The 144,179-nt window shown below is 33.8% G+C and overlaps 3 protein-coding genes across 39 annotated transcripts; 2 read left to right on the top strand and 1 right to left on the bottom strand.

Moving 5' to 3' along the window:
- Nucleotides 1-29,705: 29,705 nt before the first annotated feature.
- LOC117932417 (putative disease resistance protein RGA4) lies at nucleotides 29,706-35,666 on the bottom strand. 2 transcript variants are annotated; one of them, XM_034853657.1, is made up of 3 exons: nucleotides 31,892-35,666; nucleotides 31,747-31,800; nucleotides 29,706-30,271 (listed from the first exon to the last, which is right to left on the bottom strand). In XM_034853657.1, exons 1-3 carry the CDS (start codon nucleotides 35,385-35,387, stop codon nucleotides 30,261-30,263), a joined length of 3,561 nt encoding a protein of 1,186 aa, XP_034709548.1. In that variant the 5' UTR covers nucleotides 35,388-35,666; the 3' UTR covers nucleotides 29,706-30,260. The 2 variants fall into 2 exon arrangements, with proteins under 2 accessions (XP_034709548.1, XP_034709547.1); XM_034853656.1 differs by having other exon boundaries at nucleotides 29,706-30,281; nucleotides 31,892-35,665.
- A 16,909-nt stretch (nucleotides 35,667-52,575) lies between these two features.
- On the top strand, nucleotides 52,576-76,927 carry LOC117932752 (putative disease resistance protein RGA4). 35 transcript variants are annotated; one of them, XM_034854070.1, is made up of 23 exons: nucleotides 52,578-54,421; nucleotides 54,551-56,403; nucleotides 57,557-57,613; nucleotides 58,710-58,763; nucleotides 59,025-59,078; nucleotides 59,329-59,382; nucleotides 59,644-59,697; nucleotides 59,843-59,893; nucleotides 60,670-60,723; nucleotides 62,277-62,366; nucleotides 62,859-62,909; nucleotides 63,118-63,171; nucleotides 63,648-63,701; nucleotides 72,465-72,518; nucleotides 73,587-73,640; nucleotides 73,847-73,900; nucleotides 74,113-74,166; nucleotides 74,373-74,426; nucleotides 74,641-74,694; nucleotides 74,901-74,954; nucleotides 75,169-75,222; nucleotides 75,440-75,487; nucleotides 76,654-76,927. In XM_034854070.1, the coding sequence occupies exons 1-22, from the start codon at nucleotides 52,995-52,997 to the stop codon at nucleotides 75,481-75,483; spliced, it is 4,383 nt and encodes a 1,460-aa protein (XP_034709961.1). In that variant the 5' UTR covers nucleotides 52,578-52,994; the 3' UTR covers nucleotides 75,484-75,487; nucleotides 76,654-76,927. The 35 variants fall into 35 exon arrangements, with proteins under 35 accessions (XP_034709972.1, XP_034709973.1, XP_034709950.1 ...); XM_034854047.1 differs by having other exon boundaries at nucleotides 52,578-56,403; nucleotides 74,116-74,166; XM_034854046.1 differs by having other exon boundaries at nucleotides 52,578-56,403.
- Nucleotides 76,928-118,751: 41,824 nt separating this feature from the next.
- On the top strand, nucleotides 118,752-124,702 carry LOC117932516 (lectin-like). 2 transcript variants are annotated; one of them, XM_034853790.1, is made up of 3 exons: nucleotides 118,752-118,882; nucleotides 123,915-124,033; nucleotides 124,127-124,702. In XM_034853790.1, exons 1-3 carry the CDS (start codon nucleotides 118,826-118,828, stop codon nucleotides 124,491-124,493), a joined length of 543 nt encoding a protein of 180 aa, XP_034709681.1. In that variant the 5' UTR covers nucleotides 118,752-118,825; the 3' UTR covers nucleotides 124,494-124,702. The 2 variants fall into 2 exon arrangements, with proteins under 2 accessions (XP_034709681.1, XP_034709680.1); XM_034853789.1 differs by having other exon boundaries at nucleotides 124,124-124,702.
- The last annotated feature ends 19,477 nt before the right edge of the window (nucleotides 124,703-144,179 follow it).

Below are 144,179 nucleotides of genomic sequence, written 5' to 3'. Positions count from 1 at the left end.
TAATAAAAGTTTCTATAAATATAGATATAGAAAAATTATCAAACAAAATTTTACATGTTTATAAACATGATGTTTCCCTAGGGATGCCCCTTGTTCGATTGATTCAATTTTGACCATTTTATAAACCAAAGCGATTTAACCACTTTCCTGCATGAAATATTGAATTAAACTTAAAGAGGAAATTGGTCAATTGATTGGTTTTAGTTTAGTTTAATAAGAATAACTGATCTAAAATTAGTTTAGTTTAATAAGAATAACTCAACCAGGCCACCCATTAGCTAAGATGCCATCTTGAGCCTTCTATGTTGAAAAACAACTTTGATAATTAGATATTTCAAAGTCTTTTCTAATGATGTTCTAAGATCATTTCAAGGGAAACATTTTGGGGTTGACATAAATATCCCATTTTGCAATTATAAAAGGGGACATTTTCTCCATTTTTGACGGTTTTACCTTTTATTTATTTATTTTTAGGATTTAATTCTTCTTTCTTGTTGTTTAGCTTGGATTCTTTTTTTTTTTTTTTTTTTTTTTTTTGTGTGTGTGGTCTTTCTTTATGGCTAAATCTTGTTTGAAACTACATTAGTAAGTTTGCTCTTCAACTTATTTAAAGCATTTTTAGTGTATTTATGTTGTATTTATGGGTCTCTCTCTCTCATTTGAGCAAGAGTAGCTAAATTTTTAAGTTAGGAAAGAGTAGTTTGATTTTTATGCTATAGGGTCCCTTATAGGTATTTATGTTGTATTTTTGGTTTTTTTGTCTCTCTCTCTCTCTCTCTCTCTCTCTCATTTGAACAAGAGTAGCCAGATTTTTAAGTTAGGGATGAGTAGTTCGATTTTTAAAGTAGCTACAATTTGAAGTTAGCTAATGGGGCGGTGAAGGGAATTAAGCCAAACTCCCAACCTATGAGAAACAAAAAAAATAGAGAAAACACACGCCAAAGAAAAACAATCACACGCACAAGACAGTATTTACGTGGTTCGGCAATTTGCCTACGTCCATGGAGTTGCAGGGATATCACTATTATTAGGGAAGAATACAGAGTACAACTTGCGGCTACAATATTTTCTCTCTATATATAACACAGCAACCACACCACACTAAAAAATCCTAATTACAAAAGGCGATTCCACAATGGGCTAAACGGGCCTATCAGCCCAAGCTTTCGCTCCATGGACTAAGCCTCAGTAAATCTCCCATTAAAAAACCACGCAATATTATTCGGGTTGGGTCGTCAAACCGGATCAAACAAAACTAGGTTCCACAAAGCCCAACAAATCTCCCACTTGGAGACTATTTCAATCACCAACATCAAATCGTTATCCTCCAAGAAACAATCCCTCATCCCTGCAACTCATCCTCTTGTCCTCAAGTTAGAAGACCAATTGAAGCTATGCACAACTTCAATTTCTCAATAGTGACACCATTAGTCAACATGTCTGCTGGGTTCTTAGATCCACAAATCTTCTCAAGTATTACCAGTTTATTGTCAACAAGGTAATTGATAAAGTGGTATTTTGTTTGTATATGCTTTGACTTTGAATGAAAAACCTAATTTTTGGCAAGAAAAATTGCACTCTAATTGTCACTGTGTAGAATGCCCATCTCCTGCTTCTTACCCAATTCATCTAAGAAACCATGTAGCAAAATCATCTCCTTTCCAGCTTTAATTGTTGAAACATACTCAACTTTTGTATTAGACAAAGTAACAATCGTCTATAGATTTGAAGGCCATGATATAGTTGTACCACCTAGAGTAAAAACAAACCTAATAGTACTCTTTCTACTATCAATATCACCAGCAAAATCAACATCTACATAACCCTACAGTTTCAAACTTTAGGTATATGGACCTCCAAATGACCGTCTATACAGTTGGTTATTGATTAGAGTGAAGCGTGCTGCTTGTATGTGGAGTTTGTGCGCTTGCTTCTTGTCTCCTGGTACCTCCCCTGTCTGAAGATATTTCACGATGTTAAGCATCCAACCTAAGTCCGTTTGACTGGTGTTGCACACTGGATTGAGTGTGATTGAGGAGGGTAACTTTGAGGTAAACAAGTAGCATCATTGCCTCTTTTATGGGAAGAGTGGCACTTATTCTGGCTAGTGTATCTACCTTCCCGTTCTCTTTACGCGGTACTTGTCTAATAACCTACTCCTCCAGCTTTTCTAGGCAACTTTCCACCATGGCGAGGTAGCGAGCCATGTGTTCATCCTTTGCTTCATACTCTCATTGAATATGTCCAACAATTAGTTGAGAGTCATTCATGATTTTGAATTTGTTTTCTACTAATACTAAGGCAAGATCTAGCCTGGCTAGGACAACTTCATATTCAACTTTGTTATTGGAGGCAGAAAAGTTGAGATGAATAACTTGCTCCATCAGTTTCCCAATTGTTGATTGTAGGATCAGACCTACACTAGATTTGGATACTCTAGATGCTCTATCTACATGCAGTGTCCACCACTACTTTCCAGGGCAATCAGATTGATGGGTTTGTTATTTAAGTAGTTCAGCTATAAAGTCGACCATAACTTCTCCCTTTAATGATAACCTTGGCTGATACTTGATTCCATACTCACTTAACTCGATGGCCCATTTCAACATTCGTCCAGATAGATTTGGCTTGTGTAGGGTAGCTCAAAGTGGTTGGTTTGTGAGTATGGTTACTTGATGAGCCTGGAAGTATAGGCGGAGCTTCTGAGCGACATTCTTTAGGGTTAGGGTTGTCTGCTCCATTCTGGAGTACTGAGTCTCAACATCTACCATTACTTTGCTCACATAGTAGACAAGTTTCTACTCTTTGTCTTGTATGTGCCGAAACAGGACGACACTAATAGCATAGTCGGATAGAGCCAAATACATGTAAAGTTGTTGATCAGACTTGAGCCTGCTTAGAATGGGCCATTCAATGAGGGAACACTTGACTGCTTTAAATGCCTGCACGCATTCATTTGTCCAGCTGAACGTGTTTGCTCCCTTGAGCGTGAGGAAGAAAAGTCTCAGCTTGTCCGTGAAACTGGCTATGAAACACCCCAAAGCTACTAGACGACCTGTGAGGCGTTGCAACTTTTTTTTGTTGCTTGGGGCGGTGTTTTGAGGACAACTTCTGTTTGAGTCGGGTTAACTTCAAATCCTCTTTGGGTCACCATAAACCCTAGAAACTTTCCCACACTGATGCCAAAGACACACTTAGTTGGATTGAGCTTCATGTTGTATGCCCGCATCAAATAGAATGTTTCTTCCAAGTGCTGAACATGCTCAACTTGAGTTTTACTTCTTACAACAATGTCGTCAATGTAGACTTCCACGGTTCAACCGATTAGGGGTTTGAAGATTTTCATCATTAGTCTCTGATAAGTAACACCAGCATTCTTAAGCTTTAATGACATGAGTTTGTAGCAAAATGACATGAGTTTGTAGCAGTACAACCCATGTGGTGTAATAAAGGCTGTCTTCTCCTTATATGGTTGGAACATAGGGATCTGATGATATCTAGAGAAGACATTTAAGAAGGGGAGCATCCCATGCCCAGCGGTGGAATCAACTATGTGATCTATTCGGGGCAAGGAAAAGTTATCCTTTGGTCAAACGTCATTTAGGTTGGTGTAATCAACACAAACTCGCCATTTTCCATCCGTATTTGGAATGACCACCATGTTTTCCAACCGGTTCAAATATTTGACTTCTCTGATAAATCTGGTTGCTAATAGTTTGTCAATTTTCGTCTGGATGATTTTTCTCCTGTCCGAATGGAAATACCGAACCTTTTATCGGACAGGTTGCGAGATGAGTGAGACGTTAAGTTTATGGGAGGCCACAGATGGATGAATCCCTAACATGTTTGAGTGAGTCTAGGTGAAGATGTCCTTATTGCGCTTGAGCATGCTCTCTAGTAGTTCTAGTTTCTCTCGCATAAGAAGGGAGTTGGTATAGGTGATTTGATCTATGCCATGTGAGAGACTTAGTGACTGGAGTGTATCAAATGCAGATGGATTTCTCTCCACCGAGCTCAGTAATTGCTATTACTCTCTTATATTTGATGATTCCGGACGTGCCTCATCACTGGTTGGATGTCTGGAGTCTAACACCACCTGATAGCATTGGCTCACGACTAGTTGGTTACCAAGGAGATCGAATTGTCCCTCCTTCATGAGGTATCTCACCATCTGATGGTATGTAGAGAGAATAATTTTCATTCTGTGAAGCCATGTATGTCTTATAATGGCAATGTATGCGGAAAAATCATCGACCATTGAGAATTATACATTCAAGGTGACTGGACCAGCTTGGACGGGTAGCACAACGTCACCCAGAGATGTTGTCCTACCTCCATTGAATTTGGGCAGAAAACGCCCTGAGTTCTCAACGGCGGATGGTGAGTAACCCGTTTGCTTGAAGGTTGATATTTGCAAGAGGTTAGTTGAGCTACCCGGATCAACCAGGACCCTCCTCACGTCGAATCCGCCTACCCCTAGTGTCAGGACTAGGGCATTTTCATGCGATTGCAATACTTGGTTAGCACCTACTGAAGGGGAGGTAACTATGCCAATAATGGAGCCTACACTCCCTTCCTAAAAGTTGCCCTGAACGAATTTAACTCACTCTCTTACAGAGGCTGCGCAGAGCAATCTTTGCCTTTGCCATTTAGAACCTTGTATGTTGTATATGGGCCTCCATGTATGTAGTTGATGACAACTCTAGGAGTTGTTGGAGATACAGAGGCTTGGACGATTGTCTCTTGCGCCATCTCTCTTTGCTCGCCAGTTATGCAGACATACTGTTTTAGGAGCCCAACTTTAATTAGTTTCTCCACCAAGTAATGGAGACTCTTGCATTGCTTGGTGGTATGGTTGTGATCCTTATGAAATGAGCACCTTCTGTTCCGATCCCGTTTATTTGGATCTATCTTGATCGACTCTGGCCATCCGAAGTTGGACATATTGTGGATCATTAGGAGAAGTATCTCATATGAGATATTGAAGGCTTAATTGGTTTGAAGGCTTAATACTTCCTGCCTCGTCATCCTTAGTCAGACGATTGGTGACCAAGACCTGTTGAGTAGTTGTCCAGACATGTCTTTGAGCATGAAATATTTGTTTGCTCGCCTAAATAGGTCATCCATTGTTGTAGATGGCTTCTTTGTGAGATACTCAAAAAATGGCGTGCTCGGGTTGATGCTTTGCTTGAAGATCTACAGGATGACATCCATATAGCAGGATTCCACTTGGAGCACGACTTGCTTGAACCGCTTCATGAAGTCTTTGAACAACTCGTTTTTCTACAGCTTGATGTTCTACAGTATGCTTATGTTCTGCTTATGGCGAGCGGAACATAAGTACTGGCCCACAAAGGTTTTCAATATATCCCAGAAAGTGTTCACGGAATTCTACGGAAGGTAGTGGAACCAAGAAAGAACTTGGCCATGTAGGATGGTTGGAAAGACCTTGCACAACAATGCATAATTCTCTATATCGAGGGTCATTAGCTACCTGAAGTGCATGATGTGATCAAATGGATCACTTGTTCCATTGTACGTCGTGAATTTTGGCACTATGTACCCCCTAGACGACTTATAGTTAATAACATGAGGGTCGAACGGTGTGGAGAGCATGTCATCCAGCCGTCGGCTGACAGAACCAAGCGGAGTTCGGATCATTGGGGCCCTAGCTTGCTACTGCCTTGGCGGTTGAGAGGGTCATTCCAACATAAGTATTGCGACTGGGAGACCTAGACGGGCCTTCAAGGTTTTTGACATGCATGGTTGTACCTCCATGCCTAGTGCCTAAGGTCCTAATCGGGCTCACATTGCATCTGACAAACGCGACCTTCTACCGTGCCTTTTCTTTATTGATGCTTGGGTAGAGTCGGTACTTTCGTCCAGTTGCGTTTGGAGAGCTAGCGAAAGCTCCTCCTTAGACCGCGTTGTGTAGTTGCCAGAGGAGAACTCTGTGTTCCTGGGGAAAAATGTCTCATCAGTCCATCTTGAGGCTGTTTGTTAGCTTTAAGGGTGCCAAATTTGAGAGGGGCCCGATGTTGACATTTGTGCCCGCAACTCGTCATTTTCTTATTTGAGTCGCTTTGTTTGGCAGAGTAGAGAGTGCATCTGCCGATCACTTTCTCGTTGGTGTCACTCAATCTTTTCACGCTAGGCAATGTAGTCTTCGCCACCCATGGCTGATGATCGATTTTTGGAAGGTGTTGACATCCTTAGTCGTTCCCACAGACGATGCCAATGCTGGTATTGTGCCAACTGGAGTCAGGTCTGTCCAGCTTCACTGGAGTCAGACATACTTCTTCCTTGCATAGAATGATGTTCGGACAGGTGGTCCAGACACGTTCCTCCAAAGCTTAAGTCAGAAATCAACGAGGATAACTCTAACTATTTTTTGGGAGATAATAAGCGTGTGTACCTTGTTTGTGCTTTTTGAGGGGTTTATATAGAGCTGATGGCATCGCCCTTATCTTGTAATGATGATTGTCTGGACTGTCAACTTCGTTATTGCAGCGTCGATTGGGCAATCATATCAAGTAAGGGTGGTTGACTAGTGCCATCTGCTAATTGTCATGCCAAAATCTCGGACCGTGTAGCTGACTGTCCATTTAGCTTGCTAATGTTTGGGATTATGTGTAACAATTAATTGACATTGACTTTTGGGTGTAAATGGCGTCTAGTCCGTCTCTTAGACATCAGATGGCTAGTCGGACGCTTAGACATCAGGCAGCTACTCCGGCGCTCAAACATCAATCGTCTAGGCCGACACTCAGACATCAGGTGGTTGGTCCAACGCTCAAACATTAGTCATCTAGGTCTGCACTCAAACATTAGTCATCTAGGCCGGTGCTTAGACATCAAGCGTGGTTAACCATGCATGCTAGAAATCCTAAGGACTTGATTGGATGGATTTGCCCGTCTGATAGGTCCAACCGACTTAGTCTGTCTATTCCGTCTGACATTGTGGAAGAAGGAAAGCTTCTCACTTCTAGTGCCAGACGGAGCTTATCTTGGTCCAGACGGAGTGATCCTAGACGAGTTATATGTTTGCCCTGGACGACCAAAGGGTCTTGAGTCTAGGAAAGACACGTGGAGGGAAGCCCCCCACACAACCTCCATGCGTTTCACATTGGTTTTGCAGAGGATGTGTGTGGGATTGAAGAAATGAAGTACATGAAACATCTTACAGGGACATTGCACATTTTAAACTCGAAAATGCAGCAAATTTAGAGAAGGCAAAGTTGAGGAAGAAGGCTTGCCTTGACAAGTTGGTCTTGGAATGGAGCAATAGAGATGCTGACCTGCAAGACCGAGAAGCTGAAGAGAAGGTGTTGAAAGACCTGCAGCCTCACTCAAACCTCAAAAAGCTCTAAATTTGTCACTATAGAGGTACCAGATTACCCATCTGGGTGACAAATGGGCAGCTCCAAAAGCTTGTAGCTGTTTCATTGAAGCATTGTACAAACTGCACAGTCCTCTTACTAGGTCGGTTACCCCACCTTCGACAGCTTTGCATAAAGGGATGCAAGAGTTGGAGGACTGACCTGAGGAAGAATTCCCTTCTCTGGTTAGGCTAAAGATTAGTGACTGCCCCAAGCTCAGAGAACTACCTGAGGCGAAATTCGGTTCTCTGGAGATACTCAAGATTAGTAACTGCCCCAAGCTCAGAAAACTGCCCTCGTGCTTTCTTGACCTAGAAGTTTTGAAGATCAAAAAGTGTGACTCTCTAAAAGCTTTTGCAGTACCAACCCTGTATATGAGTTCTCTAATACTAGTCAACAATCCAGTTTTGGAAGATTGGCATCAGGACTTCTATTGCTTTTTCCGCGAATTGAAAATTATTTGCTGCCTGAAGCTGCCAGCATTGCCACAAGATTGTCTTACAGCTGGGAAGCTGGAGATCAGTGCGTGTGAGCTATTAACAGCCTTTCCAGACTCAGGGCTCTTTGAAGGTCTTGAACATTTAGTCCTAGATGATAAAACATTGGGAAAGGCAATACCTGTAGCCAACGATCTGATCTCCTTGGTAACTTCCAACATCTCAAATGCAACATCTCTTCCAAAATGGCCGCATCTTCCACAACTGAAGGCTCTGTACATCCATAATTGCAAAGATCTTGTGTCTTTGTCTCAAGAAGCAGCACCTCTGTAACGGCTAACCTCTCTCCAACTACTGTCCATCGAAAGCTGCCCCAAGCTTGTGAGTTTGCCTGCTGAAGGGCTCCCCATAGCACTTGAAAGTTTGATGATTGGTTCCTGCCCGAATGTTGAGTCTCTTGGTCCCAAGGATGTGTTGAAGAGCCTCACCTCCCTCAAGGATCTTTACTTCGAGGACTGCCCCAAACTCAAGTTGTTGCCTGATCAGGAAGAGGTCTCCACCTCCCTTCAACAAGTGGTTATTCAGGGATGCCCCTACTGATGGAGCAATGCCGAAAGGAAGGCAGATGAGGCCCATATTGGCCAAAGAACAGGCACATCCCTGACCTAGAGATCAGTTCCATCAATGCATCATCGACATTTGGCCATTTAGTACCATGGTATCATCGTCTTGCATGTTGTCAAGGTCAGTGCTTAATATAACCCCAAGAAATATAATCGAGAGGGTAGCATGCATTATTCTATAGCTCATTCTTTTTTTTGCATAAAGTCAATGATTTTTGTGTATTAATCGAAACAATACAGACTAAAAACTTTAATTAGCTAGAACGGTAAGATGAACTTTGGATGGCAAGAGTTGAAAGTTTACTGAAATTTATAAATCAGAGAATGCTTCAATTACTACAAGGAGTTAATTCTCAAGTCAAGTGGTGTTAGAATTTTATTTTATTTTTTTTAAAAAAAAACCCCGTCTTCCAGAAAATGGCTGAATTTCATCAAGCTTAACCACAGGAATTGAAGTACGCCAAACTGGGCAACCATCTAAGCAATTGAACAACTTGCCTGACTCAAATACACAAATATGCTTTTCTATTTTTGGTTTTTAGTTTTTCAGTAATGAGTATATCAATATTTAAGTGAATAAGAGGTTCATAATGTTTGCAGGACAAAATTCAAAAGGGAAGAAGGTGCTAGAGGAAGCACCAACTTCAGCATAACATGGTATTTCTTAAAGGCCATACTGATCTTTTGTCCATTTTAAATCATCCGATATTTGGGATTCAAATATGTCCATTAGGGGCTTCGTTATCTAGAGGGATAGTAAGATCAATTTTTAGGATAAATGGAGGTCGATAGATGTTATTAGGAACCTGGTTTATTCTTCTCCTCTTTAAGCCTCCCTTACCACCACCGATGCCTTTTAGGCTCTCCTTAGAACCTTCTTTGGCTGGATGGGAACCATGTTTGCTACTCCAAGAGATCAGATTGGTTAAACAAAATAAGCTTTGATGCATGGTTGTTCAATAGGTAATCCAATAGAACACTTATATATTTATTTTATTTTTATTTTCATTATTATTTTTATTTTTATTTATTTGTCTTGATTTGATTTTAATAGTAATTGTTGTTTGTGATATTTGAATTGTTGAATTAATATGAAATTTGGACTAATTTACTGTTGGTGAATTAATTTGAGTTAGATTAGTTGATAATTTATATGGTTGTGCTCATTTGAATTATTTAATTTGGACATAATATAATATTGTAATACATTTTTGTTACATTTGGGCTTTACATATTATATTTGAGATTGATTTTGGTTGTAGATGTAGGCTTAGATATTAAATTAGATTGGAATTATGGGATATTAAATTTAGGCCTATGGAATTTGTTTTGATTTGTCATATTTTAGACTTATTTGATTATGTTTATATACTAACTATTAATTTGGAATTTTGGACTAAGACTTATAGTAAGTGGGATATTTTTGTTGGGTTATATTTGTTAGTTTGAGTCTATTTTAATTGAATAAATTTATTGGACTAATTTGAAGTTTGTATACTTGTGGATATTTAAATTTAGGTAATTTTTGTTTTTGCATGAACTCACTTTGCAATTCTGTTGGCTGAGTATGAATTTATGACATGTGGAGTATGGAATATCATGGAAGAAAGTGAGACTCGAAAAGTTGTAAGAAAACATTGAGTTTGTTATAAGTTTGTTTGTGTACACGTTTTATTTCTCAATTTTATTAGTTGATTTAAATATTCGTTTGTATATATTTATTGAGTGTGTATATAATTGAATATTGAACAAACCAGAACTTTCATTTAAATAAGAAGAATTATTCAGTAAATATGTTTTAATAAAATAATAGTTCTAAAATATTCTTCTTAATAAAAGAAAGTTTTTTTATTAATAAAAATTCAGAAAAATACTTTTAGAAAAATTCAAAAAATTATTTTTAATAAAATTCAAAAAATTATTTTTAATAATAATTGCCAGAAAATTTATATGTTTAATAAAAATTGTTTAGAAAATTGGCTTTTAGATAAAATTGCTCAAAAGTTTATTTTTTAAAAAAAATAAAATTGTCCTAATTTTTTTTAAATATATTTTATTTCCTTAATTATAATTATAATAGGATTAAGAGTATTTTTTTTAACAGATAAAGGTCTTAAATATTATATATATATATATATATATAAGAATGCAATTTGCAAATTGAAGTTGTAGATTTTTTTTTTTTTTGATAAAATTGAATTGAAAATATTTTTGTAAATAAAGTTTATAAAAGAAAAACTAATTCCTTTGTAAATAAAAATCAAATTGAGATACTTTTGTAAATAAAATTGTAAAAATTCATTCTTCTTTAGTAAAAGCAAGTAAAAATCATTTTTATCACCAAATTAAAATTTTGTAAAAAAATTGTTATGATCGAATAAGTGTAAATGACTTTCTTGAAAATTAAATACAAACAAAATTGAATCAATATTAAAAGTAAATTCAAAGTTCTTTTGGGTAAATAAACTAAAGTCATCAACTAAATTTTTTTTTTTTTTAATGCAAATAAATTCTTTTAAAATTTCTCAAAATTGCTTCGTGACATTTGAATTAATAATTTTTTTTAATTAACTTAATAAATCGATTCATGTCTTTTTCTTTTTATTTATTTTGCATATTCTTGTAATTTAACTTTACCATGACTTGTATAGATTCATTTGTATGAATTTTTTTCCCTCAATATCTATGATCAATTAATTAATTGTCATAGTTTCTTCCATTCCTTTAGTAGATACCATAAGTATATGGGTTTAAAGGGGTGTTATGGCTTACCACTATACATTCCCAATAGGTAACCTGACCTCCAGACTTAGACGCAATTTTTCGCAAACTTGTTTTTCCTTTAAGAGTCACACTTAGAGTTTTTTTTTTTCCCTTTAAACTCTAAAAACAATTTTCAAAAAAATCGATTTCACAAATAAAAGGCGAGTCTCACTATTCAAGTGAGGATGCATGTGAAAACTATAGATCCACAAATATATTAATTTCTTTAACAAAACAATTTCAAAATTTCTAGTATTATTCTTAAATTATTTTTTAGAGTTTTTTTCGACAATCTCATGAGTTTTGATTAATTTTTGTTTATCGTTATTTTGTATTAAAATATCCACCAATATTTATCGATATATCCATAAAATCAAGTTACTTATATATCTATAAAATTAAGTTATCGATGTTTCTGTCAATATCAATATTTTTATCCTTGTTATAACTAAAAATATTTAAATTTTTTTAAACATTTTAAAAGTTTTTTACTTACATACACTAAATGAATAATACAACAACAAACAATCTCACACTTAATAGATGATGTATGTGGAAAACCATTTATAGAGTCTCCCTAAAACAAATTATTGTAAATGCAGCAAATCAATCGGAAATAGAGAAAATTCGCTAATTCTAAAAGAACATGTAAATGCAGCAAACCATTTATCGATGTTATTTTTTCCCAAGGGTCTTACATTGATTGACACATAAACTCCTCTTCACATCTATGATGCAACACCCATGGGCCCCTTAGTGACCGCCTCAATGAATTCAAGGGATGCAATCAATCAACTACCATAATTGATCAAATTAATAATAGGCTTTAAAAATATTGGAGAGGGATAGAAATAACAATAATAAATTCTAGGAGGGAGTGTAATAACTTAACCAATAGGTGTATTTGTAGATGAAAAACCATCACTGTCTTGGCAAATTATAGTAATAAATTAACTTAACAAAAACATACTAGTTCGAAAATCTAACCAAAAATAGAAAATTGGACAAAAATAGACATGCCTTGAGTGTTCTGCAAGGTCAGTTAGGCGCTAAGAGTGCTTGAGAACTCTATGAGGGTGCTTGTGTAATGCCCCAAACCCAATTTAAGGGTAAAATTGTAATTTAGAAATTAATAATTAATTAAAGTAATTTTATAAGGGTAAAAAGGTTTTTTTTTTTTTTTTTTTTTTTTTTTTTTTTTTTTTGTATTTAAAACCCCTAGGTATAAATTAGATTTTTCCTATCCTCTTTATTCAGAAAACCCTTTTACATAGAGATCAAAAAGATCAGAAAGCATAGAGTTGAAGATTTGGAGGTTTATGGTTTGGATATCAATTTTTTAGGTAAGATTTTTAATCCTTAAATTAACATCTTATATTCGTTAATTAGTTTTGAACACTTTAGATATTATTTGGAATATCTTAATTTTGATTAGAGTTCGTTTAATTAATTTTTAGGTCAAAAAGATTAAAAATTTATGAACATAGTTTGATCTATTAATGGAGATCGATAAATTTGATTACTCAAATGAATAAATCTAGATAAAAAAGAAAAAAAAATTATATAGTTTTAGATGTGAAAATTATATAAAATTTGTGAGTATGGAGGTTAAAAGTTTTGACTTTAGAGAAGAGAAAAAAAAATGATGAAAGATGCGTGTTGGCAGGAAGGATTAGGCATGTTGAAAAAAAAAAAAAAAAAACTAAGAAATGGCCTGCACATTGACTTAGGAAAGGAAAAAAAAAATAGTATTTTGGTAAACAATGAGGAAGAAAAGGACGTTGATGGCTTGGAAGAGAAATAGGTTAAGGTGTTGTTGGGTATAATGAATGGAGTTGGTATAGAGTTGTTGGAAAAAAAAAAAAAAAAAATGCATAGTGTATTTGTTAAGTTTCAGTAGGAGATTTAAATAATAGTAGTAATAGTGTAATGTAAATAAATATTCTTAAAAGATTTAATTTAGATAAGATAGAAAAAAGAAATAAATTATTGTTTAGGAAGTTAAAAATAATATTGGATGGTAATAATATTAATATGATAAATTAATTAGGATCCTTAATACTAAATGAAATATTTTTAGGATTGTCAAATTTATATATTTAGATAAATAATCAATAATCAATATTGTGTATGATATTATGTTAGGTGAGGAGGATATTCTTCAGAGTTAAATACTTCAAGATTTTGAGTGCTTCTTCAAGGTAAATGAAATTAATGCAGATTTTTATAAAAGAAAATAATTTTTCTTTTTAAATTGTATTTTGAAATGTGTAAAATTATTATTTTTATCTTTATGCATGGATCAAACATGTGTTTTGTATAGAAAGTATATTTGAGAATTTTCTTTGTTTATGAAAAATGAAAAATTGGGGAGATATGATGTTTTGTTTAGTAAGTTTGAATTAATAAAATAAAGTGTTTGATTTTGGATTATATGACCCTACTCAACGGGTTATAATTGTTGACATTTTCGGCCCTAATAAATTGGTTATAATAGTTGATATTATATGACCCTATTCAACAGGTTATAATAGTTGACCTTATGGCCATAATCAACTGGTTATAATAGTTGATCTTATGGTCATAGTCAGCGGGTTATAATTGTTGACATTTGGTTTTGTTCACCTTAAATGGAATAAATTTGAAACTAATTACTCAATTGTGAATTCCTACTTAATTGGGCATCATTTGTCATACGATAACCAGAGTAAAGATATTTTGAATGTATTCGATTTGGTTTTGATGAAAAATTGTTTGATGAGAAATTTTTTTGAAATGAATATGAGAAAGTTTTGTTGAAAAGTTTTGTTGAAAAGTTTGAATGTATTAGCATTTTGAACTCAAAAGTTTTTATGAAAATAAGTATATGTTATATATCCTATTTGCAAGCATGATTGGAAATGTTTGATCCATGAAACTGTATTAATATTCCTTATTGGGTGTTGGACTCATCCCCCATTGTTGATAATCTTTTAGGCAAGCTCAGTTCAGGCGAGGAGTGATAGTTAGGAGGGAAATTTGGCTTTAATAGGACATTTGTTTAAACTCTCTTCATTTTGAACATTGTCTAGATGTTAAAACTTAATTCTCATTTGAATTATTTTGAGTTTGGAGTTATTTGGACAATAACACTTTAGTTGATATATTAGGTTTTTTAAAGTTGATACTTGAAGATTTTAGAATTTTGTCCTACTACTCTGAATAGGAATTTGGTAATTGGTAAATTTCTAGTTACAATACAAATCTTTGTGTCGTTTCCACTTTGAGCCTTTAGGCTTGAGGTATGAAATGACTGTCATGTCCTTGGAGTGGGTTTTGGGGAGTGACAACTTGAGTATCACTTTTATTTTATTTTTTTTTCTTTTCATTTTAAAATCACACCCATTAAAAACTATGTCCACAATGTACCTTATGCTTGTCATTATAGTTTGAACATCTCAACTGTACTTACCAAAATTGTCTTACAATTGAATTTACAACAATCTCGTATCTCCAAAGCTAGTGTACATGCTAGGTAGAGTCAAATTTATGAATGTTTGGATCAAATTTTCAACTTAAACTAACTAGTCTAGTACAATAATAATCTCTTCAACAGATTTGCAATAAAATAATGTTAATATAAACCATCTAACACTATCAAATGGATTTTGCATATTACTCAAACTCTTATGTCCAAATCAAACATGCAATGAATCCTGATAGATGTGATAGAAAGGGAAGACATCTACTGGAAAAGAAAAACTCCCGGTTCATGTTGTCAATGTTAGGTTCAAGGAAACATGCAATCCTTTGAGAGCTCATAAGTTATATATTAATTTTTTTCCCCTTATAATTATATATAGTGAATTTATTCTCTTTCATTTGTGGATATAAGCACAATTAGTTAAGAAAACCTTGAAACATTCATCAACATGATGAGTGGTAAAAAGATTTTTAAAAAAGTAAAATAAAATGAAACACACAAGAAGATTATAAAAGGAATTTAATTTGGTTAAAGGTGGAGTGAATAGTTTTGCTCTATAATTTAGAAGTTCTCTAAAGGCAGAATCATGTTAAAACCTCACGCGGCTTTGTGTCGAGGGTTTATATTAATCCTTATAGCACAATATTGAAGCTTCCGCTAATTAATATATATGGCATTGCTCCATCTTCAAACTTCATTTATTTCACAATATTAATTATATTTAAAAATGCAAAAGACTTATTCACTTAAATTTTCATTTTCGAAACTCTTTCAGGCCTTTTGGAGCTCTTGCATTTTTTTTTCCATTTCGATTTTTGTTTTAGTTTAAACCTAATGGGCTTTTACTTTGGGGCAGTTTTGCATAATTTTATGGATTTTTATGTCTGAAAGTAAATTTTCAACATGATTTTTTTTTCCCACAAGAATGACTTCTTGTGGTAGAAAGTTCACATTTTTAGCACCATCTTATTTTATTTTCTTCTTCTTTTTATTTTATTTTTTTATTTAAAAGTTTATTTTGATCCAAAACTTATTTTAGTTGTAACAATTGATTTTTTTTTTTATCGCTTTCTTTTCATTTTAAGAATTTATTTTAATTGTAGCCTTTTGAAAACCAAATCCATATTAATATTTTTTTTGCCCTTTTTATCATTATTTTTGGGTACCTAGTCACATTATTCATATCCCGATCACTTTTTTACACCTTGATCACATTCTTCGTATTTCTGGTCGATTTTCTTTAATTTTGTCATACTTTTTAATTATACAATTTTCCTAGTAATATTGGATAAGTTATTCAGCATGGTATCAAAAATATGTTTTAAAAAATTTAATCAAGGATTCATTGAATTCCTTCACACACCCAAAAATTTGCATGGCATACCTAGCTAGGATTTCTTCACATACCCACCTAGTAAAATTTGTTTAACCATGACTATGAGACCCCTGGTTACATGGACTTACAAACATGGAATTAAAAGAAAAAGAAAAAAAGACTAAGAAAAGCTCTGTAACAGTGTAACAATGTGAAGAAACCTACCACACATAAATGGATTTCTCATTGAAATAAACAAATAAATAATATACAACCTCCTGAATCTCATATGTATGTTTTATACAAATCTAAAAATTTCTAAGAAGATAAACTAAATATCCCCAAATCCAAGAAGATTTATTTTTCAATCTTTATATGTTGTGGTTTCTTCTACTAGAGGAGAATAAAATGAAAAAGGTTGGGAATTATGATTAGCTTAAAATTGATTATAATAAACATAGTATCAGTTCAAATTCACTTCAAGTGTCCTATATTTGAAAATAAAAAAATATTAAATTTTTTTATATAAAATGTGCAAACTTTTTATATAAAGTGTATGGAGCACTCACCTTATATGTTCAAAAATCACTTTCAAAATTTTTAAAATTTGAGGTATTCAAAAATTTTTGATACCCCAATTTTTTTAAAATACTCTTTAAAAATTATTATCTTTTTACAGTAAATCTTAAATATCAAGTTACTATAATTTTCTCTTCTAGAAAAAAAGATGTTATTAGTTTATGACTAAGGGGGGTGTTTGGTAAAACTTCATACTTATTACTTAATGACTTAAGTTGACTTTAAGTTAAATTATACTTCAATTGTTGACTTAAAACTTATTACTTAATTTTTATTTTAAGTATTAAAGTTGTTTCATAAAATTAACTTAAAACTTATTCTAAATCATCAAATTAACTTATTTATCTTCATATATCATAATTAGGGCAAAAGAGGTTGAATAAAATTAAAGGTTTAGGAGTAGCGAAGGAGATCATAACGGTAATGAGAGTAAATAAGAATAAAAAGGTAAAATAAAGATGTGGAGTTAAGAATAAATTAATTATTTTTAGTTATTACTTAAAATTATTTTTTATTTAAGTTATATCATTAAGTTATTTTATCAAATATACTTAATTTATTTAATGACTTAAATTAAATTATTAAGTCGTTTTTAAGTTATAAAGTTGGTTTACTAAACACCCACTAATATGTCCACGAGTGAAGCTTTCTAAATGAAATAAAATACCATAGAAAGGTTCCTCGAAGTAACCACTATGACTTTTTTTTTTTTAAGTGATACTTTCCTTTTTCTTGACTAAATTTAGTAACATTAGTTTACAATATGCACAAGATGGTCATTATGTTTAGGATTTACGTTACAACTTCATCTTTCATTTATTTCCTTGTTTCAATATTTTAAAGTTTTAAAAAGTATAATGAATTGATCTTCACTTTCTATTTTTCTCTTTTTTTCTAAAAGAAAAAAGAAAAAAAATGTAGGCAATGATAATGTGATGGGAATGGAAGGTGGAAGTATGGGAGAAAATGGTAAATAAGACAGAGGGAAGGAGATAGAGATTTAGGTTTAAAGGTTTTTTAGGTTAATTTGGGTGTCGAAGAAGATGACAACACATGAATTAATTAAAAAAAAAAAAAGAAGGTTGTTAATTAATTAATTATTAATACATTTTAATTAAATGAATAGACTAATTTTTAAATAAAACCATTTATTTTTTTATTAATTTAAGAATGTTCAAATGAGTGCATCAACTTGGAAACACAATGAATTATTAACTACCAAAAAGCCTAATTAGGTGTGAGGCATTATAAATATGACAAGTCCTGAACATCGTATTGCCTCACCAACATGTCCAATTCAGCTCTAAGATGTTTATTGCATGATGACTTTTATACCCTCTTCAGAGTATATTAATTTTGACACAGCACTTTCATGTTATATATAATAACTATTTCATGACGAAGGGGCAAAATTAGGGATCATTATTTAATGCCTAAGTTAGGAACTAGACTTGAAGATCGTAGTTACAAATAAGGATGAAAATATCGGTTTTAACGGATATATTGATAACTTAATTTTACGAATATATCGGGATATATTAGAAAATATTGGTGGTTATTATGACACAAAATATTAATAGAACAAAAATTGATTAGAACTTATTAAAATATTGAAAAAAAAATGATAAAATAATGATATAAGAAGAAATAATAAATATTTTGAAGTTGTTAATTAAAAAATTAATATATTTATGATATACATTGTTGTATTTGATAATAATACCGTGAGCGTTAATAAAAAAAAAAAAAATTTTGTAAGTATAGATTCATTATTAAGTTATATTAAACATTATTAGACAATAGTATTATGACATTTTATTATAGCACGTCTAACTTTAAAATATAATTAATATTAAAACTAAGATTTATTTAAGTCAAATGCATTTAATGATATAAAATAAATGATAACCTATGTATAATTTTTTTAATTTATAATATTTATGTTTTTTTATATTTAATTAATATATAAATGATATAAAAAAATCCATTAAGAAAATTCTGACGATAATTTTTATATTTTTGGTCATCAATTAAATGAAATTTAAAAATAAATTAAATTGGAATTAATTTGTTTATTAAAATATTCTATTAATATTTTGTTTTTATGATGAGTTTTTATACATGTTTTTTAGGTGCACTCAGTATTAGGTATGCCTAGTGGTGAGCCAAGGCTGCGTTTGGACGTTTAGTCTAGGTTCGAGCCTTAGGCCTGCGACAGGCCAAATATTCGCCCAAATCCATTAATTATCAAAGAAATGAGATAGAGAGAGAGTCAGTCTAGCTCCCATCTCAAGATTCTATGGACAAGAGTTTTATGTAGGTTTCTCAGACAATCAACACTTTATTATTCCTCAGGAGTGCTTACTGTCATTTTATTTTATCACTATTAGGTCTTGTTTGGGATGTCAGAACAATGAAAATGAGAAATTCATTACATTTCTCATTTATTATTCATTTGATTTACTTATTAGAAATGACAATAGGAATCAAATATTCATTTCTCATGGAAACCAAAAGGCACTCTTATTATTATTTTGATTCCTCTCTTCCCTTGGTATATATTCTAATCTACCTTAATTCTCATTCCTATTTCCACTTCTATTTTTGTACCAAACTCCAGTTACGAGTCAAGTGATGATTTGCCATTTTAATTATTTTTGTTTCCAAAACTTTTTTTTTTTTTTTTCCATATACGCCCTCGACTCTCAAGTTGAACTAAGCACATTTGGAAAGAGAACAAGAAATTAAAGGCTGCCTCTTTGCTACTTCTAATGGTCAAAAGGAGGTTGTGGTTGAGCTTTTAATTTTATTATTAGTTAGTTAGTGATATATGTGGAGAGTGGTATCTGTGGAAGGACGTTTGGCTACAGCTTCCCGTTCAATCATGGAGAAGGCACCAAACCTTAGCAACAACGCTGTAGTCTTCCTTAACAGAAAGAGAAAGGTCAGTCCCTGGTTTCCTCTCGTACTTTTATGATTAGTAGTTTTGAATATAATTCAACATGAAGATCATGGTAATAATCTTATGTATGGCTAGCTTTTGATTCTTTTGCTACAAACAAGCTAGGAATTAACAATATCATATTTTATGACATAAATTTTGAAAGACCTAGATCCAATCCTCATCCGAGCAACTTATATATGGTGCACGACTCTCTTTGATTTTTGAAGGACCTAAACCCAATACTCATCTGGGTTTTTCATAATTTACAGTGAGCTATGTTTCTATTTACTTAATTCTTTCTCCAAGGGAATGGAGATCCCCACATCTTGTCAGAGGACCTGTTTTTCTTTATCAACAATGGGCAGTTTGCAAGAATCATAAATGTAGTATTTTTCACAATTTTGAAGAAGAAACATTTTTTGAGAGATGAAACAATCCAAAATTTAGCAATTTTCATGATTTTCATATCGAGAAATGAATAGTTCTCTAACTTATATATGTTTCCACATTAGCCCAAACTAGGGAATTAACTCATCCACTCCATTAGAATCAATGTTATTAGTAGGGATTGAGAATTAGGAATCATGTTGTATAGCTGATTAATTTCTATCTTGTAAGGGTAGAATAGTAGTGAATTGTTAGCCCGTCAAACTAAGCTTGTTGGCACCCTTAAGTGACCTATGAGCAATGCAAGTTGCAATGTGTGGGACGGATGCCTCAGACTAAGAGGCCATGCTGCAACAAGTATGAGCACAGCCTCAGCAGCAAGGGCCTTGATGCATGAGCCAAGCACGTACGGATGTAGTAGCATGAGTCATGTGCAAGCAAACTTGAGTTAGACATGTCTTGGCATTAGGATGAGCCTGAGCAAGGTGTGGTCTCCAACAGCAAGAAACACAGTGAATTGATGCATCGCATGAACACGACTCCTATCGTATGGGACTTTTAGTCAGAGTAGGGGATTGAGATGTGATGCAGGAAGAGAGAAACTCCTGACCCACAAAGACTCCTAATCGAGATGAGAAACTGAGTCTTCATGCATAAGGAGGAAAAGAGTTGTGGCATGGGAATTTGAGATTGAGTAAGACTCGGAGTCCTACTCAAGGTGGCATATGGTGAGCTTGAGTTAGAGTTGGACTAGGACTCAAAAGTTAGTTCCCTAATAGAATTAGGATTTCTTGGTGCAACCTTTATAAAAGAGGGTCTACATGTCTTCAGAAAGCAAGTGAACTACCCGGTGATTAATGTGGGAGTCCTTGTAGAGAACCTCTTGTATTCTGTTGGAAAACAATAAAATACGAGTTGGGGAAAGGCCAATAAATTGTGTGTGTACCTTGTGGCTTGGAGGAAGGCTGGCCTAGAGCGTGCCTAGGTACTACACCAAAGCAAAAACTTAGAACCAAAATTGTGCGTGTGACAATTGGTATCAGAGCCTATGACTTCGAAGAACAACTCCTTGAAGGCACTGCGTGAGCAAGTTTCTCGATTGGAAGCAACTGTTGGTAATTACGATGCAGGCTCCACTCTATTTGTAAGAATGGCAGAATTCATTGAGGAACTCAGAGTACAGCGTGGACTCGCAAAAAGTCAGGATAAATATGTGGAGGAACGGATAGAATCCCTCACAACCATGATCAAATTGATAGTAGAGGAATTTTCTGGACAAGTTATATTTCTTAAGGATGAGATCACGTTGCTAAAGCAGGCAGTGTTCTAGGGCACACCATCCACTTCAAAACCAGCCCCTGCAAAGGTGCAAGTGCCTAAGCCCAAACCCTTTGGTGGTGCCCGGAATGCCAATGATTTGGAGAATTTCCTCTAGGACATTGAACAGTATTTTAGTGCTGCCCATATCCCTACGAATGAACAAGTAACAATCACATCCATGTATCTCTTTGGAGATGCAAAGCTTTAGTGGCATACGAGAACCAATGATGATGCTGCGGTTAGGAGACCACGAATCAACACTTGAGAAATGTTGAAAAATGAACTACAGGGTTAGTTTCTTCCTACGAATACGACGTGGGTGGCTCGGGATTCTCTGAAGAAACTCAAGTAAATGGGTTATGTCAGAGACTATGTAAAGGAATTTAGCTCGTTGATCCTTGACATTAAAGACATGTCTGAAGTTGATAAGTTGTTCAACTTTATGTTTGGACTATAGGGATGGGCTCAAAAGAAATTGAGGAGGCAAGGTGTGCAAGACTTGCCTACGTCTATGGTAGCTGTTGATTGCTTAGTGGACTACAAGCTAAGTTCTTTCTTCACTACAACCCATAAAGAGAAGAACCAGTAGTAACAATCGAGTAAAATGGGGGAGTCTAAGCCCTCCAAGAAGAATGGCTGCAAACCAAACAAAAAGTCTAAGCCTTCTCAGGCTAAGGTGGAGGAGAAGGCAAATTCCTCACAAACAATGAGTCGAAGACCCCTACGAGAGTTAGCCCTCTTCAGCTTCTGAATGTAATTCAAGCAAAGACTAATAAGGGTTTGTTGTATGTCGTGATGGCTATAGGTGGACAGAAAGTGGTGGCTTTAGTGGACAATAGGACAACCACAACTTTATTTCGATGCGGGAAGTAGCCAAGATGGGTTTGAAGCTTAGCAAGGATGATAGTAAGTTGAAATCCGTAAACAACCAAGCATAGGAGACCCATGGTTTAACAAAGAATGTGATGGTGCAATTAGGGAACTGGAAAGGCACCATCAACTTCCTAAGTTTGCCATTGGATGATTTTGGACTTCATATTGGGCAATGACTTCTTCCAGAGGGCAAGGCAGCACTATTGCCATATCTGAATGGAATGTTCATAATAGATGAGACACAACCTTGCTACGTGCATAGACTAAGCAAGCCACCTAAGAAGCCATCCAAGGAATGGACCATCTCTTCCCTATAGGTAGAGAAGGATCTAAGGAAGGGACAACTTACTCATGTCGCTGGTTTGATAAAGATCAAACCAGAAAAGATGGTGGAAGTTCCTGATGAGATTGTGCCAATTTTGTAGGAGTATGCAGACATGATAGCTCCAGATGCCTAAGAAGCTTCCACTAAGGAGGCCCACTGACCATTAGATTGAGCTGGTGCCAGGGGCTAAGTCACTTGCACAAGTTCCTTATCGTATGACTCCTCTAGAGCTGGTGGAATTGAAGAAACAATTAACTAAGTTGTTGGATACAAGGTTGATCCAACCATCAAGGGCACCGTACGCGATGGGTCACTATGCATGTGTGTTGACTATTGTGCTTTGAATAAAGTCACTATCAAGAACAAGTATCCGATTTTGTTGGCTGTAGACTTGTTTGATAGGCTGACTAAGGCTGAATACTTCACAAAGCTGGATCTACGATCGAGATATTGGCAAGTTTGCATTTATGAGGAAGATGAGTCTAAGACTACTTATTGGGATTGGGTCTTGGAAAGCATGACATGATGTAACATATTAAGATTCATTTATAAATTTATTTATTTATGTTTCTTGGTTTCCCCTTAAATATCTCATTTGTATTAAATTATTTGAGCATACATGCCCTGCATCACTTACATTGTACATGACTTGGGTGCATAAGGAGTTGCATAGAAGATCTAAGTCATGGGTTCCTTGTAGAGTGACGAGTTGTTCTCAATTGATTCATGAATTTGGGTTATCCATCTAAGACTATAGTACACTACCTCCTAATTGGAGGGATAACTTGTCTTAGTTGTCAGGATGGTTTTCCCATGGTGAGTGTACTAGTGCATGTGATGCGCATTGGACAAGACTTATGGTGAATCACAACATAAAGCTATCAATTGTCATGATTCACCAAGCTATTATACTGCATGGCCCTCAACCTTGAGAGTATATTGAGCTTGTACCAAAGTTAATAAGGGGCTTTGAACTATGGGTGAGACCCTAAAGTGGTCATATATCTCTATAGATTGGGTCACTATTGATGAAGGCTGGTGGAAATAGGTATTCTCAATAGAGGAACCATGATATCTCATGGATTGAGACATTGTGTCCCCTTAGCTGATCCAAAAGATATGTGATTTAGAAGACTATGGTCATAACATTTCCTTTAATTATATCTTTTGTGCAACTCCTAATACACCCAACTTATTTACAATGTAAGAAACATGAGCGGAATGCTCAAATCAATGTCAATACACTAAAGGGATAGCAAGGGTACAATTAAGTCCAACTTTGTTATATCATGTCATGCTTTTAGAGGCTAAATCCCAACAACTCTATCTTCTAGGTGGCATTTAAGACAAACAAATGTCAACAATTCTTTTATTCATAGTTCTATTAACAAAGAGGTTTTCATGTCCTAATCACTAGACTTTGCCGATACTACCCATCCTACTCATGTTTGTAGGTTACGCAAGGCAAATTTTTTATTCAGTTCGATTTTCACACCTGTAAGTCAGACTCCTTCCTCTTCATGTAATCATGGCACAAAATCATGGTCCACTTCGTTGTATACATTGATGATCATATTATCATTGGCAATGACGACAACTTCATCTCATAGTTCATTGCTCAACTCTCCAATAAATTCTCAACTAAAGATCTCGATCGTTTGCACTGTTTCTTAGGTGTTGAAGTTGTTCCCACTACAAAAGGAGTATTTTTATCCCAACACAAATACATTCGAGATTTATTGGAGTTCCACAATATTTCAGAGGCTAAGGAATGACTACTCTCCTATCCACCACAACACCCTTAACCTTACATGATGATACTCAACCATTGGATGCTACTTAATATTGCCAAGTTGTTGGAGCACTTTAATACTTATCTATCACTTGACCCAATATTTCATTTGCGGTGACCAAGCATTTGCAGTATATGAATCAACCTACTTAGGCCAATGGGTTGTTGTACTCAAAACATACTATCTTTCATGATCTTTGCTTGAAAAAAGGATTACCTCTTCCCCTGTATGCTTTTTTAGATCTTGATTGAGCAGGTAATCAAGATGATCGAACCTCAACCACTGCTTATGTTGTATATCTTAACAACAACCCATCCTCTTGGAGTTCTTAGAAACAATGGTTTGTTGCTCACTCCTCAACCAAAGCTGAATAAAAAACAATTGCTTCAACTACAACTCAACTCACATGGGTACAATTTTTACTCCATGAACTAGGCACCTCCCTTAACCAATCTCCCACAATATTTTCTGATAATGTTGGTGCAAACTACTTATGCATCAACCTCGTGTTTCACCCAATATAAAACATATTTATTAATGTTCTCAGAATCGGACCAGTGATCGAATCGAAAAAGTTATCGATTTATGGTTCATTGGTCAGATCGACGGTCGAACTACGATCGAATCGATGACGTCATAAATATATATATATATATATATATATATATATATATATATATATATATATATATATATTATTATTATTATTAAATTTAAAAATAATAGATTCTACTAAGTCATCATATATCATATTTCTAATACAATATAAGATGATAATGTAAATCAATATAATACTTTTATCAAATCATTACTATCCTATATCCACAAATGAGCAATAAACTAACAATGATAAAAATATTTAAAAATTAGAAAATTAGTTTCAAATAATAAATTTAGATAAAAATTGGAATTTTAATTTAAAATTAGAAAGTTTAATTTCAAAATAGAAAATTTAAATTTTAGTTTTAAATCATAAAATTATTTTAAAATAAAAAATTTATTTATTTAAAATATGAGGACACAATATTTTCAAAAATTTATTTAATATCATAATGTTTCATTAATTTAGACTAAAATCATAAATTTTAAAGTCATAAAGTCAATATACACTTATCAAATTTATATTTTTATTAACATATACAATATTATATATATATATATATATATAGATTAATTTATTCGAAAAAAATAACTTTAAAATGTCTATTATGTTTTTAATTTCATTTTTAAAAGTTTTATTTTATATTTTTATAAGTTTTGATCAATTTTAGGTTTACGGATATTTTGTGTCAAAATATCCATCGAAATATATTATAATCAAATATCACAATATAATGATCAAATAATATTTAATATAATTTAATAATCAATATACACTTATCAAATTTATATTTTTTATTGACACGTACAATATTATATATATATATATATATTAATTTATTTAACAAAATAACTTTAAAATGTCTATTACACTTTAATTTCATTTCTAAAAGTTTTATTTTATATTTTTATAAGTTTTGGTCAATTTTAGGTCTACCGATATTTTATATCAAATATCCACCGATATATTTTCGATATATCCGTAAAATCAAAATACCGATATATCCGTAATTACCGATATTTTCATCCTTGCTCATAGGTCAATAATGTCGCGTTGGATGGGCTGGAGGTGGGAGTTTGATGGGAGCAGCAGCACACAAGCTGGAAAGAGGGGGTGGGGTGGGGAGTGGTTTGTGGAGTCCGGTGGACTGTTTTGGTGTGGGCAGGGCTACGACTGCGGAGGGGAGAACGGGCTACGGGGCAACAACTAAGGGGTGGTTTATGGAGTCCTGTGGACTGTTTTGCTGTGGGCGGGGCAGCGATTGTTTTGGAGGGGAGAGAGAGAGAGAGAGAACAGGCTGGAAGAAGTGGCGGGGCAACAATTGTAGGTGGAGGGAGAACGGATTGGAAGACCGAAGAAGAAAGGGAAGGCAAAAAACAAAAAGGAAAAAATTCATTTGAACCATTCAGTTCGTTAAAAACCTGCCGGTCAACCGATTCACCAATCTAACCGTCGGTTCCGGTGATTCGAGGCCGGCTCAGAGGCTGGCCGGTTCAAAGGGGTGAACCGGATCGAACTGGTGATCAGTCGGTGGTCAGACCAGCCAGTTCGGTCCGATTTTTAAAACGCTGATATATGTTGACATCAATTTTCATTTTGCATGTGATAAAGTAGCAGCTGAACAACTTCGACTGTCACATTACTCTTCTCAAGATCAACTTGCAAATGTTTAATCGTTATCTTGTCAGCATTTTCTCTTTCTATGGTCCAAGATTGGTGTTTCCAACATAATCACCATCTTATGGGGAATGTTAGAGAAGAATTTCAATCTCCTAAAGAAGAGCCTCAATCATCTCCATCTCTAGAAATTACAGCAAACAACAAATCAAGCAAATAGAGACAATTGAATTTCTTAACAAAATCAAGCCTACAATCTTCTCCTTTTATAGCACAATCTGATCCGTAATCCTTTCCATACAAGATATAGTCAACCTTATTGTAACTGTACAATCCCGTAAATTCCTCATTTCGTTTAGGATCATATGTTTATTTTCTCCGTCATTTTACTTGTATAAATTAGAATGTAAAGAAAGACCAAAGATACAAAAAAACAGAAATTTTAGAACTTTGTTACAAAGACTAGTGACACTGGCTGCAGCTTTGGACAAGAAACAATTTTCAATACCAAGATATCAGAGAAGGAAGAATTCACTTCATTCAAATATTCCAAAACAAGACTATCAACAAGTTCCAGGAATATCAGAGATTGGGTTCCTTGGAGAGACTTGAGGGAGTTGCACTAACTCCTGCATCCTTTTCAGACAAAGTCACTAAAGATGTGTAACTAAATAATTCTAATGAAAGGAGAAGATGCAAAATTGAGAGAATAAATTTTTCTTATTGAGAATATTTTTCCATGTCTTTCCCATTACACTTTTCTTATTTGATATAGGTTACTAAATAGAAATAGAAATTGAATAAAATAGAATCTAAATAAAATAGAAACTAATTAGGAATAAAAACCAAAGATTGAGGGATCTTAGGGATCTTTATTCGGGTTGTAGCATTCCATCCCCTATCAAAGAAGCCTTGTCCTTCGGGCTAAAATTGTGGAAACTTTTATTGAATCTTGTTATCATCTTCCCATGTCAGTGTCTTTTGGAAACGAGTTGGACAACTACCTTGTTGTTCATTTTCAACTTTATTTTCCTTATCCCCTTGTATAGAGAAAAGATGCTTGAGACTTATGCCTTGAATCCTTTTAAATCCGATTTGTTGAAACTAACTTCTTGGGACCTGTAGTTGCACTTCTTAACATGAATTTCCTTCCATTGATAACAAATTCCATTCTCAAATTCTTGAACTCCCATAATATGGGTCCCAATTTAGCTAGCCATTGAATTCCCAATACCATATCACATCCACCCAAATATGGGTCCCAATTTAGCTAGCCATTGAATTCCCAATACCATATCACATCCACCCAAAGGTATGAGCATCAAATCCGCCTAAAATTCCTTCCCTTACATGTTCCATGTCAATTGTCTACAAATTGCATCACTAGTAATTCTAGTTCCATCCGCTATTGCCACCTTCATGGGTTTGGTAGTTTATATTGAGCATCTTGTTCTTTTGGCCACTTTGGGATTGAGGCAATCATGGGTGCTTCCTGAGCCAATTAGTATGGTGACGGCCTTCTTCTTAATGTTGCCATGGATTCTCATGGTTTGATGAGATATTGAACCCAATATTGCTTGATTGAAACCTCAAGATCATCCTCCTAGATATTATTTTCAGCTTCACATGTTACTTCCACTTCACTTTCATGACTATTTAATAGAAAAATTTGCTTCCTTTTGCATGTATGACTAAGTTCATACTTCTCATCACAAGAATAACAAAGACTTTTTTTTCTCATCTTTCTTGCATTTTGCAGCTAAAATCCTCTTAATAGGTGGTAATTGGTTATTCTGATTCTCATAGAGTTCATTGTATCCTCTCCACTTTTGTTAGAGTTCTCGACTTCCTTGAGAATTGCCTCCGTTGTCCTTTCCTACAACAAGGCTAACCCAATGGTTTGGGCTAGTGTGTACGGTCAAAACATGGTGACTTGATTTTTTAATTGCCTCTTTCAAGCCACTAATGAAACATTGAACAAAAAATGCCTTTGACAACCTACTAGTTCTAGCTATCAATGCTTCAAACGGCTCTTGGTATGCCTTAATTGTAAAAACCTATTTCAATTTGGTTATTTGCCCAATAAGGCTGTCATAAACACTAGGACCAAACTTAGAAACAATATCTATAGAAAATTGTGTCCAATTGATTTCCATGTTACTAGCCTTGTACCCTTGAAACCATTCCAAGGCCCTTCCTTCTAAATGTAAAGAAGCCAATCCTACCTTCTTTTGGTTCCAATTCCATTAATTTTAAAAAATCTATCACATTTGTAAATCCACCCACAAGGATTCTCACCTTCAAAATTTGGAAAATTGAGTTTGGAAAACTTAGTTTGAAAGGAGTTTGTATCGTATGAGTGATAGTCTGTACTGCTTCTATTGATTGAAGCATTGTCCCCATCACTTGATTCCTCTATTCTTGAAGTTAGGTGTTCAAATTTCGGGTTTATGGCTGCAACCATCTTTGACAGTACTGATAAGGTGGCTATTTGTTTATCCGATGAGTCCTTCAATTGTTTATCAATATCTTCAAGTCTACATTGTTCTTGCACTCTAGTCCCTTCCCCCATGATTGGTGCCAATACGGATATTGATTCTAATGACCCAAGGAGAAGATGCAAAATTGAGAGAACAAAATTTTCTTTTTGGGAATATTTTTCCATGGCTTTCCCATTATACTCTCCCTATTTTATATAGGCTACTAAATAGAAAGAGAAATTGAATAAAGTAGAATCTAAATAAAATAAAAACTAATCTTAAGGATACTTTATTCCCTAAATTAAATAGAAACTAATTAAGAATAGAAACCAAAGATTGAGGGATCCCAGGATCCTTTATTTGGGTTTATTCGGGTTGTAACAACAATTGAGAGCGTTCTGCCTTTTGTACTGCAATGCTTCAAGAAAAGGGACACCAGATTTTGAAACCGCTCATCTGTCAGTCATGGAGGAAATCTGGTACCCCTAAGTGAAAAATTCAGAGCTCTTTTAAGGCTTGAATAAGGCTGTAGATTTTCGAGTTCCTTAGTAATTGTTCTCCTATAATCGAGGGTTGTATGTTTCTTTATTTATCCTTTTCAATATATATATATATATATTTCCTTTTTAGTATAGATATCATTTCTGTGTATACATGTAATTGATTGATACATTATTTTATTCTTTTTCAGTACCATGTTGGCTACCCATTCGCCATTTTACACCACTAAGCAATTAAACTGCAATGCTGCTACAAATTTTGAGCTGCTTATGAATATATGATCAGAATTTCAAGTTCAGTTATCATCCAGGAAATCTGATGGCTATTGCATTATGCTGAAGTTAATACCAGTTTGGTACATTCTCATAAAATTATGAGTATGGTATTCTTAATCATCTGATTGGGTTACTTATATATCCTAGATTTCTATATATGTTGTGATACGTAATTTTCCTTCTTATTCTGATAAATTGCATATGACAAATTATAAGAGTACATATATAGTTCTGAATTTACTTTCTTGTGGTATCAAGGCATGCAGCGATTCTGCAGTTTTCCTTACATCAAGCATGGCAGATATTTTAAGGCAGAGGTATGGTAGTTACTAACCTCTAGAGCATGAAAGATGACTATATCAATATACTGAAGATGGTGTCGGTGAAGAGCTTCTCTGGGCTGGTCAGACCAAGGCAGTGATAGTGCTGGAAGGAAAAACGGTGGGTGGTGAGGAACGATAACCGTGTGCGTGTTGGTGGTCGATGGTGGCAGTAAGTGTGGGGACGGCTGAATCTGGCCATGACAATAGCGAGGGCATTGCTGGCTGCACTGGTGGAGGTTGTGGCGGTGACATCTTGAGCTCCTCATTCAGCTTCTGCAACGCCCTGCAAAGTATTAAATATATTCATCATCAAAATCACCATTATTAGAGGGCGCCGTTTATCAAAATCAATGCTCTAAGAATATCATCCTAGATCATGTTTAAATATTGCATTTTCATCAAACAGTATTGAGCTACCACTTAATTAAAAAGTGCAAATAGTCAAATAAAAACCCAAAAACACTGTGCCCTAGAATTTTAAGCTCACCCAAAATTTCCATGGTTTCCTTCTTTTTCTCCAACGTAACCCAACAGCGGAACAGGTTTATGGCCACGGCCAAAGACCGTGACTATAGGATATGAGGCTGTATTGATTAGAGTTTGGGTGTTTCAGATAACTGGATTACATGCTTCTACATTTGTATATTACCTTTATTGTTTTATTGATGTCTAAAAGTTGTTGTTTTAAGTGTTTGCTTTTATAACTATCTTAATGTTATTCAGTGTGAAATAAAATTATTTTTATATACCAAAAAATATTTATAAAATTATTTATTATGTTTTTTCTTCTTTTACATTATTAAGATTAAGACAAAAATATTTGAAAACTAATAATATGGGAAAAAAAAAATAGTTTAACATATTTCCATTATCCCAAAATACTATAATTTATTACAATAATAAAATTTTTGCAATCATTAACTATGTAGTTTGTAAAGAATTTGATCATTAGATAGCAATTAGAGTTTCTAATTAGATTTAGAGTGTGTTGGATAGTGATTCTAAGAGGTGTTTCCAATATTTATAATATTTAGAAATTTTCATTCTTTAAGTATTAAAAATACTAAAAACACTTTCTATAATAACTATCAAACACACTTTTAGATTTGTTAGGTTTCATTGATTATTTATTAGTTTTTATCTATTATATTTTTGGATTTATAAATTTTTATTAAAATGTGAACTCCATTGTTGAAATTAATTTATTATTTTTTAATTTTCAATTTTTTTTTTTAAAAAAAATGGTTTATAATTTTTGATATTTAAAAAAAAATTATTTAGAAATAATTGATTGTAGTGAATATTTAAAAGAGTATGAGTTATATTTTAGAATTATAATTTAAAATTTTTCACTAAAGTTATGTACGGTAAAAGCATAAATTTTAAAATTTTTTATTAAATTCATGTAAAGAAAAGAAAAAAATATATATACCATAGGAAATTGAAATTTTGAAAATTTTTACTCAACAATTTAAATTGTATTTCAAAGGGTAAAATAATTATAAAAAAATTATGTAAAGAATACAATAGAAAATAATACTGATATATTTATAATTTCATATTTTTAATCATGAATAATATTAATAAAAAATAAGTATTACTTATAAATGATAAATTCTAGAACAATTTTGCAAATAGCACTAAATATGATATATATATTTTATACTTTTTTAATAGTAATTATTCTTTGCTTGTTTGAACGCCATGTTAGGGTAAGGCAGTGTGTGTGTGTGAAACTCTGGATTTACCTTCGCGTAGCATCAAACGACGTGGTGATTGAGTAGATTCCCTTACATCAACTCCTGCATTTAAATTGTGGTTTGATGTCAAGAACTAATTAAAGTCAACTACATTCTATAGAAACTTCAACTGGAAATAGGATTAGTAGCTAACCTCTACTGCAGCATGAAAGATGAGAGTACCAATGCGCTGAGGATGGCCTTGGCTTATTAGGCGACTTCGGACCAGGACCGGGGGAGTCAGATGCTTGCATGGAGGACTTTGTGAAATCTGGGCTCGACCGAACGTTGGTGGGCGCCACCTCTAGATCAGGAATGTGCATGATCTTTGGCCAATCTGGGCCTCCTCCCTCCTTGCTGCATCTCTCCATCAGCAGTGGGCATCCTTGAATGACCAAATGTTGAAGGAAGGGGGAGACGCCTTCCTTGGGCAAGCGCTTGATTTTGGGGCAGTACTCAATATAAAGATCCGTGAGGGACGTGAGACTTGTTAGCACATCCTCGGGACCAAGGGCCTCAAGGCTGGTGCAGGAACTGATGGTCAAGCATTCAAGCGTTTTGGGGAGTCCTCCATGGGGCAACGTCGCAAGGCTGGGGCAGCTTTGAATAGACAATAGTTTGAGGAAAGTCAAACCTTGGAATGGTGCTGCTTCTTCACACAAAGACACTAGATCCTTGCAATGCCGAATGTGCAAAGACCTGAGAGAGGGAAGGTAAGGCCACTTTGGGAAGGAGGTGGCATTTGAGAAGTTGGAAATTACCAAGGAGCAAAGAGAACTGCTGTCAGGTATTTCGCCTATTAGTTTTCCACCGTGACATGATTGGTCCACTGCCAAATGCTGAAGACGTCGAAAGCAACCCGGGTTTGGGAGGGCGGTCACTAACTCACACCCAATAATCTCCACCTTCTGCGGTGCAAACACTTGTGGCAGTGCTTGCAGCTTAGGGCAAGAAACAATTTTCAATTCCAAGAGTTTAGAAAAGGAAGAATTCGCTTCATTCAAGTCTTCCAAAACAAGATTGTCAATGAGTATCAGGAACTCCAGAGATTGGGTTCCTGGGAGAACCTTGAGGGATTTGCACCTTTTGATCTTCAAATCTCTTAGCTCGGAAAAGTAGGGTAACTCTGTTAGCTTGGGGCAATCCACGATCTTGAGCGTATCAATGGAAACTTCATTAGCTTGGGAAAGTTCCTCTTGCGATTCCCCAAATACTGATAATCCCTCCAACTCCTGCATCTCTTTCAGGAACAGCCGTCGAAGGTGGGGTAAGTGGCCAATTGAGAAAAATTTGCATTTTGTGCAATGGTTCAAGGAAAGGGACACCAGATTTTGAAGCGCCTTCTCTTTCATCAAAAGAGGAAATCTGGTACCCAAGAAGCGAAAAACCAGGAGCTCTTTCAGATTTGAATGAGGCTGTAGATCTTCAAGCACCCTCTCATGAGCCTCCTCATCTTGTGGGGCAGCAACATCTCCACTCCATTCTAAAACCAGTTTTTCAAGGCTTTCTTTCTCCCTCAGCTTTGCTTCTGCTGCATTTTTCTTTGCATTCTCAAGTTTTGAGACGTGCAATGTTCCGGTCAGGTACTTCATGCCCTTCAATTCTTCAATCCCATAACCATTCTCGCAGCCAATTGGAAAAACATGCAAGTTGTGCAGACTGGTTAAGCACCCCATTCTTGGTGGCAGTTTCGTGCACTTGTACCAAAACCTTTCATCTAGCTCCAGATGTCGCAGGTTAATCAGGTTTGCAAGGTCCTTGGGCAATTCGACAAGTGAAAGACAGCCTGAGAGTCTTAGGGTTTGCAAATTGTAAAGGCTGCATAGGGTGTGGGGAAGCCCACTGATTTCTGTTTTGGAGAGGTCGAGGTAGCGCAAAAGTTCCAACTTGTCAATTGATTGGGGCAGTTCTGAGATTGGGCTTGAACTTAGATCCAACGCCCGGATGCAGGTCAAAGTCTGGAACATCTTGTCAAGGGTATTCCCCGTATTTTTCAAGTATCCACAGGGGAACAGAAGTGTGCGTAACTGCCTACATTTATCAACAATCTGTAAAACAGGCTGTTCCACGTCTTTGCCTAGCAGTGACACATGACGAGTTTTTTGAGATAGATAACATTGCTCGCCATCTTTCACTTGCCGGCAACGAGGGCCGGAAACTAGCTGTGCCAACTCGCTGATAAGATCATGCATCGTATATTGGTCACTGCCCACATCAGAAGGTTGAAAGAAGGACCTCATTAGCAACTCATCAAAATATTGACTTCCGGTTTCCTCTTGGCTTTCTTGTCCTGTGGATTGAATGAAGTCTTCTGCCATCCATAACTCGACCAAGTCCTTTTTACGAAACACATATCCCTTGGGAAATAACGAGCAGTACGCAAAGCACTGCTTTATATGAGAAGGTAGATGGTCATAACTCAGTTTTAGGGCAGGGAAAATATTGTGCTTCTCTACTTCGCAAATGTCATTCGCTGAGATATTCTGCCATTTGTTTACGTCGGTGTTGCCACGCAACAGACCTGCCATTGCCTTGACTGCCAAAGGCAAGCCTCTGCACTTGGCTACGATTTTCCAACCAATTTTTTCCAGGTTCCCCCATGTTCTGTTTGACTCCTGACTTGGTTTAAAGGCGATCCTTCTGAACAACTGCCAACAGTCATCGTCGGACAGAAGACCCAAGCGATAAGGACCTTGGTTTCCCATGATATCCGAGACTTTAGATGTTCTACTGGTAACCACAACTCTACTTCCTCTTTCCCCGTGCCTCAATACTTTCTCAAGCGGCTCCCACTCAAAGTAATTGTGAGTCCAGACATCGTCTAGGACAATCAGGAATCTTTGCCCGGACAACAATTGGACAACACGAGACTCTAGCATACTTGTCGATAAACCTCCAAAATCACAATTCAAGTGGGAGAGAGAGGTAATGATGTTTTCAAGTATTCTAGGGAAGTTAAAATTAACGGTGACACAAACCCAGATCCTCAAATCAAAATGTGGGACTGCCATAGGATGATTGAAGATCAGTTGAGCAAGAGTTGTTTTGCCCAGACCACCCATGCCAATGATGGGAATGACAGAAAAGTGGCACTCTTCTCCCTGGTCAGAATCATGGGATAGAAGCATATCTAATATCTTAGATTTATCATCTTCCCTACCAACTACATCACCTGCAAAAGAACTTGTGTAGTGTAGAGGCCGTGGGTAGGGGATCTTCGGCCTCCCAACACATTCAGATCTTAACCTTTGTGTTATTTGTGAAATCAAATCTATCCTAGCTACGATGTCCTTGATCTTATGGAAGGAAACGTTAAATTGAAGGGAAGCGTTACCTGGACATACCTGCTGCTGTTGTTTTCTTCTAGCACTCCAGTAAACTTTAGTTGAAAAAGCCCCTAATACATCTTGTGCATCAGAAGCTGCATCTTGAAGCTCTCCCAGCCAATATTCCAAGACTGGATCAGCCACTTGCAGGTCCTCCTCATCCATCAGCTCTGCTTTTATTGGGACTAGGGCTCTCCAAAGCTTTTCCAACTCATCCTTGATGCCCTCTAACGCTGGGATGTCTCCTAGTCCCATCAACAACCATATCAGAGTCATGAGACTGCTTGCGATGGGGCTGATTATAATTGAAACTGAGTCATACATGGCTTCCAGTTCTCTGTTGATTTGTGGATGACTACCTCAGGGATGTAATGAAGTTTGTGAGATCAATTCAGTTTATGTTTCCACTCTGCTATGCATATGCAAGCTAGATGGATCTACGGTGAAACTTTTACTAATCAACTTAAACATCCATGCCAAACATGTATATATCAAGTAAATGTTTAGCACCTGTACCTAAAATCTCTCCTCCAATCTTCTTCCTTTTTAAAATAAATCTTACATGTGAAAGGACAGAAATGTCCTCTTCTTCACCCTCCCATCCTCCACTCATATAAAAGCCTCACCTGTGTTTTTCTTTTCTTTCCTTTATTTTCTTCCTTCATTTCCTTCCCATCCCTTAAAAAGAAAAAAGAAAAAAATTGTTTTCAGATTTAAATAATAACAATAATAAAAATTGTTGAGAAGGATGGAAGGAAGGGGAATGAAAAAGGAAGCCAAAAAGAAAAAGAGAAAGATGTAGGATAAATTAGGGTTTTGGTAGAGGAAGAAGAAAATAAGGGTATTGTTGTCCTTTCACATTTACATTATATTTTGAAAATTTTATATATAAGAAGGGTTGAGGAGAATTTTATAAGGATGGGCAACGATTCTCCATGAATTAATCAATTTACAAGTATAATAAAATATTTGAATATATCATAAGCCATTTGTATTTAGTCCGGCTTGTAACACAAGGCATTTGTATTAGGTGGACTCTAGTGAATAGAATTGCTTTTAAAAAATGGAGATAATCGAAAATATCAGTGCATATTCGTCCTTCACTGTTGTTTGATTTGTTCAACTTCTTGTTGGGAAATAAAATATATCTTTTGTATGGAGTCCCCTAGACATATTTCTCTTATAGTAATTAATTAAGAAGTTTAGGTGGGTGGATCCACCCGCGTGCTGTGCAAGTCTCGGAGCTTAAGCGTGGAAAAGAATCCTGTCTCACTGCTTATGTCTACACTCATGAGAGCGGGAGGTCCCTATCAGTATTGTATAATGATAATGAAATATACCGAACCCACTATCAGCGCCTTTTTAAAGGCTTCACATGATGTCGAATTCCACGAAACCCACTATCATTACCTTTTCCATGGCAAAGCCAGCCATCAAGATTGTTTATTCGAACCTTTTGTATAAAGAAAATGATTATTATTTTTGACAATCTAGTGCCTCAGTTCATCAAGCACAAATTTATTATATTTTACTTTAAAATATTCTACATCACTTGATCACCAAGCAATGTATATATGGTCTGCATCATGGTACTTGTTCGAATACCGCATGCATACACACTAAGCCCCATGTGGTTAACATTAAATATTATATTTGTTTGCAGCTACGCATCCAAATGGTAGTCTTTATTTTTCAACATCTAGAATTAGAAATTCCTTATTTATAAATAGCTAATTAACTCTTCAGAAAGGTTGCACAATGCAAAGTCCCCCAACCTTCCTTTTTGGCAGGTATCACTTATTTGGCAATCACCATCTAGCATGGTATGGAAGCTATTGGGCTCACTATTTAATTCGACTACAAGGCTTTGGCTTGCTGTACTAAAACTTAGTGTCGTCTGTGAGAGCAAACAAGAAAGTATAAACTTTCCTATTGACGACACAAGTTGCTTGTAGGATGGTAAAGAGACGAGCCTCCTTCGCTCAGTTCATTGATGAAGCACTTCAGGCGCAGATGAAGATATAGCAAACAGAATACTTCTACTAGATAGACAAGTTGCTTCAGAAAATTGATTAATTTCATAGGGAAAAATGAGATGTGTGTGCAAGCAGATGCAAACCCCTCAGTTGTACAAGTTTAATTTCTAAGCTAACATCAGGCAACTACCTTCGGATACCCAAAAAATGTCCATAATCGGGTATGTTTGGTGCCAAATTGTCCTTCTCGTTTGTTGGCACATCATTCCACTATCAATTAATAGCCATCAATGGCCTAGCCAATGTTACCTCTGGTTGAACTTATCTCCACTATTGATGATCTCCATGAGATCTCTCGTATTGCGCGAAAGAGAAAGAACGTGTTGAGTGCCGTGACTTTTGTTGCTAGCCTTTGAACCCTTGATATTCTTTGTGGTTGGCGTTTAAATTATAACCTTATCTTATTTGTGCTAGCCTTTATCCCCATATAAGTGACCAAGTACCCAGGGAATTTTCCAGCCAGACCCAACACCAGAAGGCACACTTTGTTGTGTTGAGCTTCATCTAATACTTTTGGAGGATACAAATTGTTGTAGCTAGGTCGTGTAGATGGTCAAAGCCTTGTCTTACTTTTGACCAACATATCATCAGTACTTCCATCATACTAGCAATATCATGTTCGAAAATTTAGGTGACCAATCGTAGATAGGTTACACGCATTCTTACGCCTGAAGGACATGCCGTTATTGCATCGGGCCCCTACTCCTGTGATGAAAGTGGTCTTATTTTCAAAGTTCGCATCAGGCCCATGAAGGTTAGACATTTGTGCTCGGCTTTAGCTTTGAGGATGTTTGCTAACCACCGAAGATAGATCACTTCTTGTATAAAGTCAATATCTAAGAACCTGCATACCTCCTCATTTATGATTTGGTGCCTTTCTAGGGCTAGTTTTCAAGGCTTCTACTGAATGGGCCAAGCATCTGCCCATATTTAGATGAGGAATTGGCATGCAATATAGGGATCGATCCCAAATCTCAGGGTGCCCACAAAAAGATGTTCATTGTTCAAACATGATTCATGTCATATTCTGCATAAGAATAGGGATCACGTTCACATATTAAGCTTGATTTCAAAATGAAAAGCAACCTTAAACAAACCTATCATATGTTATCTCCTATATGCCAGATTTTCTCATATTTCCTTTTAGGTTTGTGATGTTACAACTATGTTTCATGACAAATGATGACCTTGAGATGCTCTCAGGACACCCTCGATGCACGGTGAAGGGTGAATTGAACTAGAAAACTAAGATTGCAAGGAGCTCCGGGAGTGTTGTCAATGTTCGACCAATAAAATATTTTGAAATGATTGAAGGGGATAGAAATATTCAAATGAGTTGAACCTAATTTTGTTGGATGTTCACTTCCTGAGGTTAAATCTGACCAAATTTCAGAATTTTGGTAGGTCATTTGTCTAGGAAGCCAATTGAAGAAAGACGAATAATGCTTCCAGCTCAAGAAGGTCCTACCAAGGGGTCCACAAGGGCGCCACATCCTACCTGCCACCCTTTATTTTAAAGAGCTCATGGTTGCAGCACATAAGTGTTCCTTTTGGTATTAAAACTTATAAAAATGGGTTGGGCCCAATGGTTTGATCAATTCCAACCCACCGTTGGATCTTGTTTCTAATTTAGTCTTTTCATTTAATTTTTCTTTAAAAAATTATGAGTAGTCATTTAGGTTGAGGAAAGGGATCCCTAGGGTATCCCTTTCCACTAGAATGACTCTTCACCCATGAAATATTCATAGTTCAAAGTAACTTGTTATTAGATTCCCTTTTATTTAATTGAAGGCTCCATTTTTATATATTTACCAATTGGAGATTAGGGGTTTCATTTAGACTATGTTTGGTTCACGAAAAATTTGAGGGAAAATGCGAGGAAAAGAAAATAAAGGAAAAATGGAAAGAAAGAAAAAGTGAAAAAAAAATAAAAAATACGTTTAAACTCAATGAATTATTTTTATATATTTCTTCAAACTCATTTTACTTATTTCCTACTATTATATAAAGATTAAATAATTTTAAAATATATAAATTTTAATTATATTTTATTTTCTTTTGTATTTTCCATGGTGAAACCAAACATGAGAAAATTATTTTCCTTAACATTTTTTTTCTTCTTTACTACTTTCCACGAACCAAACATAACCTTAGGGTATTCCAAGCACTTAATAGGGAAACCATTTTGACTTGGAACAACGATAATTGAGCCCTTAAGGCTGCAATTTGGTAAATAGATGAGATATTGGAAGTTATTAAATATCCTTAAATTTTGTACTTTTGAAAAGTGGAATCAAAGGTCCTTCTAGGGTATGCCAAGCACTTAATAGGGACACCATTTTGACTTGGAATAACCTTATTTAACCCTTAAAATTACAATTTGCAAAATCATCAATATTTTAGGAAGAATTGAACATTATGTTTGGAAATCCAATTAATTAGATAATACCTTTGACATAAATTTAAGTGCTTTTATTGAAAATATTCCAACTAAAGGAACCTTTAGGTATCTTAGTTAAGATAGTAAAAGTTGAGGTCATTCCATGGTGAGAAGGGAAAACCCAAAGGATCTTTCCTTTCCTCAACAATTTGTTACATTAGTTAAGAAGTGTTAACTAATTCTTATTTTCACAAAACAACTTTTCAACAATCTTATTGCTTAAAGCAAGATCTAAGAAAGTGTTTTCCATAAAAATTCATCCTTCATTCTTTGAATCTCTCTACTACATTTGAATACCCAGATCTCTTCCCTGGGTTTGGCATCTAATTCAATGGGTTCTTTTTCAAGCTACAATTGCATCCTTACACTTGAGAAAATGCTAGATTACTTGCACAATACTTGGATGTGATCAAATCATCAACTAAGGATTAATATGTTCTTTAGGGTCAAAAGAGATCCTATCATCCCTAGTCTATTTGGGTTTATCCTCCAAAAAGATATAGACTGTAGGAGATCTACAACTAGTAACTTTACGGGTTCCCTAAGGCTTTCCCTTGAGATATCAGTTAATTGTTATTTGATTTATACGCCTTAGACACTTAATGAGTTTTACCCTATTTGTTGTCTAACCAATTTTAGAGCTATGTTACAATATACCCAAGCCTCTATCTAGTCTCTGTAGATTTCCCACATTCCTTGAGAGGTTGGGAATTTCAAAGTGTGATGGTGACTTGAAGGATTAACCCTTATGTATCTAAGGTTGCCCCATGATGGTGTTGTACAATGCAAATATATCCATGATAGAGAATTGAGTCATGATTTTGATAAGCCTAGCTTAGACAAGCAAAATGATCTATCTAATGGAACTTTATCCAACCCTATGAGTAAGTCTCACCTAGAAACAACTCACTCTCACCTAATTGTATTTGCCATAGGCGGATCAATAGAACATTTCGATTAAGCTTCATAAGTGATTAACATGTAATTTATGTCATAGCCTAACACCCTAAGGGTAATGACTAAGAGATCCTAATGAGCAACCACATACTTCTCAAGCCCTCTTTTGAGAAGCATATGGTATGCTAATAAGTATTCACTACTTCTCTCAGGGTGGTAAGAACTTCCATTACCATCGTTGTTTACCATTTTAGTATCTAAACACTTTATCAGGATGCTCCTAGGTTCAATATGGTGACACCATAGGTTGGTCAGGAGTTGGATCAAGGGGTGGTGTCCTCGTGCTCTTGCCTACCTTCTTTACATATTCGTGTATTTACTCTTACTTCAAGAGTGGCTCAACCAATTTCTTAAGGTTTCATCAATCATTTATCAAATGTCTCCTTTATTCACAATATTCATAATTATGGGACTTGTCTTGCCACTATCTTTTCCTATGATTGTCACTTCTTCAATCTCTTCTTCTTAATAGGTTTTGTCTAATTGCTTGTCTCCTTTGGGTTTTGCCTTATTTCTCCTTTGATCTTCAAGGCTAAGGGGATTCACGATTGTGATTAACTTGGAGGATGAAACCCAAAAGTCCTCCATTAATACAAAATAGTTCCAAACTTTAGTGAACAAGGAATCTTTCATTTTGGGTATTCTATTAGTGAGGGAACAAAACAACCTAGAAATAGATGTTAACCCATTATTAAAGGCTACTATTGATACAACTTCATTGTAACCTTCCAACTAGGCTATTTTAAAGATAAATCATCAAATGTAGCTTCTCAACGTCTCATTTGAGGCCCTCCTCATCTTAAAGAGGCTAATGTCATTCCTAAGGTTTCAAAGTCGATGACCAACTCTGAGGAAGCTAATGGAACCAAGAAGATGATCCTTATAGGCTAGAAAGAAATATTTTGAACAAAAATTGTTTGCTCTCTTTTTCTAATAGTATCATCTATTTAAAGTGCATGAAATGGTCAAATAGGCCTCTAGTCTTGTTTTTCAGTTTCCTATGTAAATAGAGTTGTTGCTAATTTGCTATGCTTCATACCGTTATGAGGGTGATGAAATCTATTGTAGGGAATTTTAGATTACTCAGTTCCTTTTCTCATGATTAGATTAGGTGCATGATTTTCTTCTTAGGCCTATAAATCCTAGTTATGGAAGCAAAAGATATAGTTTTAAGCATAAAAATCTAATTTTTTGGTTTTGAAAACATTACCTCTAATTTAGACATTTCCAAATCAATTCTTTTTGGTGAAGATGAAGCTTGAAGTCTTTGGACGTCTCAAACACCTAAGATCTTCTGTTGGATGACTCTTCCTTGTTTCTTAGCACTCAAACAGTAGGAAGGTTTAAGACAGTAGAGGTTAGAGCATTCTCTTCTCTTTGGATGGTGGAAGATGACTAACTTGAAACCCTAACCCCTAAGGGGTTTTTTCATAAGGCTTTAAACTAGGCTTCAGTGAGTTAAGCCCATATGGGCTTGGGTTACTTAATTTAGCCCGAAATAGGTCCTAATTAATTAATTAACAAATCCAAAGATGTTATTCACTAACCTTGCATAATTACCAAAACACCCTTATGCACATAAGTGAACCAAGAGCTGATCCAACTCATATAGACCATGCCAACAAGGTATATGAGTTTGAATAGGGACAACTCAAACCTGTAGGACATTATTGGCTCCTTCATAATCCAATTCTAAAGTTGATTCAACACCCTTCTATAGAATCAACTACACTCCAATACCCTATGAAAATAACAATGAGATACTAAGTGCTTAGGTTTACGACTTACTATCCATTGCATTTAGTTTCTCCATGAACTGGTGTCCAGAGTATAGTTAATGTGAAAACTATTTATCTTTCAAGACTACCTCTACTATCCTTGAGTTATAGATCCTCCTATTGTGAGATCAATTAACATATCTTAGCTCTCTAAGATCTTATGTCAAGTTTCACTTAAGGAAATACTATGTCCCTAATTTACATGAGCACACCTTCTTAAGATCACCTAATGAGACACCATATCTCAATCTCATGAGATATCATTGTACATCTATTGAGAATGCATATTACTACTGGTTTGCATCAATAGTGATCCAATTTATAAAGAATATAAGACCACTATAGGATCTCATTCGTAGGTCAAAGTCATTGCTAACTTAGACATAAGTTCAGTATTCTCTCAAGGTTGAGAGATAACACAATGAAGTAGCTTAGTAAATTCATGACTACTTGATAACCTTATGGTATTATTGGGTTGAGCTCCTAAAAGTAAGACATGATGTAACAACGTTAGATTTTGATATCCCTAGTTTATCCCCTTGTATGCATTGACATTAATTTGAGCATTCAACCCATATCTCTTACATTATATATGAGTTAGGTGCATTAGGAGTTGCATAGAAGATATAAGTCATGGATCTCTTATAAGTAGATAATTTGTTTACAGTCAATTCATGGATTTGGGCAATCCAATAAAGGATGTAGTGCACTACCTCCTAATTAGAGGGATGGCTTGTCTTGGCCATCAGGATGGGTTTCCCATATTGAGTGCACTCATATATGTGATGCATATTGGACAGGATCTACAATGAATCATGACCTAAGACTATCAATTTTCATGATTCACCAACTTACCATTCTGCATGGACTCTCAATCTTGAAAGGATATTAAGCTTATGCCAAGGTTAACAAGAGGCTTTAACCTATGGGTGAGACTTTAAAGTGGTCACATATCCTTATGGATTGGGTCACTTTTAGTGAAGGCTAGTGACGATAAGTATTCTTAGAAAAGACACTATGATATCTCATGAGATTGAAACAATGTGTCTCTTTGAGTGATCCAAAGGACATGTGATCTAGAAGACTAAATCTGTAACTCAAGGATTGGAGAGGAATCTTAATAGGTGATAGCACTACCTTTTTATATTACAAACACCAATTCATGGGGAGTTTGAATGTAATAGGTGATAAGTCATAGACCTGAGCTTCATCTCATTACTATTACATGGTGTACTAGAGTGCAGTTGATTATCTTTAATGGAATGTTAAATCAACTTCAAAATTAGATTATGAGGGATTCAATACTCCTATGGGTCCTAGTGGTCCCTATTTTGAGCTCATATACCATGATAGCAAAATTTATGAGGGTTGGATTGACTCTAAGTTTACTTTTCTGCATAAGGGTGTTTTGGGAATTACACAAGGTTGCATAGGGGATAATGAGCAAAGTCTCAAGATTGAATTAATTAACTAATTAGATGGCTCTATGTGGTTAATAAATCAATTAGAACTCGTTTTAGGCTAAATTAAGCGACTCAAGCTTTGGTGGAGTTAAGTCACTCAAGTCTAGTAGCGAAACCCTATAAATACCCCCTTAGGGCTTTGAGTTTTCCATCACTTTTCAGAGATTTGTATTTCACTTTTATAGATAGATAGAGAGTCAAAGCTTCCTCTTTTCCATTATCCTCTCTTTAGAGTACCAAGATCATGGTTAGAGTCATCGAGCAAAAGATATTAGGTGTACGAGACCTCTAGTGTTTTGAGGCATTTTCTTCACCTCACGGATTTGATTTAAGGATATCCAAATTCTTGGGTGTATGAAACCTCCAAATCATTCATCCATGTTCTTCATCATGAAGAATTAATTTAGGAATCAAGGAATGATTACCATCTTCTCCAGTTAATTATTCTAAATGTTTTTTTTATTGACATTGTTTCTGCTAGAATAGTTTCTAGAGAAGCTTAGGATAGATTTGCATATACCTATTTGATCCAGGGTTTCATAACGGAGAAATCCAAGGTTCCCAACAATTGGTATCAAAGCCCTAAGATGAGTTTTGCATGTTAGATCTGTTATAGAGTGTGTTAATTTTGTTTTGCGAGATATTTTGGTTCATCCCATGGCCCTAGGGATTAATGCATGGATAATTAATTTTTTATATGAATTTAATTTGATGGTTGTAATATGATGGTTATAATAATGTTGAATTGTTTGTTTTCTAGAATGTGTTGTAAGCTTTGTGTTTAATAGCATAGGATTTTTCTTGATTGTAAAAATATCTTTTTTATTAGATTTGTTGTAAAATCCTTTATTGGAGTATCATATTTTTATTGTAAAAATCTAGTTTTTATCAACTTTGTAACCCATGGAAGGCATGAAAGAAATCTAAGAGGTCAATCATGGCTATCATGACTCCTTCTTCGGCCAAGGTAAGTTTTTGGTGGAGAAAACAGTAGAAATTTGCAAAAGAAGTAGCCTTGGGTGTGCATGAAATGGATGCAACACTCAAGCATTGAGATTAGCACTCGAATGGCTAGAGTGCTTGGGCGGTCACTTATAGCACTTGAGTCGCTTGAGTGGTCGAGCAGTGCTTCAAACAAAGGTAACCTACTTCCAATGGTCCTTAAAATCTTTGAGTGGTCAAGTGCTAGTGATAGCAGATTGGCGGTAAGAAAAAGGTGACAACATAGAAAGGGACTGTCTTAATTGGGATTTTGTAATAGACTTGGGTTTTATTTTATTTTATTTTATAACTAACCCTATTTTTTGGTTGTAGGACTATTTTTGTCATTTTGATCTTTATCCAAATTTAATTACCAACTGTGCAACAAGATTCCTAAGGCCATGGAAATTATTATTTCAATTTCCTTTTATGCTTGGTATGCCATTTTGTATAAAATATAGCATGTGAATATTTTGGTATTCTACATAATATATATATATAATGAGATTAAAGAAAAATTATGAAAGATAAGAAATAGATTTAAACTTTGCAAATTTTTTTGTCATTCATTTATATTTGGTATACAAACAATGTATGGATTTCAAAAATATGTGCATAAGTTTTCATTTGGATACATTTTTTATTTTTGGTGTAATAGTAACTTTTATATAAGATATAAGAATTCTTAAACCCAATTATTTAAAAGGTAAAAGTTTTTAAACTTATTTTAAAAAATTGAGGTATAAAACAAGTTTGGGTTTATAACTACACTTTACCCCCTAACCTATAATGTGTTTTGCATATTGGCTCATCAAGTTTAAAATCGAGTAATGTACCCTTCATGTTTTATAATTACATGCAATGTACATTGTTTGAGTGATGATGTTACATTTTTTGGACGAAACACGCATGCGCTCTCTATTGTTGCATGGAGGGTGAGAGTTCTTCCGGATAGAATCCTAGCGGTTAAACCCACTTCGTCCTACTAGATCCGCTTCCTCCTACACCAAGGGATGTCCGGATCGGAATTCGAGCACGCCTTTTCGAAGATTAGGTTAGAGAGTTGGTTAAGCAAGAGAAGAACTTCTTTGGAAAGAAATCGGCATACCTTTCCTAGATTGTGCATGACTATTTATCCTTGTTCACGTGTAACGCTTTTTCAAGCTTCTTAATTACACCTTAATTGTACTTGATTGTGCGTTATTATGATATTGATTGTTGGTGCATAATGGTTGTCTTGCTTTGATGAGCCTCAAATACTAGAATTTGTCCTTGTAACGGCTGCGACTACAATCATGGCTTATGCATGATGCGCAATTAACATTTGAAGCCGATTTAATGCTTGGAGGTTAGTCAGGTTCCACTCTCACTGTCACTATTTAGGATCGTTCGTCTTCATCTTGGATCTAGACGGACTATCCACTCAGCCTTAGGTCCTCCTTCTTAATGGCAACAAATGTGGACGATTGAGGGGATGGTCAAATAGTGAGGGGCCAATACTCTCCACGTGATTAAGGGAAAAATGGTCATTTTCATTTAAAGTGAGGACAAAAGGGTACTATCATTTTAAAACCCTAACCTCCAGCCCTCCTCTCCCTCGTTGATCATTCCTCCTAGTTGCTACTGTTGAATCCCCAACCCAAAGCCCTAGAATCTCAAGGAAGTTAATGAAGGGCTTTTCTATCTCCACTATATTCACCTCTCTCATCCTTCTAAAAACCTAATTCAGAGTCACTGTTGGATTTTTCAATTCAATTTATGGAATTTTCTTGAATAAAGGTTGTGGTGGTGTGGATTGATGCTATTTTTTTTTTTATTGAATTGCTTGTTTTGGATGTGAGTGTGTTGATTGATTGGGAATTCGTCGAATTTTAAAAGAGTTGGGGTTTGATTCTTTGCATGTTGTTGGTTTGAATTGTTTTTTGTTTTGGATTGGGTTTTGGTAATGTTATGTTCGGTTGCAGAGAAAAAAGTAAGGTTATGAGAAGGAAAAACGATTTTGTGAATTAAGGTTAGCTTTTGAATTTATTATGCTCAACTCAGCTAAATGATTGTATGAGTTTTTGTTTGAGTTTGTTGCTATGTTTTTCTTTGGAAAATCGTAGGAGGAAATCTTATTAGATTTCAAACTTAATTTTTTTTTTCATTTCTTTTGGTAAATTCCAATTTTGATTTGGAAACTGGATGAATTAATGTTGGATTTAGATGTGTAGGATTAAAACTTGGGGGTAGGTTTTCAAATTATTTTTATTGAATTTAGATTTTGTTGAATTGAAGAAACAGAGTTCTGATAAGGATGCCACTTTACATCCATCTCCAATTGCTATGACTTCAAATGAATTTGATGCTCGACTGAACAAGTTACTGATCTCTCATTTGAAAAACCCTAGTTTAACACTTGAGAAGATTGTGGAAGCATTGAGATTAGCTGCTAAAGCTACAGCTAAGGCGATTAGGGCTACTACTAAAGAGAAGGCTACAATTGTAAAGAGAAAATGACCCTTTTGTCCTTAATCACATGGAGAGCACATGCGCTTTCCATTAAAAAAAATGTAACACCATCACTCAAAAAATACTCATTGCATATAATCATAAAGCATGGAGGGTACATTGCTCGATTTTAAACTTGAGGGGGCAATGTGCAAAACACGGTATAGGTTGAGGGGGTAAAGTGTAATAAACCAAAAAAGTTTTATCACCCCAAATTTTAAAATTGCTAAAAGTGAATATTTTTAAAAAAGTAAAATAAAGATATATATATATATATATATATATATATATATATATATATAAGATGTTATATTTTTATATAAAAAATTTTATTTAAAAAAAAAACATGAAGTTCATTTAAACATATTTTATTTATTAAATTATTTTTTTTTCTTTTTTTCTTTTTTACTATAAATAAATAATTGGGGAATTATGGCTTCCTTTTAGTCTTTATGCTGTGGAGATGTTGTTGGTTTTTCCATCAATTAAGAGTTTGATATATTTTAGGAATCCTTGTCCCACAAGGATTATGATTTGATAATTTGATATATATTACGAGTCCTTATTCCACAAGGATTATGAATTTTTTTTGTCTTGGGGTCCATAAGTCTAAGTCCTTTGGTCATGATGTGCAAGAATGATTTTAATAAGAGTGGTTGGTGTAGCTTTAGTCAATCTTTATATTTTTAGCCAATCTTAATGGCTTTAACCAATTTGTGTGGAGAACGTTCTCCCAATTTGATTTTATAATTTTGATTTGAAGATTAATGGATTGATCATCATTGTGGTGGATGTAGATTAGGCATCCTTACCAAACCTTGTAAATATTGTATTTCTCTTTTATTTCTATTTCTCTTACATATTATGGGCTACCTAGTTTGTAATTTGTTTGGTGCTTTTGGAAGTCCTATGGGATTAGGCCAAAGCACAACAAATTGGTATAAGAGCTTCCATTGACACAACAAGTGGTGTCAAAGTACTGGTTTTAGGGTTAGTTCGAGATTATTGATCATTTTTTTTATTGTGCTGACTAAAATAAAATGATAAAGATTTCATCAGTTAAAATTACATTTACTAATGGAAAATTTTTTATGGGGATATTTGATGAGACTAATAATAATTTTGGAATATTGCAATGCAAGGTGTTAGATATATTGTGTCAACAAAAACAAGATTTGGATATTTTGCTTTGGAAGAAAAACCTGAAGATATGGATGATAAGGAATGGGCAGGGTCAATTGTTAGGCTTATAGATTTGATCGCAGATAGCAGGGCCAAGAAGAGAGATCTGCACACTTGCTCGAATTTTTTATATGATAAAGGGTGATATACCTTCTTTCTTCATATAGTAGAGGGTGATGTACCTTCTTCCTATTGTTTGGACTTGGTAATATCTTGCAAATTTGAACACCCTTGGGTGTACAAAATCTAAAAGCCCATTTGGGGGAGATGATAACTAGTTCGCTTGTTAGAGAATATTTTAAATTTTGGAAGCATTTGTATAAAAAGCACATTTGAAGGAGATGATAGTTAGTTTATGTGTTAGACAATGTTTTGAACTTTGGAAGCATTTGGAGGTGATTATAGATAGAGTGCGTTTGGTAGTGATTTTAAAAAGTGTTTCCAACTTTTCTAATACTTGAAAAATTAAAATTTCTTAGAGTCTGTTTGGTAATGACTCTAGGAAACACTTTTAATATTTTTAATACTTGAAATTTTTTATCATTTAATTGTTAGAATGATTAAAAACGTTTTTTTAGAATCACTACCAAACACACTCTTAGTGTTATAAAGGTTAAAAATACTTTTTAAAATCACTACCAAACACACTTTTAGTTCACTTGTTTTAAAATGTTTTGAATTTTGGAAGTTGGAAGATGATCAGTAATTTCTCCGAGGTGGAGATTTGTTGGTTTTTTTTTTTTTTAAGAAAGCAATACTTATAAAAGGTGCATAGAACTAATTTCCAAAAGGCTTCCAAGAAATAAATTCTGGAATTCTATCTCACAATAAGAACTTAGCTAATGATCAACTTCTTTGAATATATCCTCTTGCTTTACTACAAGATACAAATGCCTTGTCAAGTGAAAAAGGGTTATACTTCACTGGAAGCTGTATTATTATCTGTTTCCCGATGTTTATTACTGTGTTGATCTTTCCTTATATAAAGTAATGATCTGGAACACATGCTCTATACATTTCAGCTTTAATACTTGATGTGTTCTCTAATGTAGCCTTGTTGAAAACAGGAAAGTCAAATAGTTCTGTTATTAAATGAAACCAACAGCACTTTTGAAAGCTCTGGAAGAGCTCATATGCTGGTTGTGCAAGTCACTGACCTTCCATTTGTTTCTATTCCAAGATCAACCAGTTTAAACTATTGGAAGTTGCATGAACTAAAGGTATATCCTTGTTGTATTTGTTGAACTTACCCAAATTTCTTAGGGTGAGTAACTTATAAGAAGACCAAACTATTTTGTAGGATTTTACACCTAAATACAATTGCAAACTCTTGTCAATATCGTAGTTCTGATATACTTTCGTAATCATTTTGTTCTGTCTTATCTTTAAAGTCCTTAGCTTTAGAAATAGGCCATCTTTATTCAGTTCATAACCATAAATAAGTTTTAGTAATTTTATAAAATTTAAGACTATATTTGGTTCCTAGAAAATTTGAGGAAAAATATAAGAAAAAGAACATACAAAGGAAAAACAGAAGGAAAGAAAAAATGAAGGAAAACAAAAAATAGATTAAAAATCGATAAATTATTTTTATTTATTACTTCAAACTCATTTTGCTTATTTTAACTCATTAATATAAAGATTAAATAATTTAAAAATACATAAGTTTTTAACTAGTTTTAATTATATTTAATTTTTTATTTATATTTTTCATAGGACAACCAAACATCAAAAAATCATTTTCCTTTATATTTTTTTTTCCTTAATATTCTCCAGGAACCAAACATAACCTAAGTATCTATTAAAATTTAGTAATCCTTTTTTCTGAGTTTTTTCTCCTCGTACTAATCGGTAAAGAAAATATTGTTATGATTGCTTGAATCCGATAATAAAGGAACTTCTCTTGCTATCAACGATTCTCCCTTGGTGTCACATAGATAAACATAGTGAATCAATCTCTCAACAAAAACCGTTTGGCTTAGTTTACACAATTAAGTTTTCTATTTTTCTAGAAACCCAACCAATGATGTATGGAAAGACAGTGAGCCAAGTCAAAAAGCAAAAATGAAACCATTTAACAAAAGATTTCCTAAATCAGGATCTCCAACACATTCATAATCATCACAACAAAAAAACCTCAATGTAATCATCAGAGAAAATTTGAATCCGATCAACTTGCCTTTTGAATAGATTGATGAAAATTAGTTTTTCCACCATCCAATGAAAAAGAGCCTTATTGCTACCTAACCAGGATATCTCGTTTGCTTCTCAAGGGCATGTTATGGGTCCTTTAACTTTGGAAAACATTCAATGACTTCAACCGTATTCCAAGACGTTTTTAAGCATTAACAATAAGTAGGTGGACGTGAAAGTAATGTGAAACTGGATTGAGCGTCTTAAAATGCAGCTTATGATTTACATGATGCAACCAGGTATCACGGGATAAAGGAACAGCTTTCGGCCAAATACAAAGGTTTGATCAGATTAGAATAAGGGCAGTGTTTTGACGATTTCTCCTATGAGGCATAATTAATTGCAGAGCATGTGTCATCATCATGTAACCACTCTCGCATTAGCCAGCCAATCGGTCGAGTACTTCAAACCAAAATGAACCTGCTGCCATGTATGAACGGAAATTGATTTCAAAGTCATTGAGATTCTTTGTGTTATATAATAATAATAGTGGAGGGATGCTTTACCAAGTATTCTTTAAACAACACCATTGTGGGTCTTCCTCTTCCTCTTCTCCATGTGCAAACAACCACCATAAGACTTAAAAAAATATGAAAATTAATGTTAGTAAAAGAATAATGACATAAGATAGTGTCGTTGTGACACAAGTAAATTTGAGGGTATACCCCACACGTCATCTATTTGTTAATTGAATTTCATAAACAAATTTCTTTGGACCACATTTCATTGACAAATGAGGGCTATTGCGTGTTGGAAACCATCATCCACCGGCCTTCCACTTGCCTCGCTTTCTTTTTCCTTCTTTTTTCCCCACTTGTTTACTTTTTAAATTTAAATAGTTAGCATCGGAAACTCATCCCTCCAAAGACAGTCTCAATTTCCATCCAACATTCGAATTTTCTTTGGTTTTGGCCCAAGAATGTTTGCACCTTCTCTTCTAAGTCTTGTTGCTTCCATAGCGAGGTTATCTCCATTGCTTGTTAAAGGGATCTTACGTACGGTTCCTTGCCTTCAAGGATGACTTAGAAAAACTTTCAATACCTTAATCATAATATAGAAATGTTAGGAAGTGTCCCAAATTTCAAAGTAGTAAAGATTCTTTTTTCTATAAATAATATTTCCTAAGTTAATTTATTATTATAATATTAAATTTTCTTAAGAATAAGGAAGATTGTTGGAAATATCTCTATAAATATTCTAGGTTGAGGGGAAAAAGTCATGAGATGGAGATAGACTTATAAAGACTAAATGAGATGGATAAAGATGTGAGGGAGAACGAGAGATACCTGATGGAGTGAGGGAGCTCATGATAGATTATGGTTACAAGGAGTAGGGAAACATGAGATGTTTTCGGAACCCAATAGTAGTATTAGTTTTATCCTCTATAATGTTATTTATTGTATAGTGAAAAAATTCTTTCTCATCCGTGGATATAGGCATGTTTGGTTTAACCATGTTAAAACCTTATGCACTGTATGTGTGATTATTTTATCTTAGTATTCTTTATCTAATGTTGTTTGCATTAAAGCTTCTACTAACACAACTAGAAATATACTTTTTTTGGCTTCTATAAAAAAATAAAAATAAAAATACAATCAATCAAGTGATATCATGTTTCATACTTTCATAAATTTCATTGTTCATACTTTAATTTCATTTATTTGTATATTTGTACTTTAATATCATTTGTTTATACCCTTGTTTAATAATCTAAATCTTATATTACATGCTCAAATATTTGAATTTTTTATTCTGTAGATACTACTATGGTACCTTACCTTACCTTACCTTACCTTAACATTTTTCAAAAATTAAGAATAGTAAAAGAATAATATCATAAGAAAAGCTTCATTGTGACATAATTAAATTAGTGGATATACCCCACACGTCATCGAGTGTGGACCACATTTCATTAACAAATGAGGGCTATCGTGTGTTGCACAAACCAAATGGTATTGTTGTAGTATGTGGCTCATATTGGAGAAAAAAAAAAAGGGGCAAATGTCAGAGTGAAGCGGAGTGGAACAGAGCGTAGCGAAGTGTAACCCTAATTTGATACATAGTGAAAATCCTTTTTTCCCTGTTCGCGTGGACGTAGGCAATTAGCTGAACCACGCTAAATTTGCGTGTTCTTCTTTCTCGTTTTTCAATTTTTCGCCATTAATCGTTGCACGGATTCCAACAGGTATCTAGACGGCAAATCATCAGCCATCAGGCATCATCCACTGGTCTTCCACTCTCCTTGCTTTCTTTCCTTTTTCCCCACCGTTTTTATTTTTCAAGCATACTCTACGCATATAACAAAGCATCATCTGTGGATAGTTAGCATCCGAAACTCATCCCTCCATAAACAGTCTCGATTTCCGTCCAACATTTGAATTTCTCTTTAATACGTTGGTTTTGGCCAAATAATGGAAGCGGTTTCTCTTGTAAGGCTTACTTCTTCCATAGCGAGGTTAATACCGCTGCTTGTCAAAGGGATCTTATGGTTACGTGCCTTCAAGGATGACTTGGAAAAACTTTTAAGAACCTCAAGGATAATCCAAGATATCCTTACAAACATGGATGAAGAGCAATTGGACCTGGATGTGATGCAAAACTGGATTAAAGATCTTAAAGATGCAGCTTACGATGCAGAGGACTTGGTGGACAGACTGGCAACCGAAGCTTATCCGAGGCAGCACCAGGTATCACTTCCCCGAGGTATGGATTTCCGCAAAATAAGCAGCCAATTTAACACAAAGAAACTCAACGAAAGGTTTGACCATATTAGAAAAAATGCAAAGTTCATACGATGTGTTGTTCCAACTGAGGGTGGCCGGACTTCCATACCCGTCCCACAGGAAATGTCTACTGATATGACTACTATTGTTGGTAGGGAAGCCGATACGAAGAAAATAGTAGACATGTTGCTAGATAGAAAATACGACACAGAATTTGGCATTCCAGTCATTCGCATAGTTGGGATGACGGGTAAGGGAAAAACAGCTGTTGCTCAACTGGTCTACCTTCACGCTAGGGTAGTGAAACGTTTTAAGGAAAATAGAATATGGGTTTGTGTCACCGTGAATTTTGACCTCTCTAGGATTCTTAGAGATATCATGATGAGGTCTAATCCTAACATAAACCATACAAATTCATCCCTCAACCAGTTATGTGAGGATTTTCAAAAATTTGTACGTGGAAAATGTTTTTTACTCGTTCTAGATGATGTCTGGACTGATAATGATGAGGAATGGAAGAGGCTTCTATATCTCCTACGGGAAGGGGCAAAGCAGAGTAGAGTTCTGGCCACCAGTCAAAAGACTGAAGTTTGCCATGTTCAGTACATGCAAATTACTCACAACTTGAACTTTTTGTCGTACGACGACTGCTGGTCTTTGTTTCAACGAACTGCATTTGGACAAGACGATTGTCCATCCCAACTAGTCGAATCTGGAACCAGAATCGTCCGCAAGTGTCAGAATTTGCCTTTGGCAGTAAAGGCAATGGCAAGCTTTCTGGGCCGCAATCTTGATCCAAAAAAATGGCGAAGAATCTCAGAACTTGACATATGGGAAGCTGAGAAGGGGGAGTCCAAATCTACCAGCCCCAGCATTTTCCCTGCGATGAAAGTGAGTTATAATCATCTCCCTTCTCATTTAAAGCCACTGTTTTGCTACTGTTCCATATTTCCCAAGGGGTATTCATTCGATAAGAAGGAATTGGTTCAATTATGGATAGCGGAAGATTTAATCCAGTTCCAAGGACAAAAAAGGATAGAGGAGATTGCAGGTGAATATTTCAATGAGTTGCTAACCAGGTCCTTCTTTCAAAGTCCAGACGTAGACAGGAAAAGGTATTGGATGCACGATCTCTTCCATAATCTGGCACAATCAATTTCTGGTCCCTATTATTGCCTAGTGAAGGAGGATAACACGCAATATGATTTCTCTGAACAAACTCATCATGTGTCATTGATGTGTAGAAATGTGGAGAAACCTGTCCTGGATGTGATTGATAAATCAAAGAAAGTGCGCACACTTCTACTCCCCAGCAATTATTTGACAGATTTTGGCCAAGCTCTAGATAAAAGGTTTGGCAGAATGAAATACATCCGTGTGTTGGATCTGAGTTCAAGTACAATCCTTGCTGTGCCAAATTCAATCCAAGAGTTGAAGCTGTTGCGCTATCTCAACCTCTCCAAAACTGAAATCAGAAGTCTCCCCGCCTTCCTCTGCAAACTCCATAATCTGCAAACCCTACTACTGTTAGGGTGTGTTTTTCTTTCAAAATTGCCCAAGAACATTGCCAAGCTAATAAACTTGAGACATCTTGAACTAGATGAAGTGTTCTGGCACAAAACCACAAAGTTGCCACCAAGAATTGGGAGCTTAACCAGTCTGCAGAACTTGCATGCATTTCCAGTTAGGTGCGGCGATGGATATGGGATTAAAGAACTGAAGGGCATGGCAAAGCTTACGGGATCATTGCGTATTTCAAACCTTGAGAATGCAGTGAAAGCAGGTGAGGCAAAATTGAATGAAAAAGAAAGCCTTGATAAACTTGTGTTGGAATGGAGCAGCCGAATTGCTCCCCCACTAGATGAAGCAGCAGAAGTGAAGGTGCTTGAAGATTTACGGCCTCACTCAGACCTCAAAGAGCTCCACATTTCTAATTTTTGGGGTACCACATTTCCACTTTGGATGACAGACGGGCAGCTCCAAAATCTGGTAACTGTTTCCTTGAAATATTGTGAAAGATGTAAAGCCCTTTCACTCGGTGCGCTACCCCACCTTCAAAAACTCAACATTAAAGGGATGCAGGAGTTGCAGGAACTAAAGCAATCAGGGGAGTACCCGTCCCTGGCTTCCTTAAAGATCAGTAATTGCCCCAAGTTGACAAAGTTGCCATCCCACTTTCGTAAGCTAGAAGATGTGAAGATCAAAGGTTGCAACTCTCTCAAGGTCCTTGCCGTAACCCCATTTCTGAAAGTCCTAGTACTTGTCGACAATATTGTTCTGGAAGATTTGAATGAAGCGAATTGTTCCTTCTCTAGTCTCTTGGAATTGAAGATTTATGGTTGCCCAAAGCTGGAGACCTTACCACAAACATTCACACCAAAGAAGGTAGAGATTGGTGGCTGCAAGTTACTGAGAGCTCTCCCAGCCCCAGAGTCCTGCCAACAACTTCAGCACTTACTTCTGGACGAATGTGAGGATGGAACACTAGTGGGCACAATCCCAAAGACCAGTTCTCTAAACTCTTTGGTCATTTCAAACATCTCAAAAGCAGTCTCTTTCCCAAAGTGGCCTCATCTTCCTGGTCTCAAGGCTTTGCACATCCTTCATTGCAAAGATCTAGTTTATTTTTCCCAAGAAGCATCACCATTCCCAAGTTTGACCTCCCTTAAATTTCTGTCCATCCGATGGTGCTCCCAACTTGTAACATTGCCTGATAAAGGGCTCCCCAAATCCCTAGAATGTTTGAGTCTTGCTTCCTGCCACAATCTCCAGTCCCTTGGTCCTGATGATGCGTTGAAGAGCCTCACCTCCCTCAAGGATCTTTACATCAAGGACTGCCCCAAACTCTCCTCATTACCGGAGGAGGGTGTTTCTATTTCCCTTCAACATTTGGTAATTCAAGGATGTCCCATACTAGTGGAGCGCTGCACAGAGGATGATGGAGGAGGACCAGATTGGGGAAAGATCAAGGACATAACTGACCGAGAGATTGGTTCCACTGAAGTATCGTCATCCCTCGATTTGTCAAACCAAATTCAAGATCACCCAAAAGCATCTTCAACTCGTTGGCATCATCCTTTTGTGAAGTACTGGAAAGGTTAGTATTTGCTATATCCCCGTGGAATTTCATTACTATGAGTAGCATAATTTTCTAGCTCCTTGTCCATCCATTTGGAGATAATGTTTTTCTTTTTTGTCTGTGTGCCCAAACTATAAAAACTGAAAATCATAGGGTCAATTGTGAAATCATCTTCAGATGGTAAGAACTATCAAATCTAAAATGGTTCTAACATTGGAAGTTCGGCTGAAAATATTGTGTGATCTGAATTCATTTCGTTTATAGTGACTTTCCTTCCTCAATGATAAACTTCTAGCTACCATTTCATCAGCCTAAAATTTACCAAGATTTTATAATAAAAATGAAGACTTCTCTTCCGTGTGACAGTTAAATCTTGTCAGAAATTAAAAAATATATATATATATATATCTTTGATTGCTGCTATTTTTTAAGTGAAGCATCCTTCCAAAGAACATGAATTACACTTCTTTTTCCCTTGGTTTTATTACCTCTATTGTGCAGAGCAACTAGAAATCTTCAGGGAAATCATAACAACTGCAGAATTTACATGGTTTTCATGCAACAAGAAAGTAAAATGTCCATTTTTTTTTTTCTGTCTTTTTCTTTTGACATGCTTGTGCATTTGGGTAGAAAATGAAGATTCATAATGTTTGCAGCAGGAACTTCTGACAGGAATGAGACACTATGAAAATCAAATTTCTTTTGTTCTTGTAGAAATGTATTTAAATAGAAAGTGAAGACATAATAGTTGCAGGAGCAAATTGTGAAGGGAAGGAATCAGCAGAACAATCAAGCTTAGCAAAGTACCGTGGTGCTTCGTGACCTCAATTATTGATATTTCTTTTAGACATGTTTTTGGCAAAACCAAAGATGACAACTGTAGTTCGTAAGAAGATATATCAAGTTTATAGAAGAGGCTTAGTGCTCATCAATAGAACTATACTTCATAGATGATAACTATTGAACTTTTTTCTTATTCATGTGTGTGGGTAGAAATTGAAAATTCACATCATCTCTAGGGCAAAATTTTAAAAGTGAAGAGACAGAAAAACCATCAAGGATAACAGTGTTCAACAAGTGCTTAGCAATACAATAGCTGTATTTCACAGACGACCATTAATTTTTGTTTTAAACATTTTGGGTAAGAACCAAAGATTCATATTTTTTGCAGGAGGAACTTCTAAAGGCAAGGAACATGCAGAACCATCAAATTTAGCTGAAGAACATCGTAAGTTCATAGAATAATAGCAGTTAATAGTTTAATTATATTTTGCCTCATTCTTTGGATATGCATTAGGCTGGAAAATCCATATTCATAATTGCTAGATTTGCAACAATGCTACTTCTCTAGGAAATAGCCCAAGATTATGTTTTGCCAAGGGACAGTATTAGCCTTAACATTTAATGTGCTAGGGATTTGATGTTGATCTTAGAAGTAAAACCATGCTTGTATTGACTTGAGCTTTGGTGTTCGTTGTGCAAAAACTTATAGATCTATGAAAATATCCAAATATGATACAGAAGAAGAATGACAGAAAAACAAGTCCACAAAAAAACAAAAATTTATGTGATTCAATATTGTGCCTACATCCACAAAATTTATAGATAAACCATTATTATATTTTTCTTTTCATCCAAGACAAAAAAAAAAAAAAAAAAAAAAAAATTATTATCATTCAGACTTACAAAGCACAGCGAGTGTTCTACAATACAAAAAACACTAGTTGTTGGATTAATCTATTTTCATGGAGATATGAATTTGATTTTAAAATGAATATTCATAACGTTCATAGGAGGAATTTCAAAGGGGAAGGAGCCAAAGAAACTATCAATTTTAGTACAACATAGTGAGTACAGTTTCTTATCATAAGAGTAGTTAATGAATGAACTATTGTTATGTTTTTCTTTTAATCATATCTTCAGATAGAGAGAGAAAATTATCAATAAGATTTGAGTAACATAGTGAGTGCTCTAAAATACAAAAAACAATAGTTGATTGATTGATGTATTTTCATCGACATATGCATTTTATTTTAAAGTGATTATTCATAATTTTTATTGAGGGAACTTTAAAGGGAGAAAGTCTAAGAAACCATCAATTTTAGTACAACACAAGGAGTTCTCATTTTTATAATAGAAGTATTTCATAGATGAGACATTGTTATGTTTTTCTTTTTCTATTGTCTTTAGATAGAAAAAGAAGATTATTATTAAGAAAGAGCATAGTGTGTGCTATATAATAGAAATAACAATAGTTGATAGTTTGATCTATTTTCATTGAGATTTGAATTTGATTTGAAAGTGGATATTCATAATATTTATAGGAGGAACTTCAAAGGGGAAGGAACCCGAGACACCATCAATTTTAGTACAACACGGTGAGTGTTTATTGTTATAATAAGAGTGGTTCTATACAATAGTTGATATAAAAAGAAGATTATTATTATGAAAGAGCATAGTGTGTGTTATACAATAGAAAGACCATCAATTTTCGATTGTCTTTCGATAGAAAAAGAAGATTATTATTAAGAAAGAGCATAGTGTGTGCTATACAATAGAAATAACAATAGTTGATAGTTTGATCTATTTTCACTGAGATTTGAATTTGATTTGAAAGTGGATATTCATAATATTTACAGCAAGAACTTCAATGGGGAAGGAACCTGAGACACCATCAATTTTAGTACAACAAGGTGAGTGTTCATTGTTATAATAAGGGTGGTTTTATGTAATAGTTGATATAAAAAGAAGATTATTATTAAGAAAGAGCATAGTGTGTGTTATACAATAGAAAGACCATCAATTTTCGATTGTCTTTAGATAGAAAAAAAAATTATTATTATGAAAGAGTATAGTGTGTGCTATACAATTGAAATAACAATAGTTGATAGTTTGATTGAGATTTGAATTTGATTTGAAAGTGGATATTCATAATATTTACAGGAGGAACATCAAAGGGGAAGGAACCCGAGACACCATCAATTTTAGTACAACACGGTGAGTGCTCATTGTTATAATAAGAGTAGTTCTATACAATAGTTGATATAAAAAGAAGATTATTATTAAGAAAGAGCATAGTGTGTGTTATACAATAAAAAGACCATCAATTTTCGATTGTCTTTGGATACAAAAAGAAGATTATTATTAAGAAAGAGCATAGTGTGTGCTATACAATAGAAATAACAATAGTTGATAGTTTGATCTATTTTGATTGAGATTTGAATTTGATTTGAAAGTGGATATTCATAATATTTACAGGAGGAACTTCAAAGGGGAAGGAACCCAAGACACCATCAATTTTAGTACAACACGGTGAGTGCTCATTGTTATAATTAGAGTACGTAGTTCATGGATGAGTCTTTCTAATGGTTTTTCTTTTAGTTCTATCTTTAGATATAAATCAAAATTCATTGAGATATACATTAAATTTTAAAGTGAATTTTCCTAATGTTTGTAGGGCAAACTTTAAATGAGGAGCTAGAAAAAGCATCAATTTTAGTAAAAAATGGTGAGTGCTCATTGATATAATAAGAGTAGTTCATAGGTGAACCACTATTGTATTTTTCTTTTTAAGACTCTCTTTAGATATAAAGAGAGGATTATCATGAACATTTGCAAATTATAAAAGGTATTATGTAATAGAAATAACAATAGTTGGTGGATTGATATATTTTTCACTAAGATATGAGTATTATTTTAAAATTAATATTCATAATGTGTATAGGAAGAACTTCAAAGGGGAAGGAGCTAGAAAAACCATAAATATTATTACAATACAATGAGTGCTCATCATTATAATAAGTGTAGTTCATAGATTCTCCATTATTATGTTTTTCTTTTATGATTGTATTTGATAGAGAGAATCATGAAGACTTGCAAATTATAATGAGTGTTATACAACAGAAATAACACAATCAATGTTATATGATATAAAAAATAATAGTTAATAGTTGATTTATTTTCATTGAGATATGCATTTGATTTTAAAGTGAATATTGTACGTTTATAAGAGGAACTTCAAAGGGGAAGGAGCAAGTGAAACCATCAATTTTAGTACAATAGAATGAGTGTTCATCTTGATAATAAGAATAGTTTATAGATTGATCTTTTTTTATGTTTTTCTCCCAATCCTAATCCTATCATTGGATAGAAAAAGAAGATTATTATAAAAAATTCCAAAGCACAATGAGTGCTTTACAATATAAATAATAATAGTTGGCAGATTAATTTTAATTCATTAAGATATGTATTTGATTTTAAAATGAATATTCGTAATCTTTATAGGAGGAACTTCAAAAGAGAAGGAGCTAGAGGAACCATCAATTTTAGTACACAAGAGTGAGTGCTTCTTGTGATAATAAGAATAGCTTATAGATAAGTTATTATTATGTTTTTCTTTTAGTCTTATTTGTGGATAGAAAATGAAGAATATTATCATCAAGAATTGTAGAGCAAAGTGATACAAATAACAATAGTTAACAGATTGATTTGTTATCAATGAGATAACACTTGATTTTAAAGTTAATATTCATAATGTTTATAAGAGGAACTTCAAGGGGACAGGAGCTAGAGAAACGATCAATTTTAGTACAACATAGTGAGTGACCATTTTTAATAAGAGTAGTTCATGAATGATTATTTTTTCTTTTAATTTTTTTATTTTAGTTTTATATATCTTTGGATATAGAAAGAGAAGATTATCGTCAAAATATTTAGAGCATAGTGAGTGCTTTATAATCAAAAGAACAATAGTTTGTAGAATATATATTTTCATTGAGATATGCATGTAATTTTAAACTTAAAATATTCATAATATATACAAGGGGAACTTGAAAGGGGAAGGAGTTAGAGAAACCATCAATTTTTGTAAAACAAGGTGAATACTCATTGTTATAGTAAGAATAGTTAATAGACAAGTTATTTTAGTCCTATATTTAGATAGAAAGAGAAAATTATCATCAAGCTTCATACAACATAGTGAGTGATCTACAATGAAAATATAGTTGATAGATTGATCTATTTTCATTTAGATATGCATTTGATGTTTAAAGTGAATATTCATAATGTTTATAAGACAAACTTTAATGAAGGAGCCAGAAAAACCATCAATTTAAGTATGTCATAGTGAGTGCACATTATTATAATAAAAATAACTTATAGAGGAGTCATTGTTATGGTTTTCTCATAGTCCTATCTTGGAAAAGAAAGAGAACATAATCATCAATATTTGTAAAGCATAATAATGATTTAGAATACAAATAACACTAGTTAATATATTAATTTATTTTCATTAAGATATGCACTTGATGTTAAAGTGAATATTCAGAATGCTTAGAAAAAGAACTCCAATGAAAAAGAAGCTAAAGAAACAATCAATTTTAATATAACACAGTGAGTGCTCCTTGTTATAATTAAAGTAGTTCATAGTCAAGCCACTTTTATGTTTTTTCCTGAGTCCACTCTTTTGATGTAGAAAGAGAAAATTATCATAAGGATCTATAAAGCACTTATCATCAACATTTCTAGAACACATTGAGTCCTCTACAATACAAACAACAATAGTTTATATATTGATATATTTTCATTTAGATATGCATGTGATTTTAAAATGAATATTCATAATGTTTATAAGAGGAATTTCAAAAAGGAAGGAGAATGAAAACTATCAAATTTAATACAACATAGTGAGTGCTCATTGTTAAAATAAGAATATGTCATAGACATACCATTATCATGTTTTTCTTTCAATACTACTTAGAAAGAAAAGATTATCACTAAGATTTGCATGGCATAGTGTTATACAATACTAATAATTATAATAGTTGATATATTGATCTATTACTATCGAGATATGCATTTTATTTTAAAGAGAATATTCATAATGTTTGCAGGAGAACATTCAAAGGGGAAGCAGAAAGGAAAACCAAGAGAAATATCAAACAAGAAAGAGGAAGAAAAACCACCAATTTTGGTACAACATGGTGAGTGCTCAATGTAATAATAAGAATAATTCATAAATAACTCATTGTTATGCTTTTTTTAAGATTAGTTGATTAAAAGGGATGAAAAGATCTCAAATTTGTAAAACCAACCTCTCCCATTTTTGAACTTGAAGAGTAACCCTTTTTTTATATAAATACCCTTCAATATTTCGATTAGTTACATGTGTGTTTTAAAAGAAAAGATTATTTTAGCAAGGAAAAAAAAATGAGGACATTCTTGTCCAAAATGGGTATTTTTCTATGTGAAAAAAGTGGAAGGTTAAATTTGCAATTTCATGTTGATTTTGTCACTTTTAATCAGTTATCCTTTTCTTTTAGTCTTGTCCTTAGAAAGAAAGAGAAGATTATCATTAAGATTTGTAGAACATAGTGAGTGATCTAAAATAGAAATAATAATCATTGATAGATTGATCTATTTTCTTTTAGATATGCATTTGATTTTAAAGTTAATGTTCGTAATATTTACAATAGGAACTTCAAAGGGGAAGGAGACAAAGAAGCCATCAAATTTAGTACAACAGAGTGAGTGCTCATTGTTATTATAAGAGTAGTTCATAGATGAGATATTGTTATGGTTCTCTTTCAATCCATGATAAAAATAGAGGATTATCATCAAGATTTCAAAAGCACAATGAGTGCTCTACACTACAAATAACAATATTTGGTAGATTGATCTATTTTCATTGAGATTTATATTTGATTTTAATGTGAATATTCATAATGTTTACAGGAAGAACTTCAAAGGGGAAGGAACAAGAGACCCCATCAATGTTATTACAACAAAGTGAGTGTCGATTGTGATAATAAGAATAGTTTATAGATTGATCTTTTGTTATGTTTTTCTTTTAATCTTGTCTTTGGATAGAAAGAGAAAATTGTTATTAAAATTTGCAAAGCACAATGAGTTCTCTACAATGCAAATAACAATAGTTAGCAGATCTATTTTCATTGAGATATGTATTTGATTTTAAAGTGAATATTCATAATGTTTATTGGAGGAACTTCAAAGGGGAAGGAGCTAGAGAAACCATCAATTTTAGTACACAAGTGAATTTTCTTATGATAATAAGAATGGTTTATAAATGAGCCATTGTAATGTTTTTCTTTGATTCCTATCTTTGGATAGAAAGAGAATATTATCATTAAGATTTGTGGAGTACAGTGAGTGTTATATAATACAAATAACAATAGTTGGTAGATTGAATTTTTTTTCCTTGAGATATGCACTTGATTTGAAGTTAATATTCATAATGTTTACAGGAGGAACTTCAAAGGGGGAGAAAATAAAGAAACAATCAATTTCAGTACAACATGGTGAGTTTTCATTGTTATAATAAGAGTAGTTCATGAATGAGTCATTTTTTTGTTTTTCTTTTAGATTTGTCTTTGGATATAATATATATATATATTATTTTCAAATTTTGTAGAGTACATTGAGTGTTTTTCAATCTAAAGAACAATAGTTTAAAGAAGATTTATTTTCATTAAGATATGCAAATGATTTTAAACTGAATATTCTATAGGGAATGTAGGATTACTCTGATCCTTATCTCAGAATCTAGTTAAGTGTATATAATGACTTTCTAGGCCATTTAGATTCTACCAACGAAAGAAAAAAACAAACAAAAATGCACACACACACACACACACACACACACACACACATATATATATATATATGATCTAGATCTTTAAATAAAAAACCTTATCAATGATTTCAATATTCCCCAAATCATTTCCTTTCAACGAAGAACGATGCCAAAGTTATTAGAGATCTCATAAACCTACAATCTTTCACTAGATGACTCTCCCTTGACGTTAGGCACTAAATAATGGAAGTTTGGAGGGCGAAGACTAGGGCTCTATCTCTAGAATATAGAGAATGAATAAAAGAACTTAAAACCCTAACCCTTAAGGAGGTATACATAAGGTTCATACTAGATTTAAGTGATGTAAGCCAATCATGGGTTTAGTTCACATAATCTAGCCCAAAAAGTGTTATGATTGATTAATTAACCCAACGGAGCTACCTAATTAATTAATTAGCCTACTCTAGAGATACCGTTCACTAACCCTTGAGCAATCGTGCATAATTACCAAAATGGCCTTATGCATATAAGTTAACTAAAAGTTGATCCAACCCTTATAAACCATATCATCAAGGTATATGAGCTTGAACGGGGACCACTGGGACCCATAGGACAATATTAGCTCCCTTAAAATCCAATTCTAAAGTTCACTTAACATCCCACTATAGAGAGTCAAGTGCACTTTGGTACCCTATGTAAATAACAATAAGACCAAATGCTCAAGTTCGTGACCTGTTATTCATTGTATACACTCTCTCCATGAATTGGTATTTGTAATCTAATGAAGTGAAAGTTATCACCTCAAGATTACTTCTTCCATCTTTGAGTTCAAAATCCTCTTATAATATGATCAATTTACATATCTTAGCTCACTAAAAGCAAAGGTCAAGTTCCATTTAAGGAACTATTTTTACCATAATTTACTCGAACACACATCCTTAGGATCATCCAAATGACACACTATCTCAATCCCATGAGATATCATAGTGTCTCTTTTGAGAATATCTATTGCTATTGACTTCCATCAACATTAACTCAATCCATAGGAAATATATGAACACTTCAAGATCTCACTCATAAGTCAAACCTACTACTAACTTTGGCATAAGCTCATCTCAGTATTCTCTCAAGGTTGAGAGAAAATACAACATAATACTTTAGTGAAGTCATAACTACCTAATAGCCTTATGTTGTGACTTACCATAAGTCTCATCCCTCCAATTAGAAAGTCGTGCACTACAGCCTTAAATGGGTTGCCTAAGTCCACGAATTGGTGGTGAACAAATCATCTACTTGTAAGGAACTTATGACTTAGATCTTCCACCCAACTTCTAATACACCTAAGTCATATAACTAAAAGACATACAAGTTTGAATGCTTATAGGGTACAATGCATGGAACAAGGATAGATTAAAGTTAATTAAAATTTTATTTAATAAATAATAAACTTTGAATTTGTCACATCATGTCATGTATTTTAGGGCTCTATGGTAACAAACTCCCACTAGCTCTAAAAACATCATGCTACTAAAGCTAACAAGGTGCACATCTAACAACTATGTTATCCTTGTGACCATCAAAGACTCTTCCTATCAATGTCTCAATGAATGGATCCACCAGGTTCTTTGTAAAAGGTATCTTTTCTACCACTACATTACCCTTTGGAACTATCTCACGAATCAAGTGGCACTTCTTCTCAATGTGTTTACCTTTGCGATGGTTTCTTATTTCTCTGGACAGTGCTACAACTCCATTGTTCACACAAAATAGTATCGTGGCTATACGACCCACAAGTTCCATAAGGAACTTCTTAAGACAAACAACTTCCTTTGCTACTTCAAAAGCTGCAATGTACTTGGCTTCCCTAATGAAGTCAGAATTACAAGATTGCTTCACACTTCTCTAACTAATAGTTGCACCACCAAAATTAAATACAAAACTAGAGGTAGACTAATGAGAATCCGTATCAGATTGGAAGTTCATATTTGTGTTCCCTTTGGTTACTAACTTATCACTTTGAAACACAAACATATAATCCCTCATTCTCCTAAGAAACTTGAGTATATGTTTGATAGTTATCTAATGTTTTAGTCTTAGATTTGACTAGTATCCACTCACCATGCCTATCATAAAGCAAATATTCAATGCATAGCATCACATACATAAGGCATGGTGTATTGCCTACATGCACTATTTCTCCTCTGGTGTCTTTGGACACTGATCTTGGGAAGAAGGAACTCCATGACTGAAGGGTAGCAAACCTTTTTTGGAATTCGACATCACATACTTGACTAAAAGCTTGTCAATGTAAGACCTTAATCCCAAGAATATACTATACTTCTCTCAAATCTTTCATTTGGAACTAAGTAGATAACAAGATCTAGACTGATGAAACAATAACCTTTCATCATTACCAATGAGTAGAATTCCATTTATGTACTAGATCATGAAGACCACCATGCTTCCTTACACCTTCTTATACACATAGGGTTCATCATCATTTTGGTCAAAGTCAATGGTCTTGATTGCCTGATTGAAATGTTTGTTCCATGAAAGAGATGCTTAACTTAACCCATAAATGGATTTATGCCACTTGCATACCATATGCTCTTGGCCCATTTCTATGAAACTATTTGGTTGCATCATACGGATGGTCTCATCAAGATTACCTTTCAAGAATGTAGCCTTAACATCCATTTACAATATCGCATAGTTGAGGTGTGTCGTAATGTGTAAGAGTATTTTGATGGACTTAAGCATGGCTATCGGCAAGGAGGTTTCCACATAGTTGAAACCAAGTTTCTAATTATAACCCTTCACTAAAAGCCTAGCCTTATAATTCTCAACCTTTCTATCTACTTTTCTCTTTCTCGTGTCGTCCTACTTGCATCTTATAAGTTTGATCCCTTCAGATGCTTCTACTAGTTCCCAAACTTGGTTAGAATACATGAATTTTAAATCCACCTCCATAGCCTTTTACCAAAGATGTGTATCCACATCAATCATTGCTTTGTCATAATTTGTGAGATCAACCTCATGTTCTTTTGGAATAGCCTTGAAAGACTCCTAAATACATTAATTGGTTTGGTTATATAATAACCCTTCTATTATGACGAGGTACTGGTGAACTAGAAACAGGATTGGTTGGTAATGGATCTATAGTTTCTTGTGCTATTATGGGAATCTCATATAGTGTTCTTAAACCGACCTCACTCCCCATCTTTTTACTCATCACATGGTCGTCTTCCAAAAATCTGGCTTTTATATAGAAATATGTCTGATTCATGCTAGGTATTTTTCTCTTGAGTGAAACATGATGATTTTCAACAATAGGCTAAACAAAAATAGGAGTGATATGAAAAAGATTGTCAACTAATGGGCTTGAGCAAATAAGTGAATAATTCTTTCTAATAAAAACACTTTCATTGAAATAAAATGAATAAATGATTTATTTAAACTAGAAATTAAAATCAAGTTCTTTTTGGACTCAGGTATACAAAGGCAATCTTTGAGTTCTAGATGATTGTTATTCTCTAATATTAGGGTAATGTCTCCCACTTCTTGCACAACTATCCTACCAATAGATGACAGAGTTTGGTATATCTCTCATTCATTCAACCTTTTTCTTAGTTGAAACCCTTGTAAAGAATTACAAATATGGTCAATGGCCTCGGAATCTATCCACCATAAACTGGTGTAATCCACCACTAAATATGATTCAACTAAAATTGAATCAAACATACCTTCTGATTTGTTTAGGAATATAGGACATTCCTTCTTCCAATGGCCCTTCTTGCTATAAAGGAAACACTTGCCCTTTCCCTTGCTTTTGCATTTCCCAACCTTGGCCTTTCCTTGCTTGGTTTTCTTGAAATTATTACTCTTCTTCTTATTATGAGAAGAATCTAAAGAATTTTTCCCTGCCATGTGAACACCTCTAACATCCTTGAGAATCCTCTCAACCATTTAGACTTCCCTTATCAGTTAAGGCTAGCTAATCATTAACTTATTCATGTTATCATCGAGCTTAAACTAATTGAAGGAATTTTTTAAGGTCTCTAAGATCATATCGACCAAAGTTTCCCCATCAATCTCAGGTCCAAGGATCTCTATCTCATTAAAGAATGTACATATGAATAATATGATCTCTAATAAGAGTTTCTCCTATTGTCCTAGTGTTCATAATGGATCTTAGAGTTGCTTACCTATCTACCCTGCCCTTAGCACCAAACATCTCATACATGCTCATGAGAATCTCATAGGTAGTTTTGGTGGCCATGTGTTGCCATAGCAATATATTATTAAGAGACCCTAGCATGATAAAATGAGCCTTCTCATTCATGTTTTGTCATTAGGAATGAGCATCTTTCCCATCCTATGTGGAAAGCTCATTGGGAATGGGTGGAGCAAGCAAGTTCCCAAGTTACCTATTTAATTCAAGTGTTCTATTATAAGCACTATGTCCAAGTTTCTTTTCCAATTAACAAAATTTGGTCTAGTAATCTTATTATCATTGAGAATAAGGGTGATAGGGTTATAAGACATTATTCCTATAACAAATAAAACATTCCATGCATTCATGGAGGAAACTAAGCATTCAATGCAAAATGATAATAAATTTATCAAAAATGGAGTGCTCCCAAACTACATATATCTATGCAAGGTATCCTAGTATCACAAGAATTAAGTCTATTTTAGGCAAGTCATGACTCTTATTACTAAGGTAGAGACCTTATTCAATTAATCAACTTGTCTTAAATCTCAAAAGGTTATCTTAAGGCATCTATTAATATACCTTTGTGTTTACCTTAACCCATGCAAGTGGGACCACTTTAGGTGATTCAACTACTTCATGTTTAAGTCAAGTATGTAACCAAGATCCTTGACGTCAATGTTACCAAGTGAAGAGTTTCATCTTTAGGATTGGCCACTCCACTATAAACATATATAGTCTTGTCCTATTAGGATAGTCCATATCCCTTGATTCCTTGTGTCACCTCATCTTTAGGATGGTGATGGACCTAAAATCAAGATGAGCTTGAATGTGGAGGTATCGGGCTTGCCTATAGCCCTATCCCACTTAATATTTTGAGATCAGAGACTTTAGGTAATTTTGGTAACCTTCTTAAAATAAATTATTTATCAAGAGGTTTTCCAAAAACCATTATTTAGTACTTGAATTCAAACTTTTGTGCTAAATAGGAATTGCTCTCATATTCTTTGTCCTTGAACTTTTTGTTCCTAAACATAGCTCTTCTTATCTCAAGGGAGAGTTTGAAGAATTTTGGAAATTTTGGTGCCATCTTCCTTCTCTTAGGGTGTGAGAGCATAGAGGACCACCTTAGTTGTTTTTCTTCTTTTCTCGAGGAAGGAAGGAGAGTAGAGAACCGCCAATAATAGGAAAGTTCCAAAATGAATGGTAATCCTATAATAGCAACATCCAATTCTAAAATAAATAATACTTCGAAAAAATCCTCATAAAAATTTATTTTCCATAAGAAAATCCAAAATTACTATTTTTTGAAAAACTTTTAATTCAATTCCTTATCATATGTAATATAGAATAAAAGCATAAAAGGAAATAAAATAAAAGAGGGAATCCCACGGCCTTAGGGATCTTATTTCTTATTTGGTAACCCAAATATTTGATTTTCAAAATCCAAACATACCAAGATGAATCTATAATAATAATAAGGTTAGTGGCTCTATAAAAGATTGAAAGTACCCCTAAAAAAAACCTAAAAAGGTCATTGAAATCACCTAGAGCACTTGAAGGAAACTTGGAGCACTTGAAGTGCTTCGGGCACTTGATGCAACTTTGAGCGTTGGATGGAAAACTTAAGCCTTCGATGATAGCTCAAGTGCTAATATAGCTGCTCAAGAATTTATAGAATCAAAGGATGGATTTCTTCATCTTTGATCATTGTTTTCTTTGAAAATACTTTTTTCTCTAGTAGGAGAATGTGCAAGAACACCTAGTAATTGTCTAAAATATGTCCATACTCTCCATAGGTTATATAGACTGATAAAAACTAAATTTTTACATCAAAATCCTATACTCCAATAATTTGGAGTTTACAAACCAATCTATGAGTAAAAATGAGATTTTTATATTAAGTAAAAAATCTTATACTCTTTTTGGGGTTTACAACCCATCTAGGAAAAGTAAAACAAATCAATGATTATAATAAAAATAATAACAAATAAAGATTAAAAGATCTCATGCACAAACATTCATCCTTGGGGTCATAAGATAAATAACAAACCTAGCAAAAACAAAAATTAACACAACCTAAAAAGAATCTAACATCCTTTTTCCTAACATAGGGCTCTGATACCAGTTGTAAGGAATGTCAAATTACTCTATTCCTTATTCTAGAATTAGGTTAGGTGCATGTAATGACTTTCTAGGCCATCTAAATCCTAGCAACTAAAGTGAAGACACTTTTTTCTTAACAAAAATGGATCTAGATATTTGAATCAGAAAACCATATAAACCAATGATTTAGATTTTCCTAAATCATTTCCTTTCAGTGAAGAATGATGCCAAAGTTGCCAGAGATCCTATAAACCTGTGACCTTCCAATCAATGACTCTCCCTTGATGCTTGACACCCAAATAATGGAAGTTTGGAAGGTAGAGGCTAAGGCTCTCTCTCTATAATGTAGAGAATGAATCGAAGACCTTAAAACTCTAACTCTTAAGGGGGTATATACAAGGTTCCTACTAGGTTTAAGTGACTTGAGCCCACCGTGGGCTTAGATCACTCAATCTAACCTAAAAAAAGGCCCTAATTGATTAATTAACCCAATAGGACTATTCAATTAATTAATTAGCCTCATCCAGTGATATCGTTCACTAACCCTTATGCAATCTTATGTAATCACCAAAATGCCCTTATGCACATAAGTTAACTAAGAGTGGATCTAATCCTTATAAAATGTGTCATCAAGATATATTAGCTTGAATGGAACCATTGGGACCTATAGGATAGTACTGGCTCACTCAGAATCCAATTATAAAGTTGACTTAACATCCCACTACAAAGAGCCAATTGTAGTTTAATACCCTACGTAAATAACAACGAGACACTAAGTGCTCTAGTCTGTGAGTTACTATTTGTTGTATATAGTCTCCTCATGATTTGGTGTACATAATCTAATGAGGTGAAACCATTCTTAAGTTCCAAATCATTTTATAGTGTGATCAATTGACATATCTTAGTTCACCAAGAGTTAATGTCAAGTTGCACTTAAGGAACTATTGTGACTATAGTTTACCTGAACACACATCCTTAGAATACCTTAAGGGGATTCATTATCTTAATCCCATGATATATCATAGCTAACGGCTTCCATCAATAGTGACCTAATCCATATGGAATATATGTCACTTTAGGATCTCACCCATAGATCAAAGCTACTACTAACTTTGGCACAACAACATAGCAGCTTGGTCAAGTGATGACTACCCGATAGCCTTAAATCATGACTCACCTTAGGTCATGTCTAAGATATAACCATACAAACTAGTGCACACACCATAGGAACCCCGTCTCAATGGCCAATATCAATCATCCCTCCAATTAGAAGGTAGTTCACTATAACCTTAAAAGGGTTGCTTAACTCCACGAATTGGTTGTGAAGAAATCATCTACTAGCAAGGAACCCATGACTTGGATCTTTCACCCAACTCCCAATTCACCCAAATCATGTACAATGCAAGAGATGCAAGCCTAAATGCTCATAAAGTCTAATACATGGAAAAATGATAGATTAAGGTGAAATACGAACTTTATTAAATAAATAATAAACTCAAAATCATGTCATTATTTTAAGGGCTCTATCTTAACATATTCACAATATATATAGGGGGAAATTCAAAGAGGAAAGAGCCAAAGAAACCATCAATTTTGGTACAACATAGTGAGTATTCACTATTATAATAAGAGTAGTTCATAGACAAGTCATTGCTATTTTTTATTTTAGTCCTATCTTTAGATAGAAAGACAAGATTATCATTAAGATTTATAGAACATGGTAAGGTTTCTATAATAAAAAGTGCTATAATAGTTGATAGATTGATCTATTTTTGTTTAGATATACATTTTATTTTCAAAGTGAATATTCATAATGTTTATAGAAGGAATTTCAAAAAGAAATGAGCTAGAAAAAGCATCAATTTTAGTACATAATATTTGATAGATTGATCTATTTTCATTTAGATATGCATTTTATTTTTAAAGTAAATAGATTGATCTATTTTCATTTATATATGCATTTTATTTTTAAAGTAAATAGATTGATCTATTTTCATTTATATATGCATTTGATTTTCAAAGTTAATATTCATAATGTTTGTAGAAGGAATTTCAAATGGGAAGGATATAGAAAAAACATCAATTTTAGTACATTGTATTTGATAGATTGATCTACTTTCATTTAGATATGCATTTGATTTCCAAAGTGAATATTCATAGTGTTTACAAGGGGAACTTCAGAAGGAAAGAAGCTAGAAAAACCATCAATTTTAGTACATCAGAGTGAGTGCACATTGTTATAATAAGCAATAGCTTATAGATGAGCCATTGTTATGTTCTTATCCTAGTCCTATCTTGGGGAAAAAAAAAAGATTATCATTAATATTTGTAAAGCACAATAAGTTTTATACAATACAAATAACAATAGTTGATAGATTGATTTATTTCCATTGAGATATGTATTCGATGTTAAAAGTAAATATTCATAATATTTAAAGCCAAAACATTAAAGAAGAAGGAACTAAATATATAATCAATTGTAGTACAACACAATAAATGCTCATTGTTATAATGAAAGTAGTTCATAGATGAGCCATTTTTATGTTTTTCCTTTAGTCTTCACTCTTGATATGGAAAGAGAAGATTATCATCAAGATTTATAGAGCACTTAGCATCAAGATCTATAGAGCAGATTGAGTACTTTATAATACAAATAACAATAGCTTAGAAATTGATCTATTTTCAATTGGATATGCATGTGATTTTAAAATGAATATTCATAATGTTTACAAAAGGAACTTGAAAGGGGAAAGAACCAGAAAAACCATCAAATTTCGTATAACATAGTGAGTGCTCATTGTTATAATAAGAGCAGTTCATAGACAGACCATTGGTATTTTTTTTGTTCAATCCTTTCTTTAGATTGAAAGAAAATATTATAACTAAGATTTGCATGACATAGCTAGTGTTATTCAATACAAATAAGAATAGTTGATAGATTGATCTATTTCCAGTGAGATATGTTTTTTATTTTAAATACAATGGGAATATAAAAAAGGACATTCAAGAGAAAAGAGTAAGAAAAACTAAGAGGAACTTCAAATAGGAAGGAACAAGAAAAACCACCAATTTTAGTACAACCAGTGAGTGCCCAATGCTATAATAAGAATAGTTCATAAATAACTCATTGTTATGCTTTTCTTTTAGTTTTGTCCTTAGAAAGAGAAGATTATCATCAAGATTTATAGAACATAGTGAGTAATTTAAATTAGAAATATTAATAATTGATAGATTGATTTATTTTCTTTTAGATATGCATTTGATTTTAAAGTTAATATTCACAATTTATAGGAGGAACTTCAAAGGGGAAGGAGCCAGACAAACCATCAAATTTAGTACAACATAGTGAGTGCTTATTGTTGTTATAAGAGTAGTTCATAGATGAGAAATTGGAATGTTTTTCTTTTATTCCTCTATAAAAAGAGAAGATTAGCATCAAGATTTGCAAAGCACAATGAGTGCTCTATGCTACAAATAACAATAGTCGGTAGATTGGCCTATTTTCATTGAGATATGTTTTTGATTTTAAAGTGAATTCATAATGTTTATAGGAGGAACTTCAAAGGGGAAGCAGCCAGAGGAACCATCATTTTTAGTACATCAGAGTGAGTGCTCATTGTTGTGATAAGAATAGTTTATAAATGAACCATTGTTATATTTTTCCTTTAGTTCTATCTTTTTTATCGAAAGAGAATGTTATCAAGATTTGTTGAACATAGTGAGTGATCTAAAATACAAATATTAATAATTGATAGATTGATATATTTTATTCTAGATATTCATTTGATTTTAAAGTTAATATTCCTAATATTTACAGGAGGAACTTCAAAGAGGAAGGAGCTAGGCAAACCATCAATTTTAGTACAACATAGTAAGTACTCATCGTTGTTATAAGTGTACTTCATAGATGAGAAATTGTTAAGCTTTTCTTTTAATCCTCAATAAAAAGATAAGATTGTCATCAAGATTTGCAAAGCACAATGAGTGCTCTGCACTACAAATAACAATAGTTGATAGATTGATCTATTTTCATTGAGGTATGTATTTGATTTTAAAGTGAATTCATAATGTTTATAGGAGGAACTTCAAAGGGGAAGCAGCCAGAGGAACCATCATTTTTAGTACATCAGAGTGAGTGCTCATTGTTGTGATAAGAATAGTTTATAAATGAACCATTGTTATATTTTTCCTTTAGTTCTATCTTTTTATCGAAAGAGAATATTATCATCAAGATTTGTTGAACATAGTGAGTGATCTAAAATACAAATATTAATAATTGATAGATTGATATATTTTATTCTAGATATTCATTTGATTTTAAAGTTAATATTCCTAATATTTACAGGAGGAACTTCAAAGAGGAAGGAGCTAGGCAAACCATCAATTTTAGTACAACATAGTAAGTACTCATCGTTGTTATAAGAGTACTTCATAGATGAGAAATTGTTAAGCTTTTCTTTTAATCCTCAATAAAAAGATAAGATTGTCATCAAGATTTGCAAAGCACAATGAGTGCTCTGCACTACAAATAACAATAGTTGATAGATTGATCTATTTTCATTGAGGTATGTATTTGATTTTAAAGTGAATTCATAATGTTTATAGGAGGAACTTCAAAGGGGAAGCAGCCAAAGGAACCATCATTTTTAGTACATCAAAGTGAGTGCTCATTGTTGTAATAAGAATAGTTTATAGATGAACCATTGTTATATTTTTCTTTTAATCCTATCTTTTTATAGAAAGAGAAGATTATCATAAAGATTTGCAGAGCATAGTGAGTATTCTACAATACAAATAACAATAGTTAATAGATTGATTTGTTTTCATAGAGATAAACAGTTGATTTTAAATTGAATATTCGTAATATTTAAGGGAGGAACCTTAAAGGAGAAAGAGCTAGAGAAACCAACAATTTTAGTTCAACATAGTAAGTGCTCATTGTTATAATGAAAGTAGTTCGTAGTTGACTCACTTTTTATGTTTCTCTATCAGTCTTGTCTTTTGATCTAGATATAAAAGATTATCATCAAGATTTGTAGAGCACATTGAGTGCTCTATAGTACAATTAACAGTAGTTTACATATTGATCTATTTTCATTGAGATATGCTTGTGATTTTAAAGTGAATATTCATAATGTTTACAGGAAGAACTTTAGAGGAAAAGGAGCCAGAAAAACCATCGGTATAACATGGTGAGTACACATTGCTATAATAAGAGTAGTTCATAGATGAGCCACTATCATGTGTTTAGATAGAAAGAGAGGACTGTCATGAAGGTTTGCAAATCACAATGAGTGTTATACAATAGAAGTACCAATTGTTGATACATTGATATATTTTCATTGAGATATGCATTTCATTTTGAAATGAATATTTATGACGTTTACAATAGGAACATCAAAGGGGAAGGAACAAGAAAAACCATCAATTTGAGTACAACATAGTTAGTGCTCCTTGTTATAATAAACGTAGTTCATGGATGAGCCATTGTTATGTTTTTTCTTTTGGTTATACCTTTAGATAGAAAGAGTAGAATCCTAATGTTTTCTCTATGATTAATTTAGCAGAACATAGTGTTCTAAAAAGTAGACTATTGACAGTTCATAGATGACAAATTGATCTATTTTGCTATTAGCGATGCATTTCTATAGAAAGTGAAGATGCACAATAGTTGTCCATATAATAATTCTAGTTTATAGATGATAACTATTTTTTTTTTTTTTTTTAGATATGAATGTCATTAGAAAGTGAAGATTTTAAATATTTACTCATGGAGATTCTAAATAGATGATAATTTATAATGTTTGCGAAAGGAAATGATCCAGCAGAACAATCAAGTTTAGCAAAACACTATGCATGATTAATAATATGATTGCTATAGTCTTTCAATTTCTCTTGTAGATAAGCAAAAACGTATTCAAATTTCATGCTGTTACAAACAACATGTTTAGGAATTTAAATTTTGCAACCAAAATATTGTGATGTGTTGATGACAGAAAGTTCCAAGTTTTTGACCACTTGACTAACATACTTTTTATTTACTTATTTATCGTTAATTAGCCCTAGTCATGTTTTGATTGAAGTAGATGATTTTAAGTTGACTGCCTAATATTTTTGGGTAGTCCACAACTGCGTTAAAAACACGTAACATTAAGTTTCAAGTCCTCCTTACATGGTGGTGATGCGACAAAATGGAAGGCAACTGTGGTATAAGGAGGTAAAAGTACAAATTAATTTGTTCTCCACATTGCATTTACAATTTGTCAGTAATGTCCTTATCTTTTAGTTATTTTGGAAGTCCAAAAATTCTTGCTTCATTCACCTTTGTATGAATGTTAAACACTAAATCTCATTGTAGGGTACTGAAGTTGGATGAAGATTCAAGGACAAGGGTTGCATGATGCTTGAAAATAGTGAATAAAAAACAAGTGGTTAGATATGTAGGTACTATTTGGACAACATTGAGTGTGGAGCATTTCTTTTTCCTCCTCATCAAGTGTGTGTTATTTTCATTTGAAGACCTCAAGACCCATGACTTTCTATGGCCTTGGAATACATTTTAGTTCAAGGTATATACAGGGTTTGGTATTTGGTGATAATTATATTATTAGATGTATTTAATTAAGACTTAAGATTACAGTCCAATTTAGCTTATGCCATCAAATAATGATGGATCAAAAATGCATACCAAGTGAGCTAATCTAAGCTAATGATCTACCTAAGAGAATACCTTTCTTTAGGATGTAGAAGAGAAGAACTTCATAGAGTAGCCTCTTGGAGAAGATATGTGGTACTTTTTTTCCAGTTTTCCCATCGTTTTCATGATCAATTTGAAGTTGGTAAACTGGTCGTGCTAAAAAAGTTTGTTTGTACAAGCATGTGATGATGGTTGTAAAGGATCCATCTTGCATTCCTTAGAAGATATATGAAGGACAATGCCACATCAATTTTTGAGATGGCATAGGTCGGTCATTTCTAGAAAGGAGCCTTTGTATTGGATATCATGAAACTAAAAAGAAAACTCAAGGAATTGGCAAAAAAAAAAATCATTTTATTAATAGCGAACTTCTATAGCAAATGTTTGAAAAAATTATTATTCACAAATAATAATAATAATAATAATAATAATAATTGTATGTTGATGGTGAGGTTTGAAGAATTCAAAGATTTTTTTATTTAAACAACCTATCATTTAAAAAAATATATTTTCAGAAAGCAGAATTGCATAAAAAAAAATTAGAAAAATATGGTACTTTTTAAAGTTGTCATTTTGAAATATGGTTTCACATGTAGAATCACCTTTTTCATTTTTCTTTTTTATTTTTTTAAAAAAAAGAAAGAAATATGATTTCTGAATATTAGATATTCCCACTCTCATCTGTTATCCATTTATTTATTTCAAGTTAAAACATCTCTTCAAAATAAGATTTTAGAATGAACATAATTTATAAATTTATACTAAAATAGTATTTTCAAAAAAAATGATTTTAACAAGAAGAATTATAGATAAAATTGTCTTTTCAAAATGGAGTTTTACCATAAACACAATTTACAAATTTGTACGGAATTGTCTTTTTAAAAGATATTTTTAACATGAATATAAATTATAGTCATTTCGAAAATAAATTCATAAATATCACTTTTAGAGCTTTTATTTTTTAGAAACACATGTAATAATGTAAAAAAAAATAAAAAAACAAAACAAAACCAAGAATTCAAAGGCAAGATTAGAGAAAATTTTGGTAAATCTTTGTTAACTCGTTATGATGATTACATGAGTATAAATACAAGAATTTCATTTCTACTTAAAATTATAAAATGAAAAAATGCCATTGATATTAATTAGCCATTGTCTCCTCAACTTTGTCGATTTTACAAAATCATTGGGTTTATTGAAGAAATTTGCATCATGATTCTAGGAAAGAAATGTTAGTTGTCATTATCTAGAGATTGGCTCCATGATTCTAAAGATTGTAGAGATTGCTCCATGATGTAGAGATTCAATACCATGAGTCAATGTTTTGCCTGATGTGTGTCCTTAACATCTCCTTACCAGTGAAATGAGTTTAAGTCCCAACTTTCTACAACAAGTAACTAAGGCTGCCTTAATAAAGGTTTAGTGAGAATGTTACCAAATATATTAGCTGAAGGCACAAATCAAGTGACAAGGGCTCCAACAGTTACCTTTTCATGAACAAAGTGATGGTCCAATTTTAATGTGATTATGAAAAACATGATTGATGGACATATGAAAATCACTGGTATTGCCACAAAGTGATTGTGTGAGATTTCAAAAAGAAATATTGATGTCATGAACTAAGAAAGAAAGCCAATTGAGTTTTGTAGTGGATGTCACATAGCTATATTGAACTTTCAAACATAACCAAGAAAGACTATGTTGTTTCTTATATGACCATTTGGACCCCTTTTTTTCATGTGTATTATCCCTTTGATTGCGAGACTTATTTTTATTGTGAAAAACTAATTTTTAAAAAGATGGAATCACCACTTATTTTATTTATTTTAAAAGGGGAAAATAAAATAAAAAAAAAAATCACGTGTGACTTCTTATTTAGGAAAAACAAGTCTATGACTAAGAATTGGTTTGAGGGTCATGTCACCTATCAAGAAGGTTACGGGGATGTAATTAACATCCCTTTAAACCTATATAAATATGGTCTCTTATCAACAAGTTGGTGAAATTTTGGCAATTAATTAGTTAATTATGGATTAAAAAAAACCATAAAGATATACAAGTCATGGTTAAAATCATATTACAACAATATACCGGATAAATGATGAGAGGATTGCACAAGTTTATTTATTAAACTGATTAAAAACACCGTTTTAATGATTTCTAAAATGCAACATATTTTAAAAAGAATTTAAAAGAGTTTATTTACAATTTTTTATTTTTTTTAAAAAAAAAGGTGATCCAAATTTGACAATTTCGATGTATTTTATTTACAAAAGAAAATGTTTTGATTTATTTTTTTAAAACATATTTAATTTATTTTTTATTTATAAAAAAATGATTCGAAATATTTTATTTACAATGAAATGCTTTTTATTTACTTTTATTATAAAAAAAATGATTTTTATAAATTCTATTTACAAAATCATATTCCAATTTAATTTTACAATTTTCATTGCAACATGACTTTTACAATTTTATTTACAAAAAAGTGTTAAAATCCAATTCAATTTAATTACAAGAAAATAAAAAAAAAAATGCTAAGATGATTTTTATGATTTTACTAAAAAAAAAAAGTGCTTACTATTTTATTTGAAAAAAAAAGGTTTTGCAATTTTATTTTTTAAAAGGTTTTACCATTGTTTTATTTACCCAAAAAAAAAAAGATGTTTACAAAAAAATAAATTATAGTTTTATTTCTTCTTCTTCCTTTTTTTTTTCTTAACAAAAAATGATTTTTCAATTGTATTTTCACATTTATTAAAAAGAATATTACGTTTTTTACTTCAATAAAATTTTACAATTTTTATCTAAAATTTGACTTCACAGTTTTTATTTAACAAAAATCGATTTTATATTTTGAAAAAGGACTTTACAATTTTATCCAACAAAAAGATTTTTTGCAATTTTATTAAAAAAAAAAAAAAAGTAGTTGCAATTTTATTAAAAAAAGAAAAAGTAGTTGCAATTTTATTTTCTAGAAAAACAAAATATTTTTTGTTGGTGACTTGAGAATGTAGGAAATAAAATGAAACTGTACAAAGTATTTACAAATAAAAATAAAACAAAATGAATAAAATAATAAGAAAGAAAGGAAACAACAACCTAAATCCTAAAATCAATTTAATAAATCATCTCATGCAAATCCCTTATCCACAATAATCAATACTTAAATAAAGAAAGAAAAAAATAAACAGAAACATAATAATAATAACCAAAAAAATAAATATAAAGTTTCAACACTCTCTTACCTAAAAAAAAAAAGAAAAAGAAAAAAAAAGAAAGAAAATGGACTTTTATATAGGGGAAAGGATGGATGAGATGACGATAGTGGCCCTCATCTCCATCTAAGCTGCCAAAGGCTCACTAAAACCCTAGAAACCTTCCTAAGGTTGAACCTAAACCTAAAACAAGCCAAAGCCCGAGCAAGGACCCTAAACCAAGGCTCACCAACAAACTGCTCACCTAGGCTAAAACTAAGGAACCTTTAAAAGTTAAGCTAGGACCTGAAATAACTCCCTAATGGTCTCTAAAATACAGCCCAAAAATCAATAATGAGACACTAACCAAGGACCAACAAGGGACGCGATAAAATGACCAAGGAAAAGGATCCTAGGCATGAACTACAAGGGATCAAGAGATAGGAGAAAAAAAAACGAAAACGAAATGATATGTGTTAGGGCATAAAATGGAGGGTCTAAAATAACTTTCAAGTTATTATATATATATAATTGTAATTATAAATTTAAGTGAGACGTTTAAATACATGTATTTTTTTATATTTTCAAACTATTTTATAAATATAATGTTTCTTGATTAAAAAAAAACCATATATTAAAATATAATTACTTTTTGAATGAAATGTCACCAATTTGACTATTATAATTTTTTTTCTTTTTAAAAAAATTAAACTTGTTACCTTTATGTTAATATTGAGTATGTATATATACATTGAAAGTTCATATTTCTTACCATGCATATTATATTATTTCCCACTGTTATGAGTTATATCATACATTTATTGTTTTCTAAAACCAAACAACTTTAACTAGCTTATTATTATTTATTTATCATTTCTTATATTTTCCTATATTTTTATTAATTTTGATCAATTTTGGTTCTATTCATATCTTTTCCAAAATTTTCTTCGCTATTTCTAATATTTCCCAATATTTCTATAACTTCCAATATTTCAATTCTTAAATATAGATAAATATTTTCATCCCAAGATAAAATTGAATATTTTTCAACTTATGGCATTGGAGCAAAATAATGATGATATAAATAATGTTGTAATTCCATCTTATCAGTCTTGCAATTTCTATCCTCCAGTACAAAATTACAGCTTGTGAGAGTGGAACCTTTGGCGTTCCCAGAAAATGCTAAGGAAAGGAAAAAAAAAAATGTGAAAAATGATTTTCTTTAGTTTGGATGACATGGAAAATATGATGGAAAAAAAATATAAAGGAAAATATTAAAGAAAATATCATAATGTTTTCCCTATTATTTTCCTTCAAAAATAATGGGGAAAATAACAGAAAAGAGAGGGGAAAAGTTGGGGGAAATTTTATGGGGTGGTATCGGCTTGCCAGAAGTGAAGGTTTTGTGAACGAAGGGACCGAGATCTTCATTGTTGCAGATGGCAGAAGAGAGGAGAAGTTGATCAAACTTCTCAGATGAGTCGCCGTCAGCAGTCGCCGGGACCACTTTGCAGCGCATTTTCGACGACTCCGTCATTGTTTAACCGTTGGAGATGGCGAAAGAGCAGTGGTTGTATCGCTCTGAGTTTCATTAGGAAACTCATTTTCTCGCTCTTTCACTTTCTGGGTCTCTCCGATTTCCTGGAAACCGACGCTTCGTGGTCCAAAACGCAGACGCAAGTGCCGGAATACCCGCCGGTATCGGCGGTTCTGATCCATGAAATCCTGCCGGTGATGAAGTTCGAGGAGGTGGTTTGCGGCGGCGACACGCCGTATGTCTATACAACTTCGAGGTAGGAGAAGAGATCAAACGGTTGACCAATTGTAAACACATTTTCCACTGGAGTTGTCTAGACCGTTGGATGGATCACGATCAAAAGACCTATCTGCTTTGTAGGACCCCATTTGTGCCTGATGAGATGCAAGATGAGTTTAATCAATGCCTCTGGGATCACTGATTTTTACAGTGAATACGGTACCGTTTTTGGCTTGTAGGTTGGAGATTTTCATGGGTTTTATTTTATTTTTAAAATTTTGGTATGGTGAGGGTGAGAGAGTTGAACTATATATACATGAAGGAAAAAAAAAAAAAATCTGCCATGTACCATTAAAAAAGGGTAATTTTCAATAGTTATTGAACAACGGGCTCCCACAAAATGCGTTCTTCTATAACTAGTTTTTAGAAAATAAGAACACAAAATTTATTTTATTATTTAACAAATTGATAATCATTTAAGACAAATTATTGATTTTGTTTTCCTTTTAACTTTTTTTCGTGGTTAACCAAACAAAATAAAATGAATTCTTTTTTTTTTTTCCCCTGAATTTTCCATAAATAACCAAACAAGTGAAAAAAATTATATTCCTTTCCTTAGTTTTTTCTTTCCTCCCAATTTTCTTTCTCTCGCATTTTCCGGGAACCAAACATAGCCTTTATGTTTGAGAGTGGAATTCCTGCATCTGCGAGTGAAATTTCTACATTTGAGAGCAGAATAACAATAATTAGGAGAAAATTTGTGTTAAAAACTCACTTAAGTAATATTAGTTTCCATCCTCTAATGTGAATTAAAAGATTTGGAAGCAAAGTGTCTATATTTAGGAGTGGAATAACACCATTTGGAAACGAAATTATTTTGAAAATTTGCCTTTGTTTGTGAAATTACATACTTGTCAGATGAATTAATAAATATGATTATGTACATGCAATATAAGCTATCTAATTTTATAAATTGTGAAACAACATAATAAGTATTACAAAATATTTTTAGTATAGACATTGTTCGCTTTCAGTTCAAAGGGGCTCTCACTACTTTAAAATGCGTGTACAAGGTTAAAAGGAGTCCATATATATATATATAGCATAAAAAACTTTCTCTCTATCCGATATAAGACATCACAAACGTTCCTCATGCAAACACAACGTCCTCATTGTGTCCCATGGGATTGTAGGATCAAACAAACAAACACCTTCTACGAGGCCAAACAAAGCCCCACATCGGGGTCAGGGATTGACTTTGATACTACTTGTAATGACTTTTACCCAACCATGTAGATATTTTATGTCCCATACAATATTCATACGGTTGAGTGTGAGTTATTATAAATAGTATAAGAAATAATCTTTATCCTTGATGTAGGGTTTGTTCGACCTTGTGAGGTGTGTTTGTCCATTTGGTCCCGTAATCGTATGGGACACAACAAGGACATTGTGTCTGTATGGGGGGTTTGTGATATGCCACATTGGATACGGGAGAAAATTCTTAACACTATATAAGTATGAGTCATTTTTAACTTTATAGATAGGTTTTAAAACCATAAGGATCTTTTTTGAAGTTAAAGCAGACAAAATTACAAATTGTATCAGAGTCGATCCTCGATAGGGTTTGTTTAGTCCCGTAGATGGTGTTTGTCTTTTTGACCTCGTAATGGGAAGTATTTGTGATGTCCCACATCATATAGGAGATAAAGTTTCTAATACTACATAAGTATGAATTCCTCTTTATCGTGTAAACGTTTTTTAAAGTTGTGAGATCCTCTTTGGGCTTAAAGATATATAAGTATGAATTCCTCTTTATCGTGTAAACTTTTTTAAAGGTGTGAGATCCTTTTTGGGTTTAGAGCAGATAATATCTACATGATTGGATGTGTGTCATTACAAAACATCAATTCTTTTTTGTTTTGTTTTTTTAAATGAATGGCTAGGATGCCACTGCCAGATCCGATGACTCATATCTATGTTCATCAGGTATGACGGTGGTACCATAGTGTTTTTCAAATAAAATTGAAAACTCATACATGATATGAGATTATACAGACGTTGGTTCCAAGACATTCATTGTATTTTGCTCTTCTTGAAATCAAGCACAAAAATAATCCTTTTTTTAATGAAAAGGTTCGAATAAAACAACCTTGGCGGATGGGCCGCTACGGAAATTAAAGACAATGGCCGTGGTTTTCTACAATTCGAGATAGTTGTCGATGCGGATCCCTTTATTAAAAAAAGTGATGGTGGGTTTCGTGCGATTCGGGACAGCTTAATATTAATAAAATAAAACGTGATGTGGAAGTATGTTATATTTGAAAGGGAAACTTTGAAATCAAATCTTGCCAGATTATATATATATACATAAAGGTATCCTCAGGCCCACTTGTGGGTGGACAGATGGTGTGAGAAGAAAAAAAAATTCTTTTCCACGCTCCGATGCTTAGACAACGGGCGGATCCACACAACCTCTACTTATTTTTAATTATTTTGAGACGCATTGGCGGGGGCATAACTTGCGGGGCGGGTCTTATTCGATGGGTGAAAAGAGGTTACATGAACTTGTGGTAACGAGGGCTTCTTGTAAATCAAAGGATAGGAATGAAAATGGTTCTTATTTTTATCCTATTAAAAAAATTAAATCAAGTAGGACAAACATGCCAATTTCCATACTCGTTCATCTTATTGGTTTAATTTTTTTCTTATTTTTTAAAACTTCAGAAAAAATAATTATTTTTAAATACATTAAAATAAATATATTTTATAAATAATTAAAATATTATAAATTTTATAATTTATTTTATCTAAAAATAATTTTTCATCATCATATATACACACACTAAAAATAAGAAAATAAAAATTAAATTAAATTAAATTTTAAAATTAATTTTATATCTAATTGGAATAAGGTGGGGTAGGATAAGATAATACTCAAATTCTGTCCTCAAACTTGCCCCGAGTTTTAAAAAACTCTCAAATATATTCCTAATTTATTTACTTTAATTTTAAACTCATTTCATTAGACACTAAAAAAACTTATCCCATTATCATCCCAAACGAAAGAGAAAGAATGAAATTAGGGTAATGATAACACGAGACAAAAGAATGAAATTCGGGTAATGATAACATGAGACATACTTGAGACTGATAGACATATTTCCCAACAATAATTTAAAAAATAAAGCCACAAAGGGGAGGATGCATCAATGTTTATTAACATTAAAATAAATAATAATATTAGATCATGTCAAAGGACATTATAATTTTAGAACATTTTCCTCTTCTGTTCACTGCATTCATGTCATATCTTCTCTTACAATAAATCTAATTATTTTTAGAGATATTTTATCATATCATATTCAATTGTTTTGTAAGTGATTGTAATTGCCATGCATTTGTCTTGTAGATTTAATATATTTGTATTGCATATAATTTTTACAAGAAAAGTAAGTGTCACGAAGATGTAGAAAATTATTTTTAAGGTTTAATTAGACTGTTTAAGGTGGCTTACCCATACTATGAAAACATACGCATAATATTAGCTTGTACTAAATGTTTAAGGTCATCTCATGTAGTGCCATACTTTTAATGCACTTAGTATACATATTTGTATCATACCTTCAATTTACATTGAAAAATGAGTTTAGTTGCATTCATTATTATTTCAAAGATTTAAGATAGGATAAAATTAATTAGAAATAATGAATCCGAATGTAATTAAACTGCATTTTATTTATTTATTAATTTTACAAATTTAAAGATTCATGAATATTATCAAATTTAAATTTATTAAGTGTAAAATAATCTTCAAAGAAATAATAAAACTTCTAAAAATTTATAAACAATTAAAAAGAGAAAAATGAAAAAGCTTGTGAAGAGAAAATTGATTGAAGTGTGTTGGACCTTTTTGTTATAAGGGGATAAATTTAGAGTCATTATAGTCCTTCCACCCATCCTTCTTATTATGGGTTTTAAAAATATATGATGCTTATGAGTCATTATTATTTATTTATATATGAATTATTATTATTTATTGGTATCGTTATCCCAATGTTTAGAGTCGGTTTGATAGTACTTTTAGAAGGTGATTTTAACATAGAAAATTTTTAAAAAGAAAAATTAAATGTTTGATAAAATTAGAAAACATTTTTAAAAAATGAAACAATTATTTACTGTGAAAAGAAGCATATAAGAGATAATTCTTAAAAGAACATTTTTAAAGAAAATACTTGTAGTAAAAGAAATTAAATAAAAATAGTGTAATAGGCAAACTTAATTGTAGGTAACTTGATTACAATCCGTTTACTTTACATGTATATAAAATATTAAAAAAAAAAAAAAAGAAAAAAAAAAGTTGATCAGTAAATATTTCCATCCGATTCATCATCTAGCATACCTTATATAGATAAATTAACTTGGTCGGCAAGGTAATTTTTTTTATTTTATTGCTGTCAGTGGTGTTCATTGAACTTCTCTGTAATCAATTAAATATATTAAAAGGTCTTAGCAATTCAGTTTCATAGAAATTTTTTTAAGTCATAATGTCAACTTTATGATAAGATACCTAAAATCATTCCTCCGTTCTCAAGGAAAAATGTAAAGAAAAAAAAAAGGTAAAAAAAACGGATGAAAATAAAAAATAGATATAAATTGAATAAATTATTTTTATATATATTTTTAAACTAATTTTATTTATTTCTCAATCAAATAATTTTAAAATATATAAATTTTAAATTAATTTTAATTATATTTATTTATTTTTATTTTCTCTGTGAATTAAATATGGTATTAATAAACATAATGTTCTTGTCATTAAAATATACCCAAAAATTTAAAAGTTAATATATATCTATAAATGTTTTTCTACTCCCTGCCAACCCATCAATTGTTTTTTTACTTACTTAACACATGCATTGAACCTTTTTAAGTTCTTTGATCCTAATAAAGGTTTAGTGAGAATGTTACCAAATATATTAGCTGAAGGCACAAATCAAGTGACAAGGGCTCCAACAGTTACCTTTTCATGAACAAAGTGATGGTCCAATTTTAATGTGATTATGAAAAACATGATTGATGGACGTATGAAAATCACTGGTGTTGCCACAAAGTGATTGTGTGAGATTTCAAAAAGAAATATTGATGTCATGAACTAAGAAAGAAAGCCAAATGAGTTTTGTAGTGGATGTCACATAGCTATATTGGACTTTCAAACATAACCAAAAAAGAGTATGTTGTTTCTTATATGACCATTTGGACCCCTTTTTTTCACGTGTATTATCACTTTGATTGCTGATTCGTTCCTAATTGGTGTCTCAGCTGATTCATGTCCAGCTGGTGCTCTTTGATTGAGAGAGTAATCAACAAAATTTATAACCTATATCACCATGCATTAGGATAGCTTAGCTAATATAGCATAGTGGCTCTAGGATCGTTCACTGGGAAGGGTTTTCAACTCTCAACTGATACCAATTCAAAGTAAATTGGTGCTTTTTCATTTCAAGGTTAGCTTAAGAAATAAAACACAAACTTTGGTTAAATGAGGTTTTGTTTAAAGCTAACTAAAAAGAAAGTAATGGAAATTACTTATGAAGAAAAACATTCCTTGGAGGTTTAGGTTCACAGGGAAGGTTCCTTATGCAAAAACAGAGCTCCGGTCATTTGGTTCATTTCCTTGCATTAGAGAATTAACATATAGTCAATTCTCTAACCGGTGTTGTACAAAGGTATCCTTTAAATGGATTTCAGCTCTAATTCCCTCTCACTGAAGCAACTTGCAATGACTCGTGTCTCTCACCTAGCATTTGTCATTCAAGGTGATCTTTAACTTTGGACTTCCCTTCTTAAGCTCGCAAGAGATAACTAATGGATGTCTCCTTAGAGTCCAAAAGCTTACCAAGTGTTGGCAATTCTAGAAAATCCTACCTCCAAGTCACTTCCCAAAAGCTCGCAAGAGATAAACAAGTGCATCTCCATGAACGGAAATCACGTGCCTTACTAAGTGTTGGCTCAAGTGAATTGAAGGTGTTTTAAGTTAACTAAAAATAAAGAAATCATTAAAGGATCACACTTTCTCTTCATTAAAGACTGAAACCACAAAGCTATAAATTCTTGCACTTGGAACCTTTCCCGGCAACCTTAACTCCAAGGAACTAAAAGTCTAGTCACCCATTCTCTGAGGAAACTTCCTCAGAGCTTGTTATGCTAGTAAGAAAACTAACGAGAAAACAATTATATGAAGGAAAAACAGAGCAAGTGCTCTGTAAAATATATTTCTTCCTTCCGCTGATTACATACTAATTTCGATTGATATCCTTGTAAAGAATATTACAAACTATATATATGAGGTTATTCACCCTTTGTACTTACTTAAAGATTAAGGAATCCTATGATAGGTGGATTACAAGGAGACTTTGGGGATTTAGACAACAAATATCTAAAGCAAAATATCCTAAAATATCTTAAAAGGTCGGTCGGAAATATCAGGAAGCTTCAGGAGAACACTGCAGTTGTGCATGTCTAACTGGGTAGGCACTACCAATGGATTTGGATATGTCTGACCGGAGAAGCTGAAACGTCCCCCTCTCCCATCCAGATGTGAGATATCCGGATGTAAAATGTCGGCGCACGGAATGTCCTCCTCTCCCATCCGGATGTGGGATATCCGGATGAGGTGGAATGCCAGTCGGATAGAATTCTTCCCCGTGTGTAAGGTGTAGGGACCCCTCTCCCGGATGACATGGAGCGCAGGCTATCCGGATCAACTCCATCCGGATTCCCTTAGGGGACACGCACCGCCATGCTATCCGGCACTCGTGAACATCACACTCCAGATGATAGCATATCCTATCTGGATATGTTGTCCGGATCATTGACTACAGTGAGCAAGCCTTGCTACAGCCCACGTTCCGCCGCTCTCCAATGGTGTGTCCGGACGCCATGTCCGGACATCTTTTGCCATGGATTCCTAAAGAACTCTCCTCAATCTCTGATTGCTTTGGTGATAAAAAAGCTATCAAAACACCAAAACTTAACACAATTTGATTAGAATTTATTGCAAGGGTCCTTAATATGTCAATTGGGTTAAAAGGTGATAACTACTACTCAAAAGTGTTTTAAAAGAGTTTATTACAAGCTATGAAATAACACTTTTTGAGTAGTAATCACTCCCCCCAACCGACATATTGCTAGTCCCTTAGCAATGAAGGAGAGAAAAATAAAAATAAACAGTATTATAATTTACAACATCATGCTGATAAAAAACAATTTTCAAGTGGCATGATGATCTAACTCTCACATGGAACATTAAAGAAATAAAACTCAAACTTCAACAAGAGTTATCAAATAACGTGTCTAATCACAATTCTTAAAGAGAAGGCATTATGCAAATTTAAGCTTTAAAAGAGTTTCCACTCCCAAAGGGTCAAACCTTACTCTTCCACAAAAATCTAAGTGTTATTTATTAGTTTTCGAATATAGTATGTTGAACTAATCTCTCCCCCCAACCTAGCTCTTTTTCACAGCTTAGCAAACTAATCAACCTCCAATAGGCCAAGAACGCACCTCTTTTTTTTTTTCAATTTTTTTTTCTTGTAGGAGTACAAGGCTTAAAGGTATTCTTTTCTAAATTGTCCATGTAACAGGGGTCCATCGATGACTCCCAACCAATTAAGGTTTAGGGCATCAAGCTTTAAGGATCTTTCAACCACTAACTCCTCGGATTTTACCCCGGACTTTTAAGAATTAATTTTAATACCCAAGCACCTACAGTATGTTAAACTCCACCTATTCACCCTTGTAACGAGCATTGAGGTCGGTGACTCCCAACCAATGAAGTTTTAGGGCACCAAGTTTTAAAGATTTTCACCATATACCCCTCAGACCTTGCTCGGGTTTCAAGGCAAGCAAACATTTTTTCTTTCTTTCTTTATTCTTTTTTTCAAAGGCTCATTGGCCTTTTACAAGGTGTCCCAACACTATTAAATGAGGTCAAAGGTACCAAGTCTAAATTTTTCCTAAGTCAAGAGGGAAATAGTTTTTCATCTTATACTTGGAACCTATTGTGCACAGTGTGTGAATAACTTAAAGTGGAAGAACTAAGGTTGAATTCAATAGAAGTTTCAACAATTCATCAACTTTAGTAAGCATAATACAAAATCTAAGTCAAGTAAAAAGACAAAAATTCAATTTCTCTCATTTCATTTTGAAAATTTTTCCTTAATAACCATGGAGAGTAGAATAAAAACTTAAAAATTAAGCAAAAAGCAAAATTAAGCAAAAATCAACTAAATTACCAAAATAACTTAGCATTAATAACAAAAACTTCCTTCCTCAACTCTCTCCCCAACCAAGCTGAACATTGTCCTAAATGTGACAAAAGCGATTGAAAGTTAGGGAGGAAGTGGTACCTCCTGAGTGACATGAAGTGGTACTGTGGAAATAATGGCTCAGCTGTCTCTCCTGTAGGAGGCTCCTGATGAGGTGGGAATGGCATGCTCAGGAGCTGATGTACTGTCAAGATGATGCTGAATCTGCCTCAAAATGGCAGTGTGCTGGGCCTGAGTGGCAAGATTCTGCTCCTGATTTTAATCATTCAAAAAGATTAAGTTAGTTATAATTTACATAATTTCAAGACCAAAATTACAATCAAATAATTTACAAAACTCAAAAATTAACATATTTAACAAAATTATGGACTTTGGTGAAACCAAGTCCATCTAACCCTTCTCTGTTTAGGATTTCTGTGGCTCAAGGAGGTTGATTTCCTTTTTTTCTAACTTGAACGGCTCAATGAATGGCTTGAGGCGATGACCATTGACTCTGAAGGTGTCTATGCCATTGGAATTTAGTAATTCCACCACTCCATTGAGATGTACTTGGTGAATAATGAAAGGACCTATCCACCTTGACTTGAGCTTTCCTGGAAAGATATGGAGCTTTGAGTCATAGAGTAGGACTCCTTGTCCTTTCCACAATTCTTTGTTGGGGATTAGTTGATCATGCCACTTCTTCATCCTCTGTTTTGCAACTTTGGAATTGATGTAAGCATCATTTCTTAATTCCTCCATCTCATTAAGGTCTAAGCACCTCTTTTCCCCAGCTTTGATCAAGTCCATGTTCAACCTCTTAATTTCCCACCAAGCCTTATATTCAACTTCCACAGGGAGGTGGCATGCTTTGCCATAGACGAGACGATAGGGAGACATGCCAAGAATAGTCTTATAAGCTGTTCTATATGCCCATAATGAATCATGTAGCTTAATAGACCAATCTTTTCTGCTTGTAATCACCACTTTCATTAGTATGTTTTTTATTTCCCTATTTGCTAGCTCTACTTGCCCGGAAGTTTGAGGATGATAAGGTGTAGCTACCTTATGCTTCACTCCATACTTGGCTAATAAGGCTTCAAAAGGTTTGTTGCAAAAATGAGTACCTCCATCACTGATCATGGCCTTGGGCACCCTAAATCTTGAGAAGATGTTCTCCTTAAGAAATTTGAGAACCACCCTGTGATCATTCTGTTTACAGGGGATTGCCTCCACCCATTTGGAAACATAGTCCACCCCTACCAATATATAAGAGTTACCAAAAGACATTGGGAAAGGTCCCATGAAGTCAATACCCCAAACATTAAAAAGATCGACTATAAGGATGGGGTTCATGGGCATTTGGTTTCTTTTTGTAAGCTTTCCGAGTCTTTGGCATCTATCACAACTTCTACACATAATGTGGGAATCTTTAAAAAGCGATGGCCAAGTAAACCCTGATTGCAAGACCTTCATGGCTGTTTTCTGAGAGGCAAAGTGGCCACCACAGGCATTCTCATGGCAGTGGCTGAGGATCCCTTGTTGCTCTTCTTCAGGAACACACTTCCTTATGATCTGATCTGCACAATACTTGAAAAGGAAGGGCTCTTCCCAATAATAAGCATGAATCTTTGCAAAGAAGTGCTTCCTGTTTTGCGCTTTCCACTCACTTGGAACTTCACCAGTAACCAAATAGTTAGCAATATGAGCATACCAAGGAGCTTTCTCTAGCAACATAAGTGATTCCTCAGGAAAGTCATCATTAATAGGTAATACATGGGAATTATGTGCTATAGCCAACCTTGAAAGGTGGTCAGCTACCACATTCTCCACCCATTTCTTGTCTCTGATTTGGAGATCAAACTCTTGCAACAAAAGAATCCATCTAATCAACCTTGTTTTTGCATCTTGCTTTGTCAATAAATACTTCAAGGCTGAATGGTCAGTGAAAACAATGATGAAAGACCCTACCAAATAAGCACGAAACTTGTACACCACAGCTAACAATTCTTTCTCTGTAGTTGTGTAGTTTCTTTGAGCCTCGTTCAATGTTTTGCTTGCATAGTAGATCACATAGGGCTTCCCATATTCTCTTTGGCCAAGTACAGCTCCTATAGCAAAGTCACTAGCATCGCACATTACTTCAAAAGGTAATTGCCAGTTAGGAGCCCTTACTATTGGAGCGGTTGTCAAAAATTGCTTCAATTGATCAAAACTCTTTTGACATCTCTCATCCCAGACAAACTTAGCATCCTTAGATAAAAGTTCACAAAGAGGCCTTGACAGCTTAGAGAAATCTTGTATAAACCTCCTGTAGAACCCTGCATGGCCAAGAAATTGCCTTACTCCTTTGACAGTGGTTGGGGATGGCAATTTGGCGATAAGTTCCACCTTTGCTTTATCAACTTTAATGTCTTTCTCGGAGATGATATGACCAAGGACAATTCCTTGATGTACCATAAAATGACATTTCTCCTAGTTGAGCACCAAGTCTTTTTCAATGCATCTTTTAGGAACCGCTTCCAAATTTTCTAAGCATTCTTCAAATGTACCTCCATATACGGTGATATCATCCATGAAAACCTCCATAATTCGCTCCACCATATCACTGAAGATACTAAGCATACATCTTTGGAATGTTGCAGGTGCATTGCATAAACCAAACGGCATTCTTCTGTAGGCGTATGTTCCAAACGGACATGTGAAAGTGGTCTTCTCCTGATCTTCAACATCAATTTCAATTTGGAAATACCCTGAGTACCCATCCAAGAAACAATAGAAAGGATGACCAGAGACTCTCTCCAGCACCTGATCAATAAATGGGAGTGGAAAATGATCTTTCCTGGTCACAACATTCAGTTTCATGTAGTCAATACACACCCTCCAACCTGAAGTGAGGCGTGTAACAATTTCTTCGCCTTTTTCATTCTGAACCACAATAATACCTGACTTCTTTGGTACCACTTGAGTAGGACTCACCCAACGGCTGTCAGATATGGAATAAATAATACCCGCTTGGAGTAGCTTCAGTACCTTAGTTCGCACCACCTCTTGTAAATGAGGATTCAATCTTCTTTGAGGTTGATGAATTGGTTTAGCTTCTTCCTCCATATATATGTGATGTGTACAAACCAAAGGATTGATTCCTTTCAAGTCAGATATTTGCCATCCTATTGCTTTCTTGCACCTCTTAAGAACTTCAAGTAGAGAAATCTCTTGATGACCGGTAAGAGATGAAGATATAACAACAGGACATTGGTTATTTTCTTCCAGGTATGTATATTTTAACTCCATGGGCAGAGGTTTCAAGTTGTGCTTCGAGAATTCTTCTTTTACATCATCTTGTCCCTCCTCTTTATTGAATAAAGGTAGGATCTCTTCTTTCCTCCTCCAACCTTGTAGAGTAGCAAGCACATCAGCGGGTTCAGACAATCCTTCTTCAAGATCCTCAAGACTTTCATTCAACTCGTCTTGTACATTCTGATCACAATGCTCCTTCACTAGAGTGTCAATAATGCATACCTCTTTTGGACCTTCTTCTTCTTCCAGAGTAATTTGCTTCTTTGACATATGGAAGATATTAAGCTCAAGTGTCATGTTGCCAAAAGTGAGTTGCATAAGTCCATTCCGACAATTTATGATTGCATTTGAAGTAGCAAGAAATGGTCTTCCAAGGATGATAGGAACATAATTAGCTTCCTTAACTAAAGGATTGGTATCAAGAACAACAAAATCTAATGGATAGTAGAAATTATCAACTTGAACTAAAACATCCTCAATTATCCCCCTTGGAATTTTCACTGACCTATCAGCTAAAGATAGGGTGATTGATGTTGGCTTTAATTCACCAAGTCCCAATTGCTTATAAACAAAGTATGGTAGCAAATTCACGCTTGCTCCCAAATCTAATAAAGCTTTTTCCACTACCTTTCCTCCAATCATGACTGAAATGGTAGGACATCCCGGATCTTTGTACTTCAAAGGAGATTTGCATTGTATGATGGCACTTACTTGTTTAGTCAAGAAGGTTTTCTTATTCACATTCAACCCTCTTTTGATAGTACACAGGTCCTTTAGGAACTTTGCATATGATGGAACTTGCTTAATCATGTCCAGCAATGGAATGTTGACCTTCACTTGGCTCAATACTTCAAGGATTTCTGATGCATTTTTTATCCCCTTTTTCCCATGCAAAGCTTGAGGAAAAGGTGGAGATGTGTGTTTCTTCATCAATTATTCCTTAATAAGCTCTTTCTCCGAATTTGCATTCACTGTTGAATCACGGTCCTTCTTCCTTTCACTAATATCTTTCTTCTTTCCTTTCATTTCCTCCCTCTTCTTTGTCTCTTCTTCTTCCTTCTCTTCCGCATATGGCTTGGGTGCTGGTGACTCAACCTTTTTACCACTCCTTAGAGTGATCAAGGCTTTAACATCTCTCACCTGTGAAGATTCTCCCTCATGAGTTTCCACTTCGTGGATACCCTTGGGGTTTTGGTGAGGTTGAGAAGGAAATCTACCCTTCTCTTGCATTGTGTTCAAATTAGTGAGCCTTGAGATTGAGCATTGGAGATTATCTATCTTCTGAGATAAGTCATTTTGCAGCCCATCAATCCTTTTGTTCAAAGTATTCTCTACATTGTCAATTCTTTGACTGAGCTGAGCATTGATGGATTTCTATTCTCCAACAAAATCTCCCACAACCTTGCTGAGATTCACTATTGCTTGTTCCAGACTTGAAGCTTGTTGAGATGGTTGAGCCGGCTGTTGGTACTGAGGTGCTCTTGGCTTCCATGAAAAATTTGGATGATTCCTCCAACTTGAGTTATAAGTATTGCCATACGAAGCATTGCTATTGGGCTTGAATTGTCTAATGACATTTGCTTGTTCTTCATACATTTCTCTAGCAACTGGAATTGAAGAGCACTCCTCCACCAAGTGTTCATAAGATTGGCAAATAGAACATGACTTTACTTGCACTGGTGTTTCAGCAACAGCTTGCACTTCATTCATCTTTTTCAGTTCTAGCTCCTCCACTCTTCTTGTCATAGCTGCAAATTTTGCTTTCATATCAACATCTTCATTCAAGGTGTACATCCCAGCCTTAGCATGAAGAGCATTTGGTTGAGACTTCATCTTTCCCACTTCTCCTCTGTTCGGTTCATCCCATCCCCTTGAGACTTCGGCTACATAACTCAAGAAATCCATAGCTTCCTCAGGATTCTTACTCATGAAATCCCCTCCACACATTGTTTCGAGGAGTTGTTTCATTGAGGAAGACATCCCATCATAGAAATAACTCACCAACAACCATGTATCAAAGCCATGGTGAGGACAAGCATTAATGGCTTTCATGTATCTTTCCCAACACTCATAGAATTTCTCATTCTCTTTAGCTGAGAAGTTTGAAATTTGCCTTTTCAAGCTATTTGTTTTGTGAGTAGGAAAGAACTTCTTGAGGAATTCAGCTTGTAAATCAGTCCAAGTACGGATACTCCTTGGCCTTAAAGAATTAAGCCAAATCTTGGCCTTATCCTTTAAAGTAAAAGGAAATAGTTTAAGCCTCATCAGGTCGATGGAAGCTCCTCCCTCTCGGAATGTATTACAAACATCTTCAAATTCCTTGATATGGGCATAAGGATTCTCACTTTCCATTCCATGGAAAGTTGGTAGAAGTGGCACAATATGAGGTCTGATCACTAGCTGCTCTATAGGGGGCACTATAAATGATGGTGCACTCATACGAGGTGGATGCATATGGTCCCTCATTGATCTGAATTCATTGGGATTGTCCTGATGATCATGGTGACTATGCTGATCTTCAAGTGTAGTTTCCATGATGTTCAAGATTACTTCCAACTCCTTGTTATGAGGTGTTTCAAGTTTAATAAGCCTTTCTCCACAATCTCGTATCCACTTTGGCATACATAACTAGTATCAACTGTAACAAAAAAAAAAAAAAAACGAAAACAGAGGAAAACAAAAACAAAAACAAAACTACCAAAAAGAGTTCGCTTAACTAAAACTAAATTAAAAGTTATGCTAGAATATAAACGAGTAAAAGAAACAACTAAAAGAGTTAATATAATGATAGAAAACTCACCAAACTTGTGATGAAAACCACAAGTACACTAAAATAATATCACTATGAAGTTGGCACCTTCCCCGGCAACGACGCCATTTGATTCATTCCCAATTAGTGTCTCAGCTGATTCATGTCAAGCTGGTGCTCTTTGATTGAGAGAGTAATCAACAAAATTTATAACCTATATCACCATGCATTAGGATAGCTTAGCTAATATAGCATAGTGGCTCTAGGATCGTTCACTGGGAAGGGTTTTCAACTCTCAACTGATACCAATTCAAAGTAAATTGGTGCTTTTTCATTTCAAGGTTAGCTTAAGAAATAAAACACAAACTTTGGTTAAATGAGGTTTTGTTTAAAGCTAACTAAAAAGAAAGTAATGGAAATTACTTATGAAGAAAAACATTCCTTAGAGGTTTAGGTTCACAGGGGAGGTTCCTTATGCAAAAACAGAGCTCCGGTCATTTAGTTCATTTCCTCGCATTAGAGAATTAACATATAGTCAATTCTCTAACAGGTGTTGTACAGAGGTATCCTTTAAATGGATTTCAGCTCTAATTCCCTCTCACTGATGCAACTTGCAATGGCTCGTGCCTCTCACCTAGCATTTGCCATTCAAGGTGATCTTTAACTTTGGACTTCCCTTCTCAAGCTCACAAGAGATAACTAATGGATGTCTCCTTAAAGTCCAAAAGTTTACCAAGTGTTGGCAATTCTAGAAAATCCTACCTCCAAGTCACTTCCCAAAAGCTCGCAAGAGATAAACAAGTGCATCTCCATGAATGGAGATCACGTGCCTTACCAAGTGTTGGCTCAAGTGAATTGAAGGTATTTTAAGTTAACTAAAAATATAGAAATCATTAAAGGATCACACTTTCTCTTCATTAAAGACTGAAACCACAAAGCTATAAATTCTTGCACTTGGAACCTTTCCTGACAACCTTAACTCCAAGGAACTAAAAGTCTAGCCACCCATTCTCTGAGGAAACTTCCTCAGAGCTTGTTTGGCTAGTAAGAAAACTAACGAGAAAACAATTATATGAAGGAAAAACAGAGCAAGTGCTTTGTAAAATATATTTCTTCCTTCCGCTGATTACATACTAATTTCGATTGATATCCTTGTAAAGAATATTACAAACTATATATATGAGGTTATTCACCCTTTGTACTTACTTAAAGACTAAGGAATCCTATGATAGGTGGATTACAAGGAGACTTTGGGGATTTAGACAACAAATATCTAAAGCAAAATATCCCAAAATATCTCAAAAGGTCGGTCAGAAATATCAGGAAGCTTCAGGAGAACACTGCAGTTGTGCATGTCTAACTGGGTAGGCGCTACCAGTGGATCTGGATATGTTTGACCGGAGAAGCTGAAACGTCCCCCTCTCCCATCTGGATGTGAGATATCCGGATGTAAAATGTCGGCGCACGGAATGTCCTCCTCTCCCATCTGGATGTGGGATATCCGGATGAGGTGGAATGCCAGCCGGATAGAATTCTTCCCCGTGTGCAAGGTGTAGGGACCCCTCTCCCGGATGACACGGAGTGCGCAGGCTATCCGGATCAACTCCATCCGGATTCCCTCAGGGGACACGCGCCGCCATGCTATCCGGCACTCGTGAACATCACACTCCAGATGATAGCATATCCTATCCGAATATGTTGTCCGAATCATTGACTACAGTGAGCAAGGCTTGCTACAACCCATGTTCCGCCGCTATCCAATGGTGTGTCCGGACACCATGTCCGGACATCTTTTGCCATGGATTCCTAAAGAACTCTCCTCAATCTCTGATTGCTTTGGTGATCAAAAAGCTATCAAACACACCAAAACTTAACACAATTTGATTAAAATTGATTGTAAGGGTTCTTAATATGTTAATTGGGTTAAAAGGTGATAACTACTACTCAAAAGTGTTTTAAAAGAGTTTATTACAAGCTATGAAATAAAACTTTTTGAGTAGTAATCAATTGCGAGACTTGTTTTTATTGTGAAAAACTAATTTTTAAAAAGATGGAATCACCACTTATTTTATTTATTTTAAAAGGGGAAAATAAAATAAGAAAAAAAAATAACGTGTGACTCTTTATTTAGAAAAAAACAAGTCTATAACTAAGAATTGGTTTGAGGGTTATGTCACCTATCAAGAAGGTTATGGGGATGTAACATCCCCTTAAACCTAAATAAATATGGTCTCTTATAAACAAGTTGATGAAACTTTGGCAATTAATTAGTTAATTATGGATTAAAAAAAACCATAAAGATATACAAGTCATGGTTAAAATCATATTACAACAATATATCAGATAAATGATGAGAGGGTTGCACAAGTTTATTTATTAAACTGATTAAAAACACCATTTTAATGATTTCTAAAATGCAACATATTTTAAAAAGAATTTAAAAGAGTTTATTTACAATTTTTTTTTAAAAAAAAAGGTGATCCAAATTTGACAATTTCAATGTATTTTATTTACAAAAGACAATGTTTTAATTTATTTTTTTAAAACATATTTAATTTATTTTTTATTTATAAAAAAATGATTCGAAATATTTTATTTACAATGAAATGCTTTTTATTTACTTTTATTATAAAAAAATGATTTTTATAAATTCTATTTACAAAATAATATTCCAATTTAATTTTGGAATTTTCATTGCAACATGACTTTTACAATTTTATTTACAAAAAAGTATTAAAATCCAATTCAATTTAATTAAAAGAAAATAAAAAAAATACTAAGATGATTTTTATGATTTTACTAAAAAAAAAAAGTGCTTACTATTTTATTTGAAAAAAAAAAAGGTTTTGCAATTTTATTTTTTAAAAGGTTTTACCATTGTTTTATTTACCCAAAAAAAAATGATGTTTACAAAAAAATAAATTATAGATATATTTCTTGTTCTTCCTTTTTTTTTTCTTAACAAAAAATGATTTTTCAATTGTATTTTCACATTTATTAAAAAGAATATTACGTTTTTTACTTCAATAAAATTTTACAATTTTTATCTAAAATTTGACTTCACAGTTTTTATTTAACAAAAATCGATTTTATATGAAAAAGGACTTTACAATTTTATCCAACAAAAAGATTTTTTGCAATTTTATTAAAAAAAAAAAAAGTAGTTGCAATTTTATTTTCTAGAAAAACAAAATATTTTTTGTTGGTGACTTGAGAATGTAGGAAATAAAATGAAACTGTACAAAGTATTTACAAATAAAAATAAAACAAAATGAATAAAATAATAAGAAAGAAAGGAAACAACAACCTAAATCCTAAAATCAATTTAATAAATCATCTCATGCAAATCCCTTATCCACAACAATCAATACTTAAATAAAGAAAGAAAAAAATAAACAGAAACATAATAATAACCAAAAAAATAAATATTTAAAGTTTCAACACTCTCTTACCTAAAAAAAATAAGAAAAAAAAAAAGAAAATGGACTTTTATATAGGGGAAAGGATGGATGAGATGACGATAGTGGCCCTCATCTCCATCTAAGCTGCCAAAGGCTCACTAAAACCCTAGAAACCTCCCTAAGGTTGAACCTAAACCTAAAACAAGCCAAAGCCCGAGCAAGGACCCTAAACCAAGGCTCACCAACAAACTGCTCACCTAGGCTAAAACTAAGGAACCTTTAAAAGTTAAGCTAGGACTTGGAATAACTCCGTAATGGTCTCTAAAATACAGCTCAAAAATCAATAATGAGACACTAACCAAGGACCAACAAAGGACGCGATAAAATGACGAAGGAAAAGGATCCTAGGCATGCACTACAAGGGATCAAGAGATAGGAGAAAAAAAAACGAAAACGAAATGATGTGTTAGGAGATAAAATGGAGGGTCTAAAATAACTTTCAAGTTATTATATATATAATTATAATTATAAATTGAAGTGAGACGTTTAAATACATGTATTTTTTTTTTTTTTTTCAAACTATTTTATTAATAGAATGTTTCTTGATTAAACAAAAAAACCATATATTAAAATATAATTACTTTTTGAATGAAATGTCACCAATTTGACTATTATAATTTTTTTTTCTTTTTAAAAAATTAAACTTGTTACCTTTATGTTAATATTGAGTATGTATATATACATTCAAAGTTCATATTTCTTACCAATGCACATTATATTATTTCCCACTGTTATGAGTTATATCATACATTTATTGTTTTCTAAAACCAAACAACTTTAACTAGCTTATTATTATTTATTTATCATTTCTTATATTTTCCTATATTTTTATTAATTTTGATCAATTTTTATTCTATTCATATATTTTCCAAATTTTTCTTCACTATTTCTAATATTTCTACAACTTCCAATATTTTAATTCTTAAATATAGATAAATATTTTCATCCCAAGAAAAACTTGAATATTTTTCAACTTAAGTCATGGCATTGGAGCAAAATAATGATGATATAAATAATGTTGTAATTCCATCTGATCAGTCTTGCAATTTCTATCCTCCAGTACAAAATTATAGCTTGTGAGAGTGGAACCTTTATGTTTGAGAGTGGAATTCCTACATCTGCGAGTGAAATTTCTACATTTGAGAGCGGAATAACAATAATTAGGAGAAAAATTGTGTTGAAAACTCACTTAAGTAATATTAGTTTCCATCCTCTAATGCGAATTAAAAGATTTGGAAGCGAAGTGTCTATATTTAGGAGTGGAATAACACCATTTGGAAACGAAATTATTTTGAAAATTTGCCTTTCTTTGTGAAATTACATACTTGTCAAATGAATTAATAAATATGATTATGTACATGTAATATAAGCTATCTAATTTTATAAATTGTGAAACAACATAATAAGTATTACAAAATTTTTTTAGTATAGATATTGTTCGCTCTCAGTTCAAAGGGGCTCTCACTACTTTAAAATGCTTGTACAAGGTTAAAAGGAGTTCATATATATATAGCATAAAAAAATTTCTCCCTATCCGATATAAGACATCACAAATGCTCCTCATGCAAACACAACGTCCTCATTGTGTCTCATGGGATTGTATGATCAAACAAACAAACACCTTCTACGAGGCCAAACAAAGCCCTACATCGGGGTTAGGGATTGACTTTGATACTACTTGTAATGACTTTTACCCAACCATGTAGATATTTTTTGTCTCATACAATATCTACACGATTGAGTGCGAGTTATTATAAATGGTATAAGAAATAATCTTTATCCTTGATGTAGGGTTTGTTCGACTTTGTGAGGTGTGTTTGTCTGTTTGGTCTCATAATCCTATGGGACACAACGAGGACATTGTGTCTGTATGGGGGGTTTGTGATATGCCACATTGGATACGGGAGAAAATTTTTGACACTATATAAGTATAAGTCATTTTGAACTCTATAGATAGGTTTTAAAGCCATAAGGATCTTTTTTGAAGTTAAAGCGGACAATATTACAAATGGTATCAGAGTCGATCCCTGATAGAGTTTGTTTGGTCTCGTAGAGGGTGTTTGTCTTTTTGACCCCGTAATGGGAAGTATTTGTGATGTCCCACATCATATAGGAGATAAAGTTTCTGATATTACATAAGTATGAATTTCTCTTTATCGTGTAAACGTTTTTTAAAGTTGTGAGATCCTCTTTAGGCTTAGAGCGTATATAAGTATGAATTCTTTTTTATCGTGTAAACTTTTTTTAAAGGTGTGAGATCCTCTTTGGGCTTAAAGAGGGTAATATCTACATAATTAGATGTGGGTCATTACACAACATCAATTCTTTTTTTTTTTTTTTTTTAAAAATGAATGGCTAGGATGCCACTGCAAGATCCGATGACTCATATCTATGTTCATCAGGTATGACGGTGGTACCATAGTGTTTTTCAAATAAAATTGAAAACTCATACATGATATGAGACTATACAGACGTTGGTTCCAAGACATTCATTTTATTTTGCTCTTCTTGAAATGAAGCACAAAAATAATCCTTTTTTTAATGAAAAGGTTCGAATAAAACAACCTTGGCGGATGGGCCGCCACGGAAATCAAAGACAATGGCCGTGGTTTTGTACAATTCGAGATAGTTGTTGATGCGGATCGCATTATTAAAAAAAGTGATGGTGGGTTTCGTGCGGTTCGGGACAGCTTAATATTAATAAAATAAAACGTGATGTGGAAGTATGTTATATTTGAAAGGGAAACTTTGAAATCAAATCTTGCCAGATTATATATATACATAAAGGTATCCTCAGGCCTACTTGTGTGTGGACAGATGGTGTGAGAAGAAAAAAAAATTATTTTCCACGCTCCGATGCTTAGACAACGGGTGGATCCACACAACCTCTACTTATTTTTAATTATTTTGAGACGCATTGGCGGGGGCATAACTTGCGGGGCGGGTGTTATTCGATGGGTAAAAAGAGGTTACATAAACTTGTGGTAACGAGGGCTTCTTGTAAATCAAAGGATAGGAATAAAAATGGGGCAGGATCGGGATAGAGATGATAATAGGGTAGGATCGGACGGATCTTCCCCATTTCGCCCCGTTTCATTTTTTTAAATGGTTCTTATTTTTATCCTATTAAAAAAATTAAATCAAGTAGGACAAACATGCCAATTTCCATACTCGTTCATCTTATTGGTTTAATTTTTTTCTTATTTTTTTAAACTTCGGAGAAAATAATTATTTTTAAATATATTAAAATAAATATATTTATAAATAATTAAAATATTATAAATTTTAGAATTTATTTTATCTAAAAATAATTTTTCATTATTATATATACACACACTAAAAATAAGAAAATAAAAATTAAATTAAATTAAATTTTAAAATTAATTTTATATCTAATTGAAATAAGGTGGGACAGGATAAGTTAATACTCAAACCTATCCTCAAACTTGCCCCAAGTTTTAAAAAACTCTCAAACATATTCCTAATTTGTTTATTTAAATTTTAAACTCATTTCAGTAGATACTAAAAAAACTTATCTCATTATCATCCCTACGAAAGAGAAAAAAATGAAATTAGGGTAATGATAACATGAGACATACTCGAGACTGATAGACATATTTCCCAACAATAATTTTAAAAATAAAGCCACAAAGGAGAGGATGCATCAATGTTTATTAACATTAAAATAAATAATAATATTAGATCATGTCAAAGGACATTATAATTTTAGAACATTTTCTCTTCTCTGCATTCATGTCATATCTTCTCTTACCATAAATCTAATTATTTTTAGAGATATTTCATCATATCATATTCAATTGTTTTGTAAGTGATTGTAATTGCCATGCATTTGTCTTGTAGATTTAATATATTTGTATTGCATATAATTTTAACAAGAAAAGTAAGTGTCATGAAGATGTAGAAAATTATTTTTAAGGTTTAGATTGTTTAAGGTGGCTTACCCATACTATGAAAACATATGCATAATATTAGCTTGTACTAAATGTTTAAGGTCATCTCATGTAGTGCCATACTTTTAATGCACTTAGTATACATATTTGTATCATACCTTCAATTTACATTGAAAAATAAGTTTAGTTGCATTCATTATTATTTGAAAGATTTAAGATAGGATAAAATTAAGAAATAATGAATAGGAATGTAATTAAACTGTATTTTATTTATTTATTAATTTTAAAATTTTAAAGATTCATGAATATTATAAAATTTAGATTTTTAAGTGTAAAATAATCTTCAAAGAAATAATAAAACTTCTAAAAATTTATAAACAATTAAAAAGAGAAAAATGAAAAAGTTTGTGAAGAGAAAATTTGGACCTTTTTGTTATAAGGGGATAAATTTAGAGTCATTATAGTCCTTCCACCCATCCTTCTTATTATGGGTTTTAAAAATATACCATGCTTATGAGTCATTATTATTTATTTATATATGAATTATTATTATTTATTGGTATCGTTATCCCAATGTTCAGAGTCGGTTTGATAGTATTTTTAGAAGGTGATTTTAACATGGAAAATTTTTGAAAAGAAAAATTAAATGTTTGATAAAATTAGAAAACATTTTAAAAAATGAAACAATTATTTACTGTCAAAAGAAGCATATAAGAGATAATTCTTAAAAGAACATTTTTAAAGAAAATACTTATAGTAAAAGAAATTAAATAAAAATAGTGTAATAATAGTAGGTAACTTGATTACAATAGGTTTACTTTACATGTATATAAAATATTAAAAATTAAAAAGAAAAAAAAAAGTTGATCAGTAAATATTTCCATCCGATTCATCATCTAGCATACCTTATATAGATAAATTAACTTGGTCGGCAAGGTAACTTTGATCTTCAATTTTCTTAGCTTAGGGAAAGAGGGTAACTTTGTTAGCTTTGGGCAGTTATGAATCTTCAGTTTCTCCAGGATAACATTGTTACCCTGGGGACGTTTATCTTGCAATTCCTTTAACTCCTGCATTCCTTTCAGGTAGAGCCGTTGAAGGCGGGGTAACTGACCAACTGAGAGAATTTTGCAGTTTGCCCAAAGCTGCACGCACTGCCACAAGTCTCTGCCCCTCAGAAGTTGGAAATTCATCGATGTGAATTAGTGAGAGACCTCCCAATTAATCCAGAGTGCTTCCGACATCTTCAGCATTTGGCAGTTTGACCAAGCATGTCAGGGTGGAAAACTAGTGGGGGCAATACCCGACAACAGTTCTCTATGCTCCTTAGTGATTTCCAACATCTCAAACGGCACCTCCTTCCCAAAGTGGCCTTACCTTCCTCGTCTCAATCCTTTGCATATTCGGCATTGCAAAGATCTAATGTCTTTGTGTGAAGAAGAAGCACCATTCCAAGGTTTGACCTTCCTCAAACTATTGTCAATTCAATGCTGCCCCAGCCTCTTGACATTGCCGCATGAAGGACTCCCCAAAACGGTTGAATGTTTGACCATCAGTCGCGGGGCCAGCCTTGAGTCCCTTGGCCCCAAGGATGTGCTGAAAAGTCTCTCCTTCCTCAATGATCTTTATATTGAGGACTACCCCAAACTCAAGTCCTTGCCCAAGGAAGGTATCTCCCCTTCCCTTCAACATGTGGTAATTCAAGGATGCCCACTGTTGATGGAGCGATGCAGAAACGAGAAGGGAGGAGGCCTGGATTGGCCAAAGATCATGCATGTTCCCCATCTAGAGGTGGAGTCCACCAATGTGTGTGTATAGTCATCTTTCATGTTGCAGAGGTTAGTAACTGTCACAACCACGTGTGTGTGTATATATGCTATGAATATGTGGTGTTAAGTGTCTACTTAGCCAGCCCTCAATCTTATTTCTCTCACGGGAAGGAAACTCCCAACTTGTATTGCTCTCATCAACATTCAAAATTTTGTTCAGTGTCTCAACTCTAAGCCTACTGCAGAGAACATCCTCTCTTTGTCTATGCAGAGGCTTGTACACATTGCTGATCTCCCCTCATGCATCAGCCCATTTGAATTCAAATATCCCACTTGAATTCAAGTAGATGGTGGAGAAACTTAGGGTAGTTATATAACCTCCATGACTACCCAACTGCTAAACCACCAGTCCCTACTCTTGTATCTTGCATCCAAAAGAGTCTCTCATCTAATGTTGTCTTGGCAGACCCTTGAGTTAGCTGTCTACAAAAGACCTTTGTGTCATGCAATTATCCTTAAATGTGCATACCAAACATTCCCTTGTTTGCTATTAACTCAAGTGACAAGTTTTGCTTGCCCATTTTGCTACGTGTTGGGTATGCGGAAGTGTTCATATTAAATTGGTTGGAGTAATGGGGTTGATGGAGAAACACACACAATCTCCTATTTATAATTACTCACACTAAACAAAATAGAAATCCCTAATAATAATATATAAAAACCTTGTAAGACTTAAAAAGTAAAAAATAGAAACTAAAATAACTATTCAAAAATAAAATATTCTCCCTTGATTTTTTAGAAACTAAATCTAATTGATTTGTGACTCCAAGTGGCATCCTAAATCTTCTAAAATCTTCAAACTTGAGAAGCTTGGTAAAAATATCCACAATTTAAATCTTGAGATTTTAAAAAATTTAACTACACTTCCTTCTTGATAATGTACTGTCTAATAAAAGGATATCTTGTGTTGATATGCTTGCTTCAATCATTAAAAACTGAATTTTTTTTATGATGCCATCAATTATTTGTTTCGTTCGCATAGTGAATGCCTTGTTGTTGTTTGCAACCCTTAGCCACCAATTTTAGTTTGCATTTCTCCACTTCTCTTTTTGCATTCTTCTTTGCCTTGTATACCTATCTTGCTCCAATTGCCTTTTTTTTCTTTTCTTTTTTTCTTTTGGAAAAGATTTTAGTTCTCCTTTGTCATTCTTCCTTATTGCTTTTGTTTCTTCATCCATACCATTTTTTCCATCTTTTATCTTGAATTGCTTCTTCAAAACCTATTGGTTCATAATTTGCAAAAAGACAAAAGAGGGTTAGGATTTTGATTTTCTATTGCCTCATAAATCTCTTGTAGACTTTTATAACATGGTGTCCTTTTACTTGAGCTTTCCAATAAGGATGATGTTGTTGGAACTTCATGAATTGATGGAGGTGGTGACAAAAGTGGAGTAGCAATCTCTTGTAAGCTTCCCCTTATTTGTTCTTCTTCATTTATGAGAGAAGTATCATGGTTGCCTTTTTTAGCACTCCAATCCTATGTCTCTTCTTCATTAAACTTGACACCTCTACTAATAATAATCTTTCCATTGTTTGGATTGTATAACTTGTAGCCATTGAAGTTTGTGTCATAACCAATAAAGATATATTATTCACTCTTGTCATCTAACTTTAATCGCTTTTGATCTGGTGCATGAGCATGTGGAATGCTTCCAAATACTCTCAAATGTGAAAAACTCGGCTTTCTTCCATTCCAAGCTTCTTGTGGTATTTTATTCCATATTCTTCTATTAAGAGAACAATTTGACAAATAAACTACACAATCAACTGCTTCGGCCCAAAATTCTTTAGGCATCTTCTTACTATTCAACATACTTCGAGCCATGTCAAAAATAGTTCTATTTTTTCTTTCAATTACACCATTTTGTTGTAGAGAATATGAAACTATTAAAGGTTGATGAATCTCATGATTTTCACAATATTCTTCAGATTCTTTTGATGTGAATTCACCTCCTCTATTGAATCTTATTGCCTTTATGTTGTGGTCACTTACTTTTCAAAAAGTTCTTTAAATTTCTTAAAATAATTAAATACTTCAAATTTTTCCTTCAAAATATACACCTAAGTTTTTATACTAAAATCATCAATGAAAAGCAAAAAATATTTATTCTTACCAGAAGAATTTGGATGAATTAGGTTGCATATATCACATGAATAAGCTCTAGAGGCTTTTTGCTTACACTTGCTTCTTTTGGAAAACTATTTCATGCATTTTTCCCAATGGGCATCCTTCATGTTATTGATCCAAGTGATTTATAGAAGGTAATCCCCTCACCATATTTTTCTTGCTCAACAATTTCAATCCACCAAAATTAAGATGTCCAAATCCCAAGTGTCAAATCTAAGAGGAATCATTGACATGAGATTTTAGACATTTTACAACATTATTTTGAATTTTTAACAAAAACATTCTATTTCTACTTATAGGCACATTAGCAATTAAATTGACATGTTGATCTCTTATTGAAAGACTTTGATATTTCATGTGAGTATCATAACATTTTTCTAAAAGTTGACCCAAACTTAGTATATTATTTTTCATGTCGAGGACAAAGCAAATACTTGAGGTAAATTGATGTCTTCCATTTTTCAAACAAATTAAGATTTTACCTTTGCCTTTTACTAGAATTTTTTATGCATCTCCAAAAGTAACATGACCACTTTTTGATTCATTAAGCTTCGCAAACATGTTTTTGAAATCACACATGTGATTGTTTGCTTTGGTGTCAAGATATCATGTGCTGCTTCTCTTTACTTTCTCCTTTATATGCTAATAACACAATAGGTTCTTCTTGATCTTTCTTTTCAACATAGTTGGCTTGTCCTTCCATAATGTTAGTGGAACTTCTACATTCATAAGCATAATGTTCATATTTATTACAACTACAGCATCAAGTTTGGGATATCATACTTTCCTTTTTCATTTTGGCTTGAGTTGTGCCATCTTCCACTCCCTCTTAAGGAATATGAATTTTGGCATGTTCTTTCATTTTTTAATGAATTAAAACTACCTCTTCCTCTAGTGCCTCAACCACATCCACGACCACATCCATAGCCTCGTCCACGTCTACGTTCACAATTATTTTGACTTCTTTCATTAAAATTTTCTTCATTCTCTTTTAATGAAAGCTTTGTTTGAAGAACTTGTTCCAATTTTTCTTGGTTCTTTTTTAATCTCTCTTCATGGGCTTGCAATGATCCTATAAGTTAATCAATGATCATAAAATCTAAATCTTTAGATTCTTCAATGGTCACAACAATATAATTAAATTTTGAATATAAAGATCGAAGTATTTTCTTAATCACATGAGTATCATTTTAACTCTCACAATTTCTTTTTAATAAATTCACAATAATGAATACTCTTGAAAAATAATTGGACATTGATTTTATTTCTTTCATATTCAAACCTTCAAATTCTCCTCTAAGAGTTTGAAGATAAACTTTTAGTACCTTGTCAACTCCTTTGTGTGTATTTTGTAATATCCCCTAGACTTCCTTCTAGGTGGTTGCACTTAAAATCTTCTCAAAAGTGCCTTCATCCATTGCTTGATAGATGATGGTCAAAGCTTTTTTGTCTCTCTTCCTCATATCTTTAAAAAAAAATCCCTTTGATTTGGGGATAGACTAGTCTCGTTTTGTGGGTCTTTGTAGCCTTTCTCTGTGACCTTCTATGCATCTTGTGAACCAAGCAAAACCTTCATCTTGATGCTCTAATTATTGTAGTTGTCTTTATTGGATTGAGGAACTTGAAATGGATATATCCCACTTGCCATCTTTTTCATATGACTATAATACCAATCTGTTGGATATGCAAAAACATTGATACTAATTTGGTTGGAGTAATGGGGTTGATAGAGAAACACACAACTTACAAGGAAGATAAAATTAGGGAGAACTAAAAATTTTATTGTCTTCAACCACTCTCTCTATTTTTTCAAACATTACATAATCTCCTATTTATAATTACTCACACAAAATAAAATAGAAACTCTTAATAATAATATATAAAAACCTTCAAAGACTTAAAAAAAACTCAATAATAGAAACTAGAATAACAAAATAATAGAAAGTAGAATAACAAACTCAATAATAGAAACTAGAATAACTACCTAAAAAAAAAATATTCTCCCTTGACTTTTTAGAAACTAAATCTAATTGTAATATTTTGGAAGTTTCTACATCAAGTTTACTTTTCAACACTACTTATCCAAATCCAACATCTTATCTCCTCCTATGGAACTTGCAATACCTAGGAGAGCATGGAAGCCTTCCAACAAACCCTAAGGCATCCATGAAGATTCCCTATATCGGGAAAAGGAGTTCTTTTAGAGGGTGGAGTTGTAGATATTCTTCTATAGATTTTGCAGCAATGCTCAAGTAGCTAGATTACTGCTCGAACAGTGATTGAGCGCTCAAGCGACCTTCAAGCATTGCATCCAATGCCAAAAGCTCCCTCATATGACCAGATTTAGCTACTGCTACAGTTGTACTTCTTCACATCCACTATCAACCCCCAAATCGATCTCCTCTTTCACTGCTATCATTGCCTTTATCAGGCCAATCAGAGGAGCTCTTCCATACTATGGAACCCAACACCGACTTTCTTCAATGATTGTCGCTTCTCCCTTGCTGCTCTCAATTCCTATTGCCCTCTCCAAACTATTATGAGGCTTTATAAAAGGGAGGAGTCTTGCTTTATAACTCGCTCTCAATGACAGAAAATACATTCAATGAGGACCTTCTATGCTTCAAGTTGCAAAGTATATTTGACTTCTATATGCTATGTTGCAAAATATCAACAAAAAAGGCTTGCATGATGCTTCAATTTCATGGATGTGGCTAGAAGACTATGTGCTACCTTTTATGCTTGACATTGATTGTGCTTGTGTTTTAACACGTTGGTAATGATTTTTTTTTTTTTTTTCACTCAAATTGTGCCTATGCTTATATTCTACTGATATCTTTCCATAGTTCAAATAGATGGTAGTGATCGGCATCTGAGATTTAGTAGAGGGTCATGCAGCTAGCCTCATGCATGGTGTCTAATGACTTACACCATCTGCTAAAATGAAAGAAGGACGCACAATACACAATTTCATGAAACGAAAAAAAAAAAACAAAAAAACCCATATCATACCCATGCTGTACAAGAAACCATGAACACCGATAATGGTTGAATGGAATCTTTCTTCTGTTAGATTTATTGACAACATAATGTTGCTTGAAATTGAATAAAATTTTGAAAGTGTTGGTAAATGAAATATGGGCATTTCTGGGCAAGTTCTCTTTGGATGATTATTCTAGATATGCATTCGAAAAGTAAGAAGACCTTAGGTTCTAGAGAAGTTTGGTAATTTGTAACAACTTCCAAAATTTAAGAAAAAGTTGCCATGATGCCATTACAAAGCGTAACAATGACCTAAAATAGTTTCCAAAGCAAAGAGGGGTGTGTACAATTTCATATTAAGATAAGAGTTGTATTTAGTTTAATTTGAAGGCATCATAATTGAAACTATTACAAAGTTTTTTTCATTGATCATTTGATTTCTCATTAATTACATCAATGGAGGTGTTGGTTAAAAAGGTCTAAGAAAATAATTTAAGCAACTTGACCTAGTTCCAAACCAAACACTTTTATGTATGCTATTTTAGGTTAAATTACCTTCCAAAACTCATAGGCTATTTTACTAGTTTTCTTATAGGTATGCAGTTTTGGATATGATAAACAAAGAGGATAGCTTCTTCTCACATGTTCAAGGGTACTCTTGAACTTACCAACATTGCATTCATCATGTCTTTAAGGGTCTTATTTTTCTTCTTTGCTACTCCATTACATTCAAGTGAATAAGGAGGAATAGCCTCATGAATGAACCTATGATCTTTACAGAAAGAGTTAAAGGGGTTGGACTCATACTTTCCTCCCCTATCAATTACGTCTTTTTATTTTCTTACTTAATTGATTTTCTACTTTATTTTTCTATTTTCTGAAAGCATCTCTTGCTTCATCTTTGTTGCTCTCATGATATGCCCTTATATACATTGAGTAGTCATCCATAAAGGTTATGTAGAATCCTTTACCACCTCTTGTCATTGTATTTTTTAAATATCGTAAGTCACTTTGAATTAAACTTAGTAGTTCTTATTCTCTTTGTACTAATTTGCAATATCACTTTGTGGTTATAGATTCCATGCATGATTCACATTTTCCTTGGTTTTCTATGAAAAAATTAGGAATTAAACTTAGATCAACCATTTTCTTTATATAGGACAAGTTCACATATCTAAATTTAATGTTCCATATGTCACAAGAATCAACTAAGTAAGCAAGAGAAGATGTAATGTTATTATTAATAATTTCATTAACATTCAACATAAAGAGACCCTTATTATGTAGTCCTTCCTCATAAACACATCATCTTGGTTAACACTATTTCATTAAAGTTGAACAAGATCATCACTCTTGCCTTTTCGAGTAGAGATACTAACACCAAGTTCCAACGGATATTTGACGCATTAAGGGCATCACTAAGGGCAAGTACTTTTCTCGAGGTCAACTTGAGGAGAACTTTTCCTTCGCAAATCAGCAAGGAAAATCAGGAGTCACCCACAAACACTTCTTCCTCTCCTTCCTTTACCATGGTATAGGAAGTGAATGCATTTCTATTGCCACAAATGTTCTTTTTAGCCCTAGAGTCTACCACCTAGTCCTTCACACTCGTGACCATACTCACCTTAGAAGAGATTATAACAATTATTAACTCTATCTCTACTGGGTTTTCTTTTGAGTTAGACTTCTCAAAATTTTTTTTATGTTGATATTAAGTTGTATGATGTCCATGCTTGCCATAGACAAAGTAGTTACCCCTCTTTTTTATAGTTGAATTTTGAACCTTGTTTATTATATTGAGCTTGGTCCTAGAGTTTTTCTTTTTGGACCTATACCTTTTTGGCCTAGGTTTTTCTTCTACCATATTACCCTTAGAATACAACTCTTTAGCTTTCTTAACCTTATCCCTATTTTGGTTTTGTTCTTCAACCTAAATATGGATTATATTTAAAGGAATTTGAAAGAGTCTCAATCAAGTACTTAGCCACAAAAGTTCAAGCAATTTTATGTCCTCATTAGCTAAGTCATTAGTTAGGAAATGGTGCTCGTGGAGTTGATGATACATCTTTATCTTCAGTCATTTCGAATTTCGCAAAATTCCTTAGGACATATTTCTAGGTTCTTGCATCTTCCAAAACATACTTTTTTATTCATGACATCCCAAATGTCCTTAGTTGCCTTGTATGAATAGTAAAGTCAATCAACTCAATTGAGAGTATGCTAAGGATGGCATGTCTGACTTATTTATTTTCATCTTCCCAAGTAGGCAAAAGTCACAGTTGTCCTTAGGTTTTAGGACAATCAACTATAACCCAAGTGCATAACATCAATTGTAGAAAGGACCTTTTCCTGCCATCTCTTAAAGAAGTTCCCATTGAAAGGATCAATCTCTGAGGTATTAGGATTGGTGTGAAACAGGAAAGTCCCTATTTCAGGGATCTACTTTAAAATTACTAGTTCAACAGGTCTAAAGCCTAGCTCAAAACCAAACAAACAAGAAATAAAATGGACTAGAATAGGATAATTATCGGATTAAATTGACTAAGGTGTGATAAGGCACTATCCTTAAAGTTGACCCACCTTACTTAAAGATTAATGTCGATGTAGAAGGAAAACAATATCCTACCTCCAAAATACAACAACCAAGAACCTCACCTTAGGTGAACTCCATAGGCGATGTATAGTATAACTTGAGTTTTTGAGTCAGAAGTTCCTTTAGAAGATAGGAAAGATGAAAGGGCAATAAAAGAAAGTTGTGGTAGAGGTAGATTCTCAAATGGTTGTATGATGCAATAGGTTTGGATGGCTACAAGTTGCAACACACTCGGATGGTTGTAGGCTTGGAAGGCTGTAGGCTTAGAAGGTTACAACAAAATATAAGATGGCAACAGAAGGATATCAGATGCAATAAGAAGGGTGATACTCTACAATATCGAGCTTGGGTTGCACGATTTGGGAGACTAAGACGATTGGATGTTGCAATAATGGACTCGGATGGTGATTACAAGGAGCAAATGCTTGGATGCTGCAGCAACGGAGTCATATGGTGATTGCATGGAGCAATAACAAATGAGTGAAGAGGAAGATGGCAGTAGTGGAAGCAAGTCTCTGGAAAAAAATAAAAGAGTCTCTAAGGAGATGATGCATTTATAAGTAGAGTCTAATGGGACTCTCCTATAAATGTTGAATGACCACAACAAATTAATTAAAAAAATTAACTTAACTAAAGCACAGTGTGGAAACCTATTCAACACTCCCTTAGCCCCTTCCACGTAGTCTTGTTCTCAAGACTTGGTCTGAGACTCTAGCGGTGAAAGACCCAATAAAAAATAGTTAAAATCAAATAAAAAAAATTAACCTAGATTTGTAAAAAGCTAGTGGATTAGTACGCCTACGTAGTGGGCCTACATACGACATGTGTGGACCTGACACATATTAAAGTTTTCCAATCCGAGCCACTCGAAATCCCACTAGAGTGGGCTTTGGTCCCTAAACGCACAAGGCTTTCACTTACCTCTTAACAAGCTTATGGGATTAAGGAAGTCGTAAACAATTTTCAAAACCGAACTAATCATTTAACCAAAAAAATTATGGTTCATAAATATATACTTTATATATTCTTAAAATTAAAAATAATTATAAAAAAATTTAAAATACATATAAATAAATTAAAAATCAATAATATTATTTTATATCTTTGATATTATCAAATTAAATCATGTATAAACGTAAAAATATTAATATTTTAAATTTTATTAAATGAAATATGTATAATATTTAGATGTGCATATCTTGAAAATGAAAGAAAATTCAATTATTTAATTTTAAACAATTTTATAATTTTCAAAAATATTATATTATTTTTATATATTATTATAAATGTTTTATAAAAGAATATATTTTTATTTGTTTGCTACACCAGGCATCAGAGATGTGAGTAGCTGAGTGGTGCCTTATGTTATATGCTTAACATGAGGTCCTAAGTTCAAACTCTTTTGGGTGGATTTGTGGATTATATACAACCCCTTAATTGGCTTAGTGTTTCATTGATTAATATCATCAATCCCACATTGGCAACCAAGCTAAGGGCATGTCCACAGCATGTGGGCTTAAGATACAGCCCATTAATTTGTTTAGTGTAGGTGAGGTCCATAACGGGCATGGGCTTTTGCCAAAAATCCAAAGGTGGGCTTGAATGATAAAGACCAATGTTTTAAAAACTGGACCGAACCGGTCGGTCCAACCGTTGACCAGTCACCAGTCATCTCTCATAGGCATCAAACGGTTACTCTATTAAACCGTTTATATATCGAACCGGCATCAAACCGCCTAAACTAGCCAGTGGAACCAGTCATCTCTCATAGGCATCAAACGGTTACTCTATTAAACCGTTTATATATCGAACTGGCATCAAACCGCCTAAACTAGCCAGCGGAACCGGACGATTCTAAATGAACCGTTCCAATTTACCCCCTTGTTTTGCAAACATGGCAGGAGTCCTACCCCACAATTGTATGGGCTGAGACTTGAAAGGTATGCATTTGTCTTAAGTGAGGATGGCTTTCATAGGCATCTTTGCATCATGTTTCCTCTCATAATCCGATGTGGGATTCCTAACAATTTATCAATGAAAAAAAATATAACAAGCCTCTACCATGAGGGCTTGAACAACTATGGACCTCCAGTTCTACTATCAGCCCAGGACACCACTCGGCTACATGCATTTTGTTATTATATATGCCAAACAAAATAATATATATTAGATATTAACATTTTTTATAATATTAAATAAAAATAATATAATATTTTTAAAAATTATAAAATTAGTTTAAATTTTCATTTTTAATATATTCGCATTTAAATATTATACATATTTCATTTAATAAAATTTAAAATATTAATATGATTTAATTTGATAATATCAAATATAAAAAATAATATTATTGATTTTTAATTTATTCATATATATTTTAAATTTTTATAATTATTTTAAATTTTAATAATATATAAATTACATATTTATGACGTCACTGGTTCGACCGCGGTTCGACCACCGATCCAACCAATGAACTGTGAACCGGTAACTTTTCTTGTTTGATGACCGATCCGGTTCTGAAAACATACAGCTGGAGGGGGATATTGGACCTTTCGATTCTTCAACCATGCTAAAGGCATGTCCACATCACGTGGGCTTAAGATATGGCCCATTAATTGGTTTGTGGATTATCTTTCATTGGTTGATATCATCAGTCTCACATGGGCAACCAAGCTAAAGGCATGTCCACATCATGTGGGCATAAGATACAACCCATTAATTGGTTTAGTGTAGGGTGGGGTCCATATAACGGGGATGACCTTTTGCCAAAAATCCATAGAACATGAAAGATGAGCTTAACGATAAAGAGAGTTGGAGGGGATATTGGACCATTCAGTTCTTCAAGAATCGGGTGGTTTGTCTGATTCATTAATTTGACCGTCGGTTCAAACAGTTTATGACAGATCCAATGGCTAGGCGGTTCAATTGAAGGAACTGGACCGGTTTGACTATCCAATCTGGTCCGATTTTTGAAACATTGATATAAACCCATAAGAAATGTTCTTCCCTTTCTAATATGGGATTGCACCTTTTGTTGTTTTCACTCAAATACAAGACAAACATTCTTATAACATGAGGATTCCTTTCCTCATCTATATTTGGAAAATTTTAAAGTGGGCATGCAAGTCACACTACGAATCCGTTCATCGCATCCGTGATTTTGTGCTCAATAGCATCCACCACATAGTTCATGTTGAGACTAATAATAATTTACCACTACCAATCCGTACATCAATCCATTATTTCGTACTTGATAGCATTCACCATAGAGTTCATGTATGTTGAATCAATGATAGTTTATCCTACAAAGTAAAACAATGAATTGGCAAGAAATGGATTATGCAAAGGTAAAATACAAAATGCAAACCACTGTCATTCAACATAAAAGCAATATTCATGGCAAAATATCATTGTAAAAAAGGTCATGCAATGAGGATTTTAGCATTTGGACCTTTTAGAGATGAGCTTATGTTTTCTTTTCCTTCAAGATCATTTTCAAAATTGGCGGAAACAAAATGGCAACTTTTTTTTTCTCTCTCTTTTTGGTTGAATTTCACTATGCTATGTTCAGTAAGAAAAGAAGAAATAAAAGAAAATAAAAATAGATTTAAAATTAATAAATTATTCTCACTTCAAACTCATTTAATCTATTTTAAACTTTTCTATATAAAAATATAATAATTTAAAAACATATAAGTTTCTAATTTATATTAAATTTATTTTATTTAGTTGGATGTTTTTCATAATAAAACCAAACATAAAAATCAATATCCTTAATTTATTTATTTTTTTCTTTCCAAAGCATTTTATGGCAATCAAGTGTATCCTTAGTAACTATTATTGCATTTTCCCCCTTGAAATGTTATTACAAATTCATTCACTGATGAGTTTAGGGTTTCTTTTCTTTTCTTTTCTTTTTTTCTTTGGGGAATAATCTGTTTTAGAGACCAAGTATAACTTTGATGCAAAAAATTTATAATTAGAGATCAAATTTCCCAGGGTGAAGGGAACCCATCAATGCCATGGTTAAGGGAAAGGATTCACATCATTAAACCTTATGCACCATAATGAAGGTATGATGCATTCTCATAGGTCTTAATGACCATGTAAGGCAATCAATGGACTAAATAATTCTAATAAAAATATGATTACAAATTTAAAACAACTGATAAATCATATTTGGTAAACTTTTTTTATTTTTATTTTTAAAAATTTGATAGAAAAAATAAAATTAAAACAAATAAAGGCATAAAAAAGAATTTTAATACCAGATATTATTTTTTAAAAATAAAATAGGAATTTACAATAATGGCTCAATTGTATCTTATCTTCTTTGCCAATCCGAGGGCAGTGTCTCACAGTGTGTTGAAAATTTGTCCAAAAAAAATACTAGGAAAATGAAAGGAAAGCATTTTAAAAAGTATTTTTCTACTTCTCTTGAAAATTTGTCCAAAATAGAAAGGAATACATTCAAGGAGGAAATTGTTGGGATATATCGGCGATATATTGCCGATATATCCTGTATCGGGAGACGTCGACACGATATTTTGTGGAGAAAAATAGCTGAAAATCGGTAAAAAATTATCGATATATCGACATCAGGCGATAAATCGGCGATTAAATGGAAAAAAGGAAGAAAATCATCGATATTTCACTGGTCAATGTGCTACAATGCTCTCTCAAAAAAGCCTCTTTTTTGTGTCGTTGAAGGGATTCGAACCCTAAACAAAAGGTTTGGGGTTCAACTTATCAGACTACCAGGGCAAACTTGCCATTTGTTAAATGTATTGCACTTAAAATACATATTCAAAGTCATCATGTAAAGAAAATTTTAAAAGAAAATTTTAGAGAGCAAATTAATTATAATTATTTTATAATTAAATACAAAAATTTCTTTCTATTGATTACCAAAAATATAAAAATTATCATAATAATTTTCTTCATAATTTTTTTAATATCATTAATAAATTAATTAAATATTAAAAAATTGTACATATATCATAATTTATTTTATATCATTTAATACAATTGAATTAAATGGATCATAATTTTAATATTAATATATATTTTTAAGTTAGAAATATTATAATCAAATATTATAATATTATTATGAAAAAATATTTGATGTAATTTAATAATAAATGTACACTTATAAAATTCATATTTTTATCGATGCATACGATATTATTATCAAATATGATAAATCATATTATACATATATAAAATTCTTTACTAAAACAACTTTAAAATATTTACTATACTTTTAATTACATTTTTATGAAGTTTTTCTTGTATTTTTATAAATTTTGATTAATTTTATGCTTATCGATATTTTTTTCCGAAATATACGTCGATATATTTCCGATATATCCGTAAAATCGAAGTACCGATATATCCGTAATTACCTATATTTTCATCATCGAATACATTTTAAAAAGCATTTTTCTACGTAAAATGTAGGTGTAATGACAAAATCACCCGCCTGTTCTATAGCGGACAAAACAGTCACAGTCACAGCCTCAGCCTCAGCCTCAGCCCTAATGTGCTAACACTTCAATTGCAGAGCGCTTGATTTCTCAAAGCTCTGATCGACAATTTCATTTGTTCTTTCAACCATGAGTGCAGGTGCCAGCTCCAGTAGCAACATCGTCTTCCTTGAAAACAGGACAAAGGTTAGCTATACAATAAGAGCTCCTCCACCTCTTCTTTCAATCTCTTCAGATTTATTGACTTTTGATAGTCAATCTTGTTGCAATCAACTGCTGATAATCAACTAAGTGATCCAAACACACTCAGCTGCCCTTTTTTTTTAGTTTGTTTGTGAAGGGGTACAGGTTTGTTTCCTGAATCACACACAGCTGTTTTTATGTGTGTGTGAATGAGTACTGCAGAGTTTCGTTTCTTGTATCATTTGCTGTCTTAGTATGTAAGATCTGTCGATTGCTCAACTAGATTTTCACATGCCAAAAGAAGATAATGCATAAAATTTGTTTGTCAATGTGATATGAGAACTTTATCTTTCTAGGGGTAATAAACTTTTCTATTGCTTTTGCAGCTCAGATTTGATTTCAGATCTGTTTAAGAAAGTCCCTTGAAATTTACAAACGCTGTTTCTGGATTTCATTTTCTAGGGTTTTGGAGTTCAAATCAATTAAATTCAATAAAATGCATTTCGCATTTTCATCTTAAAACCTTCTTTTTTTTCTTTTTCTTTTAGAACGTGAAAATGAGAACAAGACAGAAAATAGATCAAGTGTTTCCTGATATTAATTGCATGGCGGGAAGGCTTTTTGTAAAGGAGAATTATTTAGTTTTTGGCTGCGAGGAAAACATCTGAGGAAGTGACCTCACTGCTTTTGGATGCACTGAATTTATAGTTGTACTATAGCAATCATTGAACATTGATGAATCTACGGATATATTGATCTTTGATTAAGCAATATATATACTGGATGCACTCAATTTATTGTTGTACTGTGGCAATCATTGCCAATCATTCAACATTGATGAATCTTCCATGCGCAGTTTGCTTAGTCAAAAATCAATGTAATGAGAAGTGGTACAACTGCGCTTTTTCAAATGTGCTTATTTTATGATTCAAATTATGTTTTTGGCTCTAGAGGATGAAACCCAAATTTATTCCTGATTGGATATCAAGAGGAGGCTGATATCATTCTTCCTTTTGATTCTAAGGGCACTCCAGAAGGATAGAGTAAAGCTTAAGCTTGAAACATACTGAACAAGCTGTCTTGGAGAGGATTGAGGTTATTGGGCCAGAAAAACTCTTGCACTCAAATCTTTTTCTTCATAGTAAATTTTTTACAATCATCAGGGGTCTATGATTTTGGATCTCTTGGGTTCTTTTCCATTAAAATCTCTCTCATCTCTAATCTCTTTATCATCTATCATTTTTCTATTATTGTCTCATTCTTTTTTTTCACTTGCTAGGAGAGTGTTGCTGTATGCATTAATGCATATGTTTTTGTTTATTAGTTCCTCCTCTCCTGTAAGTGTTATTCCATCCTTGAGATTTACCTTCAATTGGTACTAGGGCAGCTCTTTGTTTAAGATTATTTTCAATCATTGAATTTTAAGTTTGGATTCTCATTAAGAGGGTGCCTCCATGTTAAAGCCATCCTATTTTTGGGCCAACAATTATCCACAATGAAGAGTAGTCAATGTAATCTTTACATAAAAATGCAAAGCAAAAGACAGGGAAATGCCATTGAATTTGGGAAAATTCTACAAAAGGTATTGCGCATGAAATGTAGACCAATAAATGTTATTGAGCCTAAGATAAAAGTAGCAATGGAGGTAATGTGCATGATCCCAGCTAATTCTATCATTAATGTTGTTCACCTAGGTGACTTTTGGTGGATTACTACATGCACTTTAGTTACAAAGCATTAGGACAACAAACAGACTGCTCATGAAGGCACTAATGTCATTAAAGTATCCAACTTTCAAGTGTTGATGTATAAAATATTTGAGGCAATTAGGATTGATGAACATAAGACCTTAGGGAGCTTCATGTGAAGTTAAATAGATATTGTCTTCCTTTGCCTAATAGAGTTAGAGGAAGCAAACACGGATTTTATAATGGTTCGACACCCTTTGCTTACGTCCACTCTCTTGAAACTCCTAACTAAGTGAGGGTTCCACTATCTTTGAAGTTTCAACCAAACTGTCAACGTCTTTACACTTGGATTCTGACTCCGATAGGCTCTTACACAATCCTTCAAGTATTCACCAACTTAAAACTTTCTATTCACACAATCTCACTTAAATAACAATGAAGAAAACTCTCAACATAGTTCAATAAAGGTTCAAATACAACTAAAATGCGAGAAAGAATGACAAGGGCACACTAAAGAGTATGCAAGTGAGGATTTAATGCACTGAGAGAATGAGAGCTTTTATGAGAAGAATAGGAAGTGAAACAATTGAATGCAGGTGTTCTCATGCTCATAAATTAAGTAAAGATCTCAATTTATAGGTTTTTAGCCTCGGGAGCCAAAACTGCCAAAAAGTAGCCTTAACCGATTGACTAGCCATTAGGCAATAAATGCATGGCAAGTGACCATTGGACTTTGATCGAGAAGGCTAAACTATCAAACGGGAATACATAGCTATTAGAAAAATAGAGAAAAATTTTTATATCCCTCGACCGGGAAGGCTTAACCGATTGATTGGTACCCTAATCGGTTGAGCCGGTTGACTAATCGCTAGACCAGTTCACCTATTTTGGATTGAAAACCTATTTTTTTCTATTTCTTTCACTTCTAACATTTAGGTAAGGTTTTTAAGAGTATTAATAAGTTAAATTTAAAATGATTTGCCTAAGGTTTGTATAAGAAAACTTGGGTTTTAATGGAAACTTAACTTTAATTGACTTTGATACTATTTGTAATGACCCGCACCCAACCATGTAAATATTTCCCGCTTTGGGTCTAAAGGGCCCTTATGACTTTAAAATGCTTCTACGTAGTTAAAAGGAACCCATGTCCCATATCGGATGAGGGAGAAAGTTCTTGGCGCTACATAAGTATGGACTCCTCTTTACCCTCTAAGCGTGTTTTAAAGTCATAAAGGCTCTTATGGATCCAAAGCAGACAATATCTACGTGGTTGGGCGTGAGTCATTACAAATGGTATTAGAGTCAATCCTTGACTTCAGTACAGGAGTTTGTTTGGGCCTGTGAGAAGTGTTTGTCTATTTGGCCCCATAATCTCATGGGACACAACAAGGACGTTGTGTCTACAATGGGGGGGGGGGGGGGGGGGGGGTGTTTGTGATGCCTCAATCGGATAAGAAAGAAAATTTCTAGCACTACATAAGTGTGGACTCCTCTTAACCTTGTAGATGTGTTTTAAAGTTGTGAGGATCCATTAGGTCCAAAGTGGACAATATTTACATGGTTGGGAGTTGGTCATTATCTAATAGCTTCATGTTGCTTGATAGAGAACCAATATATATTTTTTTTTGCTTATCCATGCTTATAATGAATTGGTAAGCTTCTCATTTTCATTGCTCCATTCTTTTAGCTCTCTTGTTATATTTTATTTTATATTGTGATTATGCATCTTTGTTTACTCAAAAAATTCCCTCATTCCCATTCTTCTAGTTAGGTTTCTCCATTTCATTCCCTAAAATTTGGGGAAGATTGTTATTTTGGCATCTTTGGTTATCTTAAACCAAAATTAAATTTTATACTCATCATTATTTCATTCATTTGAGTTCATGTATGAATAGATTGTGGTTTTCTATGAATAGATGTTGGCTTTTTCTGTGTTTTCTGTATTAGTATTAGAGCTTGGTTGTGGTGTTTGTGTTGGCATCTTTGTGCTTAATTTTGTTTTGACCATTTGTCCAAAAGGATAAGGTGGCAGTCCTAGAGCCCTGAAAAAGTCTTCCATAAATGGTATTCCATGTTTGCCTTTCTTGGCCAAAGCTTGTGGCCTGTGATGACCTTTATTATTTGCCACCTTTGATGCACTTCAATTAGTTGCTTGAGTTGTGTTCTACCCATTTGTTAATTCACTTTCTACTTTTGGACATATTGACTATATATATATATATATATATATTTGATTAGCTAGTATTGAGCTCTAGTTAACCACATTTTAATCTTTCTTCTAGTATTTCTATTGGGTATATGGTGTTCTGTGTGAGCATTATTCTTGCAGATAGTTCACATATTTATCCATAGAGCAAGTTGTTTCTTTTGATGTTCTCCTTTTTGTTTACTATTTGTGCATATTCTGGATACAGCATTATTCGTAGAGATTCTTCCCATTATCTTATCTTTTTTTTCTTCGGGGAGTGGGCATGTATATTGTTGTATTTGTTGATACATTGTTGTTCTTGATGATAGAAGTATATCTTGTTGATACATTGCATATATAGAGTCCTAGATATGGAAATTGTTGCTACATTGAACGTGCTTTAACTTATCAAGACATTAGAAATACTTGGTTTGATTTGAGCTTTATAGATGAGATCTTTGTAGATCCTTGCCCCCCCCCCCTTTTTTTTTTTTTTTTGCTTTGTTAGTTTTCAGGTGCTATTATACCTAGGTTTTAAGTTTTGATTACAAGAAGTATACCTAGGTTGTGGTTGAGTGAGTGTGTGAGTTGCCTGGAATGAGATTGGGTGACACATGCTTGTAATCATTTTTCTTGTAAAGGGTTTGTCCCAAAATTGTCAAAAGGAAAGATTATAAGTATTTTTACTGGCAAAATTGCCAACATCCCATAGCTCGGTACTTCCAAATCCTCCCTTGGATTGCTTGTTTTGACAACATGTCAATGTGTCCATGGAAGGTAGCGAAAGCAGTGGTAAGTAAATTCCAGATTGTGTGTGGTTGTATCTCTTTGGAGATTTTTCATATAAAAATCTGTGTCCATGTCTCCAATCTCTGCATGCGTTAGCATTTCATGTTGTTATATTTTATTCTTGCTTGAATTTATGTGCCTATATTATGAAATATAGTGTGTTGCTGGCTTAACGAGGAAATGGTAACTGTCTAGAGGATTTTTATCATGTGTGGTTATCAATAGAGGTTAGATGAATATTAGTTGACGGGGATTCCAGTGGCTCAAAGAACCAGCAACTGCTTTTTGTGGGTTATTGTTTTTCCATCATTGAGTTTCCCACAAACAAGTGATCCTAATGAATTTTTCCCCTTTATTCATGGTTTTGCAGGAGCGACGGGAAGACAGAAGATCCGGCGAAATCACCATTTTACTTCATGCGAGATCACTGATTGAAAGTTCTGGTGCCGGACAAGAATGCTGGAACCTTAGTCATAGGGAAACAACAAGGTGATGAGACAAATTTCTAGGGCATATTGATTAAACTTGTTTTGATGTCTTCATCACCACCAATATATAAGTTTTATCTTCAACGTGCAGCAGCGTTGGGAACATTGAAACGGCGGAACTTAAGAAAACCCATCGCTTCCATGTGAAAGGAGCTATTAGTATGCGGGAGCTGACACCAGGAGTTCTATATGAAGTTGTATATGAAATTAAACTGAAACGTGGGGGATGTGGGTGGGAACACCCAGTTACACTGACGCTATCAGTCCCAGGTGAAAGAGCCAGAAGTCGCCGAGTAAACTTTTATGAGCTGCCCAAAGGAGAGTGGATAGAGGTGAAAGTTGGCGAATTCAAAACAAGGCCTGGAGAAACCAGACAAGTGAGCTTCGAACTTCTCCAAGATGAAGCACATGATAAAAAGGGGCTCGTTCTTAAAAGCGCAATTGTCAGGCCAAAAACCTGACTCCACCCTTGTGATAAATGAGCTGCATAGTGTAAATTTTTTTGTTTGTGAGGCACCTGATGGATGCCTGTTTTGGGGATTAGCAGATATTGAAAAAAACAAAAAAAATAAAAAACAAAAAAATAAAAAAAATAAAAAAGAAAAGAACAAAAAATAAAGAATAAATTTTGTTGGAATGAAGAGGCTAAAATACAGGTAGATTATTCTTACTTGTGTGGTCAGGATATACATATGTTATCATTTATTTTATATGATTGAATATAATTGAATTAAATGGATTGTAATTTTAATATTAATTATATTTTAAAATTAGACATATTATAATAAAATATCATAATATTATTGTTTAATAATATTTAAGATAACTTAATAATAGATACATACTTATAAAATTTATATTTTTTATCGACACATGAGATACTATTATCGAATATGAAATGGTACATCACATATATATTAATTTCTTTAATGAAACAATTTCAAAATATTTATCATTACTTCTCATATCATTTTTTTAAAAAATTTTCTCAATATTTTAATGAGTTTTGATTACCTTTTTATTTACCGATATTTTGGATCAAAATATATATGAATATATTTTTAATATATCCATAAAATCAAAATACCAATATATCTATAATTACTTTCATCCTTTTACATTTGGTATAATAACAAACAACATGATGTAGATGATGCATAGCCTGGGGTAACAAGTTACATAGACTATTTTTAAGTAAAATATCACATAATACTCGTATATGATGATGTGAGATTGATTCTATTTCATTTTAGGATTTTTTTAAAAAAAAAAATCAAAATAGGACTCTGGATAATCATAGAAAATAATCCCTTCTTTTATCCTAAAAGTACTAATAAAACAATATCCCTCGACTGTTTACATTGCCACGAAAAAGGGCGGTGGATATCGTGCATGTGACGCCTTGGGGAGCTGGTTTAAAGGAAAACTTTGAAACCACGCGTGGCTTCCAGCACTTCGACATCCGCGCATCCTAAATTTTTAATTATGATTAGAGGACAAGTCCATGTGATGGATACTGACCAACTCCATACATAGCTTGATTACACGTACGATACAAAGACATATTTTATTTTTAAATAAAATATGATAAATAATCATAACATGGGATGAATACTGACAAACTCCATGCGATGTTTTACAAAAGAATATTTGTCTTTAATTTATACAATGTCTTCATTAACAAACCGAGCCCATTCTTCTCCAGTCACATTATTCCCTTTATGAATGATATCTTTTCTTCGAAGCTGGAAAATTGGAATGTTTTAATAGGAAAGTTAATTTTATTTCCATCCAAAAAAAGGTTGCTGATGTTCTTCACCGTATCATTCATAAACAATTTACATGAAAAATGGTTGGTATACTTAAGAGCAATTCAAGTGAAGGGATGATGACAACATTGGTGGAGGTATTATTTTTCGTGCTACAATTCAAAGTGTAAAGTTGATTTTAGAAAGAAAGAAAACTTTAAGAAGAGTAAAGGAACAAGAGCCCTTTTTCTATGAATAAATTGGTTGAAAGGCTAAAATATGTGGATATCCTAAGGGCCAGGAGAAGGACTAACCAAATCCGTAAGAAAGGAATAATGTGGAAGAAGACTAGCTGTAGTAGTGCTATAAGAAACCTTTAATTTGGATGTAGATGGTAGATGATGGTACACTCCAATACCACATCCATGTTGTGAGTGCTTAGATAGGTTGGCAATTCCAAACAAAATTCTAAACAAAATTCTTAAGTGTCTCCTAACTCGATTTTTCAATCATTCTTCAAACTACTTGCCTAATGAATATCAAGTTATTGAATTTGCTGAAGAGACCAAGGTATGTAGTTGAGGTTGGAGTTGGATGGAATTGAATCAATCATATTATTTAAATGTTTTTTCTTGAAATATTTTTTAAAGAGTTAGGAAGGCTTGGGAAGCATTTTTTTACTAAGTGTTCAAAATGCCCTGTTCCAAGATCGATCTAGCTTCAAGTCAAATCGATCCAGGTTGCACTTTCTTGATGATATCACATCCATTGGATCAAGGGCTTCTTTCATTTAAAAACCTAAAACTGGCTTCCTATTCTACAAAGAGAACACTAGAAAGACTAGTAGTCATTCCCTTTGTGCTCTCCTTTCTTTCCAAATTTAGGGTGTTTGGTTGCCAAGAAAATCCCTTCTTTTCACCTTGATTTCCAAACGGATTTTCTTAAAAAAAATAAAAAAATTGGTTGATTCTTGCTATTCATTCATCTCCCATTTACTCAATTGATTAGGTTTGGGTGAAAACCCATTTTCTTCTTGTGTGGATTTAAGAAAAGGTCAAGATTGAGCTTGGTATGGACTCCAAGTGCACTCTGAAAGAAGAAGGTGTGAAGCAGAAAGTGGAAAGGTGCCAGTCAAGTGGTCTAGAAAGGTTTAGTAGGCTTGAGCTAGGTAAAATCTTGTATTCAGTTTTTGTTCTTCATAGTGGACATTTTTTTATTAGTGGTAGGCCCATGGTTTTTTTTTTATCAGTTTGAAGGTTTTCCATGTAAGTCCTAGTTTCATTGTCTCTCTTTCTCTTATTCTAATGCTTGATTAATTTTAAGTTTAGCTTTTCATTTGATACTTATGCATATATGTTAAATGGAAGAAAAATGAGTTAAAATAGGTGTGATTATCCATTGGACATCTTCAGTATGCTTTTTGGTTTATTTTGATATAGATATTCAATAGAGATCGAAAATTATGTTAATGAGAAATTGCTTTTATGAATTGTGTTGAGGAGTGATGAAGCATTTGCATTTGAAAATTGTTGGGAGAGTGTTGTTGCATTTATATTTGTATGTGATTGTTACTCTGTGTTAGACAGAATTTGAAGAGAAAGAAAAAATTGTGAAAAATTCTACAATTAGATAAATTGTATTGGGAGACCTTTCTAATTGTTCAAAAACACCTATTCACCCCCCTCCCCCTCTAGGTGTAATCCAGCATTGAGATTCATTTTCACATGTGGCTCTTCATGTGAGTGTGTTTAAATCATATAAAACCACTAAAGAAGATAAAATGCTTACATAGGAATAAAACTAGAACAAACATATTATCAAAGGAACAACTGATGTTCAACTTTCTTCTAGAAAGACTCTTGCCTTTCAAAATGTGCTTTAGTTACAAGCACCAAAAATAATTTCATTTTGCATTTTTGTTATCATGATTTTCTTATTGTATTGAATCTGATGAAATGATCATATAAAAACTAGAACATTTATTAGAGAAATGCTATATAAAGATAAGATGTATCTTTAAGGATTATGAATAATAATAATAATAATAATAATAATAATATAAATTCTTCTTATGTGATGATTTAAATGTGAATAATACTTGGCTATGTAAATTAAGCCATATAAACAAAAATATTTTAGATAGAGCGAAAAGCTTAGAATTAATACAAAAAAGAACCATTCATTTATCTTTAGTTAATGTAAAAGTTGAGCGTAAAGAAAAGCTCACTAAAAAGCCTTTTAAATTAGTGGTTATCAATGATTAAATCCTATAATTAGTACATACTACCATATTAATGATAAGAATATAGAAACTATAAGTGGAAAAACATATTTTATTATATTTGTTGATCATCATTCAAAATTTACTTGTGTATTAAATAAAAAACAAAGATGAAGCTTTAGAAAAGTTTAAAATTCATAAAACTACGTTACAAAACCACTAGCTAAAACTAGTAGAAAACTTAGAAGTGATTCTCTAATGAATCAATTAAATATTTTGAAGATGATCTAAATGGATTTCAACATCCAATATCCATGATAAGTAATTTTTTCCCAAGATATCAAGGTCGACTAACTTAAATTCGGCGAGGTTTGACATTGTTTAAGAACTACATATGAAATAATTTAATCAGAAGCATATATAAACTTGAAGTATAAACAATAAATAATATATGTAAAAGAAATTCATAAATTTATAGTAAAGGGGGAAAACATTTAATACTTCATGAATTTATAAAAATATAAACTTGCTCATTTGGCAAAGAACTTTCCTTTACATATGGAAGAATTGAGTTTGAGCCTTAGCCTTGTTCCACATTTTTATTTATTTATTATATTCTCTTTTAGTATTAAGCGCTAAAGTGCAAGGAAAAGAACCCACACTCTAACACCCCACTCCTGTCTCTCTCATTATTTATTTCTTTAATTTAATATTAAAATTAACTTTAATATATAGAAATAAAAATAATATTATTATTCAATCTTACTATTATGTAATCTTATCCATTTATTATGGTTTATGAATATCTATAATGCAAGTAATAATATTATTATTTTTTATAATAGATATTATTCATTGTTAGGATAAATTCAAATATATATATATAAAAAATACTCTTTCCAATCAAATTTCATAAATCAAAATTAGTTAACTTATAAAATTTGAAAAAAAATAAATCTACAAGAATGTCCTCGTTGGGATTGAGTGATTACTACTCAAAAAGTGCTATTTGATAGCTTGTAATTAACTCTTATAAACACTTTTGAGTAGTAGTTATCACTTTTTAACCTAATTAACATATTAAGGACCCTTGCAATCAATTCTAATCAAATTGTGTTAAGTTTTGGTGTTTTGATAACTTTTTTATCACCAAATCAATCAGAGATTGAGGAGAGTTCTTTGGAATCCATGGCAAAGCAATGGAAAGCTCAGAAACATGAAGAACACAAGCTTTGAAGTCCTTTGCCATAAGAAAATCCGGAATGCAAGGAGTAAAAGATGTCCGGACAGGGCGTCCGGACAGGATGGCGGCGGAACATGGTTTGTGGCAGGCTGTCGATCCGGACAACACATCTGGATAGGATATGCTATCGTCCGGGTGTGATGTTCATGAGTGTCGTGTGCTTCTCCCTGAGGGAGTCCGGATAGGGGAGCGCGCCACATGTCCTCTTGGGGGAATCCGGATGGAGTTGATCTGGATAGCCTTGCGCACTTTGTGTCATCAGGGAGAGGGGTCCCTACACCTTGCACACGCAGACGATCTCCCTTGCGACATAGCTCCTTCCACCCCCGGGGGAATCCGGATGGAGTTGATCCGGATAGCCTGGAGGCGCGGGATATCTCACATCCGGATGGGAGAGGAGGACGTTTCAACTTCTCCGGATAGACATATCCGTATCCTCTGATAGCGCTTACCTGGAGAGTTTTTCTCTCAGTATACAATGTCGCGGTGTTCTCCTGAAGCTTCCTGATATTTCCGACCGACATCTTGAGATATTTTGCTTTAGATATTTGTTGTCTAAATCCCCAAACTCTCCTTGTAACCCACCTATCATAGGATTCCTTAGTCTTTAAGTAAGAACAAAGGGGTGAATAACCTCTTATATATAGTTGTAATTTTCTTTACAATCAAGGATATCTCTCGAGAGTTTGTTCTTGGAGAGAACCTTTTGTATAAGGAAGAAATATATTTTATAGAGCACTTGCTCTGTTTTTCCTTCATATTTTTGTTTTCTTGTTAGTTTTCTTTCTAGCTAATCAAACTCTGAGGATTTTTCCTCATAGGATGAGTGGCTAGGCTCTTTGTCTCTTGGAGTAAAGAAAGCCGGGTAAGTTTCCTCATGCAGAAATTGGAAGTTTTGTTGTTTTAGTTTTAATGAAGAGAAAGTGTGACCCGTTAATGGTTTTTATCTTTTTAGTTAACTTAAAATGCCTTTAAATCATCTGGGCTAAAACTTGGTAAGGCAAGTGATCTCCATCCATTGAGATGCACTTGTTTATCTCTTGCGAGCCTTTGGGAGGTGGTTTAGAGGTAGGATTTTCTAGAATAGCCAACACTTGGTAAGCTTTTGGACTCCAAGGAGACATCCATTAGTTATCTCTTACGAGCTTTTGACGGGTAATCCAAGTTTAAAGATCACCTTGAATGGAAAATGCTAGGTGAGAGGCACGAGCCATTGCAAGATGCATCAGTGAGAGGGATTTAGTGTTTGAACCCATTAAAGCGAAGCATTTGTACCAAACCGGTTCGGGAAATAACTATATGTTAAATCCCCAATGCGAGGAAAAGAAACAAGTGACCGGAACTCTCCTTTTTGTATGAGGAACCTGAACCTAGTGATCTAAACTCCAAGAAACACTTTTCTTTGTAATTAAAATCAGTTACTATTTCTGGTTAGTTTAAAACAAAACCTTTTTCATTCAAACATCTTTATGTTTTCTTTTAAAGCTAACCTTGAAATGAAAAGGCACCAATTTAGCTTTGGATTAATATCAATTGTGAAGTGAAAACCCATCCCAATGAACGACCCTAGAGCCACTATGCTATGCTAGCTAAGGCTATCCTAGTACATGGTGTAATAGGTTATAAATTTTGTTGATTACTCCCTTCTGAGGACCACAATCAAGGGACACCAGCTGGACACGAATCAAATGGCACCACTGTCAGGGACCATTGAGAGAACATGAATCAGCTGAGACACCAATTGGGAACGAATCATTGAGCCCCCAAAAGAAAGACATAATGTAACAAAGTTAGACTTCATTGTCCCTAAGCTATCTCATTTTTTATGCATTGACATTGATTTAATCATTTAGCTCATATAACTTGTAGTGTATATGACTTTGGTGCCTTAGGAGTTGCATGAAAGATACAAGTTATAAGTTCTTTGGAAAATAATGAGTTGTTCACAGTCGATTCATGGATTTAGGCAATCTAGTAAGGACTGTAGTGCACTGCCTCCTAATTGGAGGGATGGCTTGTCTTGGCCATTTGGATGGGGTTGTCGTGGTAGTTGCACTAGTGTGTATGATTACATATTAGACAGGACTTATGATGAATCATAACGTAAGGTTATCAAATTGTCATACTTCAACAAACATACTATATTCCATGGATTCTCAACCTTAAGAGGTATTGAGCATGTGCCAAAATTAATAGGAGTTTTTTACTATGAGTAAGACTCTAAAGTGGTCATATATTTCCTATGAATTAGGTCATTATTGATAGATGCTAGTGGGAACAACTTTTTTTCTCAATAGAGGCACCATGATATCTCATGGGACTGAGATGAGTGTCTCCCTGGGTGATCTAATGAACATGTTATCATGAAATTTATGATTGTAGTAATTACTTTAATGAAATTTGACATATGTTCCTTAAAGTTAAAGTATGTCAATTAATCACATAATAGGAGGATCTATAACTTAAGGATTGGAGAGGTAATCTTAATAGGTTGATAGCACTACCTTATTAGATTATAAACACCAGTTCATAGGAGTCCACATGCAATGAATAGTAGGTTATTGACTCGAACTTTGCTTATTGTAATTTCGTAAGATATTGGAGTATAGTTAACTGTCTTCAGTGGAGTGTTGAGTCAACTTCATATTGGATTTTGAGGGAGTCAATATTTTCCTATGGGTCCCAATGGTCCTCACTTGAGCTTCTAGTTCATGGTGAGACATATTTTGAGGGTATTTTAGGTATGTAATTCATAAGTGTGTATAAGAGTGTTTTGGTAAAACATTAGGTTACACCGGATCTTATAAATAGTCTTTTTGAATTGGGCTAATTAATTAATTGAAGCTCATTCGAGCTAATTAATTAATTAGGATCTAAATGGACTAGATTAGGTGACCCAAAGGGGTCAGAGCTTCATTCTTCTTATTTAGTGTTCTAAAATTCCATATAGAAGAACCCTAGCCACCTTCTAGAAAGAGAGAGATATAAGGAGAAGCCCACCCTTCTCTCATGCTAGGATCCATGACGGGAGAGACCAAGTAGAAGATTGTCGAGTAAATGAGCTCTATAGCGTTCTCTACGGTTTAAAAATCTTCCTCGACATCTTCATCAGATGGAAATTGATCCAGGAACATCCATATCATAGGTATGCAACTTTCTCCTCTATATCTAGTATTGTTATGGTTTGTATAGTCATAGGTTTCCACTACTTCAGATCTAGAGAAGCTGAGGATAGATGCATGCACCCTATGTGATCTAGGGCCAAGGAATAGAGCAATTTAAGATTCCTAGCAGTCCTATCATGAGAAGTCTTTATCGTTACATTTTTTTTTTCAATTTTCAATGATAAACATCTAAAAAATATTATACAATAATAATAATAAAAAATCGACAACCTGTAAATAGTAGAAAAGAGTGTTAATATTTTATTTTCATAACTTCTGGTTATGAATAAATAATAATTACATAATTTTTGGCTATGTATGATTTTGATTTGTACAAAATATATTAAAATTGTTGTTTTTATAACTTCTGGTTATGAATAATAATTACATAGCTTTTGGTTATGTATGATTTTAATTTGTAACATATAGCTTTAGAGTATATAAGTTTAACATAAATAATAATTACATAGCTTATGACTATATGAGTTTAATATTTATTCAATTACTAGCCTTTTTTTTTTCTTTTATATAACTTTAGGTTATGAAAAATTGGATGATAACATAAAATTAAAGCATATAAAAATTATGGAAAATGAAAAAAAAAAGTTATATCATGACTCACCTTATTACATAAGAGTCTTTGAAAAGAAATTAGGTTTTCGACTTTGTTATAGCCTCGTTCCTCTCTATTATGCTTGTGTTAATAATGTATTGTAGAAAATAAAGAGGAAAGAGAAGAAATCGAGGAAGGAGAAAATAAAGTAGATAGAGAAGCAAATAAAGAAAGGAGAAAATGGAATGTTAACAAAGAAAATGAATGAATATTTCATTATAGGTCTTCCTTTTTATATAAAGAGATTAACAATAATACGGAAGATTACTAAATTCAAGTAGATCAAGAGTAGAATAAAATATTTCTAATGATATGTCTCAATATAAAAACTTGTTGACTTATCCAAATATATATACACTAAGGTCTAATGGTAACAAAACTATGTAAGGAGATGTAATTTCATAAGGAAGGAAATCACATGGATATGAAGGTGAAATTAGCTGTCAAAAGATTTTCTTTATTTGTAGCAAGGTTAATGATTCTCATTCCGAATTTACTTGATTTGTGGCATCAATCTACATTTTGCTTGATTTGCTAAGGTCAATGATTTTATCAGACCATCTCAAGTTGGGAAGTGGAAAAGGATGAATGCCCAACTTAAATTGAAAGTTTCGTGATAATATCAATAATTTGGAGAAAGGATGGCATATAGTGAGTGATCAAATCTCCTTAGCAACTTTTTCTTGAATGAAAGGGTAACCAAGTTCAATATGTTTAGTATGAGCATGGAGAATGGGGTTTAAAGTCAAATGAAAAGCTCTAATATTTTCACAAAGTAGCTGAGGTGTGTGAGATAGAGGAATGCAAAGATCATGAAGAAAATAAGTGATCCATGTCACTTCGGCTACTGTAGAAGCTAAATCTCTATATTCAGTTTCTGTACTTAAACGTGATACTATGGGTTGCTTCTTAGATGACTAGGATATGCAATTTGATCCCAAGAAAATATAATACCCTATGGTACTTCTTCTTATGGTTGGACAACCAGCCCAATCTACGTCATAAAAAGCAGATAATGCTTGTGTAAATTAAGAAAGGAAGCGAAGGCAAAGGCCATATTCTAAAGTTCCTTTAATGTAGTGAAGTATGCATTTTATAACATGAAAAACCTTCTTGGTTGGGTTTGAAATTGTTGACAGGCTAAGTTTACAACATGAGTAAGATCAGGTCTTATCAAAGTGAGGTACTGAAGGGCACCACAAAGTTGACGGTATTTAGTGGCATCAGTGGGTTCATGGTCATTGGAAGGGTTTATGTAAGGAGATTTTTGGCATATTTGTAGGATAAGATGAGACCAGTTGGAAAATGCTTAACTTCAATGCCTAAAAAATAATGAAGTTTTCCAAGGTCTTTGAGAGCAAATTCCTTGCTTAGATGAGAGACCAACTTATTGATTAGTTGTAGACTATTTTAGGTAAGAATAACATCATTGACATAAACCAAGAGTAAAATTATTTTAGTGTTATGATTATAAATAAATAGAGAAGGATATGCCTTATTGCATGAAAAACCACTAGTTAGTAAGCATGTTGAAAGCCTTTTAAACCAAGCATCAGGTGCTTATTTAAGACCATAAAGAGATTTGTGAAGAAGACAAACATGGTTAGGAAAATGAAGATTTATAAATCTTGGAGGTTGCTCCATGTAGACTTGTTCTTGAAGGAAGCCATGAAGAAAAGCATTCTTGACATCAAGTTGCTTAAGAACCCCCTTGAAATGGACTACAAGAGAAAGAATGAGGCAAATGGTGGTTTGCTTGACTACAGGACTAAAAGTTTCACCAAAGTCTAGCCTAGGAATTTGTGCAAACCCCTTCGCTACTAGTCAGGCTTTGAACCTATCAATAGTGTCATCCTCCTGATACTTAGTCTCATAGACCCATTTGGAACCTATAACATTGGCATTTTGTGGTTTTGGGACCAAGCTCCATGCATGTCTAGTTGTGTTTAAGGGCAGTGAGTTCTTCTTTCATAGCTTGAACCTAATTATCAAACTTAAGGGCTATTTTAATGGTTTTAAGTTCAACAAGAGAGATGTTTGTAGTTGTAGTAAAGGTCATATCATAATGGAGGTTTAGGTTTTGACAAAGTTTTTGTCTAGAGATCATGGGATTTTCATTAACTAAAATATTAGGAAGGGTTAAGGAAGGTTAAGATTGAGAGGAAATAATTGGAGACAGTGGTAATTCAATGGATATGTTGTTTTGTAATTCAGGTTTATCCTAGATAGCATGGGAAGGTGATTGATTACTACTCAAAAAGTGCTCTTTTATAGCTTGAAATTAACCGTTTTAAACACTTTTGAGTAGTAGTTAATACTTTTTAACTCAATTGGCACATTAAGGAACCTGGCAAGGGTTACTAATCAGTTTTTGGCTAGTTTTGGTGTTTTTGGTAGCTTTTTGATCATTAAAACAAGCAAAGAATGAGGGAGAATTTTGTGCAATCCATGGCAATGCAAGTTGAAGCTCAAATACATGAAGAATCTGAGTTTTGGAGCACTTCATAGCCCTTTGCCAAGCTTGGCAATAGGTTGCCAAGCTAATCAGAGATGCAAGGAAGAAAACTAGAGAAAGAAATCCAACATGTAGCAATTTCACATAGCATGCGAAATCAAGAGGAGGAGCAGCTGCAGGACTGAGTGAAGGACAATTTTGCACACCCTGCGAAACCAGAAGATGCAGAAAAAAATGAATTTCGCACACCATGCGAAATCTTTCTGTGCACCGACTCCATTAGATTTTTATCTCCATATTTTTGTGTAAATTACTATTTTCTCCTTGTAATCAACCAATGATAGGATTTCTTGGTTAGAAACTATAAAAGAGGGTTGGAAAGACCTCTCTAGAAATATCTTTTTGTATAATCTTTTAAGGACGACACTTGTAATTCCCGTATGAAGAAATATACAGAGCCTTTGCTCTGCATTTCCTTCTCATTTTGTTTTCATTTTTCTTTCTAGCCAAACAACCTTTGAGGATGATTTCTCAGGGGATGAGTGGCTAAGTTTTACGTTTCTTAGAGTGATGGAAACTAGGTGAAGGACCCGGATACAAAGGTGGGAGTTTTTCTTGCTTTAAATGAAGTAGTTGTTAACCATTAATGGTTTTTATTTCAAGGTTTAGCTTTAAATCCCTTAGAATCACCTTAAATGGCCAATACTTGGTAAACTTTCTGGATTCTATGGATGCTTATTACTAGATCCATGGATGTCCATTAGTTATCAAGTACGAGCCATTGGAAGGTGGTTCAAGGTGAGAATCACCTTGAATGGCCAATACTTGGTAAGCTTTCCTAATTCTATGGATGCTTATTACTAGATCCATGGATGTTCATTAGTTATCAAGTACGAGCCATTGGAAGGTGGTTCAAGGTGAGGGTCTTTAGTGTTTGAAGCCATTAATGGGAAGCAACTACCATTTTTTTATGAACCCTTTGGATCAAATCTTAATTGCTAAATACAAAATCGGTTCGGGAGATAACCATCCTTTATGTTATTGTCCCCAATGTGAGGAGAAGATCCAGAATCTCCCCCTTTGCCTAAGGAACCCAATCCTAGTGACCTAAAGCTCCAAGAGACATTCGCTTTGTAGTTAACTTCAATTGCTATTTTTGCTTAACTTAAAATCAACTTTTTCAACCACAATTCCATTTTCTTTAAAAGCTAATTTTCATAAGGAAAAGCACCATTTCATTACCTTCACTAAAGTCACTTGTACGAAGATAACCCATCTCTGTGGACGATCTTAGAGCCACTATACTATAGTAGCCATGCTACCCTAGTGTAAGGTGATTTAGGTTTTATAAATTTTGTTGATAAAACCTGTCTGGCGCAATAATCAAATGGCACCATTGCTGGGGACGAATCAAATGGCGTCGTTGCCGAGGATGGTGCCAAAGTACATTGACATTACTTTTGGTGAACACTTATGATCTTCATCACAAGTTTGGTGATTTTTCTTTTACAAATTCTTTTTCTTTGTCTCTATTTTAGCTTATCTTTTATTTAGTTTTTAGCTAACCTTAATCTCTTCCTAGAATTGTATTTATTTTGTTTTCTTTGTTTTTGTTTCAGTGATCTCTAGTTGTGCATGCCCTATTGGATAAGAGATATTGAGGGAAGACTTGTGAAGATTGAAAATCCTCAAGAAACTGAGTTGGAAGTGTGCTTGAACATCATGGATGTTCCACCTGAAGACCAGAATAGCCAACATGGTCAAGAGGATAATTTCAATGCATACTGATCCATGAGGGACCGCATGCATCCACCTTGTATGAGTGCACCTTCATGCATAGTGCCTCCCACTGAGCAGCTAGTAATCCGACCTCACATTGTGCCACTCCTACCTACTTTCCATGGGATGGAAAGTGAGAATACCTACTCTCATATTAAGGAATGTGAGGAGGTTTGTAATACATTCCAAGAAGGAGGAGCTTCAATTTCCTTGATGAGGCTTAAGCTATTTCCTTTCACCTTGAAGGATAAGGCCAAGATTTGGCTCAATTCTCTAAGGCCAAGGAGTATCCAAACTTGGACTGATTTGCAAGCTGAGTTCCTCAAGAAGTTCTTCCCTACTCATAGGACCAATGGTTTGAAAAGGCAAATTTCGAACTTCTCCACTAAAGAGAATGAGAAATTCTATGAGTGTTGGGAGAGGTACATGGAAACTATTAATGCTTGTCCTCACCATGGCTTTAACACATGGCTCTTAGTGAGCTATTTTTACGATGGTATGTTTTCTTCAATGAAGCAACTCCTAGAAACTATGTGTGGAGAAGACTTCATGAGTACAAATCCGAAGGAAGCCATGGACTTTTTGAGTTATGTGGCTAAAGTTTCAAGAGGATGGGATGAACCAAACGTTAGAGATGTGGGAAGAATGAAGTCTCAACCTAATACTAAGGGTGGGATGTATGTTTTGAATGAAAACATTGACATGAAGGCAAAGGTTGCAGCTATGGCGAGGAGATTGGAAGAGCTAGAAATGAAGAAGGTACAAGAAGTGCAAGCCATTTCTGAGACATCAGTGCAAGCTATGCCTTGTTCCATTTGTCAATCTTATGAGCACTTGGTGGAGGAGTATCCTACTATTCCAGCAGTGAGAGAAATGTTTGGTGATCAAGCAAATGTTATTGGTCAATTCAATCCCAATAACAATGCTTCATATGGCAACACCTACAATTCAAATTGGAGGAACCATCCAAATTTCTCTTGGAAACCAAAGCCACCTCAGTACACATAACTTGCTCAAGCACCTCAACAAGCCTCGAATCTTGAACAAGCTATTGTGAACCTTAGCAAGGTTGTGGGAGACTTTATGGGAGATCAAAATTCCATCAATGCTCAACTGAATAAGAGAATTGACAGTGTGGAGAGTACATTGAACAAAAAGATGGATGGGATGAAAAATGATCTGTCTCAGAAGATAGACAATGTCCAATACGCAATCTCAAGGCTTACCAACCTCAACACAATGCAAGACAAAGCAAAATTTCCTTGTCAACCTCATCAAAATCCCAAGGGTATCCATGAAGTGGAGGCTCAAAAGGGAGAATCTTCAAAAGTGAGAGAAGTCAAAGCAGTTATCACCTTGAGGAGTGGTAAAGAGGTTGATCAGCCCACATCCAAGCCAAAGCATGATGGAGAGAGTGTAGCAGAAAAGTAAAAGAGTGAGGAAATTAAAGGAAAGAGAAAAGGGAAAAGTACAACGAAAAATGACCATGGATGAAGAACCCGAGAGGATAGTCATCAAGGAAGACATGATGAAGAAACACATGCCTCCACCTTTCCCCTAAGCTTTGCATGGCAAAAAGGGAACCAATAATGCATCAGAATTTTTTGAAGTGTTGAGGTAAGTGAAGGTCAATATCCCTTTGCTACACATGATCAAACAAGTGCCGACATATGCAAAATTATTGAAGGACTTGTGCATTGTAAAGAGAGGGTTTAATGTGAACAAGAAAGCCTTCTTGACTGAGCAAGTGAGTGCCATCATACAGTGCAAGTCTCTAGTGAAGTACAAAGATCTGGGTTGCCCTACCATCTCAGTGAGTATTGGAGGGATTTGTGTGGAGAAAGCTTTGTTGGACTTGGGAGCAAGTGTCAATTTGCTACCCTACTCTATCTACAAGCAGTTGGGACTTGGCGAATTAAAGCCAACATCCATCACTCTATCTCTGGCAAATAGATCAGTGAAGATTCTAAGAGGGATGATCGAAGATGTCTTGGTTCAAGTTGAAAAATTCTACTATGCAGTGGATTTTGTTGTTCTTGATACGGATTTAGTTGTCAAAGGAACTAATTATGTTCCTATCATACTTGGAAGACCATTCCTAGCTACATCAAATGCAATCATCAATTGTAGGAATGGAGTCATGCAACTCACATTTGGCAACATGACATTAGAGCTCAACATCTTCCATTTGTGCAAGAAGCATATCCACCCGGAAGAAGAAGAAGGTCCAGAGGAAGTGTGCATGATTGACACTTTAGTGGAGGAGCATTGTGATTAGAGAATGTAGGAGGATTTGATTAAGAGTCTTGGGGATCTTGATGAAGGGTTACCTGAACCCTCAGATTTGCTTGCTACCCTATCTCTTTGGAGGAGGAGAGAAGAAATTCTACCCTTATTCAATGAGGAGGAGACACAAAGAGCTGCTAAGGAGGAGTCCCCAAAGCTTATTCTTAAGCCACTACCTACAGAGTTGAAGTATGCATACTTGGAAGAAGACAAGCAGTGCCCTGTTGTTATATCTTCAGCTCTTACCATTCATCAGGAGGATTGTCTACTTGAAGTCCTTAGAAGATGTAAGAAGGCAATAGGGTGGCAAATTTCTGATTTGAAAGGGATTAGCCCTTTAGTCTGCACTGATTACTACCCAAAAAGTGCTATTTTGCACCTTTAATTCATTATGTTTTAAGCACTTTTGTGTAGTAATTCTCCATCTTTATTCCAATTGGCATGTTAAGGACCTAGCAATGACTTCTAATCATATTTGTGGCTAGTTTTAGTGTTTTGACAGATTTTTGGATCATTAAGACAAGCCAAGCAAAGGAGAGAAGCAAAGAGAAGCAAAGAGAAGCAAAGAGGAAAACAGAGGACAGCAGCTGCAGTCTTCTTTCACACTTTTGGAGCACTTCTCAAAGTCCATTTTCTACATGCTATATACCATTTCAAATCTCAGGAAGTCATGAATCCAACGCTTCAAACCGTGTACGATTTGGATCTGAAATGAGGAAGATATGGCCTTCGGAAGACAACTACTCCAAGCTTGTGCGAAATTCGCACAACACCTTCAGCTTGTACGAGCTTGTGCGAACATTGTGCGAAATTTGCACACCACCTTCCAAATTCGCACAGCCCATGCGTGGTGCGAATTTTCCTCTGTTTTTGCCGACTCCACTTTAGATCTTTTCTTTTAGATATTTTTGTATAAATTTCCATTCTTCTCATTGTAATCCACCAATCATAAGATTTCTTAGCTAGGAAGGTTGGAAAAACTTCTCTATATATATTCCCGTGCATCCATTGTAATAAAAAAATATATAGATATAGATATTGAATTATATAGAATCGACGCACAGAGCCTTGCTCTGTTTTTCCTTCTCTTTTCTTTCTCATTTTTTTAGTAGCCAAACATCCTTGGAGGATGAAATCCCCAAGGATGAGAGGCTAAAACCTTTTAAGTTTTTCAAAGTATGGATGTTATGTGATGGCTTGGATGCAATCCCATGAAAATTTCTCGCACCTGGAAGGTAAGGTAGTCGTTTTTCATTAATGGTTCATTAATGCAAAGTTTGGTTTTTATTTCCTTTGGACAACTTCCAACGGCCAATACTGGATAAGCTTTTGGATTTCTATCAATTAGTTATCTCCTACGAGCTATTGGAAGGTGAGGTTTTCAATTCCAAGTTTTGCATTAATCCGTTAGAACCAATTTCAATGGCCATTGAAAAGTGAGTTTATCACCTGGAATGACTTTGAGTTGCCAATATTTGGTAAGCTTATAGCTTTAGACTATTAGTTATCTCTTACGAGCCATTCAAAGGAAGTCTAAGGTGAATAACCATTGATGAAATTCACTACCATCTGTTTTGCCATTTTAAAGGATTAAAACTTGATTTGCTAAATCCATACCGGTTCGGGAAGCAAGCATCACCATAGTTGCAACCCCAATGCGAGGAGCCTATCTTGAGATTTCCAATTTGCATAAGAGCTAGAGCATAGTTATCCTATCTTTGAGAAACTTGTTTTTACACCTTTTCATTTTAGTCTTTAATGTTAGCTTAAATTAGTTTAAATCTTTCTAAAACATTTACATCTTCTTTTAAAGCTAACATCCATAAGAAAATCACATATTTTCCTAATTTGAATATCACTTATGAAGTGAAAACCCATCTCTGCGAACGATCCTAGAACCACTATGCTATAGTAGCTTGGCTACTTTAGTAATAGTATTTAAGGTATAAATTTTGTTGATACGCCTTTAAAGCTAAGCTACCATGAGTCGAATCAAATGGCGCCGTTGCCGGGGATGGTGCCACTTTACAGTGATATGACCTTTTCAGAGTACTTGTGATCTTCATCACAAGTTTGGTTCTTGGATGATCAAAATCAAGAGGAGCTCAAAAAGCAAGGAGAGGAAGCAAAAAGAAATCTGCCATGAAGCATTTTTTATGACAGTCATTTTAGCCACTTTTGGAGTACTTTTCGAAGTCCATTTCATGCATACCATATGTTGTTTTGAAGCTTAGGAAGTCAGGAGTCCAGTGCTTTAAACGATGCTCAATTTGGATTTGAAACGAAGAAGTTATGGCCATTTGAAAGAATCCAATTTCGCATTTGCACGGGTGAATAGTGCCTTGTGCGAAATTTTCGCACAACACATCCCCTTGTGCGAAATTCGCACAACACATCCCCTTGTGCGAAATTTTCGCACCACCCTTCCCTTGTGCGAATTTTTCAGCTTCTTCATCCCTACCTTCCCCAATCCTAAACCTCTGAGCCTCATTTCTTTGCTCCATTATGCCTAAGACCCGAGGAGGCTATGCCTCAGCTTACCAGAGGCAGCATCGTCTGATGCCCCACCTATTGTCCCTCCTTACCAACAGAGCCCCGCGCACCCTGGGATCACACACTTGAAGCCTCTCACTCCATTTCTGACCTCCTTAAACCATCAAATCCCATAGCTCCAACTGAGAGCTCCAATTGAGGAGACTATGCCATCTAAGGAGAATACCAGAATAGAGGCCAAAGTCCTGATCCAACCCACTCAGAAGGCCACCACAGATGCATCAGCTCCACAGGACCTTACCATTATTTGATCATCTCTTTACTTTTTGTCTTTATATATTATACATAGCTCCATATTTTGATGTCTTATATTTTGGGATTGGATGTATTACTAATGATACATCATATATAGACATCATTTTTGTTTATACTTGGCATTTATCTATTTCCTCTACTCACTAACTCTTATGTTTTCTTTGAAACATGTGGTTTCTCCAATATGACTCAGACTCCATGTCACTAAGGAGGTACCACTTCCTCCCTATTTTTTAATCGCTTTGTCACATTGAGGACAATGTTTAGCTTGGTTGGGGGGAGAGTTAAGGAAGAAAGTTTTTGTTATTAATGCTAAGTTATTTTGGTAATTTAGTTGCTTTTTGCTTAATTTTAAAATTTTTTAAGTTTTTATTCTACTCTCCATGGCTATTAAGGAAAAAAATTTCAAAATGAAATGGGAGAAATTGGATTTTTGTCTTTTTACTTGACTTAGAGTTTGTATTATGCTTACTAAAGTTGATGAATTGTTGAAACTTCTATTGAATTCAAGCTTAGTTCTTCCACTTTAAGCTATCCACACACTGTGCACAATAGGTTCCGATTATAAGATGAAGAACTATTTCCCTATTGACTTAGGAAAATTTTAGACTTGGTACCTTTGACCTCATTTAATAGTGTTGGGACACCTTGTAAAAGGCCAATGAGGCTTTGAAGAAAATAAAGAAAGAAAGAAAAATGTTTGCTTGCCTTGAAACGCGAGCAAGGTCTAAGGGGTATATGGTGAAAATCTTTAAAACCTGGTGCCCTAAGCCTTAATTGGTTGGGAGTCACCGACCTCAATGCTCGTTACAAGGGTGGATAGGTGGATTTTAACATGCACCCATCATATTTACATGGAGGATGAAGCTAATCCAGTTCGTCAACCTTAGAGAAGGTTGAACCCTCACATGCAAGAGGTGGTGCGAGCTGAAGTTCTTAAGCTGCTTCAGGCCGATATTATCTACCCCATATCAGATAGCCCATGGGTGAGTCCTACTCAAGTTGTGCCAAAGAAGTCTGGGATCACGGTGGTTCAAAATGATAAGGTAGAAGATGTCTCTACACACCTCACTACAGGTTGGAGGGTGTGTATCGATTACAGGAGATTGAATGCAGTGACAAGGAAGGACCATTTCTCGTTGCCCTTTATTGATCAAGTCCTTGAGAGGGTCTCTAGGCATCCTTTTTATTGTTTTTTGGATGGTTACTCTGGGTACTTTTAGATAGAAATTGATGTTGAAGACTAGGAGAAGACCACTTTCACGTGCCCATTTGGCACCTATGCATACAGGAGAATGTCTTTCGACTTATGCAATGCACCTACAACTTTCCAAAGATGCATGTTAAACATTTTCAGTGATATGGTGGAGAGTATTATGGAAGTCTTTATGGATGATATCACCATATATGGAAATGCATTTGATAAATGCTTGGTCAACCTTGAAGCTGTTCTGAACCGATGCATTGAGAAAGACTTAGTGCTTAACTGGGAGAAGTGTCATTTCATGGTACAACAAGGGATTGTCCTTGGGCATATCATCTCCAAGCAAGGCATTGAAGTTGACAAAGCAAAGGTTGAACTTATTGTCAAGTTGCCATCCCCAACAAATGTCAAAGGAGTAAGGCAATTCCTTGGCCATGCCAGGTTCTATAAGAGGTTTATTAAGGATTTCTCTAAGATTGCAAGGCCTTTTTGTGAACTATTGGTGAAGGATGCTAAATTCATATGCCAAAGGAGTTTTGAAGAATTGAAGCTATTTCTGACAATTGCACTAATAGTGAGGGCTCCCAACTGGCAACTGCCCTTTGAGGTAATGTGTGATGCCGGTG

Source organism: Vitis riparia, chromosome 15, assembly GCF_004353265.1.
Source record: "Vitis riparia cultivar Riparia Gloire de Montpellier isolate 1030 chromosome 15, EGFV_Vit.rip_1.0, whole genome shotgun sequence".
In the NCBI taxonomy this organism is placed as follows: domain Eukaryota; kingdom Viridiplantae; phylum Streptophyta; class Magnoliopsida; order Vitales; family Vitaceae; genus Vitis; species Vitis riparia.
The sequence above is the reverse complement of the archived record's forward strand: the minus strand, read 5'-3'. Positions and strand labels throughout refer to the sequence as shown.

Excerpts from the sequence above, each read along its gene's own strand:
- LOC117932417 (XM_034853656.1), bottom strand. The coding sequence starts at position 35,387 with ATGTATGACTCAGTTTCAATTATAATCAGCCCCATCGCAAGCAGTCTC. Across the intron at positions 31,801-31,891 it reads TCTTTCATGCTGCAGTAGAG|GAGTTGATGTAAGGGAATCT; the intron begins GTTAGCTACTAA and ends ATTTAAATGCAG.
- LOC117932752 (XM_034854046.1), top strand. The coding sequence starts at position 52,995 with ATGGAAGCGGTTTCTCTTGTAAGGCTTACTTCTTCCATAGCGAGGTTA. Across the intron at positions 58,764-59,024 it reads ATCAATTTTAGTACAACACG|CAAGAACTTCAATGGGGAAG; the intron begins GTGAGTGTTTAT and ends TAATATTTACAG. Across the intron at positions 59,894-60,669 it reads ATCAATTTTAGTAAAAAATG|GAGGAACTTCAAAAGAGAAG; the intron begins GTGAGTGCTCAT and ends TAATCTTTATAG.
- LOC117932516 (XM_034853789.1), top strand. The coding sequence starts at position 118,826 with ATGAGTGCAGGTGCCAGCTCCAGTAGCAACATCGTCTTCCTTGAAAAC. Across the intron at positions 118,883-123,914 it reads TCCTTGAAAACAGGACAAAG|GAGCGACGGGAAGACAGAAG; the intron begins GTTAGCTATACA and ends ATGGTTTTGCAG. Across the intron at positions 124,034-124,123 it reads AGTCATAGGGAAACAACAAG|CAGCGTTGGGAACATTGAAA; the intron begins GTGATGAGACAA and ends TTCAACGTGCAG.